Here is a 144179-nt window from a genome sequence, read left to right as displayed (position 1 = left end):
AAAAGCCACACTAGGTGACCGTTCTTTTACCTGTGCTGCACCGAAACTTTGGAACGCGCTTCCATTTGACATAAGAAGTGCCAGCCGACTGTTAGTATTTTTAAAGCTAAGCCAAAAACACACCTTTTTCGTCGTTCATTTTTATCATAGTTGTTTTTAAATTATATTCTACTTTTAATAATTGAAATTTTAGCTTTTTAAAATTATTGTAAGTTTACCTTTAATTGTACTTTTAGCTTTTTAAATTCATTGTAAGTCTACTCTTAATTTTAATTTTAGTTTTTAGCTTTTTTATTCCGTTTTTAATCTTGTAATGCGCATTTGAACATTTTATGGAATTTGCACATTATAAATGTTATTATTATTATTATTATTATTATTATTATTAGTAGTAGTAGTAGTAGTAGTAGTAGTAGTAGTAGTAGTAGTAGTAGTAGTAGTAGTAGTAGTAGTAGTAGTAGTAGTAGTGGTATTGGTAATCAAATGGTGACGAGTGAAATTAGGAAATAATTTCACGCGCTTTTTTTTTCAAAATGGTAGAATTTCGAAAAAATGCAAGTGAAATTATTTCCTAATTTCTCGAGTATACCATTTGATTACATTTTAATAGCGGAGCTCCTCGCGCGCGCCAGCGCGCGGGCGGGCACCAGGGTAATGCGGGTACGAGAAATTTTTGTAGACCCAGGAGGCCGAAAAATTGGTGCGTACCCCACCCGCCCCAGACTCTCGGGGAGGGGGAGGGAGTCCCAAGCAACCCAAGCAGAGGGGGAGGGAGTCTCTCCTCCTTGAACCAGATGTGGGTTCGACTGTCTTTGTAATCTTTTCCCCCACAGTCCTTCGCGGGCTCACCGCGCCGCTGCGACCTCCCGGCGCCTTTCCTCCCGCAAGAACACAATCCTCCCCGCGGGTCCCTCTGCGCTGCGCCCTTTCTCTCCGCCCTGTTCCGGCCGCCCTCCTCGCTTCTTTATCTTCTCCTTGGTCCTAATTTTCTTTTCAAGCTAGGGGGTCTTAACCCTTTTCTGGCCTCTTCCTTTGCTGCCTTTCCTCGGCTTATGGTCTTTTGAGGTCTGGTCGTGATCCCCCTCCGCCTACTCCGCATAGCTTACTATCCTCCACCTACTCCCTGCTTTTTTTTACCTACTACCTCACCTTTTTACTCTTAGGTTGCTTCCAACTCAATCCTAACTCAATCCAACTCAAATCCTAACTCATCCAACTCAATCAACTCTCCTTACTCGTCCACTCGTCAACTAAATCCTAACTATCAACTCATTTTTTTTTCTTGGGGTGGCTCCTTCGGCTCCTCTCCTCTGTTGCGGAAACAAGGCATCGGCCTCAAACAATGAGCAGGAAAGCTTCAAAGACTTTTCGGTTTTCCGGAAAACCAATATTCGTCCATCCCTGTAGGTCATAGGTTCAAAGGGCTAGCGGGAGGGGGAGGGGGTTGATTAAAGGCCAAACCTTTTAATTACCGGTAGAGGGGGTGTTAGGGTTTGCAGTGATGCTTTGAGTTTATTAATATTTAGTTGACTTTGCAGTTATCAGTAAAAAATAGTCTGTGCTGATCCATCTCTGTTAAATATCTAATGGATCCTTTTGCATCCAGTGGTTTGGCTTCAGTTAAACAAGCTCTTAAGTGTTGTTTTATATATTGTTTGTGAAATAATAATTTTATTTTTGTGGCTCTTTTTTCAGGTTAGCATGAGTTGCAGGTTGCGTGCCAAAAGACAAGATAATGAGGAGAATAGCTCGTTTGGGTCGGTGCTATTTTTGAGATAGTGAAATTAATTTTAACCTATTTAATGTATAAACTTCTTTTCTTCCTCTTTTAGTAGGGCATTTGAAGTGATCTTTTCAATGCGCGAAAAAGTAAGCAGTGGTGGTAGTAATGCTATTTTCATTTTTGACTGGTGCATTGACAGTCTTTGGCGTAATGTGCAGTGTATGAGCCCTCATAACAATTAATTAGTTGTCTATTTTGATAAGATCTTTGTTGACTTTGGGGGAGGTAGTGGAGTTACAAAGCATGTAATTATTATTTGGATTATTATGCTGAAACTGGTGGTACTGAATTCTGTATAGGTGAGTTAAAACCGTTATTGCAAGCAATAATACAATTTCATTCTTATGTATTGTATGCTGTGTACAATTTATAAAACAGTATATTTTTAAAATATGAAATCTAGCAGAAAATTGCATTCCTGGTATTGCAAATTGACTATTTTACTTTTGAACTCCTGAAAATGGGCAACTGACTCCATAAGATGTGATGTTATGTTATAGATGTGATTGATGTTATATTTTTTCTTGCATAGTTTTATACACAAGCAGACATGATTCTATTTTTTTTCTGGGTAATAAATAAAAAACTGAGTTTGAGACTAAAAATTTTCCCAAATTTTTCTTTTTTTCTTGTGAAGTGAAACCCCTTAAGAGGAAGGGGAGTCAAAAGACATGTAAAGTGAACAAGGTGCTATCTTTTCTTTTCTTTTTTTTTCTTTTTTTTTTTTTTTGGGGGGGGGGGGGTTGGGGATGGGGTGACCCTGTTCGGTGGAATGACAGAATGTCACTTCTTTGTTTCCGGAGTTAGGTTCACCCCTGTTTGCTCGCAGTTAGCTTTATTCATCTGGTTTGCTGCGGTTAGCTTTCACTCTGTTTGCTTGTGGTTAGCTTTCACTCCGGTTTGCTTGGAGTTAGCTTGGTTTGGGCAACATGCTGTAAACCATTAGCTATAACCTCTGCCATTTCCATTCAAAATTAAAATATAGGCAAATAGTGAAAATGAAAATGAATAAATGGTGAATGAAAAAATTAAAATCAACCTTATTATAAATGTAGATGTTTGTTATTTCCTTTATACTCTAAATGTAAAGTGATTTTTTCTTTCTTTTAAAGCTGGTAAAGCAACAACAAAAATGCCTAATTTGCCTGTGTATGCCTATCTACCCCGACATGCGCCCTACTCCTCCCTCCTTTTTTCTACATGAAGGTAACATAATTGCCCGTTTTGCAATATTTCCCATCCAGACTTCTTTATGATAATGCTTTCGGTGGAATTATAACATTTTGATTGATTTTGTTTTTCTCTTATTTGGTGTTGCTGTACACGGTACCCGGAGGGGGGATGGTACTCCCATTAAGAGCTATACGGGTTGTGCCGCTCAATGGTATGCTTTTTGTCTCTCTGACTCTGAACAGGGTATACAAATCACCCTTTTGACTCTGGAACAGGGTTGATTGTTTTCCCTCCTGATAAAATTCATCTACTCCCTCCTTTCATCGCTTTATCTCCCCACGAAGTCAATGAGAGCTTTGTGTGTACGGTAGTGTTTTTAACTCTCTTTTCCTTTGGATTGTGGAACAGGGTACCTACTTTGCAGTGTTTGTCTAAACAGGGTCGCAAATTGTTTGTCTCTGGAACAGGTCAGGTCTCAGCACGCAACGGCACACCCCATATAAATTTTAGGGAGTACCCCCCCCCCCCACCCCGGACACGGTAAAAAAGAAATAAGGAAAAATATTAATACCGTATTTTCTCGATTAAACGCCCCCGGCGTTTATTTCAAACTTGGCCCGATAGGGCCGGCGTTTATTTGAATTTAGGAGTTTTGTTAGCCCTATGTTTCTAAGAATGATTTTTATTCATTCTTTTTGACAGCTATATAATTAGACATTATTTTTAAAGCATATTAAACCGTTAAAAATTGTGTAAGGGGTTTATTTTCAAATACAACTTGGAGACCCGGCGTTTATTCGGGGCCCGGCGTTTAATCGAGAAAATACGGTATTATTTATTAAAAAAATAAAACGAATATAAAATTCTTAGCCTTAAAGTTTTACAATGGCCAGATTCAGAGTTCAATAAAGTGCAAAATAATTAACTGGGGAGCTCCGCTTTTAGGCTTGCCTAAATTTATATATTATCATAGGTGACAAATTACGCTTGCAATCGTCGATTTGACTGGTATATTGCATCGCGAACTCCGAGCTTTGAAAAGTTGAAAGCATACATTTTGCTCAAGTTCGCAAGTTTTTTAGTCTTTGAAGAGAACCTTTTAGAGATTCCTTTTTGATGTTGTCAAAAAGTTTTAAAGATGAATCAACTGTCAATTATTTCTCACATTTTTAATATGACCGTAGTTCGTCTTGAATGAACTGAAAACGGTGCCAGTGTAAAACTCTCAAAAATCCGCTCGATGCCATCTATGTAATTGGCTTAAGTCTTGAAGTCGTTTTGACGTTTTGAAATATAAAATATCATCAAAAGTTTTATTACATGGCCAAGGCTAGCTGGATAAGATGAAATTCAAGCAAAAATGTACACATTTTAAGCTTTTAACATGTTTTATTACGGACGCCATCTTGCCGCTAACTACGTTGCCATGGCAATTTTATAATTTCACATGTGAAATTATAAATTAACAAAAGAGTGTGTTGAAGACTTCTTACAACAGGCGCATTAATAAAGTAATAAAATTAACATAGTGTGAACCGTTCGTTCGAAGGTGTTGTGCATTGAAGTTCTCGGGGTTTGGAGTTCTGGGGCTGAGAGTCAATACTGTGTAAGTATTGCAGGTACGTTAGGGTTATATTAACTAGTTTCCAAAATAAAGAAAACTATTTTACCTATGTTGAATAATTTTGACCATGTCATATTAATAGGCCTTAGCCCAGTAGCATTGCCCTTCAACCTCAGATATTAAAAGCTTCAACATTCACTTCACTTTGTCTATATAATTTTATTTGTATTTAAAATTTATATATCTTTTTGACAATTAAATTATTATTTCTTGCGAACATGGCAAGAGTATATGAACAGCCGGCAGTGACAGTGATATACCTTGCGACATATAACTGTAAAATAACTAACGGAATTAATGATTTTTTTTTACACGACGGAAACAAGTCGAAACAAGCCATGACAAATTGTTTCAACAATATTATTTTTTTTAACTTTTTGCTATTTCTGACAGGTGAGCTCTGTACGGATAAAAACGCCAAAGGGCAAGTCTCAAGTTCTACACTTACATATATTGCATGACCATTAAATTTGTTCTATCGTTTTATTGAGTTAATGTACCATTGTAAAAAATCAAGCATTTTTTGTTGGGTTTTCTATGATCTTTGTTGCATGCTTATGAGCCTCTCATTAACACCTTAGCAATATACCACAGTGCCACTTTTAAAAAAAATATTTACCAGTGGGGTTCTTCCTTGTGAAATAATTGCATTTAACTTTATCATAATGCTCGATTATGTAGCTTACTCTAACTATACACAATTTTAACTTAATACGGTATATTTGTATGCAAAAAAATTCTAGTAAACAATTACAAATACTTTAGCTATGACCAATGCAGGTACGTTAACTTCGTCCCACTGGGAGTGTTAAATAAACCTCAATAGATTGCCTTTAAGCGTTTTCAGCCAGGTAGAATTGGTTAGTCTGCAATTAAACGAATACGAGGACAGTAGATTAGTAATAGAACTTCCTCTCCTTTCCGCCCTTCAGCATAAAACTCGCTGTTCGCCGTTTTACGAATATCGTGCCAAAAGTTAGACTGGAAAAAAATTCAGCTGGTGAACTGAAAAAATGAAACACAAAGCAAATGTGATATATTTACAGTAAAGAAATTAATTAACCACACAATCCACCAATTTTGAGTATGGTACAATGTACGTGTTGCACACATCAAAGAGAGTGATCGAGAACACTAATTCGACTCACTGACGGTTTTGGAGGTTTTGAACACATTTTTGATGAAAAGTAAATTTGAAGTAATTGATGGTCTAATCTGTTTGACATCCTTCAGTCGTTTACCTTGACAAATAAATCCGGGGATGCAAACACACAATCCTTGAACGCAGTGGTGATGAACGGGACAAACGCCACACTCTGTCTCTTTATCAACTGAAAAGTGATAACATTCAAAAAACGAAGTCGCTATTATTAAAACAAAAGTCTGTATTTTATTTTTAAAAACAGACAATTTACTGTTGGATAAACTGCTGCATTCTTCGGTAAGTACTTTCACAGGTGATATTTCTGGTGAATCCTAGCTTTCTAAGGCTTGATATTAATGCAACAAGCAAACAACGATACTAAATATTCTGTTAGCTTTGACTTACTTTTCTCGCAGACATACCCAGTTCCGATATAACCTTTTCTACAACGACATTGTCCATAAATGCATTCCGCGTCGATGTGGCAATTGGCACACCTGTCAACTATAAAAAGAATAGTTTTTGTTTGTATAATACCGAGCGAGGCTTTTCGTTCGTTATTGAGATTTATTTTCATTCTTTCTGAGTTTTACAGTGCTTCACTTCGCTCGGGTTATTACTTGATGTTGTGCAAGCCACCAATGGTCAGTAAACCAATTAGGTTTCAGAAGGATGGATAACGCTATCCACTAAACGCTATCCAGTGGATAACTGAGTGTTGGTAAAACAAACTAGGCTGTTCATTGGAGAGCAATTTATCCGATGAACATTGATGTAAAAAAACGGAACCTGGGCTTTTATTTTCTTCAAAAGACTTCATTGTTGAGTTATTTTGGGGAGCATTTTATATGGGGGGAAAAAGGTGTAATCGTTTTATAATCAGAAGAAATTTTGCGTTTTAAAAACCTTTTGGTTTATATTAGGGAGGAATGTTTGGTCAAATAATGTTACTTGCAGTATAGCCTTAAATTCGCCCAAAAAAAAACACGTTTTACAGTTTTAATTAAGACTTGTTCATTATCCATACATTCATCACAAATCTAGGAGCCTTTTTTGTCATACATTACAATAAGAAATTCTACAAGAAGGGATAATCGGATGGATTATATCTTTTTTTTAAAAAAGGCTTAATCTTAATATGAGCCCACGAACTTATCTTGGTAGGAGTCGGGGACGGAATATTTATTTATGCAATGAAATTTGAAAAAGTTGCTTCAAAAAAAGAGTGCTTATTGTTAGATTTTTTATAGCATACTTGTCTATTACCTCCACAATGTGGTCCAGTGTATTGCGGCGTACAGATACAATCATACCCATGAGGCCTTTCTACACATGTGCCTCCGTGCTCGCATTTCTTGTACAGACAATGACGTTCAGTTGGTGTCACTTTGTCTGAAAAGCAACGAACCTTATTAGACCATCTATTAAAGTTATTTGGAAAAAAAGATAACGTGATCTTTTTGCTGAGAAGACACCTTTCTCTTTAATTCTTCCTTTCACCCTCAATTAAGATGTATTATTTTCCCCTGTATATTCATTAATTCACTGGTATATAAAAAAACTCGCCTTTCATTTTTAGTCCGTTAATGACGACCAAACTCAATTTCGGGAAATTCAGCTGTAGGACAATAAATGCTACGAAGGGGCTCAGCGAAAGTAAAATGAGGTTATCACGCGAGGATTTAACGACCCTTAACCTTCTTGCTTGTCATACATTATGACCCCCGGATGTAATGCAGAACATGATGGACATCTGGAGGAGAGATATGGATTAAGAAAGACACAGCCATAACATCAGCTTCTTGAAGTGCTGAACTGATGAATGGACAATGAAAATAAAAGTGTTGATATTAAAGCAAACTAACAAACCTGAACAGTCAGGTCCTGTAAAACCAGGTAGACAGGTACACTTGTACTGCCGCGTACCGGTGTCGACACAAGTGGCGCCATTTTTACAGGGTTTTTCACAGGAGCATGAAGTGCCTAGAATTCATAGCAAATTATAATTCCTCAATAAAACAAATTATGATTGTAACAAGGGCCATTTTTATAGGGGTTTTTTTTTACAATTTTTATAAAATCCCGACCGATCGTGTTATATAACTTCATTGCCTGAAAGAGCTATAACTGCATTTCTATATGATATGTCTTTCACACATGTATATGTACTTGTACTTGTATATTTTGTTTTTTGTTTGTACTCATGTAAAGATGCGTCTGTCTGTTTGTTAGTTAGTTAGTTAGTTAATTAGTTAGTTTGTTTGTTTGTTTATTTGTTTGTTTGTAATAGATTTTAATAGTGTTTTTTTTAATAATTTATGTCTTTGTAAATTTTTACGTAATTCAGTTTTAGACTGTCATGTAAAAATATCAATAAACTATCCATCTATCCATCTATCTATCTATCTATCTATCTATCTATCTATCTATCTATCTATCTATCTATCTATCTATCTATCTATCTATCTATCTATCTATCTATCTATCTATCTATCTATCTATCTATAGCAAGCAAATGATAACCCGTCCCACCTACTTACATTCACATCGCAATCCATAGTAAGGCGGCGGGCAGTCAACACAACTGAATTGAAAACCGGAGTCAACAATGCACGTGCCGCGCACACACGGCTTATTGGCACATGGATTGGCCGCTGATAAGTAAGCAGAAACTCGGTGTTAGTTTAATATTTTATGCATTTAATATCTTTAATAATAAAGAGCATTCTTCGATGAAAAGCATACTTTACCAATATAGAGAATAGTTGATAAAGTTGTCTCGAATCTCGGGGCTTAATTATCTGAAAGTTTACAGCTTAATGATGCTTTTATGGCAACCTTAATATATAAGAAGTTAAAACCCAATTCAACAGGTTTTAAAATTGTTTTCGCTAAAATCTTCAGTCATATATCTTTAGCTAATATGGTCAGTCCTCCACCATGTTACATTTTCGAAATATTACATTTATCGCTTTGTAGTGATCCCATTTACCATGCACAGAACAAATGCTAGCTAAAAACTAGTCGGTCTTCAAGACCCTTCAACTTAATTAACAAACATTAAACATCAAGATTTTACTGAGAAAAAACGTAAATGTACTTTAGGCGTCGACAGGAATACTCTAAGTAAAGCAGACACTTTCTGTCCCTCCCCTGAACTTAAACGCTTCAATTTCTTTTGAAAGATATTTGCTCAAGCTATAAAATAAATTATAAAGTAGGTGTCTATTAAAAACAACATACCACCAAGCACACAGCCGTTTGGTGTATAAGTGGCTTCGCCTCCATCAGCTATAGTTGGGCACATGCATTCTCCAATTTTGTCACATATAGCGTCTACAACAGTTTTACCGTCTGGCCGTGGTTTAGCCTTTGGGCAGTTACATTCTGTAAAACGGTATCGAAAAAAATAATATCTTATTTGATGCCTCCACTATACAGACGAAACACCCTCTAGGATCGACGCCAGGCTGGCAAAGATGTTTATTAACATAGTAATGGTATTTTTAAATTAATACTAAAGAAGGCTTCAAAAAATTAATAGAGAAAACGACTAGAACGCAACAAAGTCATAATTTTTCACCAAAAAGGCAAGGACTCAATCGCCGAAACTGACTGTAAGGGCGTTCGCACGCTACTTTCACACCTTGGTCTTTTATGCATCAGCAATATATTTATATGTGCTCAGACTGATTACCACGAATTACAAAGCTCACCAATATAATAACTGGTTTATATAGGGCTGTAGTGTGAAGACGTGGTTCCTCCAGTTATTTGTTTTGACTGTATTAGTTTAGTGAGAGACAACAGAGAATATTCTGGATCAATACTATCCACCTTTTTAAAAAACGCAAACACTCCAGAAGTTTTGAAGTCGATGTTGCGTTCCTATGTGGTAAATACCTGGAAATTTATTAAGTTGTCAAGAACAACAGATTGCACATGTGATTGCAGCCAAATGTATATTTCTTATTTCATAAATGTAAATTCAATTTGAAACGTGAAACTTACCTGAACAATCCTTTCCAGTGAACCTTCCTAAGCAGTCTTCACAAATGTAATCATTTTTCTCCGGCAAAAACTTGCACTTCCCGCCATTTTTACAAGGATTTGGCTCACACAAATTGGGAGCGGTACCTACATCAACAGCAACAACAACGAAAACACTATACATTAATTAAGAAATGTAGATTTTTTTAACTTTTAAGAGTTACTTATTTGTACAGTAGAAACTAAAGAAACAAAAGGAGTAACATTGTTTGAGCAGAAACAACAACTGTAAATTGATTATTCAGTATTGTATCTTATTCAACAAATAATTTTTATATACATTAATTAAAAATTAAGAAGAGAAAAATTAAAGAATTTCATTTTTACTTGATGAGCTTACAAAAAATATCTAAATGGCAGAGTTTTCATTCAGCAAATGCATCCGAGACAAAACAAAACAAGAACTGCAAGCAGTTTATAATCGTGCGGGTAATGTTTGACCACCTGACCTCTTTCAGTGCTTTGGCTTAAAGGCACGGCGCCGCACAGTAAAATCTTTAGAAAAGCAGTCACTTGAGAAACACACAAGTCGTGTTTGCATTAGTCACGGAGTGAATATGACATGAATTTCCTTTTGGTAATTCCCCTGGCGCGATGACGTGTATCCCGTGCTTTGACACATTCTTGCTGAGCTTGCAACTTACGTTTCGATAACGTTTCGATTCTCAAAATACCGTAAACTCAAAACAAAAATTGGGATATCCAGAAAATAAGTCGTCGTTTTGCAATATTTATAAATATTGCAAAACGACGACTTATTTTCTGGATATCCCAATTTTTGTTTTGAGTTTACGGTATTTTGAGAATCGAAACGTTATCGAAACGTATAACACGTTCCGGGTGAATTGTACGACTTGTACTCGCTCCAAGCAAGAGAGGCCATTATCCTCTCTTGCTCCAAGCCAAACGCTTGAGTAACACAACAATAAATACATGTATTTCACACAAACAGAGCGCAGAGTATTTAAACAGAAAATAGGTGAATGATTATTTATAGCTACAAGCGAGAGATCGCGTGACATGGGTCTGACGTAGTGGTAGTTTTAAATAGCTTGGACATGTCCAAGCGGTCTTTGTTTTCGCTATGTGATTATATTCAGCCCTCTCTTCTTGTAAAATATGGAATGAAACAAAATTATACATTTCAGAGAGCAGAGTGTTCATGTTAAACGCGAGTGATCGGCTGATCGCTATTAAATATTTAATCTTGCGTGACCGTGACAGAAGAGCCGGCTGGGCCGCGTGGATCTGGATCGATTTACCGACAAAAAAAAAAAATTCCGTGCAGATTATGAATCGGGCCCAGGCCCCGCCCGATTAATAAAATTTATCCTTAATGCCAGCTGGAAATTTCTTCCAAATTAGTCCGACTCGGTGAATTAACAACGTCCACCTCTCTGGAGAGTACTTTAACTGGCTTAAATTTATTCTACTACTCTCGATCTCCCGGCGGAAAGACAAAATCAAAAGATCTCAATCCAGTCTTCTTGTTAGTTTAATTTAAACCAAACGTCTGGTTCCAGCATTTATTCAACGTGGTTCTGGCAAACACACTGCCCGCACAAGACACATGACCCCACCACTAGGGCTATTTAGATTCATCCCTTGAAACTTTTCAAATCATAAACCATGGTTGTACAACATTGGCATCAATTTTGGCTATCTGAACTAGATTTATCAAGTTATTTTTATTTGAGGCGAACATTAATAACTGACTACAAGCGAATAGTAACACAAAATGGTCAATGCACAATTAACGAATCTGAACACGCGCTTTGCTGAAGGTATTTTACCATTGCAGTCTGGTTCGACGTAAGGTGGGTCACAAATACAAATTCGTTTCTCTCCCTTTGGAATGCATTTCCCTCCGTGAGAGCATGGCCATAGCAAGCAAGGTTCACAAATATCTGTGGAAAAATTACAAATCATGAACAGCTAACAACAGGTGTCGCTCTAGCATATTCCACTAAAAAAATCTATTTATTTCATTCCCCTTGATCACAGCTGCCTAAGTTATAAGAAAAACATGCAAGAATGCTGTTTCTCATCACATTAAACGAACGATTCCAATACTTTCAACAACGCTAAGTGCATTTTCATTAATAAAGTCGGCCGTAGTTCCCCAAATCTTCAGCGCCAGTGAGAATGCTGTAGTTACACCTTATTGCTATAGTCTTGTCATATCAAAAAGAAAAAGAAGAAAAAGCCAAATAGGAATTTAAAATTAGGTTAATAATCACAACTGGCAGCATTTATGGGAAACTCGCGAGTTTTTATCTGTACAAATATTATTCGTGTTGTAAGTTTATTTTTAGGCGCTTCGAGGTCTTTTCTACGGGCGATTTTAAAAATTATCATTGTAACACCTAATTAATTCCTATTTGCGTTTTTTTCTGTGACAATTAGGTGTGTGCAAACAAACGAAAAAAGAGGAAGCCGCTCTCCCCTCCTTCGTCGCTTTCCTCACATTCACGTATTCGCTCGCGCGCTAAAAAAGGGAGAGACTGCTCGGAAACCTTTACAGTGCGAATACTCGAACCGGGACAGTTGGAACAAAGTTAACCAATGACAACGTTAATTGAGAACAAAGGATGTCGACCTTTTTCGTTAACAGACCAATGACGTTCAAGAACGCAAACAATAGATTTACAGAAAAATTTGAAAGCTCAACAACGTTGCAAATAGTTGCGGACCTCTCAGGAAACTCGCCTTGTTTTTGATTGGTTAGTTTCGATCCTTAATTTTCAAGAGGTCGCAGATAGAGATCGACAAAGTTAGACAAATTATTCAAGATGTATGTTACAATATTATCTTCGCGAAAAGTTTACAAATCAAACTACGAACCGTGAATTTTCTCTTCACGGCCAGGAGTTGTGAATTGAATATTCCACACTGTGTTCGCTCTTGTTTGAAAATTTTCACTCCGGAAATAAAATGAAGACTGTGAAATCAAATTCACGCCGTAATTATTTTCATTTCGCTCTAACTTTTCAGTAGCTTTACTCTGTCTGTTGCCTTGAAATCGATGCGAGTCACTTCCTCGCCAATGTTAACAAATTGCTTTTACACCTTCGTATGACTTTGAAATTCACGAAAACAGAATACTTATATCGTCGGTCAATGCCGTCCACAAGTTATCACTTTACATTTTTTGACACGATTTGAGGCCACGTGAAATGTAAACATCAGGTCGAATGTTGTTTTCGCTTGTTTGCTCACGGACTCATTTTCTGTCGATAATCTACTGTTACAACTTTGTAAACTCACGGTTTTCGTGAAAGAGGAGTTTGTTCCGTTTCGTCATTGAGTCTTCAATCTTTCTGTGGTTTTATAAAATTACCACAGACTAACGTCACTGAAACTTTTATGGGAGAAAATTCATTTCAAGCGGCGAAAGCAAAATTGCCATTAATAAAATATGAAAGGTCAGTTGTCGCTGTGGCGGCATCCCAAATCTTTCTTGCCTTGTCTTTCGTCAGAAACAAAAAATAATCACAACAAACACGAGTATGTAACTTAGAAGAGTGAAAACAACTGACTTTTCAAACATGAAATCTAGAACGTTTCTATTCACTTTCTGCTCACATGCGACATAAGACACTGCATACGACGGAATTGGCACTTGAGACGTCCTTTGAAACAATTCCATCCCGTTTCGCGCTTGTCGTGAATAAAAGCGTCCTTCGTTATTCTTTACTGTGCTATCACCAACGAAGAGCAATACAATTTTATCAGAAAATTTCTATTGAAGAATTTTTCAGCCTGTGAAATCCAACTTTTGATTACGGTTTTACGAGCGCTACTCAAAATTCGGTACAGTCAGTGAAAATTTAGGATCGAAACTACCCAATCAAATACAAGGCAAGTTTCCTGAGAGGTCCGCAACTGTTTCAAATTGTTGTCTGTTTAAATTTTGTTGCAAATCTATTGTTTGCGGTCTTGGACGTTATTGGTCCATTTCTAAAAAAGGTCGCCTTTCTTTGTTCTCAATTAGCGTTGTGATTGGTTAACTTTGTTCAAACTGTCCCGGTTCGAGTGTTCGCACTGTAACAGCAGCATATAAAATATTTGCCTGCGAATATAATTTTTATGTTTTATCCCTCTGGTCTTATTGCCTTTTACAGTCACGTAGTATTGCGTGACACGGTAGGGGTGGAGGTGAAGGTCAAAACATCGCAACCCCTCGGCCTCTGGCAAAACTGCTTGCTTAGTACCCACGCTTTTCTCTAAGTCAGGACTTTATTTAAACTCCCACCTTTTCTCCTGAACATGTCCACCTTGTTTCTGTTTATGCAGACTGTAAGCCATATCGTATGGCGTTTTGGCTGCTCTCACCTTTACTGGGCCAAAATATTTCTAACGGATTGTGAATTTTATATGATTTATAAATTGATTATTTTATTAAAAGCGACTTTGGGCTTTACCTCGTCCATTTTACTCCAAGCGTTTGTGTAAGAGTAAATTATTGTTGGCCAGTAAACGAGCTCATTCAATACAGCACTTAATTGTTATGTTAATAAAGAGAAGCCCAGAGGATAAAACATAAAAGGTTTTATTGAAACCTTCAATGGAGACACACCAGTACGAGACAGTATATGATGTACCTTTGCAATGCGGCCCGCAATATCCCGGAACACACTGACAGTCGTAAGTGCCGTCCAGGCCTTCGGAGCATGTACCTTGATTAAGGCAAGGATTTGGATGACAGTGGCCAGTCTTCACTGTAAAAAAATGTAAATGGTGTTTATAGTGGTCATGCACTTAGCTTCGAGATAGATAGTTTGCAGGCATGCCGCTGAAACAGAGGAAACAAATATTCTAAATTAACATAACATGGTTAAAAATCCAAGCTGGCAGGAGGCAGACCAGCGGCTATATACAAAGCGCGACTCGGGACGACCGAAAACAAATCCAGCTAGTGGCAGGGTTGGGGTTTTGAACCCTGTACCTCCGGGTTACAACACCAGCGCTCAAAACCACCCGGCCATGCTGCATCCCTTTCAAAACAAACAAGCAAACAAAGAATGACTTCTTGTGCAAAGGAACTCATTTAATCGCCAAAGGCTTATGGGAAGAAAGATAACAGTACTGGCGCTGTTCTCACCTATTTTCCTCATAGTTTTTTTTCCGTTGATCAAATTTACCCAAGACAATTTACCTAATGTTTACGTAAAAGGGAAATTGAACGATTACAGTAAGAACCTAGATTATGACGGAAGCAACTTAAAAAGTTTTACTTCTTTGGTGATTGCACTTACGTTGACAATGCATTCCATCACCGATGTAGTTTGGCTTGCAAATACAATGTTGGTTAATGCAGTCGGCGTATTGATGGCACAAAGAACAAGTATCAACTGAAAGAGAGTAAAAAAGCTTTTGTGGATAATATCACATTAAATAGGAAATATTGAACGACTCTTTTCGGGTCGTCAAATTTTCCCACCAATGATGATTGTTGCAGTGCGGAATAGGATACTTTTTAACCCCTTTATCTCGTAATTGCTAGTTTCTGACCCACTTCCTTTTGCGTCTTTTCTCCTGACCGACTTTTCCCCTCGCTGAATAGTTAAATAAACCGATGACATCATCACTTTCGTCAAGTGGCTGATGAACAATCACCCGTACTGAACGAGTCAGAAGACGTTACCTTTGTAGGAAAGAATTTGGTATTATACACAGAACATGATACGTGCCTCGGATAAGAAAAAAGCACAGTAACCCAACATTTAACTGGAAAATACCTCTGTCATGGGAAGTTACTTACTTTCACACATTGATCCAGTGAAACCAAGTAGACAGTGACAAAGAAAGTGCAAATTCAGCGAAGGAAGGGCTAAATCATACATTCTCTCTCGTTTCTCATAATCGCCATCCGAAGTGAGAGCGTCCACACATGTTCCACCATTCAAGCAAGGCTGACGAACACATGGATGAGGAACTAATGATTTAAGATGCGATGCAAGTCATAAGCACGACTCAATAAAGTCCACATTCATTTGCATAACATACAGTATTTCGAGCGACTCTCCAGCTAACTGAACGCATGTAACAGACCAGTCATTTTTTATTCTTTTTTAGTAAATGTCACTTACTTTGACAAATACTGCCGCGATACCACTCCGAACAGCTGCAGTGATATTTCCATTTGTTGTTTCTGGAACCTAAGGGGTGATCGACTACCCTGCAAGCACCTCCATGGAGACAGGGATTAGGATGGCACACATGATCTACAGAAAAATGATTTCATTGGCTCATTTAAGTGGTCTTAAGTGTTTAAAAGCTCAAAATGTGCAAAGAAAAATGAATAATGTATGTTTTTATCATCCTTTTTTTGTCATGACGATACCCATAACCCAAGGGCTGTCCTATCAAAGATTGAAAATCGATTTTACTAACTAAATAATTATTTGCTCCTTTTCGGTTGCTAGCTAACGATTTGGAATACAGTTCAGTCGGGTATTCGCCCCTTCATCAACTATTACCTTATAGAAACTTTCGAACTCACAGTCTAATTGTTAATGACGCTTGTCATGACGATACCTGACAACAATCTGTTGGCTCATCAATATTATTTATTTCAGCATTGCAGTGGTAACGTATCTTTGACACACTCACCTGTGCAGTATTTTCCAACGTATCCTCTGGGACAACGGCAAGGTGCCAGTGGATTCTCTACACATATCCCGCCGTTATGACAAGGGTTCACGTAACAAACATAGGATTCTGTGACGATAAAGTCGATAAAGAATATACCAAATCATATTAAAGTGAATATAAAAAGATCATTAATATCAGCAAAACGTGTGACAGCTTTGTTGACCATTTCTGTTTCATAAGATCCAATCAGATGCCGTTTAATGGCTTGTTTTTAACAATAGCAGATATACGTTGTAACAGTGATCATTTCTCTTACCAGTACAGTAGGTTCCATGATACTCCGAATGACAAAGACAACGTGCAACGCCATTTACATTTTCGCAACTTCCACCATGTTGGCAAGGGTTAGGAAAACAGGGATTGGTATCTGAAATATGGGAAAATCACAAAGTGTTAAGTATATATAAATGATCTGGTTTCTGGACGCAAAAACTACCCGGAATAAAATGACAATGAAGTCGATAATGACAATGAAATGCGAAGTTCTGTTTGCCTTGTGTGGCAAATTATGATCTGCTCCCAACCGGTGGGGTTGCATAACTCAGTTAGTAGAGCATTGCACCAGTCATGTAGAGTTCATGGGTTCAAAGCCCAAGTTTTTTCTTCTTGAAAAAAACACAACATCGATAACCAACTCAACAAGTTTCATTTCCGATATGGAGATGAATTACTGGATAAGTGGCAATTCACCTCAATGCATCGGCTTCATTTCTTTTCGTTCGGGCTTCTTAAGATTGCTTAAATTGCAAACAAAACTATGATGATCATTCTACACTTAACATAATTAATATATAATGATCCATTAATATACGTCACGTTTCATTCAAATGTTTACATAGTGACGTATGAATACACAAATGACCTGTTGCCATTGAATGTGACGTCATAGTTACGTTAGTAGAACATGGCGCCGGTCACGCGGTCCCTTTGGAGCACCAATTTGGTCATTCCTCTTGAATCGCACTTCCAGAATTAAAACACGGCTAAGACTATATTGTTTTAACTACTATCAGGGGTTTGTTATTCACGCGTACCTTTGCAGTGAACTCCGGTGTAACTATCTTGACAAACACATTTGTAACCTTGCAGCGTCTCCACGCATTGACCATCATGTTCGCATGGGTTTGGAGAACAGAACATTTTCTCTTTAAAGTTATAAGACAACATAAAAAAATTAATGTCAAGATAAGTGTTAATTTTTCCATTTCCACCTGGCTTAACAAGGATATATCATTGCTTTCCTTGCGGTTTTATCTTTCATCTGATTTTGCACGACGCAATTCCCATGAGAAAATCACATAAAAAATTCACGACTTTTGAATTTCACAGTTATATTTTTTCATTTATTCCCTGTAGTGGAATAATCTACTGCACTTTCATTTTCGTTTTATCACTTTCGATTACTTTATCTACTCATCATAAGAAAAAAGCAATAATCCATCATGTCCTTGTTACTTGTTTACCTTCACAGGTTTCCCCAGTGAACCCTGCAAGACACGTGCATTTATAGCCATTGCTTATCTCCACACATTTTCCTCCATTTTTACAAGGTCCAGAAGAACAGTACTGTTGAACTAAGTAAAGCAAATAAAGATCATAATTATGCAATTAGCAAAATCTTTATAGCACGCAGGATTGGCTGTTTACGGTTTTGGTGGGACAACTATTGACACTACGTGTCTGCGAGCTTATTCCGTCAGGCGAGGAACAGTTTTATACCCAAACAATCGACCGACCAGCTTTCATGTCGGTTATTTTCATCCAGTTTCCAACTTTATAAATTCAGAACTAAGTTTTACTTTTTAACTGGGTCAAGTCATTGTTTTGAAATAGTGGTAAAAATCTATGCTTCGTTGAAGTAAAAATATTTCTAGACTAAACACTTTTTGTTTCGTTTCCTCAGAAACGATACGGTATTATTTTGGCTTCGATGTGAACTATTTACACAGTGAGGGCTACTATCCAATTAGAAGAACGGTCGTAACCACAAAGTAAATACGTTTGACTGAAGGCAATTTATTTCGTAAAAACATGTTCTTCAAATATCGGAAAGATTTTCCTCAGCATGATAAAAAAAATATTGAGATTCGTTGCAAACAGAAATATCTGACGACTGCAATGGTTTTAAGTTTGATTAAAGCGATGTATTGTAAGAAAACTAGAGAAAGCTCTCGTAGCGTTTAATTGTTAAGTAAACATTCTAGCGATTTTCTGAAACGGAAGTAAATTTTCTCCAATCAGTGTTTGCAAGCGCAAACAAAAACGGGATGACTTGTCGTGTTTGCTCGCACGGGGGACTGCTATCCAATCACAAGAACGGTCGTAACCACAAAGTAAATACGTATGACCGATGGCAATTAATTTCGTAAAAACAGTCATGTTCTTCAAATATCGGAAATATATTCCTCAGCGTGACCAAAAAGTTTAGATTCGTTGCAAACAGAAATATCTAACGACTGCAATGGTTTTAAGTTTGACTAAAGCGATGTATTGTAAGAAAACTAGAGAAAGCTCTCGTAGCGTTTAATATTATTCTGAAACGGAAGTAAATTTCCACCAACCAGTGTTTACAAGCGCAAAGAAAAACGGGATGACTTGGCGTATCTCGTGTTTGCTCGCACGGTAGAGCTTAAGTGCGCTACAAAGAGAAGTGCATATTAGCGCATATTTGCAGGTGACTTACAAAGTCAATTTCACTTCATGTAACAGAGGAATGTATAAATGTGGGAGATTGCCCTCTTCTATTTGTACAGGAAAATTTCACAGCATCTTCGACGTCACAAACAGCTCGAATACACGCAAAATTGCGTGGGTTCTCGCGTGGATGTACCCGGAATTGCGTGATCAGTGTCACGTCGGCGTCGCAAAAACATTCGAGTCTGCACGGAAAGTTGAGAAGTTCTGCTCAAAGTTTAAATTTTATATGGACAGTATCGTATAGGTCGTATAGCAAGGCGTGCAACTGCCGTGTCGAACTAAATTCGTCTTCTTAGTTGATGTAATGCTCAATATTAACTACCGTTGCAACTGCTGGTGCAGATTTCTGAGATGATATAAACATTATTTGGATTATTCAAAGCCATCGCGGTCTGATCGAAACTCCACAGTATCGCCAAAAATGCAAATCGTTATTATCAGTGTTTTTTACATTAATTTGCTTTGGTTGTTTACGTGTCTTTGTAAAGTGACAACAGGCATTTCATTTTGAAGAAATGGCTTCGAAACAGTGTGCTTATCTCTGTTCTTGTCGACCAGGGTTTTGGTTTGTCTTGAATTTGGCATTTATTTGATTTGAGCATGTGAGCAACTCAGAGAAGTATATACCTCAAGCTTTTTGTCAAAAGGTAATAATTTCATCTACGATTAAAGTGTTGTTTTGCATTTTATCAGAGATCAGTAGTCACAAAACACTTTATTTATGGAACTGATTTATTTTAGGATTGTTCGTTTCAAAAAATAAACCATTTAAATTAATTGCATGACTCTGATCTTGCATTTTACTCTTGTGGTTTCATGTTTCCCCACATTGATAGGAATATATTTAAATATTTTCTGTAAGTTATTTTTCCATTTATGTAACATTCAAAGTTATGCTACCGGGTGCCATTTGTAATCAAAAAAGTGTTCTGCAGAAATAAAAAAAATCATTTTAATTTCCACTGGCCGCGCGCACGCGGCCCCCCACGCCCCCACACACATGTAAATTAGGAGTTGTGGCACAAATTGTGACAACTCGCTCGGCTCGCCCTGGCTCGCCTCGCTCCTTGTCACAATTTGTGTCCACAACTCCTAATTTACATGTGTGTGCGGAACGCAAGACGCCTTTCTTACCCCTCTCGCGAAACGAGTTGCAAAAAAGGCGTTGGCGGCACCTCTAACGGCCCGCAGCAACAGAGAGCGCCACCTGTGTGCTATATTTATTTTTCAATTGAACAAATAACACCTCAGGGTAAATGGAGCCAACGAGAGATGTTTTTCAACCAAAAGGACCGAGAACGAGAAAGTTTTACATCCAAAACGAAAAAATTTTTGATCGATATTTACAACAATATGTAAGTGTTGACATGACAAAATTTATACACGGCTTGGTTGTAGCAATTTCAAAACTGAAAACTAAAGAGCTTAGCAAAGAAATTTTTGAAGAATTGTTGGAAAGAGACTTTACTTTAAAAAAAAGTATGAAACTGAAAAAACCAGAACTTTTTGGAAAAAGTGAAGACTTACCCAACAGTGAAAAAAACGAAGAATTTGTTCCAATAACGACAGTTTTACCAAAAAAATCGTTGGATTATCTTACTTTAACAAAATATCATGAAGCTTTTTTGAGGTTAGGAGAAGTGTACGACTATGTCTATGATTTTGAAAAAATTCCGGAAAATTTAAGGCAAAAAAAACTGAAATCGCTAAGCAAATCTTGGCTAAAGCTAACAAAAAAATCTGGAAAGCAGTCGTGGAAATGGAACTAAAGAAAAAGCAAAAAAAATGGGTAAACAAATTAATTAACTGCCGGAAGAAGAGCCGACAGACTGAACTTCGTACCAATCATTTAAACCAACCATTGTACTTTAGGGCGACGAACCTTTAATTGACAAAAAAGGTTTAAGCTTGCGACTTTTTTTTATAAAAGAAAACAACATTAAAAAAACCTTCGCTAACGTTAAACGCGCTAAAACCATTTTTTCTGACCGTTTACAGACACAAAAAAATGGTTGCCCTGCTAGCGGCACGCAAAATCGCGAGCGACTTACGTGAGTTGCGTGACATTTTCAGAGAGAGCCTGGAAACCATATTTCTAGTTCTCAGGCCCTTGGACGAGCAGAAAGAAACATGGCGGCCTAATCAGGATTTAGTGTTTGGGCCGATAAAAAACGAAACAGAACAGATATTACAAAAAAAATACGCTCAGTTAACGCGCTGTAATTTTTTGTGCCCCCACAGAAGCTGGCGAAGTGAAGCGAAGAGAAGAAATCGAGAAATAACAGGATTTGATCACAGAAGTTTAACGATCGATCGAAAGAACTTTCCCGAAACATCGGACTCAATCGGGCCTGTTTATTTTTTTTCTGCTTCAAGCATTGCTTCCACGACTTGATATGTTATCTGTCTGACCTCATTTTGCCAAACGGGAGTAGAAAGTTCGGTTAAAATAAAGCAAATCGCTTGGAAAAGCACCAACATTTTAGCCTATTTACCAAACTTTACCAAGTGTCTAATTAATGATGACATCATCCTGATGCCCAAAAGCGCATGCGTACTTGCTCAAAATAGGTGAAAGGGTACCACAAGTGAAAAACGTGACAAAGTGAACTATATATAAGTAAACGCGGCCGTAACTTTTTGTTAGTTCACAAATTCTGGTGAAGTCAAGGGAGGTAGTGGATGGCCAACCACTTGAATCCTGTTATAATGGCTTGTGCGGATGGTGAATTACGGGGTATAGGGGGACTCCTTTCAGTGGGAGATACCCCTGGGTGAACCCGCCTCGGCCCTACTGATAACGTGGGGGTGCTCAGAAATTCCTCGGGATTTCAAACCTCGGCAGAGGTAAAAATGTGGGACAGCCGCCTTGTCAGCGGCGGGGAAAAAGTCCTAGCCGGGGCTAGGCAAGAAACAGCCAACGAGCACCCCCCGACCAGGGTTTTGCCCTTTCGTTTGACCTGTCACGCAACGTCACGCGTGACTGTCACGCTCTGTGTCACACAATGTCACGCTGTGTGTAACACAATGTCACGATTTGTGTCATGCGTTAATTTTATTTTTCTGAACACTCAGATTAAATCCAGTGTTTATTTTCTCAAATCTGATTTCGACTCTGCTGATATTCTTTTTTTTAACCTATCTAATTCTTCTTGTCGAATTTCCTGTCTCAGTTTCTCAATGTCAGGCTGTGGGGATGACTTTTTTTGGCTTAAATTTTTTGTAAGGTGCATGCGAACAGTCTCTTTGAGGGCCATGTAACGAGAATATTCATCCAAAATAATTTGAAACTCTTTGTCATCAACTTTATTGTCAATGAGAGCGGCAGAAACAAGTCTATTGACAGTTTCCCGTTTGGCAACAGCAAGAGAAGTAATTTCATTATTTTTCATAATTTTTGGTTCAAGTTTTTTGCTCGCTCCAGTGAAAGCGGCTGACAAAACGCCTGTAATTGCAGCACATGCTGCGAGAGGAACGCTTACCGGCAAACCAACGACTGTTACCGCTGTTCCAAGGCTGGAAGCAGAGAGAACACTGGACAAACCACCCATTGAAATTGCGGAATAATGAAAAAAAGACTTCACCTTTTTATACTTTTTCAAAACAGCTCGGTATTTTGCAACTTCTTTGTCAAATTCTGAACAAATTTGATTGATTTTTGTTAACCTAAAGTTTTCTGGTTGATTTGGCAAAGCGGGATACAGTGTTTGTTTTACGCTGTTTTCTTCGCGATCACCATAAGCAGGGGCACTCGGGAGAACATTAGCAGATGACATGGTCTCGTATACATAAAAGTTATTTTTGTATTTAATTTAATTCAATTCCAACTCATATGTAAGATTTGTGCCGTTAAAATCGAATGGCTTTCCATTCTCATCTCTAATCGAAAGAGTCAGAGATGATACATTTTCTTCAGCAGAAACGTCGCGCAAGACGTTAAAATGTGTATTTTGGTAATAAACTTTTTCATACGGTTTTCCACGTATGTCAAAAAACGCTAAAAGGCTTGATGGCTTACCATTTAGCAAGCTTTGTTGCTTGTCGATAAGGTCACAGTTGATGAAGTAATTTTTAGGATTTGAAACATTATTTACCTCAATTGTTTCAAAAAATTCCTTTTCAATACTTGCGTAATTCTCAAACCCAGGCAAATTAAAGAACTTAATAAGACTTTCATTCAGTCCAAAAGTTTTTAAATTGGGCTCACTCACTCACTCACTGCCCATTGTGCCCACTGGCACGTAGGGCAGCAACAAAGGTCCTCCACTGCTGTCTGTCTTTGGCCAGCTGTTGGATGGTGTTCCAGCTTTGGTTTAAGCCCCTCAATTCTGTCTCTACTGTACGTCGCCATGTATTCTTGGGCCTGCCACGCTTGCGCTTTCCTTCGGGTGTCCAGTATAGTGCTGTCTTTGTGATGGATTCGTTTTCCTTTCGGATGACATGGCCAATCCACCTCCAGCGCCGTTGCATAATAATAGTACCCATGTCCTCCTGTTTGCACCGCAAAAGTAGATCCTTGTTGGAAATTGTTTGAGGCCAGAAGATGCGAAGTACTTTTCGCAGACTTTTGGTATGGAAGGTTGACAGCTTCTCTAGATCACTTTCTAACATTCGCCAACATTCTGACCCATACAAAAGGGTAGACAGGACACAGCTTTGATAGATCTTGAGCTTGGTATGTGTACCGAACTGTGACGACCGCCACACATTGCTAAGCATCCTGAAGGTGTTTCTGGCTTTGTTCAGCCGGCTCTGGATATCTATGCCTGCACCACCATCTTGCCTGACAATGCTGCCCAGATATTTAAACTGCTCGGTCATTGGGAGGTCTTTTCCATTCACCTTGACGGGCTGAGGGTTAGAGTTGTTTAGGGTCATGACCTCAGTTTTGGTTAGGCTGATGTTCAGTCCCACCTGGTGAGCGTATTTGCTTAAAAGGCTGGTCTTCTCTTGCATGTGGCTATGGGTATGAGAAAGCAGAGCTAAATCATCCGCAAAATCTAGATCCTCTAAGGTGGAGAAGAGGGTCCACCTGATGCCCCTGGGATGGTCTTCCGTAGTACGACGCATTACCCAATCGATAACTAAGTTGAATAGCAATGCAGACATCACGCAACCCTGTCTTACGCCTGTCTTCACCTCAAAACTGATATCACTGTTCTCTACGCTACAAGTGAAGGCTGCATAGAAGCTCTGGATAAGTTGGACAATCTTCTGGGGAACACCATAGGCTCGAAGTATGCGCCACAAGCTGTCTCTGTGTATACTGTCGAAAGCCTTTTGGAAATCTACAAAGTTTATGTACAGCTGTCTCTGCCACTCGGTGCACTGCTCGATGATGTTGCGTAGTGCGAATAGTTGATCTGTACAACCCCTACCCCTGCGGAATCCAGCCTGTTCTTGCCTGAACTGCTGGTCTACTGCACTCGAGATTCGTTGGATGATAATCTTTGCCAGGATTTTACTTGGAGTGGACAGGAGGGTGACGCCACGCCAGTTATTGCAGTCACTAAGTGGACCTTTCTTGTGGATCTTTATGATGGTACCTTTGGTCCAGTCATCTGGCACCTTCTCCTGCTCCCACACTGCAGTAAACAGGGGCTGTAGAATCCTTGCTGAAAGTTCAGGGTCAGCTTTGAAAAGCTCTGCATTCAGTTTGTCTCGGCCAGGAGCTTTGTTGTTTTTTAAGGTTTTTATGGCTGCAATGATTTCCTGCGTGTTTGGAGGGTCTATGTTCACATCCAGGTCGGTCTCAGCCTCTTGAATGTCAGCTTCAACTGTGGGTGGGGGTCTGTTGAGGACATCCTTAAAGTGCTCTGCCCAACGAACTTCCTGATCTCTTTCGGTGGTAAGCAGCCTACCCTGTACGTCCTTGACAGGGGCCAGCTTTCTGCCCCCATACTTGCCGCATACCAGTTTTGTGATTTTGTAAACCTTTCCCTGCTGTCCTCTGTTGGCTGCATTTTCTGCCTGGCTAGCAAGCTCATCAATATATGCGCGTTTATCAGCTCTGGCCATTCTCTTAACACATCGGTCAGCCTCTCTGTACTGGGTCTTATAGCGCTCTTGCAACCTTTCTGATTTGGTGTCAAATAGTTTCTTCTTCAGTTTTCGTCTGTCCTCGATGGCTCTTAAGGTTGCTGGCTTTATCCACTTCTTTTTCTTTACAGCCTTCTTAAAACCTAAACATGCATTGCTGCTCTCTGTGAAAGTGAATGACACTTGCTTCCATATATTGTTGACCTCATCAGGTTCAGGTTCAGGTTCGGGCTCATCAGACAGATCCGCTAAGGATTGGAATCGATTTCTGAGCTGAGTGATGAAAGCATTTCTTACTGATTGCTCTTTCAAGTTGTCTATGTTGAAGCGCTGGTTGCATGGTGGCTTGCGACCAGTGCTTCTTAGCTTCAGCTTAACATACGCCGTGACAAGGTGATGGTCACTGCCAACATCTGCTCCTCTTCTCACCTTAACATCTAGAAGTGAGCGTCGCCATGTGCCATTAATCATCAAGTGATCAATCTGGTTCCTATCTCTACCGTTAGGAGAGCACCATGTAAGCTTGTGAATATCACGGTGTGGGAAGATTGTTCCTCCAATGACTAGGTTGTATGCTGCACACAGTTCGGCAAGACGTTCTCCATTTTCATTCATAGCACCACAGCCTTCCTTTCCCATTGCTCTGTTATAGCTCGAATTATCACTTCCCACCTTTGCATTAAGGTCACCCATTATAACCAGCATGTCATGGCGCGGTAGTTTCTCCAGTTCTGCTTGCAGTTGTGCATAGAAGCTGTCTTTTGTGGTGTCATCGCTGTCATTCGTTGGTGCATAACATTGGACAAGGGACAGGTTAACATGCTTTCCCTTCATTCTAGCTGTCATAAGTCTGCTGTTGATTGGTTTCCACTCTAAGAGGTACTTTTCCATTCCTTTCTTGAGTATGATGGCAACTCCCTCATGGTGTTGGTTGTCATCTCTGCCAGCATACAGCACAGTTTCTCCTGTTGATGTTTTCACTATTCCAGAACCTGTCCACCTGCTCTCACTAACTCCTAGAATATGTAAGCAATAGCGCCTCATTTCAGCTGTTACTTGTGCCAGTTTTCCCGTTTGATACAGGGTTCGCACATTCCAAAAACCTATTCTGGTCTTAGTCTTTGTGCCTAGGACTTTCATAATCCTGTCAGCGGCTTCCTTGCGGATTTCACCACTGCCATTCATCCGTGTCATTCGAGGTGACTCTGAAAGGCCATGGCAATCAGTTGTGGTTGTATCCTCTGTTGCTGTTTCCGTAACATAATCATTTTCTACAGGACAGGGTTGTTAGCCCTGTGCCGAACCCCCAACCTGGAGGACCAGGGGATCACTTTTTGTCAGGCCCCTACCCTTCGACCTGTCCGGCATGGGTGGCCCTACCAGGAGTACAAGACTCCAGCCGGCATAGCTCTCCGGGTTGCTGGGACACGCAAACCACCCTACCACGATAAGGTAGTGATCCCATAAGGGTGGTTTAAATTGGGCTCTTTTGCTTTTATTATCAATGAACGACCTGCAATGCCTTTTGTTACAGAAAACATGTTTTTCTCTGGAAATCCTTTTTCAAAAATACTCCCAATGTCATCGAGTGAGAAGTTTCCTTGCCGTATATAACGCGCCTTCTCTTCCTTGTTCACTTGTTTATAAAAAACTATTCCATCCTTTTCCAAACTATTCCAGCTGTTGTAAAGAGAACAACTTAAAAGCCGGATATAGCTCGGTTTTGGAATAGGCTGGTCAAAATAAACAGTGTTCGGATTTTCTTTTGTGGTGACAGTCAGCACAACCATTTTTATATTAAATAAAAAAAAAAAATGTTTAATATAAAAGAGGACCATGGATGCGAAAACAAGAGATTTTATGAAGTGGATGAAAACCCCAGAAGCAACTAAAATTTCTGAAGCGGCAAAAGACAATGCATGGAAACCTTTTCTTGCAAAATATCCAAACGCTGACCGAACAAAATTTGTTGCACAGGTTGAGTTCGCGTACAACCACACAGCAACGGCAGACATTTATTACAAGGCAGGGCAAGGCCATTTGATAAATGTTTTTGGCTCTGACAGCAAATATTGGAGCCCAGAGATGAAAAAAGCACTGGGGGTGAATCAAATTTCAGGCGGTTTTCCACAACAGCTGTCACCAAGCGGCGAAAAAGGCTCATCTTTGCCAATTCCCGCGGTTGGATTTCACGAAGCCGCACCGAGTTTGAAAAAAATATTTAACAGCCAAATCAACATCTACGTCACACCAGATCAATATTTCACAACGAAATTAAGAGAGATTTTTCAAAAAACAAAACTGAAGCATACATCAGGAAAAGAGTCAAAAAGGTGGCTTGCTAGCCAAAATATGGGCTATTGGCCACAGCAACTTAACTTTGCGGTATGGTGCGCGACAACAGGCTGCGGTATAAGTCGAGATATTTTCGATGAAGAGCACTCAGCTCTTAGCTTGCCACCGATTGTGCGTAATTTTTATCTTTTTCACGTTTATTTCACGATAAGGCGAATATTGTTTCAGATGGGGGAATTCAGAGCGTAAGCGCCTTGCCAGGCGACCCCACTTTTAGCCAGTTCGACAACAAGTACGACGTGGCTTCGTACAAAAGAATATGTGCTGAGTTCGGTGTCGACCCGTCAAGCGATTTCCGTTTCACAACAGGCGCAAACCACGGACTTGGTAACGTTTATATCTGGATTACTAACATTGGACCAAACAAAACTGGAGCAAAATACCCCGATTACGATAAATTTTCGGACGAAGGTGGAACTGCAAGCAAAGGTAACTTGATTCAATACATCGAGCCAGACGACGCTGCATATGCACAGGCAGACTGGTTTTGTCCTAACGGCACTGAAGGGCTTACTCAGGCAGGTTTGTCGAGAGTAAACCAGTCGATAGAGGCTTTTGTCTACTGTATTCTCGGTTCGCAGGTGAACGTTCGAAGTAGCATACTTGGAACAGGAGGCCGTGCAAAGGAAGCGCAAAGTGAGTTCCTCGTGTTGGTTGAAGACGCTATAAGGCAACCTGATCTGGCAAAGTCGGTCCAAAGATACCAACTAGCCATCGACGAAGCTAAGGTTCGGCTTAACCTTGCAGTCTGCCCAGGTGCCTGGCTGATGCCCGCTCGTATGGTGATAAACACAGAAAGCGTTGTTGGCTACAATAACCAGCTTAAGCAGGCTGTTGTTGGGATGAAATTAGGAGTGAATGATGAGGTTAATAAAGCTACAAAAAAAGTGGGCGCAACAAGTATGAGCGGTGGGCCATCAAAAGTTAATAGACCAACAAGTCATTCGTCAAACCCGATTCACAAAGCTGCAAAAAAAGAGCCGGCGCCACATACGCCTTCAGCGGGTACTGTGACAAAAACAGACGAAAAGCAGAAGCCAGACACTGAAGATACAGCACACGAAAAAAACAAGATCTACCTTATTGCTGGTGCCGTTATTGTTGCGTTTGCAGTCAGCCGAGCTCTTTGAGGGTGCCCAAGGGGCACCGGAAACCCTTCGGGTTTTCCCTCTAGAGCTTAGCGCTCGCTTCGTTTTGTAACTCGCTCGATAAGAAAGATAGCAACACCGACAATCAAAAGCCAAGCATTCTTGCCGAGGAAGCTGATCACCTGGCCGGCCGTTCGAAACACAAAACTGGCGATCGAGCCAAGGAGGCCCGGCAGAATACTTGCAATTTTTTTGCCAAGTGTCTGAAGACCGTCACCAACACCTTTTGCTAAACCTTTTAAACCGTTTGAGAGAGAACTCAGAATTACGCCAATAGTCGTGCCAACGGCAAGCAAAACTGCTGTGGCGGTGAAGCCATATTTTTTGAAAATCGCTTTTACCTTTTCTCTTAATTTGTCTGTTAAAGACAATCTTTCGATCTCTTCTTCTCTTTCATTTTCTATTTCATTAATTTCTTGATTCAAGTTATCAACTCTTTCGCGAGCTTGTTGTCTTTCCGCTTGTGGCCTGTTTTCGTCGTTTGCAATATCTTCTTGTTCATGTCTCTCTTGTCGTATTTCCTCTTCCCTTTCGAGCCTTTCTGTTTCGTGTTGCTGGAATTCTTGTAAAGGTATTGTTACCCCAATCACAGGCTCGTACTCTACTTTTTTCAACCGATCTAATTCTTTCTGTAGATCAGTGCGCCTTTCAATTTGTAGTTTTGCTCTTTCTTTAGCTTTTTTTCTTTCCTCCGGGCTTTCATTGTTATCTTCTGCTGTTTTTTTGTTGTTATTGATGCCTTCTGAAAGACCTCTTATTTCATTTTCAAGAGTTAATCGACGACTTGGACCAAGGGCTTTTAAAACTTCTTTGGGAAGTCTTATATTTATCTGGTATTCTTCCTTGCCTTGAATTTTGGTTGTTAAATTATAATAAGGCTTACCTGGTTTAATTAACCCGACTTGCAGCCTTCCATTTCCATCTATTTTGTATTTAATCTTTGATTTGTCAGCTGATGGAAACTCTTTGTCAAGATAACTCGAAGCAGTGAAGGTTGTTGTCGCACTATCGTCGGGGATTTCAGGAAACATCGTTGTTGTTTCGTCCGGCCTATTCATTGTGGTTCTTCTCCCAGGTATTCCTTCACTAGGTCCGGGCGTTGATGCCCCTCCAGGTTGGAATGGGCCTGTTGTATCGCTGTCATCGTTGTCATTACGGTCGTCACGGTCGCCTGTATGTTCCAAAAGAGGATCTCTGTCACCAAAGCCACCTTCTGTCGCCATGTTATATTAAATAAATACATTTTTTAATTTAAATATACAATGGCTGTCAGCGAAAGACACCGACCAACGTTCGAAGAGAAAACACCAAACGCGCTCAAGGCAGACAGAGTGCGACATCGCATTACATTTAACCCGAATAAAGCGTCTCCAGAAGAAATTCTGAGAGTTGCTGTGCCAAAGCTTGAAGAAGGCGTCGTTCTCGTTCCAGGCTCCCTGGCTCTTGTGTTCAACTTGACGGTGAGCGGCGAGCCCAACAACTTTCTCGTAAACAACGTCACCCGGGCGCTTGTCTCAAGGATGGTGGTCAAGTTTGCTGGAGAAACGCTGCAGGATACGAACGCTTACGACGTCTACAAACTTTTCGAGGACCTTTTTCTGCCGGTAGAAAAGCGCAGCAACATGTTTCTTGAAGGTATCCAGTCCGAGGATTTATGCAAAATCCGTTCAAACGCTGGTGACAAAAAAAAATCAGGAGTTGACGCGGAAAAGAAGCTGGCAGAAGTTTATGGAAGCAAGTATCGTATCCCGCTTGATCACGAGATTTTGAGAGACCATGGCGTGTTCTATCCGCGCGCACTCGCAGACGAGCTTGTCTTCGAGATAAAACTGAACAGTCCAAATGTGGTTGTAAGAGGAACAGATCCATCAAAACTTGGGTATGAGCTAACTGACATCCAACTCGAATACGAGGCTATTTATCACAAAGAACTTGCAAGAGAAGTAGAAAGCACTTACATTAACGGCAAAAGTTTCTTTTACGAGCATGTGCATAATTACAAAACGATCACAGTAAAAAAAGCTACTGACACGATAATAAACGAAAGCATTAACGTCCCAAAGCGCTCCTTGAAGGGACTTCTACTTCTTTTTCCTGAACCCCACGCCGCAGGTGCAAGAGATACAGAATCTTTCTTTAACCCTGACATAACAAATGTAAAAATCAGCGTGAACGGCGTTCCAAATAAGGTGTACAGTCAGGGCGTTGAAGGAAGAGACATGTGGGAGGAAGTTCTCAGGTTCTTTGGCAAAAAAGCAGACCAAAAAATGTTTAATAACGCCACAAAGTTTTATGCAGAAAAAAAGTTCGGGCTTTTCATTGACCTTCGCTCCATGAGCGACAACAACATGCACGGCAGCGGGCTCCGCTTGGTGAACACAAAGGATGGCGTTAATTTAGAGATACAGAGAACAGCCACAGGATCAGGGAATGTCAAATGCTACATTTTCGCTATCGCTGATGCACAATTTTCTATTGTAAATAAAGAATTAGAAAGTGTTGAGTTTTGATATAGCTTTCGCAAAGCGAAGCATGGATCCTGCCAATATACCCTTCAACGCTCTCATTGTTGGACCAACGAACTCAGGAAAAACAAGGTACGTGGTCAATCAGCTTTGTGGCCCTTTCCGAGGCAAGTTTGACTACATCGTGCTCATCTGCCCGACTTTCGAGCACAACAAGACTTATTATCGCTTTGCTGAGGAAGATATTCGATTTTTTGTTTTCATTTGCGAGCAGCACGAGGTGGAATCTTGGTTAAGGCTTTCAAGATTTCTTTTTGAGGGTACGAACACGCTTATCATCCTCGACGACTGTGCTGCTTCGAAAGATGTAAAAGGAAGAACAGGGGAGTTGGTGAATCTTGCTTTCTCTGCTCGCCACGCAGGCTTGAGCATATGGGTGTTAACTCAAAAATTGACAAGCATAACATCCTCATTCCGCGAAAATGTTGCGGCAATCGTTTTCTTTTACACCCCCTCTGCCAAGACCACGAAGGCAATCTTTGAGGATTACGCTGGCGAACTTGCCAATGAGGATTACAAAGAAATCATTTTAAAGCTAAAAAAAAATAAGTTTTCGCATCTTGTCATTTCTCATCGCCACCCTTACGGCACAAAATTTTCTTATTGAACATATTTTTTAGAGTAATAAATGGCTGACCCGTTCGCAACTTCTCCTCCCGAGAGCGTCAAGGGCGCTGCAAGTGAACAAGAATTAGCTTCCGTAATGGAACTGCTAGGAGCTGAACCAGAAAGTACAGAAAGCGCTATGGCACTCATTCAAGGCCCTGACATTCCTGCTTTGCGTGAACAGCTTGCAATCCTTGTTTCAACAGGAAAAGCCAAAGAAGCAATCGGTGTGCAACTGACACACGAGCAGGTGAAGCGCTTGACAGATAAAGAAGTTGAAAAGTACTTAAAGAGATATGAGGCATACGTTGGATCCAAAACAACCGACAGCTTGATTGACAGCTTTATTTTTCTTGTTACTAAAGTCGTTGGTATGGCCGTAAATATCAAGGACGTCAATGATTATCAGAAGGAACTCAAAAACGACTACATCATCAGCAAAGAGCTGTCCACTTTGGCAGGCGGTCTGGCTTTGAAATGCGGCCGCTTTCTTGCCGTTGCAAATGCTGCGCTCATCACAACAAAGCACATTGATTTAAACGAAGCTACAAAGTCGCACACTTCGCTGTGCGAAACCAAAGGTGCTTCCAAAGATGCGGACACAAACACTACTGAAGATTTTTCTGAGCAATGCTAAGAAAATGCTAAGTAATTACTGAACAATGCTTAGCAATTGCTTAGCAAAAAATCTTGCTGAGCAATTTTCTATTTAAATATTATTTTTTTTTATTATAAATGGCCGAGCTCGAACCAACTCCGATCGCTCAAGAAGAACAGAAACAAGTTACTTCAACAACTCCAGCAACAAAGCCTGCCAAAAATCCAAAGCGAGTTGCTGCTGGCAAGCTTGCAGCTGAAAAAACAAAACAGGCTCGTGAAGCACAGAAAAAAGCTGCTGTCGAGGCTGCTGCAATAATTGCAAAAGAAAAGGAAAAGAAATCTGCTGCTGCAAAGCGAAATGCAACACCACCGGACGTAACGGAACCAGCTCCGCCCGAGGCTCAGCCGCAATCAAGCGGTCTCACCACAAATCAATGGATATCTTTGCTTGGTATCGGCGGTGCAATCGTTACAACTTATGTGAAACGCGAAGACATAAAAGGCTTTATAAACGAAAAAAGAAGTCCAACATTTAAAGCTCCGCCAACTCTTATAACTGATGACACACCAGTTACAGCAGAAAGTATTGGAAGGGTTGCAACGCGTTCTTCAGACACGCCTTCGACAATCCAAAATGCCATTAGACCTCGCAAACAAAGAGGAATCCGTCCGATGGATTAAAAAAATTTCTTTTGAACATTTATTTTTCATTTATTATACCGACAATGTCCCTTGGTTTTATTCTTGACAACCTTGTTAAAGGTGCAGCTATGGCTGGTATTGCATTACTTTGGTTTGAATTTTCCAAAACTTGCGTTAAAACCGCTATTCGGGTGCAAAAGGATGAGGATACAATTTTTAAAAGAGGTATAAAAAAAACAAAAGAAGTTGAATCTGGTGAAGAAGTTGCAAACTTTGCTTCGCAAAACGGTGAAGAATAAACAAAAAAATTTTTCAATTGAATATTTTTTATTATTTTATACTGAACCGCCATGTCCGACAACAAACTCGTGAAAACGCTCATGGATGCCGCCACCATTACAGGTCTCGCCGCCGGAATCGGCTGGGCTGCCAAAAAAGTTGTAAAAGAAAACTTCACATCCGACCCAAGCAGCAGTTTTATGAACTATGTAAAGTTCACAGCCGTCATGGCTGGCAGCGTTGCACTTAAACAGTATCTCGAGGACCAGAAAATTCTCCCAACCAATTAAAAAAAAATTAGAATAGTATAATAACAAAATGGCAAGCGTCGCGATTATGGCTGGCGGAGCTATCTTGAACGCTGCTGCTTTCATTGGCGGCAACTACCTTGCTCGAGCTTTGGGTGGCGGAGATGACGCCGCTTTAAAAGAAAAAGAAAGACACGACAAAGCTCTCGAGGCTTACCAGGCAGCTTACGCGAAATACTCTCGCGACCGCACGAAGCTTCTCGACTGGATCGAAACCAACAATGAGATCAAACAGCAAGCGAAACAAAACTTTACGAACACAGACTACGCTTTCAAACTCTACAACCAGGCACATCCTGACAAACAAATGATTCCTCCGAAAGAACCCAAGTTCTCTGATTTCTATCAGCCAAGTGAGCAGCAGAAACAAGGTGAACTTATGTTCGTTGGCGCTGGCGCGCTTGCACTTGGGTACGCTGCCTTTCGGTTTCTTTAAACTTTTCTTTTTTTCTTGTATACACATGGATGCAAAGATTTTTGCGGAGCAAAACTTTTCGAAGAAAATCTCGAAAGTCTACTATAGCCCCCAGGGCTACTGGAAGGGAATTGCAGCGATAAAAAAATTAGCCGAGGCGGCCAAGGTTTCCGAAGATGCTGCTAAAAAGTGGCTCGTTAAGCAGGCCCTTTGGCAGATCTACCTTCCGGCACCACGATACGTTCCTCGCCCAAAATTCGATGTTTCTTCTCCTAACGCGGTCCACCAGGCGGACCTTCTTTTTCTGCCACACGACAAACTGCCGCGAGGGCGAAAAGTTTACAAATACGCTCTGACTGTTGTTGACGTTGCCAGCCGATTCAAAGAGGCCGAGCCTTTGACCTCCAAAGATTCAACTGAGGTTGCAAAAGGTTTTCAGACAATTTACAGGCGAAGTGCACTAAAATGGCCACAGATGCTGCAAGTTGACCCTGGTCGCGAATTCATGGGAGCTGTTACCAAAGAAATGGAAAATCACAAAACCTATATTAGACGCGGGCGTGTTAACATTCACAGAGATCAAGCTATTGTTGAACGTTTTAATCAAACACTGGCAGGGCGCCTGTTTGGTTATCAGTACGGTGTCGAGATGAACCTGCCATCTGGCCAGCGGTCGACAGCGTGGGTAAAAAGGCTACCCGAAGTTGTTGCCGCTCTGAACAACGAAGTAACCAGTCTTACTGGTAAGAAACCTGCTGCTGCAATCAAAGAAAAGGCTGTTTCGTCAAAACCGTCCTCAAAATATACAAGACCTGTTGGCAAGAAAGAAAAAAACTCCCCTCTCTCGTTAATGTGCGCTTCCTCTACCAACCTGGCGAGCTGGAAGGCGGCGTAAAAAGGGCTACAGATCCGATTTGGTCATTAAAAGTCTACAGCATTGAAAGGTCTGTTACTAAACCTAATCAGCCAGTGCTTTATTACTTGCACGATGGTCCAAAGCGCGGCTTCGTGCGTGAAGAATTGCTTGTTATTCCTCCAAATACACAGTTACCACCAAGCACTTAGTGCTTGAGCCCCTTGGGCTCAGAAAAGCTCTAAAAGTTATGTTTATGTAGGCTTTGTTTCGCAAAACTTATACCCGTAAGCATTTGTATGTATCCCATCATCCGCTATCCATCGCTTTGAGTCAAAAGGCGACAGCGATTTTTTGTTTACCACTATTGAATACATCTCGTGGGCATAGCTTCTTAGCATGTGCATTTCGTGAAAGCTTTCCTTGTTTTGAAAAAGTGTATCTTTGAAGTTTTCATGATCTATCTTATTCTTTGTCACACACTCTTTTACCCCCTTTGCTTTTTTTATATTTTTTTTGTCTTCTGTCATTATTGAATACATTTTTGGCCTCAAACAAACACACTCTGAAATTAGTTTTCCTGCGCATTCGTCTTTCATTTTTCCCAACACCTTTTTGTTTTTTGTTGAAAACAGCGAATGATCTTTCGGGTAGTCGCTTGTGTCGTACTTGTCAATGTTTTCTGCCATGTCCGCGTAAACGTCTTCTGTTTCTATCTCAAGCAAAAGGCTGTCTGTGTCTGTATACAAAAGCTCGCAACGCTCCCCGTACTCTTTTTTCAGGTGGTTGTAATAAAAATCGTACATACATAACTTGCTTACGTCAAGGATGGTCATGCCTGTGTAGACCGGTTTATTAAGAAAAAGCTTACTTTTTCGCATGGCTATTCCAACCAGATCGTTTGAAAACATTACATGTCTTGAATACAATGGGCTTGCAACTAATTTTCTTATTTTCTTTGTTTCGTCGCTGCGCACTATTCTTATGTCTACACGGTTTCTCAGGTTTTCCATTGTTTTTCCAAAAACTGAGTTATTCATCAGCTTGTAAAAGTTCTTTTCAAAGTCGCTTTTCGCTTCTTTTCGGAATTCTGTGTTCATCCGGATGTACGGCTCCATCCACGCCTCTTGTTCAAACTCTAAGACCCTGTGCACTTTTTTGAGTTTCATTCCCTGTTTTAGATAAAACTGCAAGTTTCGGTAATGCACGACGTAATTGGTTTTGTCTTCAAGAGTTAAAACAAGCTTTTCGGTGTCTGGCGGGTGCAAATCAAGATTTTTTATTGTTTTGTTTTGGTAAGGCGAAAACATTTCTTTGTTTATTTTCTTTTTCTCTGGTGCTAATGGATAGCTGTTGTGGGCGTCATGCAGCTCTTTCGGGTATTCCAAGTCCACCTCTAAAATCCATCCAGCTTTTGCATACTCTTTTTTTGTCGTTATTTCTTTTTCTGTTGGCATAACCTTTTTCCATCTGAAACCACTTTTTGGGAGCGGCTTGCTCATTGCCCACCCGTAAAGGTTATTCGCATCGAGGTACGTTATGTATATTTTTGGCTGGCTCGGGTCAAATCCCTCAACATAAGGGTTGTTCGCCTTTGCATATCTCTTGCTTACCATCGAAATTCCGCCTCTTATTCCCCTTTCGACAAAAAGATGCATTTCATAGTCTGTAAGTAACTCAAGCTCCACCCCTGTCTTTTTCAAGAGTGCGTCCCAAGAAAGGCCTGGCGTCGTGTAATAATTCGCGGGATCCAACCCGTACTTCTCAAGACCGAGTTTTCGGAAGCTTTCAAAGACGTCGGCTAACAGGGTCACGTCTGTCTTAACGTACAAATCGTGGTAGTCGCCCAGGGTCTGGCAGCCAAAGGTTTTCCACACTTTTTGCGCATGTTCATACTCTTTATCTGTTATGTGCTCGTCGTTAAGTTTGCTGTAAAACTTTTCTTTTTCTGGCAAACTTGTTTCTTTAAATCTTCCCCATGAGTCCATGTATTCGTAAGGATAGATTCCCTTTTTGCAAAGAAGTTCAAAACATTCTTCGCTTTCTTCAAATTCTAAGTTATCCTTTGTTATATTTAATGACTCCTTTGGTATCTCTTCTACAAGTTTTTCAAGCTTCCCAGGTAAAAAGTTCAAGCTGTCAATAAACCTTAAACCCCCCAGTGAAAATGTGATGTATTTTTCCATGTTGTTTGCGACACATTTTACCTCTTTCTGTGCCTCTTTTGAAATCTTTGACATTGCCTGCATTAAATGGTGTTCATCATAACCCCTCAGGTTGTGAAATGCAACTGGTATTTGAACCTTTTTCGGATCTATTCGCATCATAAAGTTACAAATGTTGTGTGCGGCTCCTCGAAACTTGCCTGTTATGTGGCAATGGTCTTTTACCACATCCTTGTAGTTCGGCTGGATAAGCGGCTTGTGGCACGCTAAGCAGTTTTTTTGGTTTTTCGCTGCTAATTTGTGTGTTTCTTTTTCAAGCTTTTTTAGCTTATAGTGGGTTTCGGTATCCAGGTTTTTTTCCTCTTTTTCCTTTCTGTAATAACATTTTTTGTGCATCTGCCCAAAGTAATTAAGCTCCTTTTTGTTTCCAATCCAAACTGGCAAAGAGTCCAAAAAGTTTTGTTTCATTAGCGTTTCTTCGCAAATGTGGCAATTGGTTGCATTTTTGAAGTTTACCCAGTCTTTTGCCGTCATCACAAGAGGTTTTGGCTTTGACAATTCATATCTTATTTTTCTTTCTTCACTTAAAAGACAGTTCAAAAATACTTCAACGGCGTTTTGTCCTCTGTACACAAATGTTTTTTCGTGTTCACCATCACTCCTTACAACTGTGTAAGCAAATCCGCATGCCTCGTGCTGTTCTGTTTTGTCTGTGTAACTCGGCTTCATGTCTTTCACTTCTTCACCAAGGTCTTTTCTTTTCTGGCGCTCCTCGGCCGTTTCGCGTTTACATCCTTGCATCTTTCTTAACAATGCCTCAAAGTCGGCGTAAATTACAAAAGGCGCTTTCATTTGTTTGTGGTAGTTTTTAAAAGAAATAGTGTTTTTCCCCTCTTCCGGCATTTCGATTCTTGTTGGCCTGCCGTTAACTCCATTGCAATATTTTTCGTGCTTTTCGAGCAAGTCTGCTCTTGTAAAACCGGTCAAGCACATCATGCAAAAGTGTTTTTTGTTGTGTGATTTAGTCTGATCGTAAAGCAGAGCGCATACTCTTTTTACAAAACAGTAGTGCTGAATTAATCCTGACTCAATTAACATAAGGTTTATACGGGAAATGCTATTTTCTTTTTTGCTTGTTCTGAGAGGTATCACACAGTCGTCTTCCCATCCAAACACATTTATTGCAAGGTTGTTGTTTTGCGCCTCAAGCCTGTCAATCTGCTTTAGAGGCGTTGGAAAATCGATTCCATTGTAGTTTATTCCGTCGTCAACTGGGTATCTGCTTGTTCTTTGCGGATTTTTCCCATCTCTTGGCGGAAATAATGCAGCTCTCAAAGCCCATTTCAAACATTCGTTATCCCTGTTTTGCACGTTAATAACTGCTTTTTTGTTTGCCAATTTTGGTGGTAAAGGCAGATAACTCCCCCCTCTCAATGGCTGATAACGCGCGACATTGATATACGCCATTTCTATTCTTTCAATTTTCCACCCCGAGCCCTTCTCTGACCAAGCCTCAATTTCTCCCTTTGCTTTTTCGATAAATCTGACAAACTCTTTTTTCGATTTCTTCTTTGGTGTTTTTTGAAAACACGTCCGGTTCTCTTTCACTGAAATAGTGGTTCATGTGTTGCGTAACTCCGTCTCTTTGTATCGAAAATTTAACTTCAAGTCCAAAGCTTGCTTTTAAGCTTCGTAAGTCATCAATTTCGCTTTCCAAAAGATCATAAAACTTTTTTTTGTGTTTTTTTGCAAAAATTAAAAGATCTTTGTTGTTTGTGTCAGTTTCGGGTATGTCCATTTTCCATACTCTAAGCCATTCGTTAAAATCGGTGTGGGCGAGTGAAAAAGACAAATTTCTTTGGGGGTTTCTTTGAAATTCACGGAGGTTTTCCTCCATCTTAGCTTGCAAAACTTCTGACGAATATCTTGCGGCAGCCATCTGTTGCATATACTAAAGAAAAATATTTGTTCAATTGAAAAATAAATATAGCACACAGGTGGCGCTCTCTGTTGCTGCGGGCCGTTAGAGGTGCCGCCAACGCCTTTTTTGCAACTCGTTTCGCGAGAGGGGTAAGAAAGGCGTCTTGCGTTCCGCACACACATGTAAATTAGGAGTTGTGGACACAAATTGTGACAAGGAGCGAGGCGAGCCAGGGCGAGCCGAGCGAGTTGTCACAATTTGTGCCACAACTCCTAATTTACATGTGTGTCACTGGATGAGTAAAAACGATAAAGGCAAGCTCCCTTCACTTAACTTAATTTGGAGAGAAAGACATATGCTATTTCTATAAAGAGAAATATTTATGTGTTACTTGAACTCTTGAAAGCCAAACTGCAGCGGGACGTAGTTTATGTCTCCTTTACATAAAATCGACAGTAGGTGTAAAATGGGAATTTAAGTTACTACTGAATATGAAGTTCTTCTTTTCATTCTGCACTCGTGCATAAATTCGGCAAATTCAACATACACTAGGACCTTCTCCAAATTAAAGTAAACTCCAAACCCACCTCTCCTTAAGTGTTACACTATTCTCACCCTTCCGCAATCAGGAAACGAAACACTATTTCTTTTTGAAATAGCTGCTTGTTGAGTCTAATGCTTGCGTGCGCTTTGCGCATGCGCATTAGACTCTTTGTTATATGAAAAAAGCTGTTAGCAATCCCAAGGGAATGGTTCGGGATCGATAATCGTTCGCTGTAATGTAGAAAACAATGATCAGCTGCAAGAACGGACTCCGTACGGACACGCACGATTAGTTTCAATTAAAAACAGCCAATCAGCGACACGTGTTCCCACGCATAATTAAAAGTTCTTTCTCAAGTCACGATTATTCAACACTTGAACAGGACGAAATAATTTTCCAGTTAAGACATTTGTAAGCTTTTTGTGAAAATAATTCTTCGTTTTCAGTTCAGTTAAGCACTTGTGTTTTCGTCTTGCTTAAAAAGCAAGACGTCTTTGAGAAAAAATATTTCGACGGCGACTCGCGTTTATTTACACAATGCGACCAAATATTTATTTTGTTTTAAAAAATAGAAAACTTTACCTCGGTTTTTGTATTTAAGTCATTCGAATTTTGACCAATTTTTTCTTTACAGTGCAAACAAAAACCTTCAAAAATAAAAGATGTACATGGATAAATGTAAATCAAGTTACGCGACTAAATCAAAATGCGTTTGTTTGGCCGCCTTGCAGTATTACACCGGTCCCGGCCTTTGCCATACACTGAAATCGAATTTCATGCTTTTACGACTCTCAGAGATCTTAAGTTCTTCTTACAGCTAGAAAAATCATAAAATGGTTACATTGATATGGAAGTAATGATTCGCGAAATTTGTACATCATGATAAACAGTCTTCGCTCCTGTGTATGGTAGCTCGATAATAATTGCCTAGTTTCCAGCGTTCAAAAGGTTATCATTATATTGACGTGAGCATTTACACCCGTTTTTAGGAAAATCTGTCACTAAGTGCTTACTGTACAATGGAGTAACAGTCACTATTTCAAGTGCTTTTATTGCAAAATCTGTTTCAAGAGTCATCATCAAAATGGTGAAAAATCTGAAAGAAAACGATGTCAAGTTCTTCAACCCTTGTTGTAATGAACATGCTTTTTGTAAATCGTCACGCAATCTTGTCCAAATGTTTAATCGTTTCTGCTTTTACGGACAATACGGAAGAAGTAACATCAACTCCTGTTCATACTTTAAATTTTGTGAAGCATATAACATTTATGACTGTTTCGTTTTCATCCATAATCATCCACGATGCCCCTAGCTTGCTATAAGCATTTTAAATTAAACTCCCGAACACAAACCTCTAACCAATTTTAACCGGCTTAGTACGAAAACCGCGCAATCTGTATCACTATGCCATACGGCATTAGACTCATGTCACCCTTGGTGACCTACTTTTTACATTTCTATCAGGGAACATACTTTCGCAGGTCGTGCCAGTATATTGAGTTGGGCAAACACAGTGATATCTTCCAGCCAAATCCCTTGAAAGCACCCCTTCATTTTGGCAAGGATTTTCTATGAAGTGAAACAAAACATATACATTATTAATATGCCAGAAAATAGCTAGTTGAAAAATAACAAAAAATAAAAGTAAACTTGGTTTGTGAAGATCAGGGACTTGATAAAACAAACAGAGACAATGGTGTAGGTGAATAGATGAATAGTCCTCAAAAGCAGCTTTGGTGAAAATTCTTGTCGCCCAAACAAATTTTGCGAGATTCTTTCCAATAAAAAAACGTTTTAAGCCAACTATTACGTTTAGACAGCTTTAAAAACGTCCTTTATCTAAGGCCCATAGCTACATCAGAAATGCTACTTTTAATTTTTTTAGCGTAAATTTTCGCTTACCCACGCCTTAATAAATAATACAACTAAGCCTCCGCCGAGTCGTGGCTACAGGGTCCTCTGTGTAAGCCTCCGGGATTCAGCTACTTAAGAGGTTTTTTTTTTAATCTTAGCATTGTTTCTTTGTTCCGATTTAGTTATTTCAAAGGCTGCTAATACCGTCACTGTTTATTTCCAAGTGATAAAAAGCAGGATAAAAAAACAAATTTACAAATAAACTTGAGCAAATAATCATAACCGTTAACACAAAAAACAAAGCAGTCAAACTCACTGTCGTGAATGTGCACGTGTAGAACATTTTCAGCAGTCTCCTCTTTGACTGGAACAGCAACTGGATAATCCTTGAGATGCTCGATGTGAATCGGAACCGGCATCTCAAATATATCCTTTCGTACGCCCTTTATCGGATCCTTCCCTTTAGTCTTCTTTTGTAGGTGCAATGACCTTGCAAGAGTGAATTTCTTTTGAGAGCCATCTCTGACCTTTTCACTGGCTTGTTTACGAAGCGCCTTGCCGTATGTTAATCCGCCATGGGCCAAACAGTGCAAATATAGCATGGAAATCCACTGGACCAAGGTTAGGTGTTTGAGCGTAAAACGCATGTTGGTCGCTTTTTTAGTGAAAAACGCCTAAGGTATAAACATCTGATTGTTGTTTAAATGGAAGGTGCTAATTGAATGTCGTTTGTAGTCATTTTTAATTCATGTTATTGTTTTAGGTCAAAACACTCACGGATCGACAATAAAGTGACCTGTTAGAAAAACAATAAGAAACAAGCCAAGACAAGTAAGCTTTATTTCTCAAGTCAGCCCTATTTTAATAATTTTTCCTTCCCTTCCTTTTCTTTTTATTCATTTTTTTTTCTTTTATTTAATTTTCCCCTAGCAAAACTGCTTATTAACAATAACTGGTCAAGCCCAGATTTCTGAAAACGAACGTTAATTTGCAAGGATAACCGTAGCAAAATAGATCCTCCAACTGTAGAGGACCTAATAAGCAGTAACTAAAAAACAACCTAAGAAAAAACGCAAGGCTTTAACGATATGTCAGTATATCTCAATTTCAACATTTCGGAAGGCACGGCCTTCTTTCCTCAGGATCTTCTTTAAGATCTTTTTCGGGGTCCCTGTAAAACCTTCAAGAGGAAGGCCATGCCTTTCGAAATATTGGAATTTAAATATACTCCTATACCGTTTAATTAGCCTTGCGTTGTATGTTAGACCAGAATTTCTGGGATTTTTTTTCAACTTTTTTCAATCTTTAATTGGCGGCGTTTTAACATAGCACAACTACTTCAACTTAACATGTTCAAAAAATTAATGTCATTTTCTAAAGAGTAGGTTCGAAAATTTTCCACGCTGCAACTTATTGTGAAATTTCCCAAAAATGTATACATTTCCTTGATTTCTAAAATTGAATCTCTGTAAATGTGCACACTTACATAGATTTGGTAAACATAAAAAAAAATAAGTCTGTAAATGTCAGCATATTTTCTGCGTTCCGATCTCGTCAAATGTCTGTAAAATATTCCTATATTGTTGTAAGTTTTGTGATCAATTTACAAAAATTATATGGCGTGTATATATAATTCTCTGGAAAATCTCACAGTCTCCTGTTTCGTTTATGCCCATATTCAGAGATTATAAGATGCCCCGCGTGTGGCAATTTACAGAGATCCCATGTCGCCCCGTTTATATCAATTTACATAGATTTTATAATTCTCGTTGGTCTCAGATAACACAGATTTTGTAATATCCCTTTTCGTTTTATTTACAGAGATGTTGTGATACCCCGTTGCTGTCAATTTACATAGAATTTATTATGCCCGTTTGTGTCAATTTTACACAGATTTTATGATGTCCTTTTTGGGTCAATTTACAGAGGTTATTATTGTTTAAACCTGAGTACAAGTTAACCGGACTTATTCAATTGAAGCGTACCGATCAACAACATGTTTTTATGTTGTTTCAGCTTGTTTCGCCTTACTAACGGAACCCTCGCTAATATAACCTTATGTTACCCAAACATTAAATTTAATTTTCTGCCAACATCTCAATTACAGGTAAGGCAACAACATGTCTACCGGTTTTTTTTGGTTTTTTTTAACTTATATTGCCAAGTATTCGAGTCTACTTCTATTGTTATTTCTTCATGCTATCGTTTCCTGCTTTGCTCAGTTACCAGAGATTTTGAATCAAGTTAACTAATTGGTACCAAGCCCGGGTAAAGGAGGAGGGTTGGGCGTGGGGCTAGCAACTCCCTCCCGTTAGATCTGTAACCGCTACATAAACGAGAGTAAACTCAAAACTTATGTTCTGTGACGGGAGAGGCTGAAAAACAACAAATTGGACTCGGCTGGAATCAACTGAACTCATGAAAAGAGTCGCCAAGGACAGGGGAAGATGGAAATTTCTGGTGGATGACCTGTGTTCCAACAGGAACTCAAGAGTTTAAGTCAGCTCGATCAATTCACAAAGATTTTATAATGTCCTGGTTGGGTCAATTTACAGAGATTTCGTTTCTTATACATAGTACATGTCATTTACTAAAGACTAAACACGGTAAACTCTTTGCGAATGGTACACTCCTGGACTCTTTATAAAGACTAATTTCGCGATTCCTGAAATAATGAAAACTGGAACATGCGTATCTGGATGTAGATTTCTATATCATACAAAAATAATCTCAATGTTTTAACAAGTAAAATTTTATTTACGTAGGAAGCTATACACATAGGGCCTCAATTTACATTAAAGCTTTTACTGATTAAGGTCCCTTTTCTCTAGATCTTTTACAATCATTAGTAATAGTTTCTTATTTTTAATATATGTTATTTAATGTATAATATATTCTCAAGTTAATACTAATTTAATTGAATTTTTGTTTATTTGTTTCACATTCAATTCTAAATTTTCCGTGTGATGGCATCCATTTACGATTGCGACACCTCTATTTCTTCGCTTTAGGTCTCTATCCTGAAACTTAATCATACACAAAGGAATCATTGAGAGTTTCATTAAATAAATTTCCATCCCTCACCGGAGCCTTTTTTAGGAAAAAAATCAATAACCATAAAGCGCCTTGTAATATCTCCGGTATGGATTGTTAGGTCGGTAATAAGGCCTGTAATAAGGTGGGTAGCCATAGTTGACAGGGTAGTCAGAATACTGGGGATAATCCATGGAGGGAGGACCGTAGGACGTCGGAGATGGTGGAGCAGCAGCGGATGGGCTGCCAACTGGAGGCGGGGGTGCGGGAGGAGATGAGGAGGGGGCTGGTATCGAAACAGGAGGAGGAGGCCCTGGTACAGGAGGGGGTGGTGATGGTAAAGGCGCTGGAACTGGGGGAGGTGGTGATGGTACTGGTGGTGGAACTGGGGGTGGAGGGGAGGGTACTGGTTGTGGAACAGGGGGTGGTGCAGACGGTACTGGTGGGGAACCAGGAGGAGGTGCAGACGGTACTGGTGGGGGAACAGTAGGAGGTGCAGACGGTACTGGGGGTGGAACAGGGGGAGGTGGGGACGGTACTGGTGGCGGTGGAGATGGAGCTGGTGGAGAAACCGTCGGAGTCGGTGTTGGTGCGAGAGGACTAGTCGGTGGAATGGGTGCACCAGTGTGGTGTGTTGGGTGTATTGTGCTTGGAACTGGAGGAGTTGGTTTAGTTTCTTCCTCCTCTTCCTCCTCCTCCTCCTCTTCTTCTTCGTTGTCACCGTTATGTATGGCGTACACTGTCAAGCCTGTAAGTCACCGTTAAGAATATAATGATTTTTTGTCGTTCTGTTTTATTTTAACACGTTTGTAACAGTTGTAACAGTTGTTTAAGTTACGTACGTACCGTCCCATGTTGTCGCAGTCCATTTAATCCTCCTCCAATCATCTCCACCACCACTTACATTAAAGGATATAAACTGATTGGGGATGGTTGTGGTAAAATTGATTTATTGATTGATTAAACCTCAGGACAGAGAGCTCAAGCCAGGCCAGCGCCCTTAACACAATCACTTTCATTACAACTGGAATTGAAATCTTTGCTACAAAGTTAACAAGCCAGATGAACAGACGCTTCGGTTTGCACCCTCATCCCAGAATTTGCGACAGAGAAACATATTGGATTCAAGCCAAATTATTTGATAAGGCGGTCTAAGCAATCTGTCTTAATCTTCGTCCGTAAAAATCTTTAATTTTTTTGGTTTTTATTTCTTCCTTGGTATTTTTTAAACGTTAGAAAACTATTTTTATATCGACGCAAGTTCCTAGGATAAAAAACCTTTGACGCGAGCTTTGCTTGTTTAATTTTGTACCTGGTACGAAACCTCCCAACTGGTTATCGAATGAACATGCCTCGACATAAACGACATTATGTCTAGACATAATGTTTGGTTTTTTGGTTTCTTTCAACTTGAGAGTAACCAGAAAAAGGACTCTAAATAACATGACATAGCTCTTTTAAGAAGACTTCAATGTGCTCATATAATTTCAAACTCCTTAACTTACACTATGTTAGGTCTTTCTTTGAAACGCTAATGTAGATTAACCCTGGTTCTTCGGAATGACTTTATTTGACTGCGAGTTTGGCTTCGTTTGTAAGGCATGTAGTACATCACAGGTTGACCATACTGAGGAGGTGGAGGCGGTGGAACTGGTGGTGGTGGTGGAACTGGTGGGGGTGGTGGTGGCGGTGGTGGAGGAGGAGGAGGAGATGGAGGCGACGACGGAGCGTTAACTACGACTTGATTGTGTGGAACTGACATGAAAACCATTATCATTATCATTAAATCAATAAGTTACATTCACATAGTATTATATTATTCATTCAGTAAAAGAAATGTATATAAAATGGCAACTTTCAATCGAATATTCCAGATAAGTAATTATATTATTGTGCCTTGATCGTAAAGGATGGAGGAGGATTTCATTTTTTTATTTGGGGAAGGGGACAAATGAAAAGTTGGTGCAGCAAAGACAAGGCTGATAGGGAAACATGTTTTTAAAAGATCAAAAAAATTTAGTTGGCAATGTACAATTGTATTATTACATTGAATGAAAAAAAAGACAATTATCAGTGCCTCTTTTCCCATATTTGTTAGAGCGAAAAGTTAAAATAAGCGAGGGAAATCGAAAAACAGTAAGTAATATTCTAATAAAAATTGTTTTAATAAAAAATGCACAATTAAACGTTTTTACTTACGTATGCAACTATTTCCTTGCATCTGATATCCTGGTAAACATTGACACGCTCCTTGTAAACAAGTAGAGTAGATGGGACATACTGTAGGACAGCGCTTGTGGCGAGCTAAAAGAGTTGTGATGGCATATATTAACTTCTTTAAAAGTTAGCTTAGAAGATGTGGTTTGCCTACTACAAATGCCTTTTATTACAAAGAAAGTTTTGTCTGATAAACAAACTTCCGGTGGCATTGCAATAAGTCCTACAGAAACATCCCGAAAGTTTGCATACTCCACGGAAATTGGTTGGGTTGGAAAGCAGAGGTAACCCTTAATGTTTTTTTTAATGACGTAATAAAATTCCATTGAAGGTTTTTTTAAAACAATCTTCATTATTACAAAAAATATAGTATTTATGATTATTGTAAGACGGCGTCCTACAGAAGCATCATGAATGTTTCAATACTTCACTGGCGTTGGCTTATGAGTTGTCACCGAGCAACAGGTTTGAGAAGCGAAGGTAAACCCAGTGTTGGTGACGATGGTACTTAAGATCAAATCTTTGAACACCTTTAAGAATACATTACCTTTGACACATTCATATCCTGTTCCTATGTAACCTGGCATACATTTACAGCGGCCTCTGACGCACAACGCATGGACATCACACTTGGCACACTTGTCAACTGTTGAAAATGACGTCAAATATGACAAAGGCGTTTATGTGTATTTGAACAAAATACATTCATTCCTAAAAATGACGTCAACTATCACAAACGCGTTTATTTGTATTTGAACTAAAGACATCCATTCCTATAAATTGAACATTGGAATAACAAGTTTATCTTGGATACAACCGAGCAGACCGTTTTAATATCCTATACTTGTCATTGTTACATTTTCACGGTAATAACATTTATTTCTTTCAGCCAAAAATTTAGAAAGGTTTAGGACGACCAACAAAATTTAATTTGCAACCCACGAAAATAATAACAATAGAAATAATTTACATTACTAACTATAATTATCGCTTGTATCACAAGCGACCCAAGCTCACGATGAGAGGAGTTGAAATAATTATAAAATACTCTTTTACAATACGCGAAACGTGACTCTCTTTAACTTTCTGAGCAAAGGAGGGGTGTAAGCACGTGTTTTAAATTTCATTGTCCATTTCTCTACTCCCTTGTTTGTTTAGTTTTCCAGGACTATGAGGAAATGAATAGCTACTCATGTGACGTAAATCATTACATATTGTCATTAGACACCATAAAGAAAAAATTGAACTCCTTACCTTCACAATGTGCCCCGGTATATTGCAAGTCACAGTGGCAATCATATCCACCCAGGACTTGAACACATGTGGCGCTGTTGAGGCAGGGGTTTGGATGACAGTAGTCTTTGGTCGGAGTAACTGGATCTAAGAGCGTGAGCAAAACAAAAGTTACCAAATACACAAAAACTATTGAACAGTCCATCGGGCCGTTTGTGACGAGATGACATCAGTTCCTTAACACCTGCTAAAGGTTAAGAGTCGTGTTGGCTTACCACTTACCTGTTGAGTTGTTGAAAACACTTAAAAGTTCAAGATTCAGTGCTATTTTTATTGGTTTGCTTGTTACTTCATGTCAAAAATAAAATAGGAACCTCAATTAAAAAGATATTTCCTTTTGTAACAACTTCAACTAGTAGTTTGACTTCTTACTAAGAAAGAGAAAAAGAAGTCAAAAAGGGATAATGATAAAACTACATACACCATAAAAAAGGATGCTTAAGCGATAATTAGAGCGTGCAGTGCAAAAAAAAACTAGTTATTTTATCACACCTAATTGAACCTTTTTGACCTTTTTTGGTATGGTTCGGCGGCATATCAGGCGAGTTTAGTCGAGCCATGTTTCGTACTTTATACGAGACTGACGTGCTACTGAAGCATCCCCAAAAGGTACAATTAGGCTTCTGATTGGCCAATCAAGAATTTGGGTCTATAAAAGTCTATAAAAGTTCAAATCAGCTCTTTCCTAAGATCGAAGTATATTTAAAGTATATCGATAACAATGCTCGTTGCCATGAAGTGACTGTCCATCGCATTTCACCTCTAAGCATTTTTGTCAGGTAGTAGCCTCGACATGTAAAAGAAAATCACTGTTAGTGTTATTTTTTGTCCAAGACCACAACACTATGGGGATAACTGACCTCGGACCCTCAAGTCCAACGAGTAAACACGCTCCCCATAATGAATGTAAAGAGTGGGAATGGTTATTCCCAAACACAGAGAAACAGTTACGAAATACCCGTATTTATTCAAATAAAAGCCGCTGTGTGATTCGAGTGCGGCGTTTATTCGAGGGCGGCGTTTATACAAGGTCGACGTTTATTAAAAATTCAATTTATTTCTTGCTAACAGTAGAATGGTAACTGAACATTTAAATTTTAAAAACAGAAAAATCTTTTAGTGCTCGCATGAAAAGGCATTTTCAATATCTTAAAACATTGTTACAATCAAAGAAGTATTTCTTTTGAGGCTTGCTCAAACTTGATTATTACTGCATTGTTTTTTACTCTATTATTGGATGCGACGTTTATTCGAGGGCGGTGTTTATTAATATTTCTAACCTAATGTGTGGCGTTTTTTCGGGGCGGCGTATATTCCTGGGAGGTGCAAACTTCTCAGCTGATCCAACAAAAACACTTTCCTACTCGAGTTTTGCGAGGGTATTTTACCACAGGAAATGCATAAAACAGTGAGAGAAAAATAATCACCTTTCTTCTTTTCGCATCGCAGTCCAGTAAAGCCAGGCTGACAAATACAAGTTGGCGTGTCGCCAACGGGTTTGCAGATTCCACCATTGAGACAGTAGCCTGGTGTACATATTTCTGTAAAGAAGAACACAAACGACATTTAAACTTCACTAGAGTTATCTTGAAACACATCGTATCGAGAATTTATCAGTTATCGACTAGGTACGTGACGTTGCTAAACTAGCAAAAGTTTTTTTTTTTTTTTTTTTAACAGAAATCCACGCAGATTACCATACTGGAGCTATCTATATTTAGTAGAAACTCAGCTGTGTTCTATTGGAAATCCGCGAATCTGATTGGTTCTCCCACTGTTTTCTATTCGCCGAAAGAAAACAGTTGCGCGCGCGTAGGTCTTTAAGCGGAAAATTTTCTTGATTTTTGTCTTCAAAGTGCACAATATTGTATGTTTTGGACTGCAATCCTTAAGAGTTTCTACTAAAACAATTAGACTACTCGCCCTCGTTTTCTATGAGCGATAGTCAACTCGGCTGCGCCTCGTTGACTATTTGCTCATAGAAAACTCGGGCTCGTAGTCTAATTGTCAACTTCTAGGCTTCTCCTCAAGAACCTTGTTGCTACAGTGCTCAATACTGGGCAGCTTCGCTAAAAAGCGCAGATTGAAAATTACTGAGTAGGAATTATTGCTTACCTTTTTCGCAGTGGGTTCCAGTAAATCCTTCAGGACATCTGCACACGTACGCTGTATTGGTGTTAATGGACTCACAAGTTCCTCCGTTTCTGCATGGGTTAGACAAGCAGGGATTGTTGGTTTCTGTAAGAGTAAATCAAATGTTTATTGACTTGTCGGCTTATAAAATATTAGATGATAACCAAAGCCCAAAAATGTATTGCCGTGGAAGTCTCTTTAGCTAAGTGTCTTGGAGTGTAAGGAAATGCAAGGAAGGTCATAGGATTGAATCCCATCGGAAATCAAAATAAGAACTTTGTTTTCACACTCGTGTATTTCTTTGTAGTTTGGAAAAGCCCAGTGCTAATCTCACATTAAAAGCTGTTATTAAAAACCTAATATTAAAACCAACACTTCTAAATTCCAATACGATCTGGAATCAGTGGGATCAAGAAGAGCTACTCTGTGGAAGATGATTCTGTAAATTCTCATTTATTATCATTTATTTATTCCCATTTTTAGCTGTTTTGGAAAACAATTTAGCCAAAAAGACAACAAGTAGATAAAATATAACAAAAATTGAAAATGGATTTCCCCTATCTTGTACCCGTTTGCACGAGCCTGTCTAACTTGTAAGAAAAGTAACGTTGCAATGTGCAAAAATAATCGCCAAATAAAGCGTGACAGTGTTTCTATTACAGGAATCGGAAACCGCTATCTTGTGTTACGCACTAGGATTTACAACAAACGACATCAATGTTGATACAAATGTGTAGTATCCGTGTCATAGTAAATGATTAACACCAAAACAAGACTTCTCATACGTACGTCCAAGGTAACACCCGTCCTCCCTGAAATCCAACTCTTCACTATCACAGAAGCAGGCACCCTCTGCATCACATTTCTGCGCGTAAACAGGGGGATTTGCTGAGGGATTACCTTTCGGGCAGCTGCAATCTTAAATTGAAGGGAATAGATAACACATGATAACGGATTTGTATCAACAACCAAACAATCACAATTTATGATAAAATGGGAAATATAAAGGTCGTGTTGTAAGTTTATAACATACGATAACGACTTACTAAGATAAAATGGTGCACTTGAAAGTGCTAGCAAACAAATTTTTCAGACAAGTTGATACAAACATAAGGCTGTTTGGAAGAAGATAAGTTGTAATACTGAACATATTGGGTTCGTATTAATCTAGTCTACCATTGTCGTTCAATGATTAACAAGTTTACTGATATTAAACTCGTTGCCTGTTCTTTTTTCTGGCCAAAGCTGCAAGGTAAAGTCATTTTACTACCAAAAAGACAAAGCAAGACAAAGCAACAAACATACAGTAACAACGTAACTGTTGGTAAAGCACTGTACGAGCAGTCGAGGATTATGTTACCTTTACACGTTGGTCCAGTGAACTTTCCTTTACATTTGCAGACCGCCTTGCCGTTTTCATCCACGCACGTTCCTCCATTCTGACACGGATTGCTCAAGCATGCATCAATAGCTGTAAAGTGTTAATAACATAGCTTGTAACTCTAGCTCTAGCACCTTATTTAGACATGAGAAAAATTAAACTAAAAATTTGTAGGGACCACTCGCTTCCTTTAGACTTTTACTTCCGGTTCCCGCCCCTTCCTGAGTGGTTTCTTTCCCTTTGTGCTATTCTAGTGCAAAATATTACGTAATGTTGCAGACTTTTCACAATTTCTCTCGGTTCCCGCCACCTTCAGAATTACTGCTTCCCGCCCTCTCTTCTCCTGCTCCCCGTATAGCTCCCACTCCCTTAACTCATAACCTCCCCTTTCCCCTGCTCCCACTACTAGAACCTCTACTTCCCCTCTATTCTGTTTTTAATGATTTTAATGTAACAGTGATGTAAGTAGTTTTATTGTAAATAGTCGTGCGTTTTTAACATGAGCCCCTGGCTCGGGAGACTGGGTAACCACTCCCAACGTTAACGACTTTGAATAAAATACCTTATACCTTATATACCTTATAAACGTTTCTGAAAAGATAAAGCTTTATTAAACAGATTCACCAAGTGAATCTAAACAGCTATACTATTGTATCGTGTGAACAAGGACGGTTATTATTCTAGTGAGGTCAAAGCAAGTATATAAAAACTTAAGCTATAAACAAAATCTGTTACTTCTACTTACGAAGTTCACAATTTTCACCAGTGAAACCATTCTCGCAAACACATCTAAAGCCACTGTCTCGTGTTTGCACGCATTTTCCATTGTTTTTGCACGGATTGGGAATACAAGCATCTTTTTCTGAAAATATATAAAGATAAGGTGTCGTTTGTGCCAATCACTAAAATATTATTCTTTATGCATTTAAGTGTTGTTTATCTTGTCCAAAGTTAAAAATGTTAAGCAAAAATAACTGATAGAAAACAATGTTATTGATGACTTATATAACTGAATTTAAAGTCAACGCTTATCTTGGATTAATTCAACCCTGGTCTTAACAACGTAACCAGGCCCTGATCAACAAGTCGTAATTTGAAAACCACGTGACTTATGTCATACCTTCACAGTGTTTGCCACTTGTTCCTGGAGGACATTCACAATCATACTCTCCGTCAGGGAGTTCTTTGCACTTAGCTTCGTTCTTACAGGGATTTGGATGACAAGGGTGAGGAATTTCTTACCAAACAGAAAAAGGTCAAAAAATTAGTAACATGGAAGCAAAATTAAAGCTAGGTAAGGATAAACAGTGCAAGATTACCGTGTCACTAAATCGTATTCAAGATGCTCAGTTTACTGAGCGGCAGAAATACTACCTATCTTAGCAAGAACAATGAAACCCACAAAAACCCTTAAACCACGTTAACTGTCATTCTAATCCTCCTGTTAGAACACTTTTTCAGGAAAATGGAGCAGACTTGGGACTGGTTACTTACTTTTACATGTGAAGCCGTCTCCATAATAACCTTCCACACAGACACAAGTGTCATTTATGCATTTTGCATTGATGTCACACTTCTTACATATATCCACTGCAGGGAGAAAGTAGACTTGTCAAAACCAGAAATAATAAAATCTTAAGGCCTTAAAATAGCTCAAAGGATGAGACGTGCTCTTGGAAAACATGCAGTAACCCAGCAGTTTTTCATTTAATTTGTGGTTATGTTTTCTAATTTCTTAAAACTACCCCGCAAGCGAATGAAAGTCTTCTTTCAAATGAGCTCCCAATCATTGTTTTTTGACGAGTTCATTTCAGAAGATATAAAAATAAATTTTTCATTTGCTGATAAACTTGATGAGTTGACTACAAAAATGGTCAACGAGCTGATAATACACTGCGATGTTATACAAATATTATGTTATTTAGCAGATTGCTGTCCATAGCTTCCCACTATTTCAAACAACTTTCATCTTAATCGTTCTGTCTCTTTTTTTTCCTTTGTAGAGTATGGGCATTTCGTTTGTTTTAGATGGTCAACGTTTATCATTTCTGGGTTGGTGCGCGTAAGGTCATTAGACAGAAATGACTGAAGAAACGTCGATTTTTGGGCTATTTAATAGTTATATAATTATTCTGGTTAAACTGTTATTTTGCGTGTGATAATCCGTGTGATAGCTGACAAGCAGTCGTGTGTTACCTTCGCAGTTTGATCCAGTGAAGCCGGCATGGCAGATGCACAGGTAGTGAAGGAAGCCATGATTCCATTTATCAGGATACGCACTGTAACCGCTGTACGAGTCGATACAGATACCGCCGTTCAAACAAGGGTGATTGTAACACGGATGAGGAACTAGAAACAAAAATGTGTTACGTAGAAAACGCTGAAACAATAAAATATTTCCTTACTCTGCTTACAAATCTTTGTTGGAGAGGAACTTTTATTCATTTTTTTTTTTCTTTCGCGGTTACCACATTTTGACGTCTTCTGTGATCTATAACTGAACAGACCCACGACAAATTCCTTCCTTGTGACCATGCAATTGATTAAATTTATATCATCTTGTTTTGATTTACGTAACAAAATACTATCAATGTAATTAATTTTATATGTAATCATTTTGTTTTTTGTTTTTTACTATGTTATTATGTTATTATTTTTATTATTATTATTATTATTATTATTATTATTATTTATTTTCTTAATAAGTTTACGCTTTTGCAATATTGTAACAAATTTACAGTCATGCAAATAAAGCTTGTTGTTGTTGTTGTCGCCTTACATGCCACATTGTTCAGGTAGATAACTAATGATGCTCATGAACGTCGAGCAGAACAAAGGATGTCTAGGAATACCTATCATTGCTGAAAAATCTGTGTTATAGCTAACGCTAACAAGAGAGCATGACTTTGTTAAACGTACTTTCACACTTATTTCCTTTGTAAAGCGGAGGACAGTAACACTTGGAGTGGCCATAGGACACTCGACAATGTCCACCATGTAAACACGGGCTGGGGTGACACACGTGACCTGTGAAAATTAAAAAGAATGAATGAGCGCGTGAATACAGCCTCTTTGTTGTCACAGGCAGATTTTACGTTAAGGCAAAAAAAAACGGTCACTTTTTCTTGTTCAGGCTAAAACACTATTCCACGCCTATTAGTATGGACATACGAGTGAGATTAAGACGTAAATATTCTACAACAAGTTATGAAGATGAGTCCGTTTAGCCGGTGACAAGGCAACATAGCTCACTCCAACCGTCAATGTGAAAATTTTTTTCAACATAAGTTTGATAAATCATTTCAGCTTTTTAGTGATTAATATCAGATTCTATTGTCTGCTTTATATTACTTGTTTTCTTTTCTTTTATTGTTTGTTTGTTTGTTTGTTGTTAATTAGAGCACAGTGTGTAAAAATACGTACTTTCGCAGTTGCTTCCAGTGTGTCCCAGTCTACATGTACAGTTATATCCAAATCCATCTTCGTGGCAAGTTCCAGCATTAAGACAAGGGTTCGTATAGCACTGCTTCGTCTCTGAATTATTAAGAGCAGATACAATACAATTCGTACAACTACTTTGATATCAGCAAAATAACTAAGTGAACTCAAACCAGATCGTGCAAGAAACCGGCGAAAGGAGGGAATGAGTGTTATTAGAAATGGCTATACTGAATGTGGTCGAGAAACCTTTCAAACAATCTTTATTTATCCTTGGAGTTATCTTACAGTTAAAGTGCACGAAAAGATTTTATATGAAATCCAAACTAATAAAAAAGCTCGTCTATCCTCTGCCATAACTCGTCTAAAACCTTAGTTACATGCATTTTGTAATATGGGCGAATAACTGTCGTGGCACCTTTACATCAGCCCAAAGTAAAATACGGTTTCTTTATAAAAATGTACTTAAAACAAAGCGGAAACTTCTTCACTGTAACCTGACCTGTACACAAAGTTCCCTTGAACGATGGAGGGCAAATACAAATGTATGTATCATCATGTGACTGCTGACAAGTTGCACCATTCTTGCAAGGGTTCGGGTCACACTTGTTTATGGCTGAAATGCAAACAACGATTCATCCAGTACGAATAAAACAAAAAGCTAACTAACCAAAAATACGAGAGGACGAAACTTATCATGTTTTTGAAAAAAGGTTGTTAAAAAAAAGAAAGAAAGAAAAAACATGCTCGGAGTCATCAGTCGTTTTTTTAAAGATACGGCGAGAGACTAACGCGCAAAACGTCAGCTTTTCAGATTCTCTCCTGTGGGTTAATATACGTTTATCGACAATTATAAAACTCAGTCCAAAAACTGTCCGTCCGAAATTAAACTCGTCCGAAATTTTAGGGTCATCATGTAGGTGATTCAGTTGTTCGCCAATGCACAACAGTTTATATTTATAAACTAATCTTGTTTGTTCCTCGATAAGTTGTCTTATTCTTTTTAGATTGTTTCTATGGCCTAATCAAATTTTACGCATAAAGTATTAATTTATAAACTATAAATGATAAAAGCTAATAACTATTCAATTAACACCAACATTTCAAACATACATATTTGTACTTACAATCACAGTGTTCTCCTTTGAATCCTTCCTGACAGATGCAGGAGAACTTCTCCTCAGAATCAGACCTTGTACACACGCCTCCATTTTTACATGGATTTGGGTGGCAAGGGTTGGGCTCTGCGAAAATAATAACAAACGAATAAGTAGATTTTTTTTCTGATATTTTCGGACATCCAATGAGAACTTTTCAAGGTCACTTGCTTCCCGTCCGCTGGTCAAGGGGAAGGATTATCGATTCCAGTACACACGTATTTCTCTTTAAACTCAGTTCTCTTATGTACATGGTTAACATATCTGTTGTTGTGTAAATATAAGTCGCGAAATGATTAACTCTTTTCTAGGAAAATATTTCTTTGTTCCTTATATTTAAATTAAAGAACTTTATTCATACCTTCACAGACAGCCCCAAGAAATCCATGAGCACAGTTGCATTTGAATGCACCAGAAATTTCGGTACAAGTAGCTCCGTTCTTACAGGGATTTGAAGCGCAGTAGTTTCTATCTAAAAAATATTAATATATCGATAGTTTTGTCTGTCAGTTATATATGCTTGAACAGCATATTTAAAACTGATATAAATAAACTGAAGAATTCCAATATGACGTTTAGCGTTATCAAGAATATTGAAGACGGAATCTACTGAAAGTTCGAGCAATAAATGCAAAAATAAATTACCAAAAATTCACTCATATCACGGTAACATTTTGTTTACTTTTTGAGACATCTCACTGTAATTCATTTCTCCAAGTGACCCCGCGATTAAATTCTTAATCAAAACTGTAACAAAATTCTCGAACGTGATTGGTTATAAGCAGTCCGAGTTGACAGTTTACGCGTTATGCCTGTGTAATTGGACAGTACGCGTAAAAAAAATTCACTATGACAGTAAGTCAGTTTTATCCAGAAAGAAACAAAAACGGTTCCAAAAAGGCCAATATTATTTTTGTTTAGTATATAGAGAGGTTTTCGGCCATTTTCCTACGATTCCCGATCATTTCGGAAGATTTCTAAAGACTACCGAAGATTCTCGAAGACTGCCGAAGATTTTCGGCGACTTCCGAGGATGTCTGGAGACTACCAAAGATTTCCAAGGAGAACACACAGCACAAGCTCAAAGTTCATGAGTGATTTTATTGCCAATTTTTGAAGAGCAGATCAGAAGAAACAATGCTTAAAGAGTATGGGTTTTTGAGGAATGTCAAGAAATTACCGAAGTATTTTCTCCGGAAACAGCAAACTTTAAAAAAATGGGCAATTTAACAGGCAACACTATAAATTAACAGGCAACACTAAACACTGAACCCCATTCAGACTCTCCATAAGGGATAAATTTAAAACGCAGTGGCAGTTCTTACCTTCGCAGTTCTTGCCCCGAAATTCTTTCGGACATATACAAAAGTACTCATGAGGAAGCTGCACGTATATCCCTCCATTCTGACACGGATTTAGATGGTCTGCACGAGAACAGAAAATGAAGAAAAAATTGGACTTTGTTATATTCGTTATCACATTTTGTTCCACGTATGCTTGTCATGCTTTGACTATAAAAGCATGAAATACAATTATGGAGTATCTTAACTATCTTAGGAAACAATACACGAAATCGTTAAATTGCTCAACATTCGGTCCAGGCCTCTTGTTCAACGACTGTGCGCTAAAACTGAATACAACGTGTTTAGTCTAGGAAAACAAATATATTTTCCCAAATTGAACAAATAATGACAAAATTGCGTGGACTTGTGTATTTCCATTGTTTCCACTAAAAATTAACGCCTTCATATTTATCAGTCAAATAAAGTTTTGATTTCACGATAAATGTTTTAAATTTTGCATGAATTCATGTTGTGAATCACCAGTTAGCGCTAGTCATGCAAATGATTACGCTTTTTTAACGGTAAAATTTTTAAACAAGCCATCACGTTTATCATCTCTACTTCTCGCGACCCCAAATCACGATAGACTTTGGTTATGAGCCTAATTGGCTGAAAAAACAACATGTTTGTTCTTATCACTTACAACAGGTTTCACTAACACCACTGATAAAATAATAACTGCGTTCAGAAAACCCAATCAAAACTGTCGAACACAAATTTAAATCCAAAGTTTGATAAGTTTTACCGTTACCTTACAATGAGAGTTTAACGAGAAATTGAAACGATTAAATTTTCCAGTAGTTGACAACTAAATGTTTATGCCAACACACAAGATAAATACTATTCGAGAACAAATCATGGAAAATATTTTCATATTCTCTTTCGTGTGTTGCGTAGGTACAAATAAATCACAAACGTTTCGCACCAATATAAAATAATTTACAGGTTGTTTCGTTTCAACAAGTAGCCACAGTTTCTCACAAAGCCACAGTCTGTCATTCAACGAGAACAAAATACCGATAAGAACTAAATAAAAAGACAAAAAATCTCACCCAAGCAATAATTTGTTTTTTTGCTTAAGTCCAAGCATGAGAGCCCGCGGCTCACTGAATCTTTAAGATTTGGCATTTCGGGCGATAACTTTCGAGTTCAGGTGAATCACTTTCCAAATCAGCGAGTTTACAACCTGTTTAAGCTTTACATCCAGTGCGAACCTTCACCTTAACCTCGTTTTGTCATTTAGTGCTAAAAGTCAGCTTATACTCACATTTGGGACGCAAATGAAGATGTGAAACATGTACATGTGATGGTACAGCATACGGGACTGGAAACGGCTTTGGGACATACTGAACGGAGACGACAGGAAAAGGCTTTGGCACAAAATGGACGTGATGATTGAAGAAAGGTCCGTGAATAAATGGATGATGGGGATACTCATCCAAATGAGGAGTAAACCCGTTGATTCCACCCAAATATCTTCGGCTTCCAGTTATCTCTTTCACATTTTTTGTTGTAGTGGTGTTTTTCTCAGCATTAACCACATCAGCCGGGTTTTCATCTTTTACCTCTCTTGCACTAACTCGGTGTCTAATGTTCTTTTCTGGTGGCTTGGTCTTCTTCAGGGTTACCGTATGGTGTTTACCCGCTGCAACGATGAGCGAATTACTGCAAATACAGAATAGTTCGTATGCGGCTAGGAGTTTTAAGAAAAACATAATATTTGTTGAGGACTTCAGTGCCTCGGGGAAATTATATTATTCCATTGTTCAAAAAGATACACTCTCTCGCCTAAACTAATGAATTATTCATGCAACAACTGGTGCGTAAAGTGGCATCTTTTGTCAATTTTCCCGAACAAATCTCAGACAGCGGGTAGAACGGCAGTTTTGCTTAACGGCTTATCTTCTCTACCCGATCTAGATACAAACATATAATGTCGACATAAAAAATAATTATTAGTGGATATGTTGTAAAAATGAAGGTCTTGGTTCTCTAAACTAAAAATAAAAAAAACTTGATAAACTTGGTTAAATTAACAGAGTAGCTGGTGCTACAGATCCTACCAGAAATCGGTCAATAGAGTACTTGCACTCCCGTACAGAGGAATGATTCCTCGAATCCTCGAATGGAAAGATACCGTTCATGCGAATAAACCTTGACACTTTTTTCAACAAATTATGTAAATAATCAGTTAATTGATTATTCAAAAACAAACGTTAAAATCCGACGTTTCGAAGTCGAAATGACACCATTGTCGACGTAACTTATGGACTCCATTCGTACAAATGTGATTTCCACACTCTCTTTTATGCTAATTTAGCGTCAACACTGCCTTAAATACTTGTTGTAATTTACATTTTGCACATAGGTTACCTTGGCAGTGTCAACTCCGCAGCATTGGATTTTATCGTTTTTTTTTTTGCTTGTCTATGTTTTAGCAAACCATTACTGATAATTGGTTATTCAGACATTTTATTTATTTTGCGCGGAGGCAGTTGTGGATGGAGGGGAGGTTCCATAATGAACTATACGGGGAGGTTCCAATAGGAAAGGGGTACCTTTTCAGGCTGGAAGTAGGTGTAGGGTAGGGATCTCACGAGGTTAGGTCAGTTTATAGGAAGAAGTGTCCTTAAGTTATAAAAAGGTCCCTTTTTGTGGAGGCAAGCGTGGCCGAGTGGTTTGGGGCGCTGGTATTGTAATCCGAAGGTCCCCGGTTCAAGACCTGCCCTTGCCACTAGCTGGACTTGTTTCTCGGTTGTCCCGAGTTCAAATCCTCGACCACGCTTTGTATATAGCCAACTGGTCTGCCTCCTGCCTGTTGGGATTTTTAACCTTGTTATGTTCATTTAAAATTATTTGTTTCCTCTGTTTCAGTGGCATGCCTGTAAACTAGCTATCTCGGTGAGATATGAAGCTAAGTGCATGACCACTATAAACATATATTTATTTATTATTTTTTTTTAAAGTCTTCGGAGCTTAAGTTATAAAAAGGTCTCAATGGTATTTTAAGGGGTTACTCAAGTGAAATGCTTAGAAAAGGGATACAATATTTCTACTGTACGTATGTGGAAGGTGTACTACTGGATGCCCCCTTCCCCTCCGTGGTGAGACAATTGGACAAGTATTTATTTTTGGGAAAGGGCCGTTTAAATGTGACTTTGTTAACTCAGTACTTGCCATTAATAATAATAGCTTGCCATTAATAATAGTAGACTAACCAACAGTTTAAGTGCTAGTTAACTTCAGTTGAACGGATAGATTTCCTGCTAACTTTTAAATTAAAACAATTACAGAAAGAGAATATTTACACGTCCTAGTGTAAGATGGGATTGAATTTTATATTTTTGCACGGCATTAAAAGCAGGCAAAACAATAGCACGAACGTTTTTGGTCCTGTGTTTATCGACTAAGGATGATAATACATGAGCGTAATGATCATTTTCTACTAAGCAACTGACTGATTTGCTGCTTTTTCTGCTGAAATATTTTTCCCGTTTATTTGAGATAGCTAACTGTAAATGTAAATCATTGTGATGTTTATGCAATAGAGTAAACAGGTTGTTTTTCCACGGTTAACAAACAACCCTGCCTCCATGACTAATAAGGGTGAATGCCTAACTAAGTTAGAAATTTCATCCTCCACCTCTAGTTTCAATAATATTCAATTTGGTAAGCTTTCCTTTCAACCAAAACCCGCAAGAAGTGAATGATTGCGCCAAATTGATCTTGACAAGCTTCTTAACTGCGAGCTTCCCTCAAGTTTTTTTCTAAGGCCTCGAAATTGGTGAGGTTTCTACTTCCCCAAACATAAATTGCCGTAATAATTCGATTAAGCGCATGCACTCCTCGGCAAGTGCCTTCCCCCTCAATTCAACACACCTTATCTCGATTGGTATCTTTGTAATAAGCGCCCCTATTCCAATAAGGACTCCCTTTCCGATAAGCATAGTTAAGAACGAAGTAGGGCAGATTTTACCAAGTCCAAGGTTGGTAGTTTCGGCAATCCAGAGATGTCAAGGTAAAATGAAATGAAGTGTCCCGTCCCAAAAAGGCGTCGGGTCTCCAATAACCGCCTTCGCTCGAACTACCAACGTTTAATTGTACGGTATTACACATTTTACAAGCAAAACAGATAACAGATTAGTTTATTACCAGTTCTAGTTTGATACAATTTAATTTTTTTCTTGACAGTTGAATGTCTGTGCATGGCGAAACACTTAATTGATCTTAGAAAACAATCGACACATTGAACTCATTATATGATTATATACGAGTAGGAGCTGAGTTCTTCAGCTACACATCATAAGTTTGACATAAAGTTTGTTTTACGATCAACTAGTAAGTTTTGTATTTTCTCTCTTCTTTAACTCGAGTTTGACTGTTATCATATTCTCATTTAAGTTCTTTTTAAAATGGAGGATGCTACCCTTATTTTGAAGCCTGATCTGTTCTTATAATTTTCCACTAGTTTTATATCTTAAACATATGCTACTAAACGTTTTTTTGGAATTCGTCATAGCTGTGTAAACTGTGATGTTGTATTTAAACAGTGGTTTATTTCGCTTTACACATTTTAACTTAATTCTTTGAACATTCACCAAAGTACAATATACGTATACTGGTAAAGTTTATAATAATTTTGTTGTTCAGCAAATGTTTGACAAGAATCATCGCCGTATCATTTGTATAATTATATGCTCATCCTCTTTTAAGTAAGGCACCATTTCCTGTAACACATATAGACGGTGAAACAATGTTATTTCTACTCGAGTTCATTGAGAGAAATGCAGTATTATAGAGTCTAAAACACAGGTAACTAATAACACATGGATTAATAATTCGTAACATTCACTGAACACCTAAACACAATTTAGGGTCTCTTTACTGAATTGACCATTTATCTCTATATATCTTCTTATTGGAGACATATTTATAAACTTTTATCACTCGGCTATAACATTTCAATTGCACAAAATCATACTCCGCATAATAAGTAGTTTGAGACTACTTCCTTTTCACTATGAAATGTAGAAAACTAGTAACTATACTAAATGCAACGTGAGAAACGACCGAGACATACTATTTTATTTAGGTTATTTACTTAGTTATGAAAACTTTTAATCTGTATGCTTCTTGATGAAACGTGTTTTCTTTGGTGTCCTCACCACTGACCTGTGGATTAAAAGCACCAGCAGATATTATCACATTGTTTTGTTCTAGAACATTGCATGAAAGGGACATTATCATTGGGAAGTTCAGAGCAGATACAAAGGACAGATTATTTGCTTTACATCCTTACTACAAGCCTGATAAATGTTTGAATACCTCGCAACATGTGATGGCATTAAACGTTTTATCCGTACAATAGGTTACAAACTTATCACTAAAAGATTTTCGTTGTCTTTCGATTCGAATTTGTAAATAAGAGTAAATCAGGCTTCCCTTTTCCGAAAACCCTTTTTCCACCTACAACTCGAGTTATCATGTCACAGATATTAGATATTAAACAGAAAGCTTGCTAATTTCTGCAAAAAAAAAATAGTGCACGGAGAAAAATAGTGTTATCAACTGACAAATGACAAACGGCCGACATTTTACATGACTGAAAAAGCCCTGGCAAAAGTTTTTGATAACTCTTGTCTCCACTTGAATATCCTTACCGAAAATTACTAATGCAGTAGAAGTAGTGGGAAGTAAATTGGCACTCACCTTTTTCCTATAGAAGGTAAACAGACCCCTTGTACACAAGTGTTTGGAGGATGGCAGTTGTTACATGGATTAACAGCTGTATATACAAAATAAAACAAAAAATATTGTTAGAAACACAACAATATCGGTCAGAGCAACTCATCACTGTGATAATTTACACTTTCCGTCTAAAAGAAATGTGCGAGCCTGGAAGAGTGTGGGGTGGGACGCTTCCTGTATGCCAATTCACGAATAAAAGGTGAAGGGAGAAGGTAAAGGTAAATGGAATTACCACACGTCCGGACTTTATCTCGTTTTCCGTGGCCGTTTTAATTTTTAGTTTTAAATTAAAATAAGAAATAGAAAATGTTTCTATAGTCTGTTGCAAAATCTCAAATAAGCTTTTGTTTTGGCAACTCCACTCTCCTTGCCTTGTCAGGCACTCTTCATAAAACACTTTTGTTCTCCAAAACTAGCTCCCTTGTTTGTAACAGGCTAAACAAAAAATCTTGCTCGTTTCCTTGAATGTGTAACTCACGTGTGCAAGTATATCCATTTCCATTGTAATGCTCGATGCAAACACATATCCCATTCTGACATTTAGCAAATGGACTGCACCCCTCACATTCAGCTTCCTCTTCTATAAGGAAGAACAAAGAGATACTTATTATGAGGAACATTTTACCACATGCGGGTAATTGCCTCTATAAAGTAAACCAGTGTTTCTAGAGCAGTGGTAGTTAAACCTCTACAAAACCACTGTTGTGCCGGAGAAAATAATGTAAAAAGAATGATGCAGCTTATGACAAGGCTACGGTCTCAAAGTCTCCATTGTCACCAGTCGTTCAGAGCAGCTGAGCAACAAAGGAGTTGTTTAATCTTTGATCTCTTGTCACGTAAGTTTTCAAAACTTTCCATCCTCCGCTTCTTACACAGCGAATAACCTTCTTTATATACACAGAATGTTAAACGCAAAAGTGATTTTTAAATTCCTAATTTTCTCGATGCTCCCTTTTGAAATTAGAAATATGACGGGTAACCTATTCAAATAATCGTTTTAAAGGGTATTATTGATGTTATGTTTTTGTTGTCATTTATGTTCCTTTTTCTAAGTGTTTTTTGAGGTTTTCGAAAAAACGAACGGCAACAACAAAAACGTTGTCATCTTGGACACTTTTCTTAACTCTACAAGCTGAGGTTACCATTAACAGCTTTTATTATTTACGCTACGTACCTTTTTCGCATTGGTAGCCGTTGCCATAATATCCATGTTTACATCTACAATGACCATTTGCACAGACCGCGTTTACGTCACACTTTTCACATTCATCAACTGTAAATAAACACAAGGAAAAAATAAATTTTAGGAAAAAAGTAATGGGTTGGTAGTCACAGTTTAAAGAACAGGAAAATTAAAAAAGATCATTATTGTCCTTACTTTCACAGTTCGGTCCGCTGTACTGGGTGGGACAGGCACAGTCATAGCCACCTCCATTCTCTGTACACGTTCCTCCATTCATGCATGGGTTGGGATGACACGGAGACGTACCACCCCACCGACTCCTGGTACTCCTGGAACACCAGTGCCACCACCTGACAATAAAATGCTCAATGTTTATAGTAAGAACCGCCAACAGAAGCAAGCTACATTCTTTTATATTAAGTATCTATATCTAAGGTCCCTATTCCGTGAACTTATAAATTGATAGTTTTTTAAAGTTCCGTATCCCTATAAATCCTTGATATAAATCCTTTCTACTTTCCCTATGGTGTATACACCATATATATTTCTGTAAAAATTAGAAGCGAGAATAGGTCTGTATCAAGATATATAACATATCAGTTTGTTGATTACCTTTTGGCTTTTCACAAAATTCTCCTTCATACTGTTCAGGGCAGCTGCACACGGGCTTGCTATCTACTGCTGTACACTGACCTCCATTTTGGCATGGATTAGGATTGCAGGGGTTTGTAAGACTCGTTCCTAATTCACAGTTGGTGCCTGAGAAGCCTTCTTTACAGAGACACCCATAGGTCGATCCCTTGTCTACACACTGGCCACCGTTTTTGCAAGGATTGGACTCACAGGGACTGGCACGTGACCCGGGTGCTGTCAATAAAGATCGTGTTAAATAGCGTCTACTATAGATAGTCAATGAATGAATGAAGTGCCAATGGTATTTAGCTTAAAAAACTAATTGGGGACAAGATTGGTAAGGTTTCAAAAATAGAAAGAGTAACGAAAAAAGAAGGTCCACTTTTGGCACACAATGCCGTTAAAAGGACGTAAAGACAGTTAATACAGCTCATGCAGTATCATCTGAAAAAAATTGTTGAGTATCAACTGAAAACTAAATTATCATTTAAACATATATCTTTTTTTGAAAACATAAACAGCTAAGAATAAATTGTTTATAATTCAAATCATTGCCTCAAATTGTTTATAAAGTGGCGAATAGCCTTATAAATTCCAATATTTTTTCCATTTCCGAAGTCCTCCAGAAACATAACGAAATGACCAAGTATGGAAAGCGAGATAGTGTCACGTTGTTTGAAATTTTGGAATCCCTGGTCGCGTGCGACGTGCACTGACTGAATGACGCTAGGCTTTTTCTCTGTTGAGGTTCTGGTTCGCTCGCTATTGTTAGCCATGCAATGCATGCACTTAGGTTTCTCCATATAGTTTCATAACCGCGCACGCGCTGCTAGGGAAAGCTTGTCGGAATCTGTGCGCGCGAGCATGCGCGATACCGTAACTTGAAGAATTTCTATTTTGCTGACCTCACGAAAAGGGGCACATATTGCGCGCGTTCCAAACGGTGAATTTTTTTAAATTGGCCTGGGTGAATTTTTCTTTTTTCGCCCATATGAAAAAAAAAACAACAAATTTTATACATACATTAATGCAGTGGGTTTAAAAAACGAAAATTGCGAAAAACAAAGTACAATTTTTGTACGTACAATTTTTCTTATGGCTTTGGCAGCAGAAACTCTTTTGAGTTTCTTATGAGTTTTCTACTTTGTTATAACAAAAAGAGGTAAAATTCACTGTGTAGAAAGCTAGAAAAAAGCCGTCTTTACGTAAGCTTGCATCACAAAACAGGCTTAGCATCTCTGTCGATAGTTGCCATAGCAACGAGATTAATTGAAAGAGTCTTCCTCAGATAGACAAAAACAACAGATACTTGATTGTAGACATTATAGCAAGTGTCATGCAAAAAATATTTGCAAAAACAGAAGTGAGCTCACACGCAAATGTAATTGCAACGACTTGCAGATTGCTATATTGAGCCACCTTAATTTCATTATGGCGTGGTGACTTATTTTTCTCACTTCAAACAACATATATCACAAATGCACATTTATACGGTAATTCATTTTAATAAAAAGATACAACACAACACAACACAAAAATGAGACAAATTTATTGACTTTATTGGCGATTACATTTTGTGTCCATTTAATAGTGAACATCACATCTTTTGCCGTGAACCATGTCTATAAGGTTTGTATTTTTTATTAGCTTCCCAGTCCTTTTACTGTAAGTTAAGACTTTAATTCATTCGCAAAAACTCTACATTTCACGATTAATGTCTTTATCATAACACTCTAAAAATGAATAGCGAATAACACGTGTATAGATTTGTGTTTAAGAAATATACACTCAATATATTTTTTGTTCAGTCAACAGAAAATTGATGCAGTTACATCTCTGGAGGTCACGTTTTGTTGCACAATAGTCCTGTAGTTTGAATCTTTATTCTTTTAAAACTTTGAGTTTTCTTGGGTCTTGAATATTGCCAAGCATACATGCAGGTAGACGAACCGTCGTAAATCTTTCTACAATGCCGTGTGTTAATTTTCCTTCACTTAATGAAAATCTTTTGTAATTTTCGGTATCTCCAATATAATCAGCACAAAAATGCAAAATACAGTGTCGATTTCTCGAACCTCCAAGGAAAGAATAGGGTTTGGATAATATTCTCTATTTTAGGAATGAAAAGATTCGTTTTGTCGTCACGTCCAAGCTGTTTACAACACATTGTGTGATTGCTGATTGTGCAGTTTGTCTTCGTCCAGGTAATTCAGTTGTATAAGGTGGCGATGGAGAGCTTCAGAAACTGCCTGGAGGCCCGTAACTCCCGGGGCTACCAGGGGGGCCGCTGGTAGAGGAAGAGCTCCCTGGGCTACCCGGAGGGCCATATGGCTTGGGGCTTGATACGGGGCCACTAGGGGGTCCTGGTGGACCTCCGCTGGAAGGTGCTGCGTTTGAAATAGAACGTTTTTCATTTAAATGTCTGTTTTCTACAAGCTGAAGTAATACAAGTACCTCCCAACACGCTTGGAACAGAGTCACATAATAACGATAACAGTTTTGAATGGTTTTACCAGTCGTCACTATCTATTTTAGACTCTTATCTTTCGGTGGCTTGTTAAAAAGAATACCAAACTACCTGTATCACATTTTTGCTGGCCGCAAAGATAATAGAAAAATCCTGGGGTTACACTGTTTTGTTTCTTTTTCCTCTTTTTTGTTGTTTGTAATCGTATAACAATTTTTCAATACATTATGCTTTTGCAATGCTGTTACTTTTTATAGCCATGCAAATAAAGCTCGAGTATTGTTGTTGTTTTTGTTACTATACTGACAATAGTTTCGGCATTTTGATAACAAGGGGCTCTACTGTACATCAGGACATAAGAGTATTAAAACACCTTGCAACAGATATCATACCGCCTTGTCCTCGACGTTAATAAAAACTCCGGTGCCAAACATTTGGAAATTCAATTATAAAGCACAAGGGTTGTGTACTTACGTCCTCCTCCATCTTTAGGCGAGCACGTCTGGCCATCACCAACCCACCCCTCCATGCATACACAGTTTCCGTTATCACAGCGAGCGTGTGAGTCACATTTGGCACATTTGTCAACTATAAATGTAAATGATATTGCTAGATTATTGAAAAAGCTAGAGATTGAATATATTTCTGTGTATATAACTAAAATTCATTGCCATAGTATTTGGATGTAGCCAAAGTGGCTACGAGCTGAAGGTTGCATACAATCCATAAAAAAATGAAATAAGATAGCAAAAAGGGGGGCCCCCCATTAATTAAATTTAAACTGGAGTAAAATGTTTTCATTCTAGTGAATAAGCGTCCAAAGTACTAATGTTTATGGCGGTTTACCACCTTTGCAATCAGTGGCATTGACAATCATGGGAAATATTTTACTGCATTTGGAAATTTCTCTCCAAATATTTGCTTTAATGAGATAATAAATAATTACAAATACGAATCACGTCATTTTTCTTATTTTCCTTATTGGTTCTTACTTACGTTCGCAGTAGTTTCCTTCGAATTGCGAAGAGCATTCGCAAGTTGCTACTCCATTCATTTCTTTGCATGTGCCGGAGTTTTTGCAAGGATTTGGTGAACAAGGATTTGCTTCTGCAAAAATAAAAATGTTTCCAGAGCTGTAAGCTTAAAAATTAAACGACAACCTGTTTTGTTATTTAATTCAATTTTCAGGTTACAGAAAGTGTGTAAGTACAATTAAACAATACAACACTTGGTGCATTAATTAGGAAAAAGCATAAAGCATATTGCGGTTCCAGCGCCAATTTCCTCAGAGAAGATATTTTATTATATAAACTACAGCGTTATAGCGAGTGGTAGCAAATAAATACAAATGGTATCACACATGTGTGGATAAAAATAATATCCACACATGTGTGATATCATTTTTGATCACTCAGCCCGCAGAGTTTACCATGTTACAATGCTCAATGAGCCACAGTTTATCGATATTAAGTCGAAATATCATGGGATAGTCCTCGGCAATCTTCGGAAATTTTCGGAAAAGTTTGGAAAATGTTTGTAAACATTCGTACGACCTTCGGACAACATTTTAAAAATCTTCGCAAATCTTCGTAAAATAGTCGGGAATCTTCGGATTTAATAGTAGGTTTATATAATAAACAGAATAATACATGGTTGCTTAAGGATATGAAATTTATCTTCTGGTGTTCAAATCGATATCTCACTCGTTAGCTGCGCTCACTCGTGGGATATTAATTTGAACACTCGAAGATAAATTTCATATCTCCGCGCAACCATGTATTATCCTCTATACAATACTTTAGCTGCAAAACATAATAAATTTTCTTCTTCCACTTGTAGAATAGGTTAAAATCCGTCTGCCTTTTTGTAACTAGGTTTATTTGTTGCTGTTTCTTTTTCACAGAATCCATTGAGCGGTTTTCACTTGAGTGTCGAAAAAATTCGCTTTTGCATTGGTTTTGCTTTACTACGCTTAGTGATTGGTTTCAAACTCTCACGCCACTTTCTTACCAATCAGAAGTAAAGCCAAAACCAATCGTGACTCGCTTGCGCACGTTTTCCTGCGCCTCTTTTACTGGATTGTCTATGTCCTTTGTGATTGGCTAGAGTGATTACTTTGATTTGGTTTTACCACACTCAATAGGCCATTTCTGAGTTACCCTTTGCCTCTGTCTCAAAACGAGTCTACGTGCGAAACCATTCAGCATGAAAATGAGTTTCACCTACAGGTCCATTTTCATGCAAATTAAACTCATTTTCATTTGAATTGTTTCGCACGTAGACTCGCTTTGAAACAGAGGCAAAGGGTAACTCGGAAATGGCCTATTGAAAAATGCTTCAAGAGTAATTATAAGGGATATAACTTACTTTCACAATCATTTCCTTCAAAATTGCTCAGACACGTGCACCTGTATCCATTTTCCTCTGGGATGCATGTTCCTCCATTCTTGCACGGATTTGGAATACAGTATTGCCGAGCTAAAGTCAAACGATTTAGATAAAAAAAAGGAATAAGAATAGAAACGCACAGGACAAGTCAGTTTGTTTCAAAGCTTGGAATAAATCATTACGTTGTTTTACTACTCTAACTAGAGCTTTGTTTGTGATGTTTCTTCTCGATGCGATGGGAAGTATTTCGAGAAATACTTAACCGACATCACCGGCCACCTTTGAGTGTACGTCCCGGTTTTGTTTTTTGTATTTCGCTTTTAAAAATTTATGGTTGTAATTTTCCACTTACTTTCACAGTGTGGTCCGGTCCATCCAAGTGCGCATTCGCAGTCATAAGATGAGTCGGTTGGAACACAGGTTCCACTGTTTTTGCACGGATTAGGATGACATACATTTTCTTCAAACGAAACACAAAAGTTAGATTCTTTTCCATAAATCAGATGCATGATTATACTGAAGACAATTTATAACGAAACACAACCCTAAAGCTTCGCTTTCTGGGTAATTTCCCGTGAACGCGTACATGGGCGGTATTAAGCTATTTCCAACACTAGTTATTTTAATAATTATTTTAATAATTTTGACTGCTAAAAGGTCAAAATTTAAGTTTGTTGATTTTAGTCTCCGTGGTAAATTTTGACTCCGTGGTGCTATTGAGAAAAAAATTCTAGAGTTACTGATATATAAGGCATTTCTCCGAGTATATTTTAGTAGTAAAAGAAAAAGACAGGTGTGATCAAATAGTTTTTTTTTCTTAATCAGAAACTTTCTAATTCTCACTAAGGCACAGTGACAAATATTTTCAGTCACATATATGCGATACTTGAGTATTCATGAATTATAAATTCATTGCGAATTAACCTTAAACACTGATACCTACTTTTGCATATTCTTCCATCTCCATGGTAACCTTCTTTACAGACGCAATGTCCCAAAATGCATTCTGCATTGGCACTGCAATATCGACAACTGTCATCTGCAAGGAAAAAGCACGAAAAACTTTACATTTGATACCTCTAAAGATCTAGTAGATTCTCTAACAAGTTTACTCTTTTTAGAAATGCAAGTACAGTCAACTCTCCCTAAGACGGACACCTTGGGGACTGGCGGCAGCTGTCCGTCTTAGAGAGGTGTCCGCTCTGTAGAGAGTGAGGTAACATGACACCAGTAATTCTGAGATAATAAAGCTAAACCTTTGCACAATACAACAAACTTTTGCTAACTGCAACAAGACTAAAATAATAAAGGGACCGTATTTGCTTTTTAAAGCAAAAATAATATAAAATTGAGAGCTTCTACAAACTGTAATACTATAAGTAGAGTACGACCTCTTTATTGTCCATATACGTAAGCAAAGAAGTAATCCGTTAAAGCGTCACTGTTTGTGGTTAGTAAGCTTGGTATACACGTATCCTTAGGGCACTGACTAACTTTGCGAAGTTTGGAAGTATTTTCACTAATAAAACATGATAAAAAAAACACTTCTCAAGTGTCCGTTAATGATTTTAAAGTGTCCGTTGTCCGTCTTAGAGAGGTGTCCGTCTAATAGGGAGTTTGGTTACAGTAAAATGACTGAAAAACGGCAGGGATCATCACCAAGTGTCCGTCTTATGGAGGTGTCCGCCTTATAGAGGTGTCCGTTAAGAGAGAGTTGACTGTATATCCATCTATAAGCAAGTTTGTTAGTTACCTTCGCAGTTGTGGCCAGAGTATGGCGACAAACACTTGCAAATGTACGACATTCCGTTCTGCTGAGTGTCAATAATTGCAGGATTAGCGTACATGCTTAGCGATTCGAAGTTGTTGTGTAGAAAGTAGGTGTCCACGCAAGTTCCTCCATGTAAACAAGGGTGGGACAAACAAGCACTCATTACTGCAAAAAAGTATTGAAAAAAACAGAGGAAAATTTACGGTCGCTAGTTTACAGTACTAAAATATATGCATATGTTTTCTCAAGACTCATGAGCTCAATAAAGTTGAATTTTCTCTTGTCACGTGATATTTAATATAAAGTTGAATAAACCCGCCATTGTTTTATGCCAGTTAGGCTTACTTACATTCACATCTGTCTCCATGGTTACCGACTTGACAGACACATCTGTAAGACGAGCCTTCTTCAAGGCAGGATCCACCATTGTGACAGGGATTCGGTCTGCACACGTGATCTGATGAAATATGTAAAACGTATGTGTTGATATGCTCTCAAATAAGGTAGGGAAACTGGTTAAACAATCGAGAATTTTTGAGGAGGCTATGAAAATAGGTAAAATTCTAATGATTTAATCCAAATTTAATAGCTATTTTTAAATTTAAGCATCTAAAAGATTCTTCTGTCGTCCAGGGGAGTACTCAACATAATCTAGATTAGGGGGGGGGGTGCAAATCCTGACCCTGTTTAAGGTGGCATAATACAGTTTTGAGGGGGTAAGTGAGCCCAACTTTTAACTGTCTTTAAAAATATTTAGGAATGTTCTTTCTTTCTCCTATTATTGTTTATTAAAGCATATAGCCATCATATGTGACATTTGACCAATAAAAATGCTTATAAACAATCAATAAAGAGCCAAAATGAATGGCCGAGTACTTAGCAGGGGACTGAGCACTAGTTGTTTTAACAGCGTTTTTCTCAAAATCTACCCGTATGACGCCACCTCAAAATTTAAAAAATTACAGATTGGCTTTGATTAAACATTTATGCAAAATAAAATAAAAATCTGTAAGACAGAATTTGAGCTATTTTTTTAAAGGGGCAAAATATCACATTTTCCTATTTTGCGAAAAATCTGTCTTACAGATTTTTATTTTATTTTGTATGAATGTTTACTCAAAGTCAATCTGTAATTTCTTAAATTTTGAGGTGGGGTCATACGGGTAGATTTTGAGAAAAACGCTGTTAAAGCAACTAGTTCCCAGTCCCCTGCTAAGTACTCGGCCATTCATTTTGGCTCTTTATTGATTGCTTAGTAGCATTTTTATTGGTCAAATGTCGCATATGATGGCTATACGCTTTAAGAAACAGTAATAAGAGAAAGAAAGAACATTCCTGAATATTTTTAAAGAGAGATGAAAGTTGGGCTCACTTACCCCCTTAAAACTGTATTAATTTGTAAAAAAAAAAAAAAAAAAAAAAAAAAAAAAAACCAAAAAAACACAAGCCACCTTAAGACACAAATCTCTGATTTTTCCACCCTGTTCAAGACAGGATGCTAAATTTTGATACATCCTCTAAGGAGTAGACAAGTGCCTCATTGGCTTTGTTGTAATCAGGAATTAAGCCTAGCAACATTGCCGAAATCAACGGGTCAGCAAAATGGGAAATATTGTAAAAATTCGGTTTTTGGCTAAGTTCGTATAAATTTACACCTCTACCTATCCTGTTTAAGACATTGGTCCATGTAAAGATACCCCTTAGGAACAAAAAAGAGTGAGATACCCTGTTCAAGACAAAAAAGCCTGAAAACCATATCCTATCAGGCCGTACGTCCCCGTTAAGCCCTTATAAGGGAGTGCACCCCCCTACCATTGTTCCAACAATCATACTCACGTTGACAGTTCATTCCACTGTAGCCGACTCTACAGTTACATCTGTATCCATAAGTCTCATCAAGACAGGTTCCACTGTTCATACAAGGATTGGAAAAACAAATGCTTCTCTCTGTAAGACAAGTGCACAGATTATTTTGTGTACACTTACAGTAAAGGTAATGTAATCAACTGTTTACAAGTGCAAGTTCCTAAATGGACTGCAGCAAATCAGCTCTGGTTGAACTGGAGCCCAAAAGACGAAACAGGTTCGATGCAACTGGTGAAGCACTGTGGAGGGCATATGCGTCGCAAGGTGCGAAAAGGGCTGTTGACAAACATTTTACTGATTAACCCCCACGTACTGCACCTGGTGCCTTATACAGTAAGACTTATTAAACACTCTTTTGTGATTTCTACCCCGATTTCTACGTTGCAAACATCACCATATCATCGCACTACTTGAAAACTGAAACTGAGTTCTATGCATGAATGTCTAAAACGATTCTTTACATCGATTTTTCTCTATACAAACCTACAAAAAAGTACGATCAGCAAAATATATAATTTACCTTCACAAGTGACGCCTTTGTAGCCAATAGGACAGGTACATTCGTATCTTCCTCCAGCTCTTTCTGTACATGTCGCACCGTTTTTGCAGGGATTAGGAAGGCACAGATTGATCTCTTCACATAGGATAAATGATTATATATTAGTCAGGACAACATAATGCAAAAAAATCTAACTGGCTGACATGTAAAAATAAAGATGGCTTACATCAGGTTTTGGAGTTGAATGTAAATGTTTCATTGCACCCTTAAGTAATGGTAGCGCATACTGTTAGACGCAATGCAAATGGCGCATGACATCTTTACGTATCTTTACAAATTTTAAGCGATTTATTTTACCTTCGCAGTTCTTTCCCTTGAAGCCTTCTCTGCATGTACACTCAAATCCTTCGCCTTCATTGATCCCTGTGCAAGTACCGCCATTTCTGCAGGGATTTGGATGACACTTGTTCTGTTCTGTGTAAAATATAATTTTCATAAATTGTAACAAGATGAGCCCTTGACAGTTGGGTGTCATTATAACATACCAATGAACGAAAAACGTCTCTAGGACCTCTGGCCAGCCAGTCCGGTATATTCCAGAAGAGATATTTCCGTTGTTAGTCAGATTTTTCCTGTCCAAACAGTCAATGCATAAATATTATACACTGTTGTGGTGAATTTGTTAGAAAATCTCGTGGAAAAGGGGTCATTTCACATTCAAAAACAGGCGACCGGCTGGCCAGTTATGACTAACGGAAAGCGCCCTAAGAATTCTTGGGATCTCCATGAAGCATTCATCCATATTTGAAGTTATTTTTTTCCTCGACTAACACGGTCATACCTTCGCAGTTCTCTCCGCGAAATCCCTTTGCGCATGTGCACTCATAACCCTGTCCAACGTCATAACACGTGCCGCCATTCTTGCAGGGACTTGGCTCGCATTGACTTCTGACTAGAACGAGAACGTTAAACCTTAGTAAGGAAACCTTTTTTTTGAAACATGCTAAGAATGTAGCCAATGAAATCTGGCAAGAACGCTTCTTCTATGTTTTTTAGGAAAAGACTTCTATTCCTTAGGACATGACAATGCAATGACCGATATACTTCCAGGCCAATACAAACCAAATTATGCCCTGGCAATGACCTGTACTTAAAAGAACCATTTGTGTGCGTTTCAGAGATATCTTAATTTAAAAAAAAAAAAAAAAAAAAAAAAAAAAAGAACAATGTAAAATTTAACGAACATTTAGAGCATCTATTGATGTAAACGTTCAAAATTTTCAACCTCAGCTCAAACTGTAGACATTCTGATATAAAAAAGGGTGTATAGTGTATTTTAACCTCGAATAGACTTTCAAGGCCGTAGCAAATGTTGCGGACACATTGTTGCAGACAAATGTTTCCCTTTTTGCTCGCGCGCGCAACATTTGTTGGGGACACAAACAAATGTCTGATTCTTTCCCGAAACCTTTTATTGACTCGATTTTGTGTTTGCAACAAATGTTGCGCGAGCAAACAGGGAAACATTTGCGTCCACAACAATGTTTTCTCGTTTGCCAAAGCCTTCAGAGACCAAAAAAGCAGTTGAATTTTTCTCGCGGGGTATAGGAATTATATGAAGTAGGGCCAATACGACTTACTTTGATTGGTCAATACAGTAAAACGCTCTATGGATATCAACTTACGCTCACAATGCGTTCCCATAAATCCTGGAGAGCAGGTGCATTCGTACCCATGAGCCACCACGGTACATGTGCCTCCATTTTGACAAGGTGTTGGTTCACACGTGGAATGAGCTAAGGTGTGAATTAAAAGACAAATGAGCTAAGGTGTGAATTAAAACACTGAATATGATACATGCATGTGCGAACTATAAACTAAACTGGAATGAGCTAAGGAGTGAATTAAAACACTGAATATGACACATGCACACCTGAAGTAAGCTAAGGTGTGAATTAAAACACTGAATATGATACATGCATATGTTAACTACAAACTAATACAGTCACTTGTTCTTCTTTTAATAAGCGTTTTTGTGTAAAAATAAAAAGAAATCTTTTTCATGTCTTTGCCATTATTTTTATCATTAAAACCACATTTTAGTTTTTGTTGCGTTTAGTCATCTAACACTTTGCAGAATATGCTGTAAACATTGAGAAACTTAAGTTTTCTCTACTCAGTCTTAAAAACGAAGTTGTCGCTCTTTTTTAGTTATCAATTTACGGTCATAGTAATTTTGTCGTCTATAATAGTTCTTAGTTTAAAGGCCAAAAACTAGCAAGGGTTCATTCACAGATCTGGTCAGGGCCGCATAAACTGAGCAGAGGTTTGATTCTGGGAGAGAAGAAATTGAGAATTAGGTAAGTAGCCCTTGGCGGCCATCTTTATTATGTCCTATCGATTTTTGGTGCGATAAGCAAAATAAACCACCAGCAAAACCTCACAGAAATTTAAAGTTTAACAATTGAAACCGTGTTTTTAAAGCAGGTTCCATAAATCATAACAACAATGAAATGACGGAATTAGGAAAAGGACGTTTTTAAACTTTTACTTCAAACCTGTGATTCTCTTACTGATAGCGTCTGATTTTAGAGGACGCCTGAACATGAGGGGCTAAGCTAAAACAAGCACTTCACGAAGAGTAATTCGTGTAGTCACATCATCATTAAGAATAGAAGATTAGTTTGTTTAGAATAAATTTGTTAGTTTGTATTTATGTTACTTTTAACTCGTCACAATAGCAAAAATATATAACAAAAGATCAATAAAACACTCCCTTAATTCGAAAAAGGACAACTATCTACGGTAGTTCACGAAAAATAAAAATTTAACACTCTGTTGAAAATCTATTTATAAATAAGGTTAAATTTTTCCTGCAGTTTAAGGACTAATTACAGAGTTAGGTTTCAATGAAAAATAATTTAACATTCAGCTGATAAAATGCTATATTTTTGGACCGTCAGTTTTTAAGATAACCCTACCCACATTTACACCTCTGCCCTGATTTCATTTCCTTTAACCCTGGAGCGAGTTGTGACCTCTCATGGCTGGTGAATAATAAGAGAGCGCGAAAACCTATTGACCTACCTGGGTGGTGGTGAACTATAATTCTGTGGATATGAGGATGAGGGAAATTTAGAAAGGGCACTCCGGGCACAAACTGTCTTTTCCTTTGCGAAGCATCGTTTGTCTTATGAGACGTTGCCACCTTGAGCCTTTTGTTATGTTTTGATTTGTGCGCTAAATTTCTTTTCCACTTCACAGTGTTTTGTTCCAGACGCCAGTCTCTACTCCATCCGTTTCCCTCTCTTTTTGCCTCAGTCCCATGTAGTAAGAATATTGTTACGTATAAGGATAAAATAATAAACAGTTCTTTCATGTTTCTAGTAATATTTTCCCATGAAGATAAACTCGGTGGAGAAGTCTAAACTATAGCCATTTTTCGACAAAGCGTATGGTTGTTATGAATTAATGATGTCACGTGGTAAGAGCTGACCGAACAGGTTGCTTCTGGCGTTTTATTGGTTCACACAAAACACGGGTCAGTAGAACCTGTTGGTAATTAGCCGCTTTTTAGGATTCATCCAAGGCGAACTACGATACACCTCTTCTTTTTTTAAAAAGCTAATAAATCAACAGTGATACAATGATATTTTAAGGTTCCACAACCGTCCGCTCAATTTTCATTAAAAAAAGGCATTTTCCAAACAAGTGATATGGACTCGTCATCTTACTGCTCAAAGAGAATAGATTCCTTTTCGTGCATGTTAAAACAATAAAGAAATTCGTATTAACAAAGATTTACCTGTCTGGGAATAAAGAAATTGATCTGAAAGTTGTCTTTCAATTCGTTGAGAGACAATTCTTCTATGGCTTTATCGGTTTTCAGGAATGGGATTTTCTTTTTTATCGTTTTTTTTTATCAATTTGCAAAGCTTGTGTGATAACGGAGACATAACTCATTCCAGTATAGTAGGTTAGTAATGTTAAGCTATTTCCGCTAGCATTCTGTCAGGTTGCCCAATGTTATGAGATGTAGTGCATGCGTAGTAAGCTAGATTACTTGGGGACTACAGGAGAGAAATTAACTTGGCAGTGAATGTGGTGAGGGCAAAATCGATGGGTGTTAGTTATGAATAAGAAGGTGGCGATCAGTGGTCATTAGTCAGATTATGATTAACAACAAGTTTATTTATCGAGCGTTTACGCATAACTGCAAAGCTGTCAAACCGGGGACCCTGACGCGTAAGCGATTGACAAATAAAAGTTGGGTAAGGGGAAAAACAAAAACTAAATACTAAAAGGTTGTGTTCAACAATAGAACAACGAGATGAACTTAGAATAGAGAATATCTTGTTAAACAACCTCCAATCATATAGACAAGTGTCTGGAGGTGTCAAGTTGTCGAATCACGAAAGGAGATCAGTGCCTTGCTATTGGTCAGGAACCAAAATTGATAACCTTGAAGAACAGGAAATGAAAATGGACTGGGTGAGACAAGGTGATAACGTTTCCGTGACTCGCAGTCAAACATGGAAGCGGTCTCGTCTGACGGAAAACAACAAGCGAATGAGGTCACCTGGATACAAACTGACAGAACATCCATGGTAGATAATATAATATCAGGCTATTTTTCCATTGGGAAATGAAAATGTGTTCAGAAGAAAAAACATTAATACTAGCACTTGTAGTTTCTATCATATCAACCATTTAGTTTAGTCGACTTTTGGACTAGCTAATTGCATGTCAGTGACGGAATCGCCAAAAAATGCATAATCTAGCCCTTTTAGAAAGTCTTACTAAAATGTCCTCTTAACAATTAAGAATTTGTTTTTTTCATTGAACATTTCTGGACAAAAGTGTTGCCACGCACAGCTAAATTAAGCGTTATCGCATAAAAACATTCAACAATGTTAGGAATATTTATCACAAACTTCACCACTAAAACAAAAGCTTCACGGTCTTAAGTTACCTAGGTGTAAATTTTTTTGCAAAGATTGTTCATACAATCTCAAAATAAACGCCTTTAGGTGAAGGTTCCAAAATGCTGCGATTACTCTCTCCGAATGCGCCACTTTCACCAGAAATAAAATAGGTTTTTCACACCGACACTGAATACAAAACAGACGAAACAACTGGTGATGGTATTGTCCTCACAACACGACAAGCGGGTCACAACCTGCACTTATATCGGTAACACTTGGTGCCACGTCAGTGAGAAAGAATTAAACTTTTTAAACACTATAACTTAAACAACTCCAATGGTCTGCAATTAATCGTGACCCAGTCCTTGGGTGAAATATCTCATTTTTTTAACATGAAACTTGTTCCTTGCACAAGGCACACCAAACTCTACTTAGTGTTTTTATTTGTGGTAATCCAAAATGGAATTTGCCAAGCGGCTTTCAAGAGAGACAAAACAACTAAAGTAACAGGTAAAAAGCACCATGATCACAAAGCAGAGGTTAAAAAGGAAAAGCGTTTCATGAGCGACCGTGTTCCAAAAGGAAGAGTGGTTTATTCATTTGCAACGGACAGAAACCGATATTTACCAAGGAGGCCGCGGTTATATCGAGCGTACATCGTCAAACGTCCCCTAACCGTTCAACAATCGACGGCAAATGCTGACGGGCGTCAAAATATTCCATTCATGGAGGTGGACCCGACATACCATCGACAACTTGTAAGGGTTCATCCCATTGAGCAGCCAGTTTACTACTACCAGGAGACGCCTGCAGATGAACAGCAATTAACAGACTTCGACGAAACACTAAATGATCCTGATGGGATGTTTCCCGGCGAATTTCTAGGTATGTTTTACTTCCAAATTGGCTGAAAAATTAAAATGTAACCAATTTTTTCAGCGGCAAGGAAATTTTACGTCCTCCCAAAGAAAACATAAAACCGTCGAAGGGCAATTCCTGTTTAATTTCTGATACGTTTCGTTAGCCACGGACCCTTGATCTTTATATGCAGAATGAAGTTTGTTTTTGCTTAACGTTTGTTTATCTTTATTCGTAAAATGTTTGATTATAGCATAATGCCTTGCACGTGCACTTTTAACACAATTCCAAACTTTTGAGTTACAGACATGAGTTCGATAATTCTTAGAATATTCAGTGCATTCGTTATACTATCATTACTAATATGTTCTTCGGGAAAAACTTAAAAAAAGGCGAACCGGAAAATCGACAAATCTGTCATTATAATGCGTGATGTTTTCAACCCATAGTGCATATCGACCGCTGCCATCATAATCCATGTCATAATGGTGGTCGCTGTAAAAGACTCAGACATGGAAGATTCAGATGCATATGTCGTCGAGGATACGGTGGTAGATTATGCAATGGTATGGTTTATTACTCCTACTAACAACACTAACATAAATATCAAAATTATGTCATACATCAAAGAAATTCAACCTTGTGTCAAGAATTGATTTCACAGTGAACCCCGCCCGTTGATCTGGCAACTAACTTGATGTGGGGTTCACTGATTTTAAGATGCTCATTTATAGCGCTCTTATTCCTTTTCATACTGAACAGTGATCTTTTGGTCCTGCGGGACTAGTGGGGGGTGGGGATGGGGGTGGTGGTGGAAGGAATCCTTCCCCCATCTTCGATATCTCCAAAACTACTAAAATATATTTTCTGAGGGTTAAGTTGAATAAATTTTAACGCAGAGTGGTATCTTATTTCTAAGGCAACAAAACATTATGTAACCACAGACCCTTAGGTTGGCGCTATGATCTTTCATTTTTAGTTTTGTTTTCTTCGTTTCTTTCTAAAGACCGTAGCGTATTGATTTTGTTTTTCAGTTTTGCGAACGAAATGCAAACCAAACCCTTGTATGAATGGAGGAAGCTGTACAGATTTGAATGGAGGGTTTGACTGTACTTGTTCGTTTGGTTACAAAGGAGAAACGTGTGAACGTAAGAATAAATATATTGACCGCTAAATAACTTTATACACGGGAAGCCCACAGGATGTTCTCTTCTTCACCAATCAGGACCTTGAGCCATTCCAAACATTAGGCTATTAGGTCACCATTACTGCAATGAAGCACAGTTTAAACCAAGTTGAGAAAAATTACAAGTTTATTTCAAACTTGGTAATACTATGCCGGCCTGAAAACATCAAAGTCTGAAATTGTACAAAATATACATCTCTTTCTATTTTCCTGACACGAAACAGAAATAAATCTAGTTTATCGTGGATGTTTTCAAATTAAGTAAGCCATTATTTTGCAGTTCCTTCCATCTGAAGAATCTAAACAGAATTATATTGTGTACTATCATCGTTGTCATCATCATCATCATCATCATCATCATCATCATCATCATCATCATCATCATCATTACTGATTCCTTTTAATGTCTCTTTCATTTTTCGCCAAACCAAGTACGTTTACCATTTGTATATTTATTCAATTTGTTTTTTGGTTGATTGATTTCTAGAGGAAGCTATGTGCAAAATGAATCCATGTAGAAACGGCGGTTCGTGTACAGAGCTAGACACTGGATTCCAGTGCAGTTGTTTACCTGGATATCGTGGCAAGAGATGTCAAGGTATTCTCTTACTAGTGACTTTTAAAAAATAGAGGATAATACATGGTTGCGCGGAGATATGAAATTTATCTTCGAGTACTCAATACGATAGCTCACGAGTGAGATATCGGATTTGAACATTCATTATTCTGTTTATTATATAAACCTACTTATTACGATGTTTTTGACGATTTTCCAAAGATAACCGACCATTTTCCGAGGATTTCCGAAAATTTTCAAAATGTTGTCCGAAGGTTGTACGAATGATTTCGAACATTTTCCGAAAATTTCCGAAGTTTTCCGAAGATTGCCGAGGAAGATCCGAAAATTTTTCGACTTAATATCGAATTACTTTGGCTCATTGAGCATTGAATCAGGGCAAACTCTGCGAGCTGATTGGTCAAAAATGATATCACACATGTGTGGATATCATTTTCATCCACACGTGTGATCCCATTTTTCTCGATTTGCTACCACTCGCTCAACCACTGCAGTTTATATAATAAAGCTTATTTATAGCAAAAAACAGCTAAATCGTTTTTTCATTAATTTTTTATCTATCTATTTATTTATATACTCACTTGCTAATTCACTCGTAAAAATAAAACATTCGTTCGAAAGTAGTTTTTAAGCGTTGTTCATTTTTCTTGCCATTCTTTCACAGAAACAAGTTATTGCTACAAGTCGCCGTGCAAGAATGGAGGTACATGTACAGAAACAGACACTGGTTTTGAATGCATCTGTCCTTCACAATGGAACTGCATCGACTGTAGCTGCAATGGTAAGTATCTACTAAGCAAAGCTCCCGTCAATAAAATCAAACTTGAATTGATCTTGTCAGGTGCAAACAAAATTATTATCGGCTTCCTTGTATCCTCATGATTACGTTATTTTTTTATTTTTCAGCCGCAACAAAACATTCTCTGGACAACTGTTTTCCAAATCCCTGCCAGAATGATGGCAGCTGCTTTTCAACTCATGATGGTTTCAAATGTATGTGCAGACCAGGTTACCAAGGAAAAGCTTGTGAAGGTGATAACATTACCAACTCTGATACTCCACTGATACGTTAGTGGTTTAGATATTAGATACTTCATTCTATTGAGATCCAGTGCGCTCTCGTCGCAAAACGTCCGATATGGCGACTAGACTACATACTTTATTTAGTTTTTAAGGCAATTTTCCTTGAACATTGTGGGAGGCCCTGCGTTTCTCCGGATCGAACGATACTGGTTGAATAAAAAGTTGTTTAGTGTTTAGTGTTCTGAAGATGTTCTGCTCTTTTCAGCGCTATTCTTCAGTAATTTTACCCAACTTGACACACCAGTTTTCTCTCTACATTACAAAAGACACTGTCACATGTGTTCGTTTCAAAACACTTGACTGTTTTCTGTTTTGCAGCGGTTGAATATTGTAAAACTGAGCCATGTCTTAACGGTGGAACTTGCAAAGAGACAACCACAGGATACATCTGCCTTTGTAAAAGTCGATTTCGGGGAAAAAACTGTGACAGTAAGTAAAAAAAGGGTACTTTAACCAAAACAAAAACTGTAAGTCAAACAACAACAGCAACTATGAACAAAACAGACGAAAAGAATACCAAAATCGATAGAAAAAAAGAAAAACGTTATTACGGTCTAAAGAAAAGGACGTACTGAGACTATTGACTGTATCACTTTTATTGACAATACAGTGGAACCTCGATATAACGAAGGGCCAAGTGGACTAAGGGCCAAGGGACTGGTAAAAATTTGTTTGCTACAACGAGGTTTCGTTATATCGAGGAACTTTCTTATCATTTAACTATTACTGGGGCAAAGAATATCGTTCGTTATATTAAGGACTTCGCTATATAGAGGTTCGTTGTCTTTTATTTAAGATATCATTGAAAGTAGAATAAGCTTTCACCTAAAGTACTGGTAGCTAAGTAAGCCTTGTTCTCTTGCTGGATAAAAGCTCTTTCCATAATTTGGCTTGTTAACCGACAGCTATTTTAAGGATGGCAGTTACTGTTATATTTTGAGAAAAAAACGTTTTCCGAGTGGTCAGGGGAGTATTTGTTTTCAAATAAGCACGATGGCTTAAGTGTGTGTATGTAGTTTTAAAATCGCGGTTTTATAGTTAAGCATCGTATCGCAAGATATGGTAGACTTGGAGGTATGTTGGTTATAGGTTTGTGCACGCTTTTATCACCTTAAATTAATCATTCCTTTGCCAACCGGATTCATTACACCTTAAAATGGCTTAAGTACTTCATGAAGGGAAGAGAAATTTTGGAAATAAAAAAAAATCATTTGGAAACTTATTCACAGAGTTTGATTATTTTGTCCACTGAGATAAAACTTTAGTTATGGACATACTGACCTTTCTCTATAAAATCTTTCCAGTGGAAAATCACTGCCGACCCACCAACCCGTGTGAACACGACGGATTGTGTGTTGAAATGGACGATGGTTATAAATGCAGATGCAAAGTCGGCTACAAAGGAGTCAACTGCGAAGGTAAAGTTCTTTGTTAATCTACTTACTGTGTCGTTTTCGTCGCAGAACTTCTGTTATATTTTTTATTATTATTATTTTAATAAATAAAAATATGAAAACTATGGCAACTATCCGGCATATTTGCACAAAATTAAAACGACTTCAACATGACGCTTCGACCGACTCTTCGACAGTCACTTTGCTTACTGTATAATTAGATGGTCCTCAGATTAAAACAATTCAGTTGAACACATTTTTCAGACATTCTGTCCCCTAGTGAGTAGTTATTTTCGCATAGCAAATGAGGTTTATATTAATTTTCTAATTCCAAACAACTTGCAAATTAAAAAAATTGCGTGAATTTTCCTTTCTTTTCAATAAGCAAAGGAATATTGTACTCCAAATCCCTGCAAAAACAGTGGAAGCTGCACCGCTATGCAAGAAGGATATATGTGCTCATGCCAGCCTGGCTACAGAGGAGAAATATGTCAAAGTAAGTTAAATATTCAAGAGATTGAGTAAGGGTGTATTTGGACAACATATTTCTTTTGATGAATTACTAAATCCTTGTCGAAAATAGTTCGCTTTTACTGCGTTAATGATCATTTTATCGAAAAAGCATCACAGCTCTTACTGGTGTATTTACATTATTTTATTGTTATTTAAAACAAGTTCAGGATATGTGTGCATCCAATCCTTGTCTGCACGATGGAACATGTTTTGAGATGGATAACAACACATTCAAGTGTCTCTGCACGGGGGGCTGGAAAGGAGAACATTGTCATGGTAAGTGGTAAGGAATGCAACGAAACCCAATTTCCCATAATAGCTAAGCAATTAGTAGTTTCCGCCAGCCCAGGTATACTCCAAAAAAGGATTTTTTAATTTGCACAACCGAAACAAATCTTACAGTCTTAAATTATAAAGTATAATTTGTATGATGAAAAAATTTCTTTTTCAAAATTTTCAGAGAAAGACTTGTGTGTTCCCAACCCATGCAAGAACGAAGGTCACTGTGAACCACTTGGATTCTCTTTCCAATGCCACTGTGCCTTGGGCTACAAAGGAAAACACTGCGAAGGTATCCGCATTCTACAACTGTTAAAAACAGGAAAAATATATTTAAATGTAACTTCTTAGCCATCTTTCCGCCTTTGAAATATTTCACACACAAGGCAACATCGGTTTTCTTATAGTTTTATATCGCATCACTGAATGCTAGCTGTTGTTGGCGATGGTATTGCTGATGGTGGTGTCGCATCGTACACCTGACGTTGTTTTAGTTTTATGTTGTTTTTCCAACAATTAATATTCTCCTTGGCAGAATAATTTTAAAACAAAGAACCTGAAATGATTTTTTATGGCCATTTCAACAGTTTGGCTTTCTACTAATAGGACATTTTAAGTTATAATAAAAGGTTCCATTTGAAGGTGCTGTAATTTACCCGTAAGTTCTACTGAGATATTCAGATCCTTCAAATCCCGTGAACAGTCTAATTAAATTTGTTTTTAAATGATAAAGACTGCAATTTCTAGACTAATAGATGCTAATATGTTCATGAGCATTCCAGGGCGGTGCAGGGCTTACCGCATAGAACCCAAACTATTGACAGGAAGATATCCATTCTTGATTTAATTACAGAGGCTGTATCCTGTCTTACGTTAGTTTTGTACTTTATTATATTTAGCAAAGGATCCATGCAGCCCTAACCCTTGTCACCATGATGGTCACTGTCTCAGTCATGGTGAGAATGACTTCGAATGTGATTGTAGCCGGGGATATACAGGATTAAAGTGTGAAAGTAAGTGGGCGTGCTTATTATAATAATCTCTTGCTTGTTCTTAGGAATTTTAACCCATGTGAAGTTGTTACCGTCAACGTGAGCGCGAAGTTAACGGCTGTTAACGGCTTTTAAAGATGGGATTCTAGTATAAAATCCTATTATTCAGCAAATTGCAAAATATGTATTTCGTTGACAATTTTTTTAATAATAAATCAAATACGGTATATTGGCGGAATTGAGCCAACTCGATCGGTCAAAGGACTCGTCGGCTAAGTGTCAGGCGATATACAGCGTGATTTCGCAAAATAATTGCCAAGTGTCTATCTCTTCGCTTTACACATCGTACTAATTTGTCTTTAATTTTAATTAAAATAAGCTAATCTGGGATAATTTACCACGTGAAAACCAAGGATTTTTCTTTTACATGGACACCGATACTAATTAATTTTGGCCCTCTTATGTAATTCTTACACTGGAAACTTACAGACAATTCGCCTCTGGAGTAAACGGCGGGGTCTATGATCTTATGTGAGACCCATACGCCTGGCTAAGCCATGCTGATGAGTCCTAACAAGGACGAAACAGCTGTCCATGGCTGCCACTCCACGGGTAATAGCCTGTGCGCATGCGTACAGGTCCTGGCCAGACCGTAGTAGATGTGTCATGTGACCATTGCATTCAGTCGTTTATTCTTACAGGAGCCAACCCGTGTTATCCCAACCCCTGTACATATGGAGGAAAGTGTGAAGCAACAAAGGATAGTTTCACGTGCAAGTGCCCTCCTGGGAGGGTTGGTGAACTATGTGAGGGTAAGAAACTGGATATATTCTTATTTCAATAAAACTTTGACATGTGGTTGACTATTGTAATCGGCATCGCTCTTTCTGTTTCTCGGTTCAACGTTACGGCATAACCTTTGTAACGCTGTAAATCCGAATTGACGTAAAGATTTTGTATGAATAGACATGCGTGGGTCCAAATAACAACGAAGAGTAAGCATGTACTGCGATCCAATTGAATGAAATGTCCTAGAAGAGATTTATAATCTAACATATCTTTTTCACCCAATATTCAGATAATGTCCCTCTTCACTGTTGCGCACGGTCGCTAGGATGAAGACAATTACGAACAACCGGTCTAACTGGTCTTCTGTGACGAATGCCTTTGAATAAATGTCTATTAATATTCGCACTGAGTGTCAGTCTAAACTTCAAATATCGAGGGATATTGCCTCAGTTTACTGATATTTGGCCGCAGGCATTGGCTATTTCGAGGAAAGACCAGTGAAGTTATGAATGACCACTTTGATGATGCGACAAGGTTGTCCTCAAAATGACACTTTTTAATGTTCAAATGATGGTAGAAAAAGCTTTAAGTTTCAAATAAAACGTAATTTAGATTGTTTTGTGATTCTTCGTACACCACAGAAATCGATCCCTGTTTGCCAAATCCCTGTCAAAATGAAGGAGCTTTGTTATGGACTCAGCCATGGTGAATACAAATGCACATGTCCTAAGGCTTTTGTTGGACAACTCTGTACAGGTACCAACATATGTTTTCGAAATACAAACGAATTCTTTATTCAAGTTTATTCCAAGGTTAAGTACAATATTGCTTCTGATCAGCAACAATACCTGGGAACAATAATCACCAAAGGGATTATCTGGGAAGCGCAGTACAGGTATCCCAAGCTCATCAGTAAGCATCTCATCATATTAGAAAATAGAGGAATCATTAAAGTTTGTATGGAAAGTTACTGAAAGTAAACGTACAGGTATTTCAGCAGGGGTTACAAACGTGCCAGATGTAAATGCTGACCCTATAGACTTACTTGTGTTTGCGAGAGTTTTCAGGCCGATTCCGACGGGTTTATATAGATAATATGCGGCAGGAAATTACATAGCTATTTGTTCTCTGTATTCTTTAAGAGCCTTTGTCATTTCCAGATGTATTTTCAGTTCCAGATCCCTGCATACCAAGTCCATGCCTCAACAATGGAACTTGTGTCAACACAGGCGACACATTTCAGTGCAAGTGTCCGCCAGCATTTTCTGGAAAGCGATGCGAACGTATGTTCAGTTGAACTTTATCTATACCTTGTTGGCAAGTGATGAAATAAAAAAGCAAATATATGTTTAAAGAGACTACACGATACTTTCTTAACGGCAAAACACGTTTCGGGTGTGTCGATAGAGATAATATGTTAGAAAAGAATTAAGATGTTCAACTGTATATTCAGCGAGGGGTGTGTGCAAAGGTTGTGCATGACGTCCTTGATATTTAATAGGAAGCGTATTGAATCAAAGTCAATATTCTTGAAAAATTCCCGTTTTGAAAGAAGACACTGAGTTATCTCAAGTGTCCAAATTCAAGAAACTGAAGGAGGATCCAACAACAGTAAGGGAGGGTCAATTGCAGTGTCTTCTTCGTAAGCTAAGTAAAAGCCGTGACACCGATGACATGGGAAAACTAACCAGCCTGGATTTATGCCCCCCAAAAAATACTCAAAGTTCCAAGTTCACTTTGCAGTTCCTTCTTTCCACCCTTTTGTTTCTTCGATGGGAACTTACAACTACAATCTGACCAAGTTATTTTGTAGCTTATGAACCATTGTCATATTCAAATTTTATTTATGGAACGCATCTGACGATAAATAGATAATAATCCGCAAAATGTTTTACCGTTTAAAAAGTATCGAGTGGATTCGTAGAACATTAACTCACCTTATATGATTATTATTTTCGCAGTTCAGTCCAAATGCATTCCAAACCCCTGCCTTCATGACGGTACATGTCGTGACGTGGACGTTGCCCGTGGTTACGTATGTTACTGTTCTATCGCATACCTGGGACCCAATTGTGAAAGTGAGTTTCTCCCTATACCATATTTGTGAAGCAGAACCACTAGTCGTTCACAATCCACTCAGTCACATATAAACAATTGACTTAAACATAATTTTAATTGACATAGTGACTTTTAAAAGAGTTTTTTTTTTTAGTTTGGTTTCGCTTTCTCTTATTTATGTTTGGTTTTTGCGTTGTTTGTCGTCTATGTCCTGTTTGTTCCGTTTTAATTTTTTGTTCTTAGTATTCCTTGTTAAAACAGTCGTTTGCTCCATAAGTAATAAACGCCTCTCTATCCAGGACTTGATTGATCACTGAAAGTACGATTAAATTAATCCAGGATTAGTTCAGCTTTAAATTTAATGAGTTGTGGGGGACGTAATGGCCTGATGATTAGCTCGCTGGACTCAGGATAGAGCGGTCAGAGTTTGAGTGCTGGCCGGAGTCTGACTGTTCTATATTCACACATCACCGATTCCAAATAGATCCAGTCCAAAAGTAGGACCGCACAGGCTTTTCGTTCACATGGGAACTGCTATTTGTTTCACCTATCTGGTCCGATCCGGTTTGATTCTTGAACCTGTACAGTTTTGGGACCATTCTTGTCCCTAAACTGGACCGCTCCCTGTATTTGAAGACCTAACCCGGTCCGCTTTGGAACCGACTGAAAAAATTTGGCCATGTTCACAGGAAACTGGTCCCTCATGGATCGAGTCGGATATCGCTTCGCGTATTATGTAGGAAACAGCCGATTTGCTCATGCCGATGCGACAGTGGACCAGGAGCAGACTGGTCTTGTGTTAACAGGCGCTCGTAAAAAAAGACCCCAATAAGTTAACCTTTGTTTTCATTGGTGTTAGTACTCACAAGAAAACAATAAACTATCAGGAAGAAAAAACAGAAGCATTTTACGGGTATATAGAGGTATTTACGTGCGTTACAATTACTTTTTCGAATAAATGAACCTAGTCTGGTCTCAGACTGGTCTGGTCTGGTCTGCTTCAATCCACTCAAGAGTATGAATGGGTAACCTTGGGTAAACCACCGGAGAATTGTTGAGAAAAACTGGAATTACTTACCTCCGTTGTCTAATGGACTTGCATCCATTGATGAAAATTAGGTTGGTCGGCTTGATTAGCCACTTTGGAAACAACTTGGGTAAATTGTTGTTAAAGTTTTTTCCAGGTTCACGGAAAACTGCTTAGATAATTAAGTCTGTATGAGAAAAGAAGTGGAAGCAGTAATGGTGTTTCCTCTCCTGACTGTTTAAATGCCATCTCGTTTCAGAAACCAACTTGTGCTTCCGCCACAATCCTTGTCAAAATGGAGGCACGTGCAAAACTGATGGAAATAACGTAGCTTGTCAGTGTGCACCGGGATATTTAGGATCACACTGTGAACGTAAGAATTTAAAACCTTTGAATGCATGTTAAAAGTGACAAAATCGCTTACTCGCATGCGTTTTGGCATCATTCGAGGTTGCCTATACAAGTTGTGACATCTAACTACTCTTTAACGGCATTTCAGTATATACTGTCGGGTGTAAAACAAGGCGAGATGTCAGTTAGTTGCAGTGTGTTAAAAACAACAACAATGTAACCAATAATCCCTCTTAGGCTCTCTAACTAATCAGTTTAATTCAATGTTATCTAAATAAATATTTTTTTATATTTATAGAGTTGAACTTTTGCCATTCATCACCTTGCAAAAACGAAGGAACATGCACTCCTAAGACAGATGGCTTCGAATGTGATTGCAAGCAAGGATATTTTGGAAAAACATGTGAAGGTAATGAAAATGAGGAGTCAGCAGTATTTGCTTGAGGTAAAGTCTCAATAAATACCCGAGCAGGAAACTTAGTAAGGCCAAGCAAACAGAGCCCAGCCAAAACCACACACACACATACTTTTCCAATAAGTTGTGATCAACTTTAGAAGGAGTAAGAAAAATATAATTTTTTATATGCATCAACATATTAACATAGAGTTGTAAATAATACTTTTTCTCACTGGCATTTGTGTATATTTTGCTTAAGACTGATACGTACTTAGGTTTTTTCCGGCAGTTTTCATAAAACTCGAAGCAAAAATATTGCGTTTTCATCAGTGTGGGCATGAGAGTGATTGGGAAAATGGATACTTATAATCACTTATGAAAAACGATTATGGTATCAGTTACTAGCAGCAATATGACTTAATAACAAAGCATTTTTTATATCTGCAGCTTTGAGTAGTCACTGCTTTCCAAATCCTTGTAAAAATGACGGCTTGTGCGCTGAAGTGCAGAATCGTGATGGCTACATTTGTGTCTGCAAGGAAGGATTTGTTGGAGCACACTGTGAAAGTAAGTAACTACAATGCATTCATGATACGTACATTCATATACCTGGCAGTTGGTCTCAAAGTGGATGTACTTATACCAGTTATATCAGTTATTTCGTTACCTGCAAAAAAATTTTCTCTATCCGGCACTGCTTGCAGTGGTAAAGAATGGTACAAAACGTGAGTATTGAAGTATTATCATCAATTGTCAGTCTGTTAGCCAGTTGTATTCAAACAGATACTGGCTCAAATTGGTTAATTCTTTGCTATCTTTCACTATGTTAGGAAAAGACGCTTGCATGCCAAATCCATGTCAACACGATGGTACGTGCTTGCAGGCACATAATACTCGTGGGTACCACTGCCTCTGTCACGCCGGCTGGCGCGGATATGCCTGCGAACGTAAGTGTGAGAATTTCACATCACTAAGTGTTTCTGGAGAGATATTACTCGGCGAAATGATGACTTTTTGATAGCATTGTTTTAAACATATCAGTCAAATATAATTAGAAAGCAGCTCACTACTCGGCAGTATCTTACTGTTTTCTACCCGTGAAAACGTTTCACAGATTATTGGTTGGTGAAGGCTAACATACTGTCTTTATTTTTAAAATTGTCATTGGCATAATACTCGGGAAGAAAGCAACGTCTGTGTATGTACAAGGCTAACTGAATTAAAACAAAATTAATGGTGCCATAATCAACTACATGCACCAACATCGATGTTGTTTGTTATTAAAAAGGAACTGACCTTTGCTATCCCACAAGCCCTTGCCTGAATGGAGGAACGTGTTTCAATGCACTGGACACCTTTATTTGCCATTGTCCGCTGCGATACTCAGGAAAACATTGTGGAAGTAAGAGAATGTTTCTTTGTCTTATTTTTAACTGTCAGATGCATTTGTTCTATTTGTTATACCATTGATTCGGTTTTATTTGAAGCGCTAAATCTATTAAAATAACAGTATTTAAATCGCCGAATCGATGTATATGAGACTGCTATCGGCGCTCTGTCCGTCAGTAGCCTGCAATGGAAGCTTTTATTAGCGAGTGAGCCCATATTAATCGCGCAAGCGCCATCTTGGATTCGAACTCGATAGAGGCTAAAGGAGTAGGATTGAGACTGGAAAAAGAGTTAAGGTGAAGTGGGACACCGCCTCCTCCATAGCCTCGTTCTCTCGTCTCCATCCTCTGTATCCTCTACTCTTTGCGATTCTAAGGCCAAATACATATACGCGAACTAAATTATCCAAAATTCCTGCATTATACTGTACAAGCAAATCTTTCAGGGTTGCACTGTACTCACTAAAAACGCAGTAAAAACTACAACTAACAGCTAACTGCCGATTGCTTCCTTTAGATGACAAGTGTAAGCGTTGTGACATAAACGCCAACTGTGTGAATGGAACGTGTGAATGCAAACACGGATTTGTTGGCAATGGTTTCACGTGCACGCGTAAGTAGAAGTTTAGCCCTGCGTCTTATCCTTATCTAAAGTTTATAGTCTAGTGTTTGCCTAAATTATAATGATAACAATAATAACAAAAACAATAATAATAGCTACAAAACTTGAATATTGTTTTTAAATTGCTTTAGCTGTTGGAGATCCGTGCCAACCCAATCCATGTGAAAATGGCGGGAAGTGTAATCCGGGACACGGTGAAAAATTATTTGAGTGCGTTTGCCGCGAAGGATTTACTGGAGCAAAATGTGAAGGTGAGATGACATGTGATGTTTAATGTAACTGCATGATTTTTTTATGTTATTATTTTAGACTATTTTGCATCTCCCATATTTGTTAACTGTAGATGAAAACCGTCGCCAGTATAGACGTCGACCAAGAACGCATTGTGTTAGGAAAACAGCAAAAGCTTTCTGTAAAATTTATTGAAAGATAACAACGTGTATACACTTAAATAAAAAGAATTGTAAGTTGTTTTGTGCAGGAATAGCTGACTGACATTTTTTCTTTGAATTGGAACTTTGACGGGTGTGAAGCTAGAAAGATGACAAAAAAAGATACAATACTAAATGAATTTAACTTGTATTTGTGTTTTTTCTTTAGTGTCTAAGAGTGCCTGTACGTCCAATCCTTGTGTTAATGGAGGCACGTGTATAGACGCGACAAACAATGACGGCTCGCTGTTGGAGGGCGTGATATTTACAAATCATTCTCAGTACAAGTGTGTTTGTCCAAAGGGATACGCAGGAGAAAACTGTCAGAGTGAGTTTATTAGAGAGACGAAATAAATTATCAAGCCTGTTGCAAAGTCGATATGAGTAATTTTTTTTTCTGAAATCGATCAATTCTCCCACATATAAGTGTTTGTTGTGTTAGGAGTGAAACTGAAGTAGCGTTCGAAGAAAGAACCATTTGACCAAAAGAGGGCTGTTTTCATACAGCGTTGAACTTCACAGTATCCAATGTGTTCATTTCAATAAACGCTGCGCAGGACACTTTCGGTCGAAGTAATATGTTGGGCGAGCCAACTTTTCATATGTTGCGTGGCCTTTAATATGGAGGTTGATTCCATACGGTGGCTAGGGGTAAAAAAAATAGTTGAAGAATCTTCGGATGATACAAAGTAAAATGTAATTCTGGAGATAACGTTCGATAAACGGTAAATCTCTTTTTCAGTTTCTCGAAACTACCGTGTTTGAGGGCCACTAAGTTGTTTAAATTGTATTCAACAGAACTGGTGATGACGAATCCGTGTTCCGCCCACCCGTGCCTGAACAATGGCACGTGTTTTGATGACGCCAACAGCGCTGGCATGAATCTCAAACTTCTTAATGCCCTTGATTTCCGATGCTTCTGTCCGATTGGATACAGTGGTACAATCTGCGAAAGTAAGTGAAGCAAATCTTTTCTTCTCTGTCGCGATTTATTAGTCATGTGTTTCATTTTTTATCTTAGAACTATACCAGAAAATTAATGTTTGTTTCATGCTAATGTAGGGTCAAATCATTCCAAATTAACGCAATTAACAGGACTAGAAGATGATACTTCTTAACAAATCAAGGAAGTGAACGTGAACAGAACAAAAGCCCGGGGGACACTCAAAAGTTCGGGGGCCCCCCCAGCTCCCCCCCTTTTTTTCCTTCTGACGTTGTCCCCTCGTTCCTTTCTGGTCCCCTTTCATTCCTGTGGCATGACTTGGAACAGGACGTCTCATTCTCGCGCTTTTTCAGCCATGTGCGTCTGTTCTTTTCCCCTTTACCTCCTCCCTCTTCCACTGTGCCTCCCCTATTCCTGAGCCTGACGGGCGGGCCTCCCCGTTGGCCATTTGGTCCCCCCCCCCGGGAACAAAAGAAACACTTTAATTTTGTGACAACAGGAACAAAATAAGATACCTGTGAGAACGAAGCGTAACATGAAAACTTGTCAAGCATTGAAATATGCCAAAAAACACAAGTTTTAAAATCCGTAATAATTTCATGTAGCGTTAATTTTCTGTACTGATACATTCTGCTATGTAATTAATCGAATCTAGCTCCCCGATCAGCGTGTCACTCTGGTCCATGCCTCCACGGCGGGACATGTCTGGACTCTTCTAACACAGCGGATGTAGCGTTCAATGCTAATGGCTACAAATGTCTCTGTGTTGAAGGCTTCATAGGAATGAACTGTGAAGGTTAGTGATGTTGTATTTTAGTCAAACTTGTCTTGTCTTGTATTTCATGTATGAAACAATATTAGCAAAGTGAATTAAAAGAAAGTTATTCAACATGACTCGAGCGTGGGACACTAAGAAAAAATCTGAGTCCCCGACGGGAATCGAACCCATGGCCTCCTGTGCAGATACCGGTATGGAAATGCAAATCAAATCTAACCAATCGTTTTAGATACTAGAGAGACTTTCGTTGTGAGCTGGGCCCATTTACTTAGTTTGTTTTACTCGCTGTGACACGCGTCCTGCATACTGCTAGGATCAGCAATGTCGAAATCATCAAATGTGTAGTAAATAATAAAGATCGCGTTTTCCCGCGCTGGCCCGGATACTCGTTGAATTTAAGTTCTCTTGGTAGGTAGCGTTTGTCGTTTGATTGGCCATTGTGAATGATTGTTTTGGTTTTAGTTTTATGACACCCAATTAGAAACCGCTCTATTTAAAATTCATTTTCAATTACCTACATAAATTTTTTTTTTTTTTTTTTTTTTTGTCCCTTTTGCGTGTTAAGAATTGTATTCAGTCTTTTGTGTTCTTGTTGATTAGAGTTTATGGGTATAAATGGATAGCCAAAGTTTAAATAGGCATCAAGTGCTATTTCTGATACATACATTAGATGTTTCTACTGCTGTTCAACGACAAATAAGAGTTACTCACTCTACAATTCAGACACTCGATAATTTGTAATAGATTACAATTGTTTCTGATATATTCTTATTATTTATAAATTACACAGCCGGTTCAGCAACTTCAATAAAGGCTCCTCCAGGCGCAGGTAGGAGTCCACAGTAGTAAAACAACGTATAAATATAAAAAAGTTATCAAGAGACTGGGCACATCAATTCTCACGGGACAGGTTCACACTGGAACAGTTCCAAATATATCGGGTCCAACAACTGGAATGGGTTGGCTTTTAGTTCACACGGGACCTACTATCCTTCCCGCCTAAACGGTCCTGATTCGGTCCGATTTGGATAAGCCGAAAAGCTGATCAAGTCGCTCCAAAACTGGACTGGCGATACCGTGTGAACACCTTGACTAGTCTGTTTTGAGACAGGCTGTGTACTTGTAACTATGTTCACAGTACACGGGACTGGTCCTAAATAGATCCGCTCCGAGACCTCTTGGTGTATGATAAACTCGTAGAAACTTCTGATTTGCCCGCGTTAATCAGGAAGCGGGCCGCTACAAAACCCGCCTGGTGACCGGACTGGCTCCGGCCTGCTCCCCCCCCCCAAATAACACAGACCCGGAAAAAATAAAAAAAAATAATTTATAAAAAAATTTAGATTTCCTATAAAAAAAAAAAAAAGGCTAAAGAAAAAAAAAATTTAAATTTTAAAAAAAATTTGAAAAGGCAAAAAAAGTTTCCTTATTTATAAAAAGGACATCTGATGAGGTTACGTTCTTTTGCAACTACAAAAGAAAGTTACACCACGACTTAAATATAATAATGTAATTATTAAATTATAGTTATTTAAATCTCGCGTGTCAATGCGAAAAGAGGATAGTGGTTTTATAATGATAAGTTACTCATCTTTTCTTATTTTTCTAAAGTTGCCTTACAGGGAGCAGTCAAACCGGTTACTGTACAGGTTTACAAACCAACAGGTCAGTCATGCTTCTACAAGATAAGAAAATAGAAAATAAAAGTATTATTTTCCTTGTTTCCGAAGCCTTGGAAATACATTATCCTTCCCATGCAGCGTTCCTTGAACTGTTGAAAGTATGAAAACTCTTTGAAGCCTAATTTCGCCTTTCCTTTTTTCTTTTTTGTAAACATACCCTGTGTATACACATTTACTTTTTCCATCAAGACGTCGTCAGCCAGCCTTGACTTACTTTGTTATTATTTAAAAAAACTAAATTGTAAAATCTCCTTTTGCAATACAAAGTCGAATGAGGAAAAGTCGAGTTTTCCTTATTGCATCTTATTGGCAGAAGTTCATTTTGGGGTAAACTGGATGTTGCATTCAGTTACCATGGTTCCAGTTAATACGTAATCATGAAAATAGATTATTTTACATATAAGCAGTAAATATGTTTTGTGCGTCTTTAGATTGGCTATATCCTTTAGAGTCAAAATCTTGCAAAATAATTTAGGTGTCAAGATGTTTTTCCATGTTTGTTCACTAGTTATAAATACATTAATTGTGCCGACTTACTCTTTCGCAGTTCATGTGGTTGACGTAAATGCATCACCCGGAGGACCAAGACGTAAGAGGCCTCAATTGTGTAACGTTGTGCATATGTATTTAATGGTCGGTCACTGAATAGCACAAGTACTGCTATGAGGCCCATTTATCAGCCTTAGGTCGCTCTTTTATCCAGACTCCCGCTACGTTCTCTCTTAGCAATAAATGACGGAATAGATTTGGCCAAACACTCGAGAAAATGGACTTGTTCATCGCGAGCTAATTTCCGTCGTATCACAAAAGCGTGGTATTGTAACGGGACCCTACAAAGATTTGTGTACTAACTGACTGAGTGCAATTTTACAATTAGAGACACCGTAATGGATCTCGAAAGTACTTTGTCATCATAAAGTATGGAATTTTTAGCATTAATTTCACGTATCTTTCTGACGGGAAGTAGGAATGACAGCGGACTCGAAAGCCCCAAAAACTTTTCAGGCCCGTAAACATTTCTTTTCGGTAAACAGCGAAGGGTATAGGCCTGAAACTATGTACGAAGGAAACCTCTGTAATCATAAGGTTTGACATTTTGCTATGACTTTCCGGATACGAAAATTGTTCGGGACCTAAGAAACAGGCGTCTGGAGTCTGATTTCACTGATATTACTCTCAAACACGAATTTTGTCTCTCTTTCACTCTAGCTGTACCTCTTGTGATAACCCCACAAGTGCCAAAGGAATCCGGACTGGTTGCAGCAGAGCCACAGAAAGCGACGCTACCTGTAGTAGTTCCAGCGAAGCCTAATGTCGCTCTTACGGCAGAGGTTGAAAGGCCAAATCAAAGCCAAGTTGGTGTTGTTACGATTCCGCAGGCAGCCCAACCACTTCCTAGTGCTAGCAATGGAAGTCCACCTCCTGCCCAGCCTCCCTTGGTCCAGGCTTACGGTCCTCCTAGTTCACTTGGTATGTTGCCTTATAGTTTTCCATTAATAAGAGAAGGGGATAACCAATCCTATCTAGGGCAAAACAATAGAAAAATGTCAACTATTATGCATGCAAGTATGCAAACACTGAAAAATCAAGTATTGTCAGCCTCGTGTATGTCATAGGTTGTTAAAAAAAGGAGTCTTGCACTGTGTAAATGATCTTTTGGAATAAATACATAACTAGATCTCCATCAATTATGATAGGTTTTTTCCTAACAAAATTAAAATTAGTATAAAATCTAATTAAACCTCAAAACAATGGTTGGAAGCGACAGCGAGCCACAGATTTTCCAAGTTTTAACTTCAATAATATTATAATAACTATTCTTCGTCCGCTTTGCCCTGCTTAACCGCTTACTCTGAAGGTTAAATGTAAGCAAGCTTATTTTCCCAAACTTGATTTTTTTTCCTTATACAGGTAGTAGTTCTCCTACGGCATCAGCTTCTAGTCAACTTGGCTATGTCGTTCCGGCATCATCACCCTTATTACCATATGTGGCTTCACCAAACATGGCAGCAGCATCCTCCAATGCTCCTGCTCTTCCATATGCCGCACCAGGAGCCAAGGCAGTGCCTGCTCAGCCACCATCAGCTGGCCTGATCTCTTCACCTCCAGTGATGCCGTCTCTGTTCACTGGGTTAGCAGCAACTCCAGCAGTCGCCCAGGCCCCGGCAATTGTCATGCCTCCGGGACTGAGACCACCGCCAGGAAATGGACCTGTGACTCTATCTCTCGCTGGAGGAGTTCCTCGCCTTGGGATACCAACACGGCGACATCTTCCATATCAGAGACCAGCTAATTATCAAGCCGGTTATGCAGGTTATTATGGTTATAAGAATTCTAGAAACTACCAGAGGCATAATCCGCTGAGCTACAGGAACTCACAGTATCCAAACTTCCAGAAGCCGTTGTATTCGAAACGCTATTACCCTGCAAGCAGTTATCTAAGAAAAGGATTCGCTCCGTCAAATACGTTTCAACGAAGATACAGACAAACAGACGATAAGGATTCAAGACGTACTAATCGAGGTAAGGTAAATGAGAATAAGATAAGACATGTTATCTTTAACCTTATCTCAACGATCGTTGCAAACTGTTTGCAAATTTACTTTTAAATGTCTAACCAAGGTGGTTTTGAATGTGAATGGGCCTTCTCCACGAGATTTTCACACAAATCCACCATTACAATGTATAATATCGTGTATTGACTGATTTGCCAGAACAAATGTGACTACAAACGAATATACCGGTCTGGCCGGCCAGGTCTGACAAATGGAAAGCGTCCTTAGATAAATTTACATAGATTATGGACACAATTCAGGTTGCCTCACGAGCAATGCTATAGACCTGATAGTTGGAACCTGACCATTACAGTATCTCGCCGCTCCGGCTGGCAGGTGTATAAATACATACCACACGATTGTTTAGGCGGGTTACTGAGCATCCCCTCCGGTGTACTGGCATTCCCTTGGGGACGGGGGGGGGGGGAAGGGGGTATAGTTATTCACTTACCTGAATAGCAGTATGGTGGTATAATCAAGACGTAAACCATAGCTACCACGGCCATTTTATAATCGGTGTCAAATAACTATCAAACAGTTCTTCGTGTATTTCTTCGTTTATTACAGATGCAGACCACAAGACCAAGAAGATTACTCCAAGGAACGAGGACAAAACTACAAAACATACATCAACAGACCTAAAGGAATAAGAACTTTTCCACAACTTTTCCATCTTTCTGTTAGTTTTTTCAACTTGTCAGCCAGTCAGTGTGCCAATAACCGACACACATAGCTTCTATACGACTTCTCTCAGACGAAATGTTTCGATGTGTGAAACAAGATAAAAATAATGGGAAACTTAACCGACACACAAAGCTTCTATACGACTTCTCTCAGACGAAATGTTTCGATGTGTGAAACAAGATAAAAATAATGGGAAACTTGCATAAAGATAAAGAAAATATGTAAAAACTAAATCAAACCATAGCACGTCATTTTAAATTGTATCTCCTAACATGTATTTTTTGAGATCTGTATACTGTCTACATAGTAACCGGCTAGTTGATTGCGAGTGGATTTTAACGGAAACGAAGGAGTTTCTTTCGTATCTTAACAAGAAAATAGAAAAAAATTGCTATCTTGTCGCCAGAGGGGTTATAAATCGATCATTTTAATAAGCCAGGCAAAAATCAGTGAATTTCATTTCAATTTAACCAAACTTGAAAACTAAGACAATGATATCTAGCAAGAAGTGCAAGGCTTCCCAGTGGTTATTTTTACCAGCAGGGGAAATATATCGACTGGGTACATTGTAAAAGAACTCGATCAACGACTTGTTTAGGGTGTATTTCGAAGTTGTTAGGGTCTTTTCATTCTCTTAGCTTAATTATTTTTAAACAAAATGATGTTCTCTTGGCTCAAATTACTCGAGAAACAAGTAGCTGTTTAACTGACCAAATAATCTGCATCAAGTTATGAGTTCCTTTTTTCATCCATAGTATCCTTTATAAAATCCATCACGACCAGTCTTTCAGTAGTTGAAGGGACAGTGTACCAAAAGGTTCTACTTCAATGGTTACGTTGTATATCTTAAGTATAGAATAATCACTCACTACCTCTTTTTTTTTCTTTATTATATGTCATTCTATGGTCGACAGGTTTGTGTTACAGTCTCTTAACCATCAGCAATGTACCTATTTTTAAAAAAGCCTAAACATTATTGAATCGACTAGCAAGATAAAACACACGTCATTCGCCATACCTTTTCTTAGTAAACATCGATCCGTCCTTACATTTACAATAAATATGCGAAACTAAAACTATATCCACTCCCTCAAAGAAACAGAAGATTGCAAGTGAGATATTTTGGATGTCTGTAAATATCTCTGAGTGGATTAATTGGATGTACCAATCAATCAGAAAAATGCCTACCCCATCGCGGAGCTGAGCGGTGATTTAAATGCACGTGTGTTATGTCAGAATATTTGATTCTCAGTAGGCAAAAATCTGAAACGTCATAAAAAGTCGCAATAATGAAGAACTTTATGTTCTAGCTACAACTTGAAGCAAGGGAATTCAAACTGATGAACTTGTGTTAAAATCAATGTGTGAAACAAGATAAAAATAAAAATGGCTTTATAAAATTCATGACTCTTAAGTTAATTTTGTGTTGTATTGCATATTGTCATTTGAATAACGTCATATTGCCGCAGGTTTGCTTGGGAATATCTTAAATCGATGGTACTGTAATTCTGCAAGCATTGCCCAAGATTTTGACGGCTTTTAATCTGAACATACCGTTTACCAACCATTGTCCAACTTCCCTCCCCTCAAATAACGAAATACTGTCTTAGAGATGGAACAAAAGGCCAAGAACGCGATCCTTTGTTTACTTCTGAATTAAGGTAAGGTAGATAAAAGCTGCATACGAGCCTAGTGGCCCATCAGGCTGGAGGTTATCCCGGTTTCAGTAGCATGAAGCGACTAGGATTATTTCTGCTCCCCCCTGGATGGGATGCTAGTCCATCGCATGAATAACCCCAGCATTAAATTCGCTTGTACCTACTTTTACGCCTGCGGTGGAGAGAGGCACGAGTCTTGCCCAAGAACACAACAAAATGACCCCGGCCAGGTCTCGAACCCGGACCGCTCGATCCGGAGTCCAGCGCAATAACCATTAGGCCACCGCGTCTCCCACCAATTATGGAAGTGAGTTAAACAAAGGATTTATTATAATCTCATATGCAGCTGGGCTGAAAATAAATTCTGTTATTCTTTGAGCAATTAAAACAAAACTTGAAATGAAAGGTTAGCACTACAAAACTGAAATATTGCAGTTTAATGGTCAATACTTTGTTTCTATTGTAACAACTTTCATACTTGCAACATGTGTTGAATGCTAGGTTTTGTTACACACAGGCTATCCTACTCCTGCGTTATGTAGGAAGTGTTATATACTATGTTTAAGCAAGAGAGAATAAAGTGTAAGAGAGTGAATTCCCCACATGGACCTTATTCTAAAGGTATAAATCCCTCTAAAGTTATTTTTAGACATGGTACCCAGTACTTCCGCGGATGTTAACGCACGTTAACATCCATTTCATGGGGGACGACCAGAATTTTCCCACTCCATCGACCACCTTGTTTTAATTTTGGCCTTTGCATTCTCCACGGAAACGCGCGAGAAGTACTGGGTACCATGTCTAAAATTAACTCAAGAGGGATAACCTTTGGAATAAGGCCTATATGGGGAATTCACTCTCTTACACTTTATTCTCTCTTGGTTTAAGTAGTTTCTAAGACGCAAACCGCGGACTCAACTAAATATTAGAGACAGTACTTCAGCGAAAAAAGGCATTTGTTTTCCTGACCGTGACTACAGACAAAACTCCGCTGACCAAAGTGCTGCCAAAGCCGGTGATGTATTCGGAGATGTTTCTCCCTAAGAACTAAATGTTCAAGAGAATACACCAAATGAAAAACGAATGCGAGATATAAGTCAAGACGTTGTGTGCTGGTTTCTATCGACTTTTGAACGCATCCTGTTATTTATAAAAACAGTGTTAGTTTGTTCCTTGTTAAGTCTAACTATCACCCAGTTTATAAGCATTTTATAGTTAATCGACTCCGTTTGTGGTAATTGTCCTCTGTAAAAGCCTAGTCCACACTATATACAAGGAAAGATTGAATCTGTTTCAGAAATAACTCTATCTAAATTCTAATACGAAAGTATTCCTATTCTATTTTTCTTTTTAATGTCAAGAATTAAAATGAGGAATTAGGTTAGTTCTAGTTCCCTTTCTGAACTGAAGCCTAAATTCATATCTTATTCATGAACCAGAACAATTGATCTAAATTGACTGGCAAGTCAATTTCATGGTGGCCAATTGCAAATCAGAAATCCTTTGTTGTACGTAAACAGAAAGGTATGACCTTAATAACCAATTCTATTGAAATAATTTTATTGCTCTCCGAAAACCAGCAAAAAATGAAGCCACGGAAAGTTGGAATTCTCTTAGGGACTGCCCTGTTTTTAATTCTAGGTCAGATTGCCGCAAGACCCACGGAAGATCAATTATCGAACTCGACAAAGTCAAAACAAGAGCTAAGGAAGACACAACAAGATGGACCAAAACGGACACAAACAAAACTTGGGTTACGCGACACCTCGAAGGGCAAACATAAGAAAACACGGGTCATTAAGCCCCTGAAGAAAGAGAAAACGTTTTCACCGTTAAAAGATGGCAACAAGGAGCGTAAAAGACAATTTATAATGCATCCACCGCACTCTTTTGCTCATCCATACATGTTTATGCGTCCGCCTCCAATGACACAGAGAACCATCGTAACAACCCGTATCCCAAGACCTCCAATGGCCATACCTTATAACCCGTTTTTCTCCAGGAGTTTCCTTGGTGGAATGCATCATTCGCATTTCCCATTTTACGATCCAATGGCGCAAATGTATGGCGGCGAGGAAGATGAGGAGGAGGAAGGTAAGTAGTTTATTTGCCGTGTTCACTGGTTTCCATCTTGTTAACGTTCGCTTCACAACCCATCAAGTAGCAAACCTGTAAGGTGCGTTGAACTATCATCCGAATTCATGCTTGGTCAAGCAAGAGGTGCAATTATTAACGGCTTTATTACCTACAGACTGATATGATAAGAAATTTAAAAGTTTTCATAGAGCCGGCTAAGCCTTACAAGTAAACATGTAACAACGGAATGCCATGACCAAATTCAGCTCGTGTGTCACTTTAAAGAACGTATTTTTGTGGCAGTTTTGTTCGCAGCAAAATATTATAGATATTTTTTACGAGACTTAGTTATCCATGAAATATGACATGGAAAGCTAAAATAAAAATAAAAAACAATACTGTACCTGTACTTGTACAATATATTCCCTGTAAATAGCAATTTGATACTTTGCGATTTGTTCAGGTCTTCGACAACGAGACTGGTTAATGAATTTGACCACTGTAAACGTTTTCTCATCCTGAGCTTCAACCATCGCATTATCTTCCCGATACTGCAAGAGCTGTTGATAATGGGTCGATCACATAAAGCACCAAACTGATCCATAATAAGAAGCAATGGTAAATAAAAGTTAAGTCAGGGTTTCAGGCTTTAACCACTGAGAAATGAGCCAGAACAACATGCATAAACAGCAGATTTGCCTTTCATTTTCCCTTTCCGGCAAACCCGCCTTGTTTGTTTGTTTGTTTTTGTTTGTTTTTTCATAAAAGGAGGAGAATGAAAAAGGCCAACAGTTTATTTAATTGTTGCCGTTTGTTTTGATTAAAGTGGAAACTATAACGCTAACTAGATGCGAGCTATTGTGTGTTTATCATAACCTGAATTACAAATATAAAGTGAGCGGGCAGTGATATTCTTAAGCGAGAGAAATGTGACCAATTCAATCCGATAGCCTGACTTCATTGCTTTACCACCCACAGAGCGCCACTGTACTCCAAACCCGTGCCAGAACGGAGCCACCTGTAACGAGGTGAAGGATGGTTATGAATGCATGTGCACTCCTGGCTTCAAAGGAACGGATTGTGAAGGTATGCAATGTACTTGGGAAGATATACTTCTAAAAACTATTCTCTGTAGAAGAAAAACCGTTTATTTTTCCTGAAGGTAATGGATATACTTTGGCCTAATAGTGTTTTGGCTGTGACTCTATACCTAATCGAACCTAATCATACCTTATTGGTGCGCTTTGGCGGCTTGGTGGAGCTTTGATTTGATTAGGGAGTTATTATACCCAAACTCGGCCAACGATCCGGTGATATCAGATCAGTGAATAATATCGCAGGAAATTGGAGCAGTATAAGGCTTCTTATTGGCTAACTTCTAATATAGGACTGGCAGTCCTTATTATTTTTTAATTTATAATATCCGCCTTGTAATTTTAAACATGGAGTATGCGCAATACTGACTGGTGTCAGCTACTTCCTTGACAAATCATGTGTTTCATTAGCTTTGCTGCGAGCGTAGGACAAAGAAAAAGTTTTAGTTCCTGACAGGATTGGAACCAATGGCCTCCCAGACATCGGTTGGGCGTTCCAACCACTGAGCTACGAGAGACTCTTGGTGAGCTATACCATTTACTAGGTTCATATGTGTTCACATGTTTTGTTTGTTTCCAAGAGGAGAACAAGTGTCACCCCAACCCTTGTCGTAATGGTGGGATCTGCACAGAAGCAAATGGCGCATACATCTGTACCTGCATGGAGGGATACAAGGGAATCAACTGCGAAGGTACGAGCAATCACAAGGACTGAAAGTTGTGTGCATGTTGCTAAGTGCTATCAGAAAAACAAACAAAGGTTTTTTTTTCTTCACTTGTATTCTGTATTCGCAATAACATGCTTCTAAACAGTACACGATTGCTTCAAGAAGGATACAAAAATTGCAAGCAATTGCATACGTCCCTCTTTAACGTTAATTTATTTGAAAATCGTGGTACAAAAGACATATTTCCCATGGCCACAAACATTAAAAAGAGGGCATTTCGAATTTCATCTTTCTCCTACTGTAAAATTGTCTCAAATCGTATTTCTCAAAATAGATCGTGTTCAATGAAATAAGACCTTAGTTTGAACAGCGCTATTGAATAGCTATTTAAAGTTTTTTCTCGTGTTCATTTGTTATGTTTTTTTTGGTTCTGGACAACAAATAGAGAAAAACAAATGTCAGCCAAACCCGTGTAGAAATGGCGGTACATGCACCGAAATGGATGATGGGTTCGAATGTTCGTGTCCAGCAGAATACAAAGGACCAACATGTCAAGGTAACTATGAGAATTTCTACAATACAGAAATATATAGAATACTTAATTTGCTAGGACGAGCCTAGCAATTTCCTTCTCCTGTGCTCTGGCAGGTAATGATGGACTGACATGTCATCTGGGGGGGGGGGAGAAGTTAGACTTTGATAGAGCCCATACGAGAGCTACAGCTATACAGAACCTATTATTGATTCAGTTCAAACAATCTATTGAAGGCCGATATTATACATAACAGTATCACAACAAATACATTTGTTACCAAAATGCATTTAAATTAATATTGGTTTTTTCTCTTAATGAAAATCAACTTTTTTATTGCAACACAAACAGCCGGGAACTACTTACAATCCTTACACTGCATATAGTACGACTACCTACACAACTGTTGTCTTATGTTTTATATCTTCAGTTCTTGTAGTTCAAAATGAATTTCAGTTCAAATTGATTAATTTAAAACTAGTTTGATTTATGTTTTTCCTTGTTTAACGACTATGTTAATAAATCAAGAACAAAGTAGAAATCAAATTAAACTTGTTCAAAGTCATTTTGACTTGAAAAGTCAAATTTAAACTGCAACATATCCTGCACGTTTCTTTAGTTTGATCTTTTAACTCATTGTAATTCATTGTACCAACGTACTTTTTAGTGGAAAACCTTTGCTTCCTGAATCCATGTCTAAATGGCGCTACATGTATGGAGGTGATGGGATCTCACAGTTGTTTGTGTATGGAAGGTTTCAGCGGTTCAGCCTGCGAAAGTGAGTTGTGTTGTTATCGTGTATTCATCATTTAATTTTCCTCTAAACAGGAATACTAGTTACATTACATATATGATAATGCAATTCTGGTATATACAAAAAGGCATTACAGCGTCAAAAGCCTCTAAAGAATGGTTTGTCTGTTTGTCTGCTCTAGTTCCAAGTATCTGAATGAACTAAGTTTAATTTGTTGTTTTGCTAAATAAACGAAAAATGTCTGTTATTATTATATAAACATCAGTGAAATACCAGGAAATCTTTCGCGCGAAAACATATACACTAAAAAACATTTATTTTCACATTGAGTCGAATTTTATCTCGCTGTGGCTCGTGCTTCTCTTTGCTTCTCGCTCTTCTCTCGGGGTTTCGGAAAGTGTTCGGAAACATTCGTACGAACTTCGGACATCATTTTGCATCTTCGGAATCTTCGGAAAATGGTCGGCAATCTCGGAAAATCGCCAAAAAATCGTAATTAGTAGGTTTATATAAAAAAGAATATTACATGGTTGCTTGGAGATTGAATTTATTTCTCGTTTCAATCGTTCCACTCTTTCGCTGCGCTCACTCGTGAGATATCGATTTGAACACTCGAAGATAAATTTCATATCTCCGCGCAATCATGTAATATCCTCTATCACTGTTAAATCTTTAAATCGCATACAGGACTTAAAATATGAAGTTTCAGGATATTTTGAGACTAATGGCTTGGTGCCATAGCAACCATTGATGAAATTACCGCTTTGTCAGTTATTTTCATAAAATCTCTGTTTAATAGATTTTCACTAAAAAAACCAAGTACATTTTTATCTTTTATTTATTAGTTTTTATTATTCATTTATTTTACTATTTGTTTGTTTGTTTATTCGTTTGTTGAAAGGACATGAATGGTTATTTCAGCAAAATATCTCTTAAAAGTCGGCCACACTTTCTGAAAAAAAAAAAACACAAAATCATATGGTCCAATGCTTATATCGATTTTCTCTCTTTTTTAGTCGAAAGCAAATGTCGAAGTAACCCTTGCAGAAATGGAGGAACATGTTATGATAATCATAACTCTTACACCTGCTCCTGTTTAGCTGGATTCTCAGGAATTAACTGTGAAAGTAAGTAAGGGGGGAAAAAAAAAAAACTCTCTGAGTGACGTGCTCTTCGAATGGAAGGTCGAACGCCACGTAAGTAGAACCCAGGCTAAAAGGGGGTTTAACCCCTTTTACAGAGACAGTGGATTTAAAACTTTAATAAGTATTTTAACCCCTGTCGAAGGAGTACTAGTAAGGTAGAAATCAGTCAATCTTAAGTTACTGAAAATCATCTTTGAAAGAGTTTCAATTGTTATCATCCAATCGAAAAATAGTCAGGGCTCTACGAAAGTTTTAACAGCAGCGCGACTACTTTACGACTACCATACGACTGACTAAGTAACGTAAGACTGCAGAAGAATTGAGGTATGATGTTTTTATCTAAGCATTTTATTCCTTTGTTTCCCTTGTAGCGATGGTGTCAGTATGTGACTCTAACCCGTGCCTTAATGGTGGTTCATGCCTTAATCAAGGACCAAACGTTTATAAATGTGTGTGTCCGCACGGCTTCCGAGGAAAGAACTGCGAAAGTAAGTCTTTCGTTTGTTTGTTTGTTTGTTTAGCTTGAATACAATTTTTTATAGTTGTTAATAAATTATCATCCGGCCAGTCCTAATTGTTCCGATCCAAGGGTCTATATCCGATGATTTCTAGTGACCCGCGGAATGTTTCCTTAGGACTGTGATTTGTATAGCTGTTATAGCTTGGACAAAAAAAACGTCTTATTAAATAGATGATAATAATAATAATAAAACCTTTATTTGAGTGTCAAAAAAAACTAAAATAGCAGTAATAAAACCACTAAATGGGGACACTTTAAAGTAAAAAAAATAAAAATCGAAAATCCTAATAAATGTAAAATCGGTTAAAATTGGTAAAATTTAATATATAAATTAAATAAAATAAAATATTAATATTACATAATAAGAAGAAAATTAAGAATAATAGAATACAATTAGCGCAGCAATTATCATTCATTAAAATATCTAAATCTACTTACGATGTTTTTCTTAAAAGATGACAGTGTTGGTACTCCTAATGTCTTTGGTATTGTTCCATATCTTAGGCCCAACGTATCTGATCGTATGATTCCATAAGTCATATTAATTCTGGCTTTTTTCACTTCTTTCGGATCCACGCTTTTTGCAATTTCTATAACGAACGATGTGGACATCTTATTTCTTTAAAGTTGATATTATCATTCTTATGAAATCAATTTTAGTCGGAGTGATGCAGAAAAAAAAAATGTTTTGCTGCCGTTAGAGCTGCAGGGAAAGGCAAACAGGCAGAACATTTATAATCCAATATTTTTGTCTCATTGTTAAACGTTGAAGACATGATTACTTTAGCAATTTGCGTTGCAACAATATCCGAGACGAAACATTGCTTAGTGAGACAGTGGTTTTAAGCTAAACAGTTGATATCATGTTGTTACTTTATTTGCAGCGGAGAAAAAATGCGAACCTAACCCGTGTCAGAACAGTGGAGTATGTAGAGAACTTGTAGAAGATGAGGACTACAAATGTGAATGTTTACACGGATACAGAGGAAAAGATTGTGAAGGTCGGCTAACTCAATGTGCCTCTGTTGAGTATGAAAATTGCAGCATTTTTATATTCTGTCAATCTTCTGTAGTGGGCGTTCCCGTCGGGGATCCTCTGGGCTGTTTCTTAATAACAAAACTACTACGTCATCTCTTTTTTCGTAATTCCTTCTTTGTACGTATAACCAGTCTATGGAACGCAATACCGATCGCAATAAGATCGGAGGTGAGGTTAGCATCCTTTAAGAATAAGTTAAAATCGTATTTTTGTGAAAGACTACGTTCAGTATTCCATCACGATGATATTCGTACGTATAAATTTTCCAAGTGCCGCCGTGTAAATACTGTTATACGTTGTTCTTTTTTCTTTTTCTTTGGAATAGTTAGTTCTTTTTGTTTTCATTGTTATTTATATTGGGGTTCTAGGGAATGGGATATAGATTTTTTTAGGGGGATTGTTTGGTGTGTCCACTTGTAGGGGACTTAGTTCTTTTGTGAATTCACCTGCCGTAGGGCGAATTTGTAAAATAAATAAACTAAAAAAAACGACTGATTATTTTAGTCCTCTTCACTTGCAGTTTTGTTTTTCTTCCTTTTTTCAGAGGAGATTAACTTATGTGAATCAAACCCATGCACGAATGGCGGTACATGTAGTACGCTGCTCAATTCATATCACTGCCTCTGTGTCGAGGGATTCCGTGGCCTTAATTGCCAAGGTCAGTTGACTTACCCACCCACCATCCGTCTGACGAAGCGATCGTTTGACAGACTTACTAATTTTCAACTTGGATTTGATGAAAGTAAATTAACCGCTGCCGGACTGGCTGACTGACTGATCAGCTGATAATTTATTTGCTAAACTGATCGATTGTTTATTATAATTTGTTCCTGAACCAGAACCAGACAGATGTCACTCACTTCCATGCCAAAATGGTGGAACATGTATCCAGGAAATCACTGGTACTTACAAATGTCAGTGTCAGGAAGGATTCAGAGGCTTCAACTGTGAAGGTCAGTATAAATTGACAATAATATTGGTTCAACATTGGTTCAGCTATGAGCTTATACATAGACCAGCAGAATGGGTTTCTCTTTTCGTTCACATATGGGGCTTATTCCGTTATGGGCTTGCGAAGGGCTGACTTTATATTTATTTCACTATTTTGTTAAAATCGATGCAAAAAAAGTATCATTAAACTTTAGATAACAGTGAATGATTTTTGTTATTTTTTTAGAGGAGCTTAAGTGTCATTCCAATCCATGTCAAAATGGCGGTACATGTTTTGAGAACAGTGGTGGTTACACCTGTACCTGTCCACCCGGCTACAAAGGCATCAACTGCGCCGGTAACAAATATTTTACATATGGAGGGGGATCTTAATCACCGCACTGAAGAACTGAAACCAGATATCACCAAACAGTTACTACAACCGCGAATAGCGTCATGTAAAGGAATAAGAATTTAGAGACAAGGCAGGCTTTAATTGAAAAGCGCAGAGAAATGCGCAGCAGCTTCATTCCTATTGGTTGAAACATGATTTAAAGACATCTTTAAAAGCAAATTAACAAAAAAAATTATTCAAATTAAACTTCTGCACAAACCTTGAATTTTAAGAAAAAATATTCCATTTTTTGAAACTAGAAACTGCATTTCTGAATTGCTGTTAACTCTTTAACCTGCCAATCAGAGCTACACTACGAGTACAGTAGAAACCCGCGAGTAAGAACCAAATTAGACCCCTTTTTATAAGAATCTATTGAGCCTAAAATTTGGGAACAGGTTCTTATTTTCAAAAAAATGATTAAAAATGTTACCTTTTAGGAAAATATGTTATACAAGGCATTACTGTACATGTATATAAAGTAATGTTCTGAAGGATTAGTGCTTCATTTTTACATAAATACTTATGTGGTATGCAAATTTCATAAAAATTAGGCCGAATATGACTGAAAGTTCTATTAGAAACAAGGTAAATTTTTCTGCAGAAAATTAGAACCTAAATAGCCTAAATCTGTGTTAACTACCGTCTATGTAAGAACTTGTTTAGGCTAACCTGGAAAAATAAAGGTTCTGACTCGCGGGTTTTTACTGTACTACTTTTTATAAGCCTCCGAATGCTTTTCATGCTCTCTACGCCATTCATAAAAGTGAAATATGTGTTGAATACTGTGCTTACATTCTTTTTATTTCTTCTCAAGAGCGTGACAACTGTCACCCTAACCCGTGTCATCATGGTGGAGTGTGTGACATAGACGGTGAGGATTACACCTGCTCCTGCTCATCCGGATGGACTGGACTCACGTGTGAAGGTACGTCATGCATTCATTTCCTTTCCAAGTCTTACTTAAAACCTGGCTAGTAGCTTGCATTTCTGCCGCAAATACCAAAGTTTACCGATCAACAACAAGACTAAAAATTAAAGGTACTCTGTGTAACTCCCCCTGAGGTAGGAAAAGGTCGTAAAACAGTCCACCTGGTTGGCTGTTGTATGCTTTAATAAGACAATAAGATTCATAGGCAAAAGCAACGACAAATATTCAAAGTTTAGCTGAACATAATTGCAATTCCATTAATCCTTCCCAGACGTAAAACAATTATAAAATTGACAAATGAAACATTTTGAAAAATTGTCTACGTTTGACACTGGATTGATTAAAAGAGGAATGTGGTTTTAGACATAGTTTGTACTTGTGCGATTTACATTCGATTTATTTTTCAGATGAAGACCATTGTCACCCGAATCCGTGTGAACACGGTGGAGTTTGTATCGCCAAAGGACCTTCGTATGAATGTCACTGCCCCATGCACTGGACTGGAATTAACTGTGAAAGTAAGGTCCCACATAAGATAAACCTGAATCAAAACTGTGTCAAATTTAAGGAGCAAAAGGTTTTCACTAATACCCGATAAATTCCACCAATGATCACTCATTCTCTCGAGCTCGTTTCACATAAAACTAAATTCTTCCAACTACTCTGCCTTAAACATCAACCTTTGCGGTAGTTTATTTAGGTGGCAAATCAGAGAATCAGAGATTACACTCCATTGAAGTTAAATTAAGGTGCCACAGAGGTGCCATCAAAATGTAACTTTGGCTGTGTTTTAACCCGAGCTCAGCAACTTAGTGTCTGTTCATTCATCCCCGAGAACATTTTGATTCGAAAACTGTTTGTCCACTGTTTTTAACGTTGCCATAGTGGTCGTGGTTTTACAAAATGTTAGTTTACCAAAAAGGAACAGTAAAAAATTCAATTTTCGTGACCAGCATAACAGTGTTTGTACATGTTAGCATCTAAATATAATTTTGGAATGATTTTGTACCAATGTGTGCTTTTCTCTGATGCCATAACAAATAGTGAAATCCAAGATGGCTGATTTAATGGTGTCGTTTGACGTCATAACCAACAGATAACCTTCTTGCGTTGTAGAGCAAGCTCAAGGCTAGTTGATGAAGGTATATTGGTTTCAAAGGGATAAAATAAAGGGGTTTATCAGTCATGACTTATAGGTTGTGATTCGTTGTTGTTTTTCACCTTCTAGCTCCTACTACACTAGCATATGCGGTGGCCAACACATGCGCAGCTACGACTTACGGTTGCTGTCCTGACGGGAAGACACCGGCAGCAGGACCTCATCAGGCAGGCTGTCCTGGTAAGGACTACATCTGCCAACCAACGAATATACAAACATATAAACTTATCATTTTCCCTCAATGTTATAAATGTATTAGATTTTTCACTATCCAATGAACGGACCTATATAGCATTAATTAGTCATCGGGTCAATTCTGGCAGATCGGAGTTTACTGGATATAAAAACACCTTAATAAGGTGGAAACCGTATAATTTTTATAGCTTTTGTTCACTCGTTTAAGTTACCGAATTTGTCAATAAATAGATTACTTGTTTGTTATTATTCATCAACGAAACGTCATTTGGTTTTTGAATTCATTGCCACTTATGCGTCTAAAAATTAAACAGTTTGTTAATGATTGTTATGTCATCAAAACGTCGGACAGCGTTTTAACATCTACTAATGTTTTTCAGTAAATCTTTAATCATACGATGTATTTTTCTCAATTTCGTTTTTCTAACTTTTGTTTTGACGTTTTCTTTCATGATACACTCGTCCAATCTTCAAAAAGAACACATTGGAGGTAAGATATCTTAAATTAGTTTTGACGATAGGCAGACAGCTAGTTTGTTTGGAATGACTGTTGTGAAACATCTATCCAATCAACGCACTCAAATGCCACTGTTAGCAACATGTAGAACTCGTTATAGAATCTTGCAGCTGAAGGAAAATAATGAAAGTAAAGGGTCAACTAAAATAATTCATAATTAGGTTCGGCTTTCCATCCGGGTAGCCGAGGAACAACAAAGGGCGAAGACAGCATGAAGAGCACTCGGATTATGATTTAAGGTGATTCCACGGTATTGCATTGCGCATCCTTTCTGCGCATAAGTTTTCGCGTCATTTAGCGCGCGCACGAGCGCGCGCGCACACAGAACACTACGAGATTCCCTTCAGGCTAAGCTCGGTAAGGAAATAAATGTTCATTTTCTCTTAAACGAGCACGGTGACCCCCATTTTTTAATTCAAGCGGTTGTCGCGATTTTAAAAAAAGTTTAAAATTCTACATTGAGATATTTTAATTTTAATGCCGTAAAAAACACGTTTTTAGGTAGTGCCGTTAACGTGCGCTCGAAGCAAAATCTTAAATTTCTTTCCTTATCTTAATTCCTGTACAATAAGAATAGTTTTTAACATAAGATCAAAGTCTATTTTGTTGAAATAGACTAATTCTTTAATGCAAAATGTTTTTTCTGGAAATAATAGCGATCCCCATTTGGATTACTAGGGTTCCTAATATATATCTCGCGGGTCGTATATTTGCTATAATGTCCATCCATTTTACACAAAAACTAGCGCGGTGACCCCCATTTTTTATTTCATTTTTTTAATGCTCATAACATAACTGTAACCTAGACCAAGTTTCAGAATTTTTTTAATACTCCTTCTATTTCAGTGGAATCACCTTAAAAAAGTACTCGTAGTGTAGTCGAATGCAATGTGTCCATGTTATTGCGCTGACATCCCAAAGCTAATAATAACGTTTTGTTCTGTCCAATAGCCCACAGAGAAACTGCTTTAAATAATTTATATTGGTGAACATACGAGAAACGATGAAGATTGAACATACAACAGTATCGTGTGCCCAATAATGAGAAGATTAATGTTTAAGTCGTCAGATAAGCGTAGTTCTAGCACTCCCAGTGGCTTCATAGCTCAGTTGTAAAACTCATCGCTGAGGTCATGGGTTTGCATCTCGTTGAATTTAATCTAAATGTCAGCTTTGGGCGGCTGACGTAAAAAACATTTCTTTTTTTATTGTGAGGTTGCTTTAAATTAAAGTAGCAAAGCAAATTTCTGAAACGAAAGCAACTGGTTGATGTTAATGGAGAGGAAAGTATGCTTAACATTTCGTAATTTGTTTCTTTTGTTCACATTTGTCTCAAGGAATTGCAAAGTAAGCCATCCTTGCACTGCTGCGCGTTGGACCAACAAGATGACGTATCATCCCGAACAGCTCTCTTTTCCATCAGTGGAAATAGCTTATGCCCTTTGTTCTTGACAAAGACGTGGAGTAAAACTCAGGAAGGATTACATTGGTTAAACATTTAATGAGGCTTTTTTAAAACAATGTTGTAAATAGAAAGAGAGTATTACTAGAATTTAAGAGTGTTAAGAAAATAACGGGAAAGTTTTAATGAATGGGCTCCAGCTATATCAACAGTGAGTTACGATTAAAAAAAAACGAACCTATATCATGTAACGATAAAATAGAATACACGGTCAAGACTTTTTATTATCATTCATATAGCCACATTTGCACGACTCGGGTTAAAATAAGTAATATCTTTATTCGTTAGCACTTAAAACGATCTCTTAATCGATTAACTTTTGTCATGAATCTCATGAACAAAGCTCTTGGATGTACTTTATAATGAGCAACTTATTGCTTTTATCAAAGTGTTTGGTTCACTTTTGCGATTTTCCAATAGACTTTCCAAAATAATTTTGTGAAGCAGTTTTATTTTGTCCAACGTTAAAACGCATAACGAGTTTTGTTCTTGAGTAACAGTTTCGAACTATTATCACTTAACATGAAGGACCACAAATGGAAACGTTAGATAAGCTTGAGAAAAAATGCACTATTTTAAGTCCTGATGAAACATGGTTTTTATCCTGAGGAGAAGCATACCAAAGCAACTCAACTATATTTAAATGAGATGTCTTAAAGCTAATAACATGCGAGCAAATTTTCCTTAGCAAAAATCCGTTAAAATTTTTGTTTAATTGCAAGTTTTATTTTCTTGTGTTAACAATGTAAAAAGTCATATCTTGTCGTGTACATGAGCAAATAAAACTTGTCATGTATGAAAACGTGCGCATGTTTAACTAGCTTAACTGGATTATGCTGTTCGCAGCATCATTATATTTGATAAATCTATGCTGCCAAATAAAAATTAGTTTTCTTAGTCAAAAAAGTCTTAACTTACGTCACTGATCTTGGAACACGGAAAACTATATTCCTTTCATTATTTAACATTTATGACTTGTGATACAATTTCGTGTTTCTAAAACGACGAAGGCTACTACTACTACTACTACTACTACTACTACTACTACTACTACTACTACTACTACCGCTACCGCTACCGCTACCTCTACTGCTACTGCTACTGCTACTACTACCAGTGGCGGATCCAGACCCTCAGCTAAGGAGGGGGCCCGCTTTTAAAAGCTTGACTATAAATGTTGAATTCTGCGGAACTTTAAAGAAAATGCGCTATTTCCGAAAAAAATAAGGTGGGACCCCAACTAGCCTTAGTACCATGGAGAGATCATCTCAAACTGATTTAAGCGAAAAGTGATTTACAGATATTCCTGAGGTTCCGGATAATATTAGCCATGGAAACAGAATTTTGAGCTCCCACCTGTAAATAAATGCAGTGTTTGTATAAAAAAGGATATCTGAATAGATTGATATCTGAAAATTTAAGAAAGATAACCCTATGGTGTGAACCCTAAAAGTCAAACTGCCAAAAATTTGCGTTAATTTCTTTATTTTGCAAGAGTCTTCACCACTTCAAATCAGGTTATTTAACGGGTTCACAACACAGAGCTATATCCAAAGAATACCTCGCAAAAAGTTCATTCCATTCGACTTAACGTTTATATCCTTTTTCTATTGCGGACAATATTATAAATTTGTGCAGCTGAAAACAACAGGCTTAAAGATAAAGGTGGCTAGTGGGTCAGTATTTATCAACCTGAGGGACCCGCGCGTTTCTGAAAAAGAAAAATATTGTAAGTACCGTTTATACCGTGAGATTAAAGTTTCTCTGACGTGGATGCGCATAGACATCCCGGCGCATGTCCTACAAAGAAATGCCAACGCCTTCTTGTTAAGATTCTGTTCAAAATTTAGACCCTAAATTAAGTTAAGACCAGGCCCGTAGGGAGGGGGGGGGGGGTGAGCCTTGGAAGTCCGCTCATTGTGAAAAAAAAACATGAAAATAAATAAATAAAGGAAAATGGTTTTTCTGTACTTCCACTATTTACATTCAATATGGTCCTTTTGGTTAAAAGTCCACCATTTGTACATTCATGTGGTATATTTTGGACCAAATTGTGTGATTCTAGCTTAATTTCAACGATACATTCTACCTGGTGTTCTTCCCCGGAAGTGCCATTAATATTCTCAGGCGCTACCAAAAAGAGAGGAGACTGGGTACTTGTTGGGCTCGGAAGCACTCAAAAAGGTTGAAGCTTACCACAGTGCTAAAAGATCAAGAAACTGACTCTGCCTGATTATGTAATTGCCATTTGACACTGAATTGAAGAAACTTATCTTTTCCTGTCTTCCTTCTATATACGGCCGTCATTGTTAGCTAAATAAATTGTAAATTACGTTTTCAAGGTTCTGTTTCGAAAAACTATGATTTGAATTTAAAAATGTACCAGAATTATTGTGGTTGCTACCTTCACTTTAACCTGCCTTTTTCCTAACAAACTGTCTTCAAAACACACGAAACGCTGTTATTTTTTCAAAATTACTTGGGGGAGGATACCCCCAGACCCCCCTACGTTATCGCGCCAACAGCGTGCAAAATCCTGGTTACGGGCCTGCAGACTGTGGTCCGTCATTAATGATAATCTACCGTAAACGCTTGACATCTTGCGTGGTCGCTCACAGGAGTCTCAACTGTATTACAAGTGCCATTTTAAGTGCTGTTGTAGAAAACGTTTACGTGACATGAACTTGCACTGATTTTCTTTCATTTTTAAGAAGTATCCTGTAAATAATCTTTGAGGTGTCCTGAGAAATATTCAGGCTTTTGTCGAAGATCCGTCGTAAACGTTTAAAGAAAAAGGATACTCAGGAATGCCTCTAATACCGTCGGTTTCTCTAAAATGACGCGCCGTGAACGTTGATCAACTTTCGTTTCACTGAAACGTTGTTCAAAGTACCTGTGCGTGTTTTGTACAAAAACGTTATCAGTTTGGTGGTGCCATTAAACAATGTATGAGTGATACGAACTTTTCTCTGAGACCTCTTAGGTAGACAAGTATAGAAATATTGCTATGAGTCTGTTAACGTTAGTTAAGAAAACGGTGCAATTGTCTTAAGAGATCAGGTTAACATTTTGGAAGTGTTGCGAGAAGAATCCTCATTCTTTTTAACCTGAGAGAAAACACTATAAGATTGTTACACTACGTACCTATCCGAGTTTCGCTGGATAATGTAAACGCGGGCACTGGTCAAGATCAACATTTTCGCTGCTCTGCGGACAGGTGTGTACATGTGGTGTTCTGACTGTTCGGTTAAAGCTTTGTCTTGTTTGTTGGACATTTGTGAATTTTTTCACTTTTGTGCGAGGTTTAGTTACATTCTTTATAATTGTTACAACATTTGTTTGAGGTGGGATACATACATGTACATGGTTTATAAAATTGAATGTGCACAAAATGGCCTCCACAGCACGTGTAGTGTGCTGGCAAAACCGTGAAGAATGGCTGCATGTTTATAGAACGCTGTTTAACTTTGACGATCCAGAAGCTCAGAGGAGAGCAGTAAATCGTGTAGATGCGTGGAAAAGCCGAAGTATGGGTAAACTTCCCCTTGCAATCGAAAGTACAGCAAACCTTATCTCGGCTCATTTAGGATTAGTTGACGGAGGAACACGAGACGTCCAAGTACGATTAACTCTTGCCATGGCAATAGTGCGATTTGTAAACGGAATGGTTGATCAAGTTCAGAAAGGAAAGTTTGCACGTTCAGTGCAATCAATTGGAGAGGAAATTGGTTTACCTGATTGGCTAGTTGATTTAAGACACGAGGCAACACATGCAAGCTTGCCGTCAATAGAAACTTTGCATTGTGGCTTACGTGCCAGTCTGGCCTGGTTACAGGAAGAGTACTGGGAAGCGCAGATAAACATACACGAGGAAAGCACGGAGAAACTCCAGCAGCTGCTTAGCAAATACAGGGATGTTGCTTTGAGTCATGTCTTAAAAAGAAAAAAGATGAGCAAGTTCAAGAGCAACAGTGCACTGACAGAACTATCAAACGAGATTGCAAGCTTGATATCTATGAGCAATTTATGGTAAGAACAACTATGCTTGTGGACTTAATTTGAAAGAATGCAATGTTGTAGTATTTGCACTAGTGTGTAATCTGAATCCATTCAGAGTTATTTCATTTTTTTCATTGTTGCTCCAGTCTGCAGAGTATTGGCAAGTGCACGCTCGAGGCCTTTTTCTAAATGTTCATTGCACACACCAGAATTGCAGTATTGCATGCGACAGCTGACTGCAGCTCACACCATGCCCACGTGAGTTCCTGATTCTGGTCATATTGCATGCGGTGCATGCCGCTAAAAATGGCTCTGCACACGTGGGATCTCACTAAGTTCCACCATACTCTGCAGACTGGTTGTTGTTGTTGTTGTTCTTGGCAGTGAAAAAGCCAAGGACCTGAGGAAGAGGCAGTGATCAGGGCTATTCTGATTTCATTAAAATGATGTTTAAGTGCAAACCAGCTGTTGTGCTTATTAAAGGCTCTTGTGAGTCAACTTATGAATCAAAAGGATATAGACCCTTTGCATCTGGGGTACCTTGTACTAAAATTATGGGTTGCAACATGTGCGGTATCTCTGCTATCCCCTGTCAGGGTAGCCTGAATTTCAGACATCCCTCTGTGCTCGCCTACTCGCCAAAAGGGGGGTGTCTGGAAAACCCGAATAGCGAATAGCGAATAGTTGCGAATAGCGAATAGTGCGAATAGTCGCGAATAGTGACGAATAGTCGCGAATAGTGACGAATATTCTTGAATAGTGACGAATAGTCGTTGAATTATCGCGAATAGTGACGAATAGTCGTAAAATAGTTGCCGTGAATAAGCCTGCAGGGTTTCTACAAAATTTACCGCCACATGCACAGAGCAATCTAGAAGTTCAAGCAAATAATACATCATATGCTTGTCTGCTCACTCTAACAGAGAGTGCAAGTCAAGATGTAACTATATGAATACTTTTATTGATCAACTAAGCCTATATCTCAATACCGACCGACCATAAAATGTATTTACTCACACTTCATTCTCATGAATCGCGATCCAAGACACGTTCTATCAACAAAACAATAAAAATACAAATGAGGGGAAAGTGTTCTGTAATTATTATTAGTTTATCGATATGAAAAGACAATAGAAATTGTGTTATAAAAAAACAACAACGCCAAAGCCAGACTCGGCTCTTTCGCAACCATTGTTTAGACTCGTCACGCAACGCTTGCTTGCATTAACTTCATTCCCTTTTCTTTTCTGGACTCTGCCTGGGGCTGTCGATCACCGGCAAGAAAACAAAAAACACAATAATAAGCTAACGAATACGCTTTTTCAACGGTATAAAAGATAAGAAATTCTGTTTATCATTTATAACTTCTCTCCTACCAAGCATCCATTTTATCGGAAAAATCTCACGTTGTTGCGAGGTACGGGGAACTACGTCTCTATTTCGTCACTATTCGCGACTGTTCGACGACTATTCGTCACTATTCAGGACTATTCGTCACTATTCGTCACTATTCGCGACTATTCGTCACTATTCGTCACTATTCGCGAATATTTGCACTATTCGCTATTCGCGACTATTCGCTATTCGCTATTCGGGTTTTCCAGACACCCCCAAAAGGGATGTCTGAACACATCTGGGCCTAATGCCGTCCGCTTCAATAAAGGATTACAGGGTATAAAATTGTTTTAAAAGTAAACTATTGAAAACTTGAAACAAATGAATGAGATTTTAATCGACTGCAGGCTATATTCTTTTACGGAACCGATTTAATCTGAACTGATTTGCTTTATCTAGCGATCAAAATATAATATGTTACGCAGCGGACAAATACAACACACTCGTGAGTACTTAAATGAATCAATTTAGACAGTTACAGAGGCATCAAGAAACGGAATTCAATACAAAAATATCCTACTTGACTGTGGGCACTAAGTTCAGAAATCACTGGCTCATCAAGGCTGCAGGACATAAGCGTCGAGCGGCTTTGCTGACAAAACAAGAATACGTATAAATTTGGCGAAACACTGCATGTCGAAGCAACGAATGTTGCCAACTTAAAACCTACCGATTTCCATTACTATTCTTCATCTGTAGGTAAACTAATAAAGTAACAAACTCAAGGTAAATGACTAATAAATTCATTTCTAGGAAGGTGAACTCTTTCGAACTCTTTCCAAATGTTTTCAAATTACAATCCTCGCGCGGTAAAATTCAGTCATAATTTCACATAATTATGCAAATAATTTTTAAATCAACCAATCAAAATCACTACCCGGTTTTCGGGTAGTGACGTCACCGGACGGCATCAGGCCCAGATGTGTTCAGACCTCCCTTCTGGCAAGTAGGCGAGCACAGAGGGATGTCTGAAATTCAGGCTACTGTCGGGGGAGGGGGGCTCCTCAAAAAATTTTTTAAGGGAAGGCTCTCCCCCAAGGTCTAAACCATTACCCTTCATAAACCATTTTCACCAAAAATGTTACCCTTTGTATACCTCCAAATGGTGCCCCTTACATGTACCTACAGATGGAATAATTTTTCACTTGAATAACTGAGATATTTTTTGAAAATATGTGAAATCAACTTGTGAAATCACTTCCCTTTCTCCAGCGTGACAAATAGTTAAAATCAATATTGGAAATCAATGACCAATCAATGATGTAAAGTTTTGTGATTTTTTATCAAAAAAAGTTATCCACGAAAAAAAGAAACCACAGATATTTTTTCTGGAAGGATTTTAATTCGTGAGTTTATTTGACGAGCAGGAGTGACCTCCTTTGTCCACTGTCTCAGCTGTGGCTTTGGTGGCCCCTTTGCTGTTGTTGTTGTTGTTAATTGGAGGATCAGAAAGTCACAGAGCAAATCTGTATCAGCAGTCTGATTAATATGTTATCTTGCTTCCTTTACTTTCCTTGACAAAATTAACCCCCTTTTTTACAGCTTTTAACAAAATATTGTCAACCAAAAGCAACCAATTTTAGGATTGTGTAAATCTATATCCAGATATCCTTGGGTTCGATGACAATCGATGGCAATCAATGTAAATGTAATTTGTGACTATCGATTGGTCATCTACTGGCCAATGCCAATCCTTATCGATTAACTTACCATTATACAGTAAATTGATATTATCTGATTGATTAACTTCTGATCATTAATTTTATTGATTGGTCAGATTCGCCTTTTTGGGCAGAGCGTCCCCATATAGTCCACTATTGGAAGTCTCCCCTCGTTCATCCCTCTTTTACAGCAGTCTAGTATTCTCTAAGGTTATTTATTGAGGTAATAACAGCCTTCAAAGAACTTTTCGGGTTAGTAATTCAGGTACATTGTATTAATTAATCATTCTACACTGAATTTGTACCTCCTCAGAATGTCAATTTTTTTAACCACAAGTTCAGTAACAGGTTACAAAGAAAAGGAAATAGTCTTGTTGAAAATGGTAGAGGTCTAAGGTTCTCCTGAACTAGAGTTTAATATTTGTTGTACATTTGCAGTAAGGAGAATTTGTAAAGCACAATAAACATACATATCCAAATGCACATCTTATGTTACATTTTCTTGCACTGAAGCACAGGACTTTTTTGATGTGTTCCTCTGCATTTCAGTAGTGTTCTGTTTCTGGACAGCATTTAAAGATCATTTAGCTTCTATTGAAAAACTCAAATCTGGATGACTTTTTCAACACTTTTCTTTCCAACCAAATCCATAATGTTACAGAATTAATGTTATAAAGAATACCTTTTGAAAGATTCTTATAGTTTCAGATTATTTTTTTTTTTTGTTCCTCTGTAGGTCCCTTGTACCAAGTCTTCTGTGTGACAGAGATATGCTGGTTCCATCCTGTGAACAGTTAAACACTCTGTGTATCAAGTGGCCAAAAGAAAACAGCTCTTTTGATTCCTCTATATCTGATGTCCCAGTGGAGATTATCAACATGTGGAAGCCATTAATAGAATCACTTGATAAAGAATCTTCAGAATTCATTGGCTCTATTGTACTTTACTTCCTTGAGAGTCATTCACAAGTTCCTGATGATCAAACTAAGGACATTTCTCATTGTTATGCTGGATGGGTAAAACTCTTGTTGCAATCAAAGGGAAAACCTTCCTTGGTATTGGCGGGTGACCTTCCTTGGGCGAACTTGTTGAAAATTGCTCTAGCTAATCCAACACCGTATTCTTTGACAATTATCCCATTAATTTTAGACAACATCCCTTTAATTGATGCTACAATGAAAGAAAAAATTCAACGTCTGATTACAATTTTTGTTGGACAATTTTCTCCTAACTGTGTTAGTTCTAATGACTTGGACAATTCTCAGGATGTGGATTTGGAAGGGTGGATGGCAAGCAGAGGAAGCAAACCCTGCCTTGAAAAGTCACTGCAACCAAATCAACCGAGAGAGGAATGGGCAGTCAGTCATGGTTCAACACAGTGGTATTTAATTCCATTTGGGGAAGTTTTAGGAACAGCAGATGTATCTCCCAATAATTTACAATTACCATCAGTAAATCCGATAACACGGTTACAGCACACAGCATAAATGTTATGAACATGAAGCAATGATGGTTGATTTTTTGATAGTAATAGTGGTGATAAAATCAATGTTAGTGCAAGACACCAGCGAGACCATTTTGAAGAAGCCTTAGTAGTAATATTGTAACTGATTCTTTTTTCATAGTTAATGGCTGCGTAGATACCGTGTTGAATATGTGCAAGTTTGTCGCAATGTATTACGTACTTTTTGTACGTACTTTTTATACATCTCTGTCCAAACTGCAAACCCGTCAGCGGGCATAAGGCGTATATTTGTGCAAAATCACCCGTTATAGCGGAGCTCCACAGCGGCCCGCAGGGCCGCAGAGCGGAGCCCCATACCCATAGAAAATTCACAGAAATAGGAAAACCATGAACTTGAGTTTTCATGGTCATCATGGCTAGCGGCATGGCTCGCGGGCGCGTACGGCGTCGTACGTACGGTGTTGCGCACTTCAGAAATAGATAAACACTCATCTATTTGTTACTGGGCATCCAAGTTATGGTCAATTGACAGCTGTCAATACAAGGTATCCGCTGACCAGTATCACGTGAGGCTAACTTAGTCATTAATCCTTCCAAGACTAAGCTGATGTTATTATCTACTCCGCAGTTATCAAAGGTCCATAGTTTAGACACTGCAAAGTTCGACATTACAATCAGCAGCACTCCCCTGGATCGAGTGACTACAACTAAACTATTGGGGTCTCACATTCATGAGCATCTTAACTGGGAAGGAAATGTCAGACAAGTAGCAGCGTCCTGCTATGCTACTCTAACAACGCTAAGGAAGTTAAAGAACATCCTGCCTTTCCATATCAAGAAGAATTTGGCACAGGCACTGGTCCTAAGCAAGCTATATTACAATGACATAGTATACCATTCACTCCCAGATTATTTAATGAAACGCCTCCAGAGAGTGCAAAAGGCTACAGCTAGCTTTGTACTTGGTAGATTCGCGTCATCCGATGACATCCTTACAAAACTCAAATGGCTTCCCGTAAAGGAACAACGCGAAATGAACCTACTCAAGGCAACCCACAAAGCTCTTCATAACCCGTATTGGCCAAGTTACTTGAAGCTTAATGTATTCCAACACGAACGATGCCTAAGATCCAGTAACAGCATTCAATTAGAGAGGTCCCTAATTAATAATACTTTACAGGACCAAACTGCGAGCCTTTTTAACACATTGCCCAGCAACGTGAGATGCTGCCAAGACTATAATAAGTTTTGTAAAGACACCAAAAACATTATTTTTAAGAGAGTTTTAGAACATTTGAATTTTTAACTTTTTAGCATGTCTTAAGTATTTTTTTTTTGTTTTGTTTTATATACTATAATTCACATAATTAGTTCTTATATCGTTTTAATACAATTTTATCTCGTTTTCATGTAAATATAAATTCTTAGATATTTTTTAAACTTTTACATCTGTAAAATTAGTTAGGATCGGGCAGGCGAAGAGCCACTCTGTGGATATACTGCCCGAAGTTCCATTATTATTATTATTATTATTATTATTATTATTATTATTATTATTATTATTATTATATTATCATATCGCGGGCTCAGGTGTATAACTCATCGAGGTAACGCGTTTTTATAAAGTTGACCGCTGACCGAAAAATGGTTTTTCTATTGGAATGCGGGCTCATTAACTATTTTTTATGCCTACGGTCAGTGAATTCAGATATTTTAATAAAGGGGAAAGTAAATTACCGGGGAGCTCCGCTTTTAGGCTTGGCTAAATCTATTTATACTTTCTATTCACCTAAGCGCAAGCAATGGTAATTTTTTTCGCAAATTTTGTCATAACTATGATTTGTTAGTAAAATGACTTCGTGTAGTCCAGTTCAATGTACCTGTTGAGTGCTTATAATAAATATGACTTATGGCTTTCCGTTGGACTTTTCCCTAAACTGTAAACTCTCTCGTGTGACTGTGAAACACAGAAAGACTACTGCAATAAACGGCACACATGTATGCATGCTGAGCCGATGACGTTTTAAGATGATCCAAGAAATTGTAATTTCTTTTGAATAATAATTTTTAATTGGCCTAAATTTCAAAACAAACTTAAAAAAGAATAGGGTGTCTAGAAAACGAGGACCGAAGACCGAATCCTCGTTTTCTAGACACCCCTAAAGAATAGTGTTAATTATTCCCTTCAAGTCCGTTCGCGAAATGCAATGGTACAAAAGTTTGCTTCCGGTACCTTGTTACTTCCGCCCCTTTGCGTCGTGGTTCCCTCCTCGAGCTCTTTGCAAAGTGTTGCAAAATTGTACTTGTTTTCTCCCGGTTCCTGTCACCATGGGAATCTCGCATCACACCCCTTTTTTCCCGAGCTCTAGCCCCCCTGCCCCCCTCCACCACCCGAGTATACCCTAAACCCGTCACCAAGAAGCGTTTGGGGCCCCGACATCCAGCAGGCTCAAGGTATTCCGCTTCCACGGGCTTGCGTCGCTACTTGTCGTCCTAGGCCTTTATTGTTACTATGGCTAGGGGCATTGCTTTTGTTGATACGTAATAGTATTTGGACTGAGTGGAGAACAATTCAGGGAGTAATAGGGCAGGTAATGGCTGTTCCGAAAGTGCGGAGTGTGGAGTGCGAAGTGCGGAGTGCGAAATTGCGGAGTCTGTAAAATAATAATAATAATAATAATAATAATAATAATAATAATAATAATAATAATAATAATAATAATAATAATAATAATAATAATAACCCAAAAAGCATAGCATATTTTTCTTATCGATCTGTTCCGAGAATTATTTTCTTAGTGAGCTCAGCACTAAACTATTGTCTAAGATTGTAATAGGCCTTTGTTTGTAGTCTTCGTAAACTCTTACGTGACATTTGTAACTATAGATCTGTATATGTTACTCTGTTATTTTTATACATTTTAAACGGCATGATTTATTCCCAGAAAATGGGACCTTTCAAAAAGTGCGTCAAACTTGACAAAATTTAAAAGAACACGACTCGGCGAAAGTGCTTCCGTCAACGAAAAACCACTGTTATGGTCCATTCGAGAGTATTGTTTACGAAGAATCGGCGAAGAAGAGGCACCAGGAATTGCTCCGAGGAAAAATATAAACATCTATGGCTTCACCGTTTTATCTCGAAATGAGAAAATTAACGAGGCTAGAGAACGCAAGTTTCCATTTTTAACCATATGGTTCTCATAAAATATTACATAACCATTACCAACTCTAACAGAAACAAAACACTGGCTTTCCAAGAATACACAGGAAACCCACTATGAAAAAAACTATTAACAACGGGCACTTGTCGACTCCGCCTGCTAAACCTGTCACAGGCTGATTAACGAAGTTCAATTATTTTTTTAAAAACAACTATTGTGCGACAACGATACTTACGCAGACTTAATAGTTATAATGGAGTAAAAAATATAGATTGGCCAATAAAAAAGCAAAAAATAAAACTTTTCAAAGAGCGCTTTCATGCAGAAAACAAATTAAAGAAAGAACATTGTTTCCCAAAAAAGCCTTTCAACCGCACTGATCTGCTTGTCAAAACTTCCATTCATCTCCCAAAACGGATTAGTGGAAAACACGGGCCGGGGTCCCGGGGTCCCGGGGTCCCGGGTTCTCGGGGTCCCGAGGTCCAGAGGTCCCGGGGTGGAAGGCCCGGGATGTGGAAAACGCAGGGTCCTGGGGTGTGGAAAACACGGGCTCTCCTCTAAATCTCAGTTTGACCAAACACAAATTAAAACACACACAACCCCTGGGTGTGGCTCGCTTCAAGCCAAGCGTTCGGTTTATTTCTAAAGAGTAGCTAAGAGTACAGAATAACGTAAACGTAAACTACAAAATAAACCAAGTTATAGGCAGTACAAAATACTCAAACGCGATATAACTGAAATAGGGTTGTGGAACAACAGCTGGGTGAAAAACCTCCCCGTACGTCCACTTGCTCCTAGGAGGAAAACCCCAGGCCAGCTGTACCCCATATTCAACGGTCCCCCGGGCAAGACCAACTAACGAGATAGAATAATACATGATACAACGAAATAGCAAAAACTAAACACCTAAGGCCTTAGATACTTACAAGCGAGAAGACAGAGTCTTTTACATAACTATCCTTAGCGGAATCACTAGATCAGCGGCCATGACGCTTAAAGAGACGGTCTGGAATACCAGCATTAGCGGCAGCAGTAGCCCCGCCACACTCCTGAGGCTATGCGTACCAATGGCGGAAATGTCCGGCACAATGTCTTTAAACGCTTTTAACACTAATTCCCTTAATCTAGTATAACTTAAACCTTTCAACCTAGGTTTATAACCAAACTTGGTTTTCGATAACTGACAAAAAAAGAGGGCTGTCATCGGAAAGCTTCGCCCTGTCTAAATAACGTCTCATCAAAGCTACAGGACAAGTTACTTTACCAGATGAAGCTACAACAACCCAAGCTCCATCCCTGTACTGATCCTCTTACTAGATTCAATAAATAATTGTAACATGTCTCTCTTGATCTCAACATCAGAACGAACTAACTAAGCAAGCTCATCAAAACGAAGAAATGCGGCAAAGGCTAGCAAACAAATTACAACAGAACGAATGTTATACAAAGAGGCCATCGCATCGGCCTTGCAACTAACTAATTGTTCCAACTGAGAGACAGTGATTGGCTCCTTCTTGCTTGTGTGGTGGGCCAACAAACGCTGCGCACCAGCAAGAATACTCTTCACCAATGGATGCTCCGTAGGAGAGGGCTCGCTACCCAACTGATGAATCCAAGCAATGCTATGAACCGCTGACTCCAGGGGGGACGCTGTCTTCGCCTCAGTCATCAAATGACGCAAATTAAGAGCAAAGTGAAAAGGAGATGCAGGAAAAGCACACAAGCCATGCTCTCGCGCCCAAGACTTCCATCTTATGTAGGTGGATGAATACTTAGACGAAGTACTAGGAGCTCTGCTAGCGAAAGCCACGTCTGGAAGAGAATTCGCAAGAGAAGATAAAACATCATCATCCTGGGGAGCAGCTGCCTGAAGGTCCGTCCACATAGAAGAGTTGAAAACATCTGCAAAATAAGAGAAGAAAAAGAAAACACACACAAGAGAATGACTTTTCTTTTTAACGCCTATAAACCAGCTCGTTCCTTTCCATCGTCTGGCCAGTTACTCTTACAAATTCCTGACGTGAAAACATGTACATACGGTCAAAGATCCTTTTCTTTAAAAATAAAAAACACACTGCGGTGACAAACATGACAAGACACCGCAGTGTTTTTGTGTGGATTTCATCACATTGTTATGATGCAGTTTTTTCCGATTGGGGGGTCACTTTCCGTAATTCAATTAAGTGCTTACGGAAGGATTCGATAGTGTTCGGAGAATCCGAAGTTTCGGTGAGATCGTTAGCAGTCAAGGCAGTGAACTATTCGATCAGTGTCGAGTAAGTCGCAATTTATTCCTGAATCTAGAAGCGACTTTGTCGCTCAAAAGAGTCGACTTGTGGCAAGTGTAAGGTCTCGACTGTCTCGTAAAAGCGGCGCCGCAAGTTAAGGAATCAACTGCCTAAAAGAGACTTGTTCGCGAAGAGTCGAAGTGAATTTCCTTTTGAAAAAGAAGAAACTCGTATTTATAGAGGCACAAGTAACTCTCCGTGTTAAAAGGATGAAACTCTTTCAGGAAGGAGGATATTTCTCCGTGTTCAAATGTGGGTCAAATGTGAAAAGGGTGAAACTGCATGTATTTGCAATTGGCGGCAAATAGTAACACCATCGGTTGCCGAAAATACACACAGCATGAGTGCGCAATGAGTCATCAAAACAAGCTCGATGATCATGTTGTTTTACATGTCTTGGGCTCCGGAATATAATTCACGTACTCCATTTGGCTCTCAAGTCATGAATGATGTCGAATTCAGAACTGCCCAAAAACATTGTCCTTAAAGTATAAAAATAACACCAAATCGTAAAATTTGCATATTGAAACTGTGCGACAAAATTATTTAATTGTTGGTTGAAATTGAGTGCTTTGCCGCTCCTCAAACCACCGACTCGAAAAGTAAAGAACAGTGAATATTTCTTGAAGAAAAAAATATTACTCTGCCTTTTTAGGCAAGCTACTAAGAAACTATACATTAGTGAAAGCTTATTGAAACGTGCTTTTTCCAGAAAGGTTATAAAACGGCAGCAACGCATTGATAAAGAAAATAAGTTTATCGAGGAGTTGTTTACACAGGCGATCTGAGACAGTTAACGTGCTTGCACGCAACTTTCTTTTTGAATAAAAAATAAGTATCCTTTCTTGTTAGCGGTAAGGGTAGGCTTTTGGTTTCAAAAACTAGCTTTTGTAGGATTTTGGGATTTTATCCATGAAAAAATGGCATCTGTCGTAAACTACGTGGAGGGTGACTACGTGACGGTGGGGGGGGGGGGGAGGATATGAACGGGACGGGAAAGTCGCGGTCTTTTTCTGAATACTGATTTTGGTAGTATTTAGGGTGTTTAGTTGCAGAACACCGATGTTTTTAGCCGTCAAGGTCTCGTGTTTAGGGTAACATCATAAAAAGTCACTGCAGACTTATTCGCCTGTGTTGGTAGCCTGAATTTCAGGAGCAGGCGACCAGAGAGAGACGTCTGAAATTCAGGCTACTGTGTTGGCGGTCAGAACGCCAATTTTGTTAGTGTTAGAGCATTGCGTGACATCCCAAAAAACGGCAACGGCAACTTAATGTGTTCCTTGAAACAAAGTGAAAGGTATTGTTTTCTTCTAACAGTCTTGTGAAAAATTACATGTAATCGTTTGATAAGTTCTTTGTTTTCTCGTCTCGTGTCTCGAATTATTCGACTGCAAACTTTAAGGTCCGGTTGAGACGCCGTACTTTTCATGAGCCGAACTCAATTCGAATTTGGGCCGACCCAAATTGACAAAAGTACGCCTCTTGATTCAGACGCCGTACTTTTTGGCCGTTCCGAGGCCGTTCCTAATACAAAATACATTATAATATAAATATGAATTATAAATACATGGCAAAATACATTATAATAATTTATGAATTGGGATCGGCACATGAAAAGTACGGCGCCTGAATCAAAGCCGTTCCAAAGGTGTTCCACAGGCGAAATTCTCGGCCAAGCCAGGCGGGAAGAACGGGTGAGCCGTTCCAAATTGAAATAACCGTTCTAATTTGATTCAGACGCCGATCTTTTCATGTAGGTTCGGCTCATGAAAAGATCGGCGTCTGAACTGGGCCTAAGTTGTTCACTCGTGAGTCGATATTCCAAATGACTGTCAACTTAGATTTCAGTGCTTATATGTACAGTGAAATAATTCATAATGGAAGTCCACACATGTACGCATAGCGGACTTTAACTGTTATTTTATTTTTATTGAAGTTAAAATGGCCTAAGAATAAGAATGTCTACGATTCTTTTCTTTTTACGCCCCTAAACTTTGGAAAGACCTACCTTTTCATATCACTGAAAGAGTCTGAGAGCATAGCGATTTTTAAAAAGAACCCTAAAAGATTTCACAAGCCGCTAATAACTGTTTTCAAAAAAAAAAAACATTCAACTTTGGAATAAAAAATAGAAAGAAAGAAAAAACGGAAAATATAGAATAATAAAAAAATACGTGGGACCCCGTGTTTTCCACAGACCCCGGGACCCCGCGTTTTCCACACCCCGTGTTTTCCGTGTTTGTCTTAATGTTTTCGGATTCAGGATAAAAATTTGTAGGTTAATTTTTGGCAAAAAATTATTTTCAACTAACAAAATGTATATAACTCATGTTTAGTTTCTTTTTTTAAAAAAATGGAAAAATACGATATTCAAAAGGATTGCAAAGATATATATATGATTCACAAACTTGAATGACTTTTTTACGAGATGAATAATAGGCTTACAATGCAAGGAAACACGTTTTACGAACGTATTAACTTTGGTGATAAACTATTATACTTCTTTTTAGCCAGAAATTTTTTTTCACCGTCAAGATCTTTTTATTTTTAGATCCCGGGACCACGCGTTTTCCGCAGACCTCGGGACCCCGGGTTTTCCACACCACGTGTTTTCTACAGACCCCGGGACCCCGCGTTTTCCACACCCCGGGACCCCAGGACCCCGGCCTCGTGTTTTCCACTAATCCTCCCAAAACTCCGGTTTTGGATCGATCTTTCACAGAGAGATGCACGCCTGGAGCGTCGTGTAGCCATGTCGGTAAGAGAAAAGGGTTAGTAAATCAATTTCTTTGCAAGAATTGTTTTTTGAATAGGTGTGGTTCAAATTTTCAAAGATGTTTTGCTTAGGTTCAGTTATGAACTTCTTCCCAAATAAGAAACACCCACTGGTGATTAGTAGCGACAATGAGAGCTCTGACAGCGACAAAGCCAGGAGTATTTTATTTTTTACGAGGCAACACGGTTTCGGCTCTTTGGCAAGAAAGGAATCTAAAGTTATTTTGAGACAGCGAGTCGTAATTCACCACATTTTTGTGAAAAATGTGAATAATTTGTTTTTTTCAATTTTATTTTTTTTAACAGACTCCGCAATTTCGGACTCCGCACTCCGCATTTTCGGAACAGCCGGCAAGTGATTTCAAAATCGACCGAGCGCGCAGCGCGAGGACAATTTGAAATTACGAGCACGATTAATAATGGTAATAGGACTGAGTGGAGTCCAATTCGGTCTGTAATCATACGAGTGATAAACAAAATCGGACGACCGCGAAGCGGGAGTCCGATTTGTTTAATCACGAGTATGATTACAGACAGAATTGGACGACACGAAGTCCTGTTACCAATTAATCAAAACTATGACAAAATTTGAAAAACAAACTAACCTTTAGTCAAATGGTTTAACGTTTTTATAAAAACTGAAAAACATAACAGTTTACTCAACAAAATGCACAACAACAGCGCGCGCAAAATGACGCGTACTGTCCAATTACACAGGCATGACGCGTAAACTGACCTATTACACTGTCCAATTACAAGCATGACGCGTACACTGTCCTATTAGTGCTCAAATCGGGCTGCTGATAACCAATCACCGATCGAGAATTTTGTTATAGTTTTGATTACTCTCTGAATTGTACGACACGAGGTCCAATTACTAATTAATCGTAGGTGTCCAATTATACTGTAATTAGACACCCACGTCATCCCGCGCCAATTACGCGCGCGTAGAACCAATCAAAATCGAGAATTTTGTTATAGATACAATTAACTGGCCGTTTTTATGCTAGAAACGTTTAAGACGGCTTTAAAAAGCCGTCTTAGACGGTAAAGCTGTCTCGAGACGACATTAACGTCTAGTATAAAAACGGTAAATAAGACAGACGCCTTTAACGTCTGATGGCTTTAACGTCTTTTCGTAAGAGCGTCTGAACGACGCTCTTATCGGACAGCTTTAACGTTAAAGCCGTCTAGTATAAAAACCGGACGTCGTTAACTAGTATAAAAACAGTAAATAAGACTGAGATGCCTTTAACGTCTGATGGCTTTACGTCTTCGTGTCCAGTGTCCTCCGAGTGTCGAACCCAGTCTTTTTTATTTTTTTTTTCTGAAAAACTGTCTACTAAATGCGTCCCGTTTTTATACCAGACGCCTTTAACGTCTTAGACGTTAAAGACGTCTAGACGACATTATCGTCTCTAGCTTAAAAACAGCCACTTATAACAACAGCGAAGCGTCTTGAACAATCAACAAAGTAAACTGTTGGTGCTCGATGCAAATAATACATGCAAAGCAGAATACTACAATTTGAAGATAGAGACGTTAATGAAAAGTTACTCGAGCTCCAAGCACGAAGCGATCATCAGACTTTTGACGCTAGAAAATTCAGGTCCCGTCCACATTGACCCGGGTAAATTTGAAAACGATACGCTTCATCGCACGCAGAGTAACAACGTATGCACAGAGCTATTGTTATAAAGCTAATTAAACCTTTGTTTTGACAAAAAAAAAAACAGATGACTATTTGACGAGCGACTATTTGGAGAACGTTTTTGAAAAGCACTGTTTTGGGTGACCGAAAACGCCGTTTCAGTGTAGACGGTTGGCCTAACAGAGAAAAGTAGATGAATTTTCAAATTTACCCGGGTCAGTGTGGACGGGGCCTCAGTAGAAGTTTAACATTGCAATGCTTTCGGATGCTTTTGTTCTTTTTCTGCGTTTGGCCAAAGAGCATCAAGCAGGCCCACAACTCCCCGCGCACCATGCTTCAAGCAAGTTCGTGTCAGAGCTCACGCATTTTGAGCTCACGCTGTTCAACAATGCTATTCTTTAAATAACAGACCAATCAAAATATGCCTTTTATAAGAACACTTGACTCCTTATATAATGTCTTCTCTGATTGGTGCAATTTGGTTCAATATCACCATTACAATAAACGTGTCTGCGGAAAAACCGTGTTGCAACGCAAAATTATTTTTTACGTGGCTTGTGCCTTTAACTGGATTTTCACAGTCTCCAGAAGAACTAGAAGGAACATTCGTCTTCCTCTGAAGTTCTGGTAAGGTTATTGTTCAAAAAGTCATTTACAATAAGTTGAAATGGTTACGTAGAAAAGCAGGCTTTGCCGGCTTTTTGAGTTGGACCGTGTTCAAACTTCGATAGTCAAATCTGCCCGGGCGTATCTGGCACAGTTGGAACGTATTTCCTCGTTGTGGACCCGGGCTGTAAATTAGTAAGTTTACATCAAGAAACCGAATATTTTTCCTCTAAACAATGAAGCGTTCTTGAAGTTGACGAATTCACGAAAATGGCGATACAAATTTCTAGACGCATTTAATAGCCTGCAGAACAGACTGAAGCACGATCAACGATATGAGCTTACAGTCCGCGAGCCGCCGGCAAGCGCCAAGTCATTTGAGACCAGAGTGAACTTACATTTAAACAAAACTTGGCTATGAATGAGCCATTGACTCAAGTTTTAGTTTAAAGGAAAGGAGGAGGGCCGTATCATGTCTACTGAAGGAAAATTGGTCGATAGTGTCGGTCAATATAACTAGACTTTGATATCAGTCGGCCAAGAATTGACCGAGATTGGGTTTCAATATGTCGTCTGGGTATCCACTTTTATTATTCAACACATGCGCGCGCTGCCCAAATATGGTCAAAATGTTAACGTTATCTGTCATCCTTACATAACAGATATCCTGCGATATACGTAGGTTGCGAAGATTCGTCCGAAATCTTGTGAAGCGCTGCATAATTACAGTTTTTCTATCTGCAAAATGTGTTTCGTTGACAATTTTTTGAATAATAAAACAATTATCCTGCTCAATCTTGCGTAATATCGCCTGATTTTAGCCGACTCGGCCTACGGCCTCGTCGGCTAACTATCAAGCAATATTCCGCGCGATTTCGCAGGATAATTGTTAAATAGTTTTCATTGAGTGTATATTGGCTGTCCAATATCCTGTTCCATGGGTGTCAATTGAGTGTTCACTGGTCAGTATGACAAGTTGGTATCGGCAGAGGGTTTATTGGTATATTTGATAGAGTGTTGGTACATTTGTGGTACAGACACTTAGTCTGGTCCTGAAACAAAACCCTATTCAGCAAACACCTCTATTAAGTGGACGCACACACCGAAATGAATTTTATATTGGTGTTTTTAATCGTTAAAAACCTCTGTTAAGCTGGTGCTGGACTAGATTTTCAATGCAGTAGAAAGAGCACTTTGAATAGTGATAATTCCATACATGTCATTAAGTCTATTAGACTGTCATCTGTGGTAAAAGTTTACTATTTAACAATTGACTACGAGCCCGAGTTTTCTATGAGCAAATAGTCAACGAGGCACAGCCGAGTTGACTATCGCTCATAGAAAACGAAGGCGAGTAGTCTAATTGTTTTAGTGGTAACTCTAAAGGATGGTAGTACAAAACCTACAATATTGTGCACTTTGAAGACAAAAATCAAGAAAATTTACCACTTAAAAAGCTACTCGCGCGCGCGACTGTTTTCTATTTTAACAATAGAGTGTTTCTGTCGAGGAACTATCGGCTGATAGTTGCCCCGCGGAAATTTGATGTTCTTAAAACAAATATTAGCCCGAGAAGCGAAGCTTCGAGGGCAAATATGCTAGTTTTAAGAACATCAAATTTCCAAGGGGCAACTATCAGTCCCATAGTTCCGAGACAGAAACACTCTATTGTTTTTATTGTTCACCACTAAATTTTCTTCCGCGCGCACATACAAAAACAAGCATCGTAAATTATTTTTACTTTTGAGGATAAAAAACTCAATTGAAAGCCGAAATTTAACAAACGAAACAAAACCAGACGAGAAACCCACTAAATGCAGTGAATTTGGTTGGGTTTTTTTTGTCTGCAGGCGGCTTGTTTACAAAAAACAGTCACGGGCGGGCACTATCGATCCGGGCATTTTTTCACGGGAGGGCACTATGGGCTGATAGTGCCCTCCGGCGGACGGGCACTATCGCGTCACGTGTTCAATTTAAACCAATCAGAATCGGAGAAAATTTAGTGGTGAACTATAACGGCGAATAGAAAACAGTGGGAGAACCAATCAGATTCGCGGATTTCCAATAGAACACAGCTGAGTTTCTACTAAATTCTAATATAAAGCACAGAGCTATTCTCATTTGAAGCCTTCCTTGGCTAATGAAAATCGCTTGAAAATTTGTCACTATAAAAGAAAAGTTAGCATGGAAGAATGAATGAATGAATGAATAACTTTATTACTGTGTCTAAAATGTTTAGCTGAGGGGAAAAGTCCCCTCTACTAATTGTGGACACCTGACTAAGAAAAAAACTTAAAAAAAAAACTTAAACCTATAATTACAACTATTACAATCAATTATTTAAAGTAAAAATAAGTTAAAATCAAAGATCTCTTCGAGATATCGACTTTTTTTCATGAAGTTAGTTTGAGTAGAAGGTTTATCCTGGGCATTGTTGTTCGAACATATCATGGAAGAATTTAAACGTCTTTCAGTTCAAGCATTTTTTTATTTTCGCGGAGGAATTCGAAATGCTGTATTTGTCAGTCGCGACGGCTGGGTGCTTTGCGACTCATATACTTTGGCTTGGTTAAAAATGGTAAACTTTGGCGTTTGCCTTTAATGGAAATAATTGTTTCCTTTCGAGTTAGAAAGATTTCTACTTGGCTTAATGCAGGGTTCTCGATAAAGGTTATGCACGACAGAGTTACCTTTTGTCTCGTCACGCAATCTTAACCCCACATTGAGAAGTAATTTGCCTTCATGGGCTGAACCACTCACATTCTCGATTAGTTGTCATATCTCATTTGAGATACTCACGCATAAAAATAATTGTTATATAACGTTTATACATGTGGCAAGTCACGTTTTTAACATGAGATTGCAAGTGTTGACGTAATACTAATGAGAGACCCTTTCATCACCCACAGCGGAATATGTGACAAGTCACGTCTTTAACGCGAGATCGCAAGTGTTGACGCAATACTAATAAAAGACCCGGCCTTTCATCACCCACAGCGGAAAGAAATCCCTTGAGAAATTAAAACAGTCCCTTGAGAAATTAAAAAAGTCCCTTGAGAGTTAACAAGAATGTCCAATTTTGCCCAACATAACTGCTATTCTCCTACTTTCGCTTGTAAACAAGCAAAAAAAGTCGAAAAAAGAAGCTATTTACATAATAAAAACGGGTAAAAAGGTAAATCTATTATCTAAAACTTTAAGCTTTGTTTGGGACCTACATGACTTGTATGGTTTACTCTTTTCGTGGTAGCTGAGCACTGCTTTGGCAGAATTTGTGAGTCTCTTAACCTGGAACTTCATAACAGTAAAGAAACTGTTGAATGTTACAGTCAGACCGGATGTTCTTTTGATGTGAACTCTGCAATGTTGTAGCACAATGTTCCAATATTGATTCAGTGGCACCTTTTTTTAGGCTAAACTATGGCCCGGAGGGCCTAGAAAAATTATTTTTGACAGTGCCCCTCTCTTTAAATTCATTTAGTTTGATTTAGTTTCTTTTGCGCTCATGACCTTTATATGGCATCTACACCATATGACGCACGTGCAAAGTAACGTTTGATAATCCCTTAACGGTTTTAATTTGAACTTTGTGACTGATGAAGGGGTTATTCCCGAAATGTTTCTCAAAATGAGACAACATTTTAAAACTTTTTTAAGAAAAAAACATTTTATAGTACATGAACAAAGTGCTTCACAGCAACTTATTATTTTTATCTATTTATACACCCGTTTACTTTGACTTGACTCACCGAAACAACAACAGTCATCAAAGCTGAGAAGGTTGACAGCAAAACAACAATTTTCCATTTGATATATTCACCAGATGCCCCACACACCTTTCTAAAACTTTGATGAATCATTTTCAACAACATACATGTAACGACTAAATTGAAAGGACATGCAGTTAGTAAAACTTAATTACCAACAGTAGGGTAAACCATACAAATCGAAGCGCCAGTGAAGGTCCATGTTGTCGTGTGTGGCATAGCCTGCATAGCTTAGTAGGAGAATTGAGGGAATTCGAGGACGCAGGCTATGTGCGGCAAGTCCAAGTGTGTACACACATTAAATTGAGGTTGATAACATGAAAGCAAGGCAATTTTGCTAACTCCAAAACTCCCCCTGGTATACCCAGGACACCCAGTATGTGTACAGGACACCACACAAAATTAGGAATGCCTTCTCCTTTGTCAAACACAATTATCATTTCAGTTTTATTAGCTTAACAAATTTTGCTAACTGCTATTGTATTTACCTATAGATTTCAATATGGAGTGCAATAAGAGCCTCGCTGACCTTTTGGGAGAGTTGCACAGTAACATAGATATGTTGCAAAAGGCAATTACTGAAGTTGGTCATGTCAAGGCAAGCTTGAAAACAACAGCCTCAGATTTGAAGTCACAGATTCGGGACAGTGTCAGCCGCCATTTAGAGGCATTGCGGAACAGAGAAACATGGCTTCTTGGGCAAGTTGAGGTAGTTCAGCAAGTTAAAGAAGAGGTGTTGCGTCAGCAGCAAGCTGAACTCAACAAAGCTCTTGGAAGGCTGCAGTCAACCTGTGTATTGCTGGAACAGAGTGGTGAAGTGTTTGACACAGAAAGCCTGGAATGTCATGTGAGGGAAAGCTTGAAAGTTGTTGGCAGCCTCAACCTTACTCCTGACGAAACCAAAATAATCAATTTTGTTGCCCAGAATTTTGAACTTCAAGAGTTCATACAGAAGTTTGGAGTTGTGGTTTCTGATAACCCTGTTGTCGACAGGCAGATGGTTTCTCAAATGCTGGGATTTGCTAAGAAAACAACCTTCTTTACTCCATCAGGGCCATGTGAAGAGTGGCTCATGAAGAGCAATGGCACTGGCACTTCACAAGATATCCTCAACATCCCCTCAGTCAAATTAAACATCCAAGACTGGCTGCAACAAAAACCAGTGCCTGGAGTCAGTACTGTGGAGAGTTCAATCTCTTCACCTGAGCAGCATCCCATTGAGCAATGGTTGTTCAAAGGCCAATCACAGAATTCCTCAGCAGAAACAAGGAATGGTTTGGAACCTCCAGAGAAAAAAGCATCAGAAAACGAGGCCTGGCTTTTGGATTCCTCCAAGCTAAGTTCATCTTCAGAAATGCCTTCTGATAATTTGTTCAGCTACTACAGAGTTGTGAAAATGTCTGAGTCAAGCCAGTGGTTAAAGAAGTCAGGGATTACTGAACATGAACTTTCTACCAATCTGATTGGTAAAACATATCGCGATATAGCTTCTTCACCTGCTGACAAGTGGCTAAAAAAGAAGGTGCAAAGTACAGGCAGTACCAAATTGTCAAGAAGTATGAGTACACAGTCGTGTTCCGAGTGCTCTTGTGGATTGACATCAGAGTGTCCTGAAAGTGGTGTACAGGAAATGTCCGCAGAATTTGACGACACGTTGAGTGAGATGTCTGACTGGTTGGCAGTACGTAAAGAAGATGTAGAAACTGGCACTGACATCATTGCTTTCTCAAGTCATATTCCAGATGAAGTTCCTAATAATGATAGATGGTTATTAAAGCAGTCTTGTGAAGCTAACATCAGAGTCCAGGATTACACTGGTATTAAAAGATATAAAGAAAACCTGGCAGCTCAGTCTAACCAGCAGTGGCTGCATCCCTGCAGTGAAAATGCGACTGATAACAGAGAAGTCAAAGAGCTGACAAGCAGTGGTATGAAGTCATACATTGAATCTCTTCCAGTTGGTTACAACCATTGGCTCTCAAGTCCTTCTACAGATAAGGACATATGCAAATGGCTTGCACGAAGCTCGTCTGAGAGCTGTAAGAATTGCCCTGTCATGTGCTCTAAAGGAGTGTTTAAGGTGTTTGATCAGATAGCAAGCTCTAAAGATGGGTGGCTGCTGTCACAGGAACTTTACTAAGAGTCTTGAGTTCAAGGTAGTGGTACATGTACATGTTACTTGCTTTCAATGAAAGTGTCTCATCCTTATATTCTGATCTTATATTCAGCAAGCATGCCAATCCAACAATACACTGTAGATACATGTTATTGCTTGTGATGCAAATAGCAATTTTTTTGTTGGGACAAATTTTATTATTCCATTTGAAGCAATATTAAGCATATCCTAAATACTTTGGGATCTCTTAAAACAATGCGATGTTCACATAAAGTGCATGCATTTAAAGTTGATGTACTTGTAAAATTCCATTGCATTTAAATAGCAATGTTTCATAGACGCAGGGCAGAGAATGATTTGTTATCGAATCGAAAAAAGCGCTTTGATTAGGAGCAGGGACTTCTATCATAAACATTTGACAAAAAATTTTGATAGCAAAAATTACCTTCTATCATAAATATAGCCATTGTACTTGTACTGTGATTTGAAGCGGGGCATTTTATCATAAACTTTTAACACAAGTTTTGATAAGTAACATCACCTTCTATCAGAAATAATTATTAGCATTATACTTGTACTGTGATTAGAAGCAGGGACTTCTAACAAAAATATTTTTCTGTAAATATTAATTTTGTTCAAACCATCCGTTAATTATGTACCATTTGTTTGTTTGCTTCATGATTTTCAGTCTAGAAAACGATAACCAGAAACTGAATTATAAATAGTGCCATGTATTTTGGTCAGTTCAAATGCTGATTTAGGAAAAACACTTGCCACTACTCAAGGGGTTATTCCAACCCTTTTCTTAACCCCAAATGGTTAACACTCATAGTCTATTGTCAAAACATGCATTTAGTTTGCTGTATTTTTGTACAAACTTAATTATAAAAACAGGGCTGCAAATAACAGTCAGTCATCCGTCGACCAAAATTTGCTTTTATCCGACGAAATCCCAAGTGTGGTCGGACATGATGTCTGGACAATTTTTGTGATATTAAATCATTTAAACCAATGAATAAAAGCTGTCTGACCACAATTTTAGAAGAGTTTAATGTCCTTTCAAGTGAAAAAAATTATTTGCGGCCCTGTAAAAAGGATAATATTTTTAATGTAAAACAATGATTAGATTAAGTTGTAAGAGTCAAAAATATAGCCTTTGAGCAGGCTTCCTTGGCAGGTATAGGTTGGGAGAAAATAAAAAGCACAGTGATTGATTTTCTTCACCCTGTTCCACACTAGGGACCAGAGCCTGTTCATAATATGTAGGCAAATAAGATTACTAAAGATGGGTAAAAAATAAAATGGCTAGCAAGTAAGAAAGTGCTGCTCATGACTGTACTGGAAGTATCGCCCTCTGTCTTGCTTGTATAAGCAGTATTCTCCCAGTATGGCCCTTGTATGCATGCACTCAGTTGAAAAGTAGTAAATAATGTGTGATATTTTCGGAACAGCTGGTTGGAACCAGATTGGAAATTCATTGTCTGAGTTTTTATCATTAATTTCAGTAATTGTTTCAATGTCTTAGAAGTGAGTTCATGGTAAATCCAAAACTGATTAATTTTGTAGTACTCTGAAGGCTTGCCATTGTATAATCAGGGTTTGAAAAAAGTACTGTCCGGTCGTCCTAGCCTGTGTACCGCTCCCCTGTACACAGGCTAGGTCGTCCAGGACAGGTAGATTTTTTTCCCGGGCAAGTAACTTTTCATTCTCACTTTCCTTATGGGCAAAGGATCATGCAAGTCGTCTGCTGACTAAACAAGCACACAATTGCCCAGGGCAAGCAAAGGATCATGCAAGTCGTCTGCTGACTAAACAAGCACACTGTTGCCCAGGGCAAGCAACATTTGAGAGCTGCTTGTCCAAAGGGCAAGCGAGAATTCGATTTTTTTTCGAGCCGGGAGTTGAATTACAGTGGGAGCAAACTACTGCTTAGCAGCAAGAATAGAATTTATATGATTTTTAAAAAAATGTTCTAGTTTTTGTTGCTTTGCCATGAAGGGAACCTTAAAAAGGTAGAAAAGAAAAAAAAAATGGGACTGAATGAGACCTAAAATTTGCTCTGGTTATTGGTAATGTAATAACAGCAATCAATGTATGTTCAAAACATCCGCTGTTGTTAGTTTGAAAATCTTTTTTTTACACTTGTCAGATCTCTGTTGGTTGACTGTCAGTTTGTATCACTGTATATGTTTTAGGAGTTGTGCTGTATTTTGACAAGCCTGCACAAAAAACAAGAATTTAAGCAGGCGCGCTTGTTTCCATGGCAACTAGATAACTATACAATATTTAACAGTTATCGCACGAATGTCGCCTGATACGAAGCCAATGAGGCCGTACCTCGTTGGCTAAAATCAGACTATTCCTCAAGAATTTGTTTTTTATTCAACAAATTGTCTACGAAAACTATTTTACTGCTACTACTCAGTCTGGCTACTACTACTGCTACTTTGGTTGTGTAACTCTTTCCAAGACTAGACGAATCTTGGCAACCTACGAATAACATGGACTTCCTGATCATATTTGGGCATCGTCTGCATCGTGACAATTTGGTGAATAACGCGGGATATTTGTAGTCGTTTCGCGCATTGTTTTACGCTTCTCAGTTCTGTCAGATAATAAAATGTGTAATTATGACTACACCTTTTATGTTATGTAGAGATTCAAACTGGTCACGCAGTTTGTGGTAAAAACAATAAATTGGGCTTTTGTTGGCCGTTAGCAAGGTATTTGTACGGGAGGAAAAAAGTCAGAAATTAAGGTAGTAGAACTGAAATAAGGTCAAAAATAAACCGTACCCAAATAGTTTGATCATTAAAGGCATTAAAGGTTTTCAATTAATTTTTTAGGCGGTGACGCAACGCCTATATGCTGTGGCCCGTGGACGGGCAATGTTACGATTACTCCAACCGAGTAGCACTGGGAACTAGGCACTTTGTTGTTCCATCTTTGATTGTCATGAGTACTGAATCAACTTTAAGAGCATCCATCGGCAAAACGCGTTTGATTTCTAACGTACAGTTAAACAGAGTTTTGGGTTCAAGGGAGAATGATGTACTGGATAATTGTGAGCTCGCTTAAAGACCTTTTCTACCGAAGTCGGCATACGTGATTTGACGAGTGAAGGCCGGTTAGTGTCATAACTTTTGAAACCTTTCCAAAAGGGAGACCGATGGCAGCAGTATCTTGATTAGATTGCAAAGGTGAGCTATCTGAAATCTTTGTTTGCTTAACCTTTGACGTGCATTGTTGTCGATAATATTTAAGTTTAAGTTAATTTTCTTTTCTTTTCCCTTCGCGACTCGCCATCTTCATTTTACTGCTTTTGATAATATTTATTCGGGTATTTATCTCAAGCCATTAAAAACAAAACAGTGACGGTATCCGTATTCCTATTTGTACGAGAAGCCAGAATTAAGAATTAAGAAATTAAGAAAGAACTTCTACCCTATTTCTAGTAAGCGGTGTTGACTTCATTACATTTCAGACCATTTCAATACGGTAGTGTCACACAATCTTCAGTATCGACTAGGTGTGGAAATCAATCCTGGGCCTTTCTGTTGCTAAATGACGAAGTTCATAATGATTTAATGTATTTATCTTATCATACTGTAAGTTTGTAATGTATTGCATTGGAGGTTCGTTTTGTAGTCAAGGCAAATAAAAATTAAAATGAATAAGAAAAATGCAATTTCTGGGATCATTGTAAAGCGTCATCGCCTGTGCATGCATGTATGCGTGCCGGTTATTTTAAAAAGCTAGAGATGGAGGCTTCTTTCAAGTTAGAAAGCGATTAAAATTTACCCAGTCAGATGTCTGTAGTTGGCCGGCTGTTGCAAGGACCACCTTTAGAGCCGAGGGTTTGAAATCTCAGTTTCTTTATTTTTAACCTCCGGAAAGGGACCACTTCACATGACCCGACTTCACTACGGGTGCCAAATGGGTAGCACGGACGCCTTTATCACGTCTTGGAAAATGCCCTGGAATTTCTTCGAATTACTAGATGCGTTGATCTAAATAAAGCGTTTTGGGGTTAGGGTCAGATTACTAGGACCACTTTTAGAGCCAAGGGTTTGAAATTTTCCTTTATTTTTAACCTCGTGTAAGGGACCACTTAAGCGAAATGGGTAGCACGGACGGACGGTCGTTCGCTTCTCGTTTCCGCGGGTTTGCTGGAAGTAGCAAGCCTAGTGTTTATCACATCTTGGAAAAATGCCCTGGAAGCTCTGGAATTTCTTCGAATTACTAGATGCGTTGATCTGAATATATATGGAGGAGAGTTGTCCCTGGTAGAAGGGTTACCCTCCATACCGAGCCACCCCGGCGAGAGAGCTTTTCATAGGTTTCTTTATAAATAGTGCGAACCGTTTACATGAGAAATTGCAAAGTTGGCTAGGGGGTTAGAGTGGCCCTGGGTGGAGGGTCACTCGCTCTGAAGGTAGGGTGACCCTGGTGAGCGAGCCAATTCTTTCTCCTTATAAACAGTTTGGTTATGTTTGCCTCGCCTAGCAGGGACAAGTTGACACATATGAAGCATGTGCCAACGCTACAATCAGCAAAAAACAAAATTGCAGATAAATTGAAATCGAAGTCGGCGGTAAATTACTCCAAAAAATGTTCTTGGTCGACGATTCAGCGTTACTAATTTTAGAAAAAAGCAGCCATAATAGATGTTTTACTGATACCGCTCGCCAGTATTTTGAATCGAGAGGGCCAAGTTTTGGCTCGGTCAACAGGGAAAACTTTCTCAAATAAACCCTGGCTCGAGGGAGAGGGT

At 38.5% G+C, this 144179-nt stretch overlaps 8 protein-coding genes and 1 pseudogene across 11 annotated transcripts in view; 4 read left to right on the top strand and 5 right to left on the bottom strand.

Annotated features, from left to right (window-relative positions):
- The window catches only part of LOC144665586 (uncharacterized), a 17699-nt gene extending 17596 nt beyond the window's left edge, over positions 1–103 (bottom strand). For both annotated transcript variants that reach the window (XM_078526843.1, XM_078526842.1), the window contains exon 1: positions 1–103. This exon is cut by the window's left edge. The gene's annotated coding sequence lies outside the window, so the exon portion shown is untranslated.
- Positions 104–4439: 4336 nt separating this feature from the next.
- On the bottom strand, positions 4440–42245 carry LOC144665585 (uncharacterized). The gene is made up of 19 exons (XM_078526841.1): positions 41699–42245; positions 41002–41097; positions 17895–18005; positions 17466–17576; positions 16688–16798; positions 16390–16497; positions 15867–16001; positions 15539–15712; positions 15033–15128; positions 14379–14495; positions 11568–11681; positions 9736–9861; positions 8968–9111; positions 8265–8378; positions 7594–7707; positions 6991–7116; positions 6130–6228; positions 5822–5911; positions 4440–5446 (listed from the first exon to the last, which is right to left on the bottom strand). Exons 1-19 carry the CDS (start codon positions 42027–42029, stop codon positions 5442–5444), a joined length of 2322 nt encoding a protein of 773 aa, XP_078382967.1. The 5' UTR covers positions 42030–42245; the 3' UTR covers positions 4440–5441.
- Positions 20997–26635, bottom strand: LOC144666559 (uncharacterized). The gene is made up of 2 exons (XM_078527976.1): positions 23364–26635; positions 20997–21010 (listed from the first exon to the last, which is right to left on the bottom strand). Exons 1-2 carry the CDS (start codon positions 26359–26361, stop codon positions 20997–20999), a joined length of 3012 nt encoding a protein of 1003 aa, XP_078384102.1. The 5' UTR covers positions 26362–26635.
- A 1849-nt stretch (positions 42246–44094) lies between the features above and the next one.
- LOC144665580 (uncharacterized) lies at positions 44095–59158 on the bottom strand. Of its 2 annotated transcripts, XM_078526836.1 has the most exons (20): positions 58645–59158; positions 57360–57458; positions 56396–56506; positions 56005–56121; positions 55380–55493; positions 54863–54973; positions 54359–54466; positions 53636–53788; positions 52934–53029; positions 52560–52676; positions 52185–52301; positions 51419–51529; positions 50848–50976; positions 50041–50163; positions 49353–49466; positions 47887–48012; positions 47180–47278; positions 46615–46719; positions 45921–46170; positions 44095–44408 (listed from the first exon to the last, which is right to left on the bottom strand). In XM_078526836.1, the coding sequence occupies exons 1-19, from the start codon at positions 59090–59092 to the stop codon at positions 45947–45949; spliced, it is 2622 nt and encodes an 873-aa protein (XP_078382962.1). In that variant the 5' UTR covers positions 59093–59158; the 3' UTR covers positions 44095–44408; positions 45921–45946. The 2 variants fall into 2 exon arrangements, with proteins under 2 accessions (XP_078382962.1, XP_078382961.1); XM_078526835.1 differs by lacking the exon at positions 45921–46170 and having other exon boundaries at positions 44095–45163.
- A 2347-nt stretch (positions 59159–61505) lies between these two features.
- LOC144665583 (uncharacterized) lies at positions 61506–77377 on the bottom strand (annotated as a pseudogene). The gene is made up of 19 exons (XR_013572985.1): positions 77020–77377; positions 75618–75728; positions 74774–74884; positions 74290–74406; positions 73954–74067; positions 73404–73514; positions 71917–72024; positions 71550–71732; positions 70740–70835; positions 70149–70256; positions 69776–69886; positions 68405–68515; positions 67883–67996; positions 64921–65175; positions 64504–64658; positions 64300–64398; positions 63604–63705; positions 63087–63162; positions 61506–62549 (listed from the first exon to the last, which is right to left on the bottom strand). The product of XR_013572985.1 is annotated as an uncharacterized LOC144665583 (transcript).
- A 1004-nt stretch (positions 77378–78381) lies between these two features.
- On the top strand, positions 78382–100844 carry LOC144665579 (uncharacterized). Its single transcript, XM_078526834.1, is given in 33 exon segments — positions 78382–79742; positions 80165–80281; positions 80750–80863; positions 81389–81499; positions 82143–82259; positions 82385–82510; positions 82880–82990; positions 83866–83979; positions 84341–84451; positions 84631–84744; positions 84929–85039; positions 85647–85760; positions 86441–86551; positions 87170–87213; positions 87215–87284; positions 87701–87811; positions 88490–88606; positions 89873–89986; positions 90263–90373; positions 90809–90928; positions 91192–91308; positions 91650–91763; positions 92267–92362; positions 92503–92622; positions 92972–93130; positions 93601–93756; positions 94401–94541; positions 95314–95352; positions 96135–96188; positions 96753–96794; positions 97415–97675; positions 98117–98728; positions 99328–100844. Coding segments are annotated over 33 exon segments (4545 nt in total). The 5' UTR covers positions 78382–79249; the 3' UTR covers positions 99411–100844.
- Positions 100845–102650: 1806 nt separating this feature from the next.
- LOC144665623 (uncharacterized) lies at positions 102651–115532 on the top strand. Its single transcript, XM_078526887.1, has 16 exons — positions 102651–103196; positions 104157–104264; positions 104854–104964; positions 105386–105496; positions 106140–106250; positions 107243–107353; positions 107743–107859; positions 108776–108892; positions 109475–109588; positions 109770–109883; positions 110108–110218; positions 111072–111182; positions 111593–111703; positions 112414–112524; positions 113018–113029; positions 114394–115532. Exons 1-16 carry the CDS (start codon positions 102689–102691, stop codon positions 114405–114407), a joined length of 1992 nt encoding a protein of 663 aa, XP_078383013.1. The 5' UTR covers positions 102651–102688; the 3' UTR covers positions 114408–115532.
- A 2184-nt stretch (positions 115533–117716) lies between these two features.
- On the top strand, positions 117717–124952 carry LOC144665624 (uncharacterized). Its single transcript, XM_078526888.1, has 2 exons — positions 117717–118547; positions 122310–124952. Exons 1-2 carry the CDS (start codon positions 117910–117912, stop codon positions 123058–123060), a joined length of 1389 nt encoding a protein of 462 aa, XP_078383014.1. The 5' UTR covers positions 117717–117909; the 3' UTR covers positions 123061–124952.
- An 8368-nt stretch (positions 124953–133320) lies between these two features.
- LOC144666837 (nuclear receptor coactivator 4-B-like) lies at positions 133321–140725 on the top strand. Its single transcript, XM_078528240.1, has 2 exons — positions 133321–133543; positions 137784–140725. Exon 2 carries the CDS (start codon positions 137792–137794, stop codon positions 139427–139429), a length of 1638 nt encoding a protein of 545 aa, XP_078384366.1. The 5' UTR covers positions 133321–133543; positions 137784–137791; the 3' UTR covers positions 139430–140725.
- The last annotated feature ends 3454 nt before the right edge of the window (positions 140726–144179 follow it).

Source organism: Oculina patagonica, chromosome 9 (genome assembly GCF_052425735.1).
Source record: "Oculina patagonica isolate OP01 chromosome 9, crgOcupat, whole genome shotgun sequence".
Lineage (NCBI taxonomy): Eukaryota > Metazoa > Cnidaria > Anthozoa > Scleractinia > Oculinidae > Oculina > Oculina patagonica.
The sequence above is the reverse complement of the archived record's forward strand: the minus strand, read 5'-3'. Positions and strand labels throughout refer to the sequence as shown.

Coding starts and splice junctions, on each gene's coding strand:
- LOC144666837 (XM_078528240.1), top strand. CDS start 137,792: ATGGAGTGCAATAAGAGCCTCGCTGACCTTTTGGGAGAGTTGCACAGT.
- LOC144665623 (XM_078526887.1), top strand. CDS start 102,689: ATGAAGCCACGGAAAGTTGGAATTCTCTTAGGGACTGCCCTGTTTTTA. Junction 109,589..109,769: donor CCGTGGCCTTAATTGCCAAG/GTCAGTTGACTT, acceptor TTCCTGAACCAG/AACCAGACAGATGTCACTCA. Junction 111,704..112,413: donor GACTGGAATTAACTGTGAAA/GTAAGGTCCCAC, acceptor TTCACCTTCTAG/CTCCTACTACACTAGCATAT.
- LOC144666559 (XM_078527976.1), bottom strand. CDS start 26,361: ATGACACGGATGAATGGCAGTGGTGAAATCCGCAAGGAAGCCGCTGAC.
- LOC144665624 (XM_078526888.1), top strand. CDS start 117,910: ATGGCCTCCACAGCACGTGTAGTGTGCTGGCAAAACCGTGAAGAATGG. Junction 118,548..122,309: donor ATATCTATGAGCAATTTATG/GTAAGAACAACT, acceptor GTTCCTCTGTAG/GTCCCTTGTACCAAGTCTTC.
- LOC144665580 (XM_078526835.1), bottom strand. CDS start 59,092: ATGTTTTTCTTAAAACTCCTAGCCGCATACGAACTATTCTGTATTTGC. Junction 50,977..51,418: donor CACTGGACCAACGTGTAAAG/GTAACATAATCC, acceptor CTTCAATTTAAG/ATTGCAGCTGCCCGAAAGGT. Junction 46,720..47,179: donor AGGATATGAATGTGTCAAAG/GTAATGTATTCT, acceptor CAACTCTTTTAG/CTCGCCACAAGCGCTGTCCT.
- LOC144665585 (XM_078526841.1), bottom strand. CDS start 42,029: ATGCGTTTTACGCTCAAACACCTAACCTTGGTCCAGTGGATTTCCATG. Junction 16,002..16,389: donor CGTTGGAAAATACTGCACAG/GTGAGTGTGTCA, acceptor ATTTTTCTGTAG/ATCATGTGTGCCATCCTAAT. Junction 15,129..15,538: donor CACTGGATCAATGTGTGAAA/GTAAGTAACTTC, acceptor ACTCTCTTTCAG/TTGATACTTGTTCTTTGTGC.